Source organism: Oncorhynchus tshawytscha, linkage group LG29 (genome assembly GCF_018296145.1).
Source record: "Oncorhynchus tshawytscha isolate Ot180627B linkage group LG29, Otsh_v2.0, whole genome shotgun sequence".
In the NCBI taxonomy this organism is placed as follows: Eukaryota; Metazoa; Chordata; class Actinopteri; order Salmoniformes; family Salmonidae; genus Oncorhynchus; species Oncorhynchus tshawytscha.
Genome location: NC_056457.1, coordinates 33,611,758 through 33,755,936, shown reverse-complemented (window position 1 = coordinate 33,755,936; position 144,179 = coordinate 33,611,758). Strand labels below are relative to the sequence as shown.

General features: G+C 44.7%; 1 protein-coding gene across 1 annotated transcript; it reads left to right on the top strand.

The window, feature by feature from the left end:
• The first annotated feature begins 34,809 nt into the window (after positions 1 to 34,809).
• Positions 34,810 to 113,195, top strand: LOC112227457 (phospholipid phosphatase-related protein type 5). Its single transcript, XM_042308668.1, has 7 exons — positions 34,810 to 34,875; positions 45,183 to 45,266; positions 50,513 to 50,645; positions 79,709 to 79,959; positions 89,286 to 89,462; positions 101,308 to 101,421; positions 110,998 to 113,195. The coding sequence occupies exons 1-7, from the start codon at positions 34,810 to 34,812 to the stop codon at positions 111,025 to 111,027; spliced, it is 855 nt and encodes a 284-aa protein (XP_042164602.1). The 3' UTR covers positions 111,028 to 113,195.
• Positions 113,196 to 144,179: the final 30,984 nt, after the last annotated feature.

The following is a 144,179-nucleotide window of genomic DNA, read 5'->3' as shown; positions in this document are numbered from 1 at the left end:
ATTGTGTAAACAAAAACTTCAAATGAAGTATAAAATCAAATCAAATGTATTTATATAGCCCTTTGTACATCAGCTGATATCTCAAAGTGCTGTACAGAAACCCAGCCTAAAACCCCAAACAGCAAGCAATGCAGGTGTAGAAGCACGGTGGCTAGGAAAAACTCCCTAGAAAGGCCAAAACCTAGGAAGAAACCTAGAGAGGAACCAGGCTATGTGGGGTGGCCAGTCCTCTTCTGGCTGTGCCGGGTGGAGATCATAACAGAACATGGCCAAGATGTTCAAATGTTCATAAATGACCAGCATGGTCGTATAATAATAAGGCAGAACAGTTGAAACTGGAGCAGCAGCACGGTCAGATGGACTGGGGACAGCAAGGAGTCATCATGTCAGGTAGTCCTGGGGCATGGTCCTAGGGCTCAGGTCCTCAGAGAGAGAGAAAGAAAGACAGAATTAGAGAGAGCATATGTGGGGTGGCCAGTCCTCTTCTGGCTGTGCCGGGTGGAGATTATAACAGAACATGGCCAAGATGTTCAAATGTTCATAAATGACCAGCATGTTTGAATAATAATAAGGCAGAACAGTTGAAACTGGAGCAGCAGCACGCCAGGTGGACTGGGGACAGCAAGGACTCATCATGTCAGGTAGTCCTGGGGCATGGTCCTAGGGCTCAGGTCCTCCGAGAGAGAGAAAGAAAGAGAGAAGGAGAGAATTAGAGAACGCACACTTAGATTCACACAGGACACCGAATAGGACAGGAGAAGTACTCCAGATATAACAAACTGACCCTAGCCCCACGACACATTAACTACTGCAGCATAAATACTGGAGGCTGAGACAGGAGGGGTCAGGAGACACTGTGGCCCCATCCGAGGACACCACCGGACAGGGCCAAACAGGAAGGATATAACCCCACCCACTTTGCCAAAGCACAGCCCCCACACCACTAGAGGGATATCTTCTAGAGTATGTGTTTGGTGTTGGCTTACTTTGGTGTGACGCTATGATAACCGTGTAATTCTCTCTCAGACAAGGTGAGTTTTATCAATATATTTGGATACATTTACAACAACAAAAAATGCTAAATACTAATTAGCAACAGGGAAGACCTCAGCAAGCTTACAAATTCCTGCGGGAAGCTCCTGCACGTCATCTCTAGCCGACACTGTCAGCTACCGTTCGCAAGCGTTATCCGAGACCAGAGACCAGAGACCAGCACACAATCCATGATTAATCCATATGCTGTACTGAAATTAATAAAGTGGTGAGCTTCTTCCCCTTTCTCTGTCTCAGCTAGGCACAGACTACACATTATCATTGTGTTATACTTAGCCTAGATAATTGTTTGTGCAGTATGTTAACTTTGGTGTCTATTTCAGACGTTTTTCAAGGATACTAAGAGCATTAAAAGGGGAGAAGACCACTATCAGTCTGGCCATCTGGAGAAGACCACTAGAAGTCTGGCCATGTGGAGAAGACCACTAGAAGTCTGGCCATCTGGAGAAGACCACTAGAAGTCTGGCCATGTGGAGAAGACCACTAGAAGTCTGGCCATGTGGAGGAGACCACTAGAAGTCTGGCCATGTGGAGAAGACCACTATCAGTCTGGCCATGTGTAGAAGACCACTAGAAGTCTGGCCATGTGGAGAAGACCACTAGAAGTCTGGCCAGGTGGAGAAGACCACTAGAAGTCTGGCCATGTGGAGAAGACCACTATCAGTCTGGCCATGTGGAGAAGACCACCATCAGTCTGGCCATGTGGAGGAGTGCAGCTATGGTGAGGGGCAACTTACCGGTTTGGTCAGGGCCAGCATGAGGAAGCCGCATTCTGTGTCGGTGAGTGTAGCTATTAAGTTAACCTTTCTAGCGCAGGCGTTCTGCTAGTGGAACCCCTCGACAACATTCCGCTGAAAAGGCAGCGCATGAAAGTCAAAAATACAGTAAATGAAAGATAAACTTCTTGTTAATCTACCCAATGTGTCCGATTTCAAAAAGGCTTTACAGCGAAAGCACAACATATGTTATGTTAGGTCAGAGCCAATTAAAAAAATACAGCCATTTTTCCAGCCAAAGATAAGAGTCACAAAAAGCTGAAATATAGATAAAATGTATCACTAACCTTTGATGATCTTCATCAGATGACACTCATAGGACATCATGTTCCACAATACATGTGTGTTTTGTTCGATAATGTGCATATTTATATCCACAAATCTCAGTTTACATTGGCGTGTTACGTGCAGTAATGTTTTGATTCCAAAACATCCGGTGATTTTGCAGATATCCACATTAAATCCCAGAAATACTCATAATAAACATCGATAAAAGACACAAGTGTTATTCACAGAATTAAAGATATACTTCTCCTTAATGCAACCGCTGTTTCAGATTTCAGAAAAACTTTACCGAAAAAGCATAATCTGAGTATGGCGCTCAGAGCCAAATCCAGCCAAAGAAATATCCGTCATGTTGGAGTCAACAGAAGTTAGAAATAACATTATAAATATTAACTTACCTTTGATGATCTCCATCAGAATGCACTCCCAGGAATCCCAGTTCTGCAATAAATTACTGATTTGTCCCATAAAGTTCTATAAAGTCAATCATTTTTGTTCAAATAGCCACTTGTTGTTAGCGGGACCAGACAAAAACTCAAAGTTCTGTTACAGGTCGTAGAAACATGTCAAACCATGTATGGAATCAATCTTTAGGATGTTTTTAACATAAATCATCAATACGGTTCTTACCGGATAATTCCTTTGGAACGAGAGCTAACTCTGTCGGGACCTCGTGTCATGAGCCTGACACAGAACCCAAACCGGCTGCGCATGTGTGCCATCGTGCGATTTCGTGCATAAATGTATTTTGCCCCCCCACACCAAACGCGATCACGGCACGCAGGTTAAAATATCAAAACAAACTCCGAACCAATGGCATTAATTTGGGGACAGGTCGAAAAGCATTAAACATGTATGGCAATTTAGCTAGTAGCTTGCACTTGCTAGCTAACTTTAATTTGTCCTATTTAGCTAGTTTGCTGTTGCTGTCCTATTCAGCTAGCTTGATGTTGCTAGCTAATTTGTCCTGAGATATAAACATTGTGTCTGGTCTGGTCTGGTCAGCATGTGAGACACTCTGCCAGACCTATGACTCATTTCCCATTCCCCCCTCCTTTATAGCAGAAGCCTGAAACAAGTTTCTAAAGACGGATGACATCTAGTGGAAGCCTTAGGAAGTGCAAATTGACCCCATAGACACTGTGTATTTGGTAGGCTAAGCTTTGAAAAACTACAAACCTCAGATTTTCCACTTCCTGGTTGGATTTGTCTCAGGTTTTTGCCTGCCATATGAGTTCTGTTATACTCCCACACATCATTCAAACAGTTTTATAACCTTCAGAGTGTTTTCTATCCAATCATACTAATGATATGCATATATTAGCATCTGGGACAGAGTAGCAGGCAGTTTACTCTGGGCACACATTTCATCCAAAAGTGAAAATGCTGCCCCCTATCCCAAACAGGTAGCACTGTTGGTTAGAGCCTGTAAGTAAGCATTTCACTGTAAGGTGAAACACCTGTTGTATTCGGCACACATGACAAATAAACTTTGATTTGTTCTACACAATATTTGATTGGAGGGTTCCTGGTTACCGAGATTTACAACCCAAAACCACTCCTTTTTCCAGGGATAATTATTTTTGAGAAACTGGTAAATTGTAATACATTATTTAAATGAACAGCATGGCGTGAACTGTAACGGTTCAGTTATATGTCTAAATCTGGCTTCTCAACAGCTTCTGCATGATGAATCAACGCTCAGGGTGGGGAGAGACGGCCCATCTCGGGTTGGGGGCAGACGGCCCATCTCAGGGTGGGGACACACGACCCATCTCAGGGTGGGGAGAGACGGCCCATCTCAGGGTGGGGACACACGGCCCATCTCAGGGTGGGGACAGACAACACATCTCAGGGTGGGGACAGACGGCCCATCTCAGGGTGGGGACAGACAACACATCTCAGGGTGGGGACAGACGGCCCATCTCAGGGTGGGGAGAGACAACACATCTCAGGGTGGGGAGAGACGGACCATCTCAGGGTGGGGAGAGACAACACATCTCAGGGTGGGGAGAGACAACACATCTCAGGGTGGTGACAAACAGCACATCTCAGTATGGAGCAGCAGCTCACACTACATGTAGACCTATCATCTCACCATTGTAACTTTGTTTCTGCTGACAGGTAGGCCTACATCTTCTGCAGCAGTCTACGCTCCAGTAATATAAAGACTGAATGCACTAAATTACCCATCTCCCATCTGGCTTTCAGGGGTCACCTTGTTTTTTAATTGTAAAGATTATAATTGTATAATCCACACACACACACGCACACATACGCAAACATCAACTCCATTCAAATTGCATCCAAATATATAATCCTGTTCTAGATTGATGTATAAATGCCCTAGCCTGCCTCTTTCAGGTAATATATTCAGGCTATAGCAGTTATTTATTCAGACCCATAACCATTCAATTTTCATTAAAGGAATTGTAAGCCTTCTGCATCTAATTATTGTCCTATATTATTCAAGGATGTCATTAGAATGATGAAGATGAGGACAACGAAACGTATTTCATTTAACTGTTGAAAGCGAGGAAGAAATGAAGCAACATTAGAGAGAGAAAGAGGAGGCAGGCTAATTACATTAGGGAAATATTATGAAAGGTATATATGCGTCAGCCTACTAATTATGCAAATAGGGCCAATTATATTTAAAAAAGATCAATCAATCTATCTAGCCTATACTTGTAATTTTGTAGGCCGCATGAGCTGCACCAGAATGACATGTTCTCCTCTGCTTCATCATGGTTTGAACGAGGTGCCTAATTCCAGTCCTTATAATATAGTATAATATGGTACAGTATTACACTCCAAAAGATTAGCCTGCTGGAGCTAGTTTCATTTATTTACCCAAGAGAGCTTATAGCTAGCTACATCAATGGGCTTTTAATGCTTTTCTGTTGTGCGCAATGTGCAGTAGTCTATACCATATAGGTATTGGGCACATTAAATGTATTTAATATATAGTAGCATCGGGTTTGAATTTTCGTGCTGATCAAAGCTCTAATCAAATCCAGACATATTTATATTTATATGAATGACACTGTTGGTTTTCGCGAGAAATATCGGTTTACCAGGGAGAAAAGTGATTTATTCTCAGGATGGAACATTTGTAAAATACCAGGATATTTTTTTAACCCTATTCTATACAGTTGTCAACATTCTACAAGGAAAGAGTCACTTAAATCAATTATGTAATTATTACCCAGAATACCAGGCTTCAATGAGTGATAACTCAGTTCTAGAATGTTGTCATTGATGAGAAGTAATCAAAAATATCTATTTGACATCCAGCCTGTATTATAGTTTCATGACCAGAGACATATCTTCAAAGGCAACGTATTTATTGATTATCGATTGGTACATGCATTCACATAGTCTTGATCTATTATAAGTTATTTAATTAAAAGATTATGGAAAATCTACACTTGTCTTCTTGTGAAAATTTGAGTTTATTAATCATTCTACAGCTGTAATGTCATAAATCAAACTTCATTTATATGGCACATTTCTTACAAAAAAAATAATTTCAAGGTGTTCTAAATCATGCATTGAAAGACATGTAACACTTAACAATATATGACACTTAACCTCCTTCCTGTTGGCAGGTCTCTATAGGTGACCACTTCCTGTTGGCAGGTCTCTATAGGTGACCACTTCCTGTTGGCAGGTCTCTATAGGTGACCAGGGGATTCTCTCTACCACACGTAAAAGCCTCCATGGAGCTCATCAGTGTAGCCATGCAGCCTATTTCGGCGGTTTACAATATCGTCCGTACGGATGAGGAATGCGAGTGGAGGAAGCCAGCTGTTCCCAACCAGGTGCATTCAGAGGAGGACCTGCACCAGACTGAAGACTACAACCCTCTGTCCCAAGAGCCCACAGAGGAGGACTTGTACCAGACTGAAGACTACAACCCTCTGTCCCAAGAGCCCACAGAGGAGGATCTCTACCCGGCTGAAGACTACAACCCTCTGTCCCGAGAGCCCACAGAGGAGGACCTGTACCAGACTGAAGGCTACAACCCTCTGTCCAGAGAGCCCACAGAGGAGGACCTGTACCAGACTGAAGACTAAAACCCTCTGTCCCGAGAGCCCACAGAGAACGATCTCCCGTGACTAAGGAACCGCCTCTGGGGTAGGTTAAGTGGAATGGCATGTCTCCTTGACAACCGCTACCCTCCCTGTCATCCCTGTCTGTAACAGATATTGTTAAAAAAACAAAAAACAAGGGCACCTTGAGCATGCAGGCATCCTGGCAGGCATGGCACTATCGGTGGAGCAGCAGGAGGCTATACGGCAGGCAACAGTTGGACAGCGCCCCAACCCTCAACTAGCACACCATGAGAAGAAGGAGGTTGAAGCCCAGCAATTATGGAGCAGTGGTTAGGACCAAGTGGCATACTCCTCCGTCGCTGCTAAAAAGGGTCCTCAGATCACAATGGTTAGATGGGGTGTTGTCTGTAATGTGGGGAGGAGGGCATCAAGGCATTAAAAATATGTACAGGGATGGATGTGCAGGAGTCAGGGCTTTGAGTCATGGGATCTGAGATCCTGGGATACTCACCGGATGGACTGGTGGCCATGACAGCAGTGGTGGAGGTGTAGTTTCTCTATGGTGGAAGGGATCTTACCATTTGAGGCAGTGAAGTAGAAGGATTTCTATATCAAGGAGTCTTACAGCCTCCATGCAGACTATCCTTACTGGCACCAAGGTCCTTACTGGCACCAAGGTTCTTACGGGCACCAAGGTTCTTACTAGCACCAAGGTCCTTACTGACACCAAGGTCCTTACTGGCACCAAGGTCCTTAGTGGCACCAATGTCCTTACTGGCACCAAGGTCCTTACTGGCACCAAGGTCCTTACTGGCACCAAGGTCCTTACTGGCACCAAGGTTCTTACTGGCACCAAGATCCTTATTGGCAAATCAAATCAAATCAAATCAAATCAAATTTTATTTGTCACATACACATGGTTAGCAGATGTTAATGCGAGTGTAGCGAAATGCTTGTGCTTCTAGTTCCGACAATGCAGTAATAACGAGCAAGTAATCTAACTAACAATTCCAAAAAAACTACTGTCTTATACACAGTGTAAGGGGATAAAGAATATGTACATAAGGATATATGAATGAGTGATGGTACAGAGCAGCATAGGCAAGATACAGTAGATGATATCGAGTACAGTATATACATATGAGATAAGTATGTAAACCAAGTGGCATAGTTAAAGTGGCTAGTGATACATGTATTACATAAGGATGCAGTCGATGATATAGAGTACAGTATCAACGTATGCATATGAGATGAACAATGTAGGGTAATTAACATTATATAAGGTAGCATTGTTTAAAGTGGCTAGTGATATATTTACATCATTTCCCATCAATTCCCATGATTAAAGTGGCTGGAGTAGAGTCAGTGTCATTGACAGTGTGTTGGCAGTAGCCACTCAATGTTAGTGGTGGCTGTTTAACAGTCTGATGGCCTTGAGATAGAAGCTGTTTTTCAGTCTCTCGGTCCCAGCTTTGATGCACCTGTACTGACCTCGCCTTCTGGATGACAGCGGGGTGAACAGGCAGTGGCTCGGGTGGTTGATGTCCTTGATGATCTTTATGGCCTTCCTGTAGCATCGGGTGGTGTAGGTGTCCTGGAGGGCAGGTAGTTTGCCCCCGGTGATGCGTTGTGCAGACCTCACTACCCTCTGGAGAGCCTTACGGTTGAGGGCGGTGCAGTTGCCATACCAGGCGGTGATACAGCCCGCCAGGATGCTCTCGATTGTGCATCTGTAGAAGTTTGTGAGTGCTTTTGGTGAGAAGCCGAATTTCTTCAGCCTCCTGAGGTTGAAGAGGCGCTGCTGCGCCTTCCTCACGATGCTGTCTGTGTGAGTGGACCAATTCAGTTTGTCTGTGATGTGTATGCCGAGGAACTTAAAACTTGCTACTCTCTCCACTACTGTTCCATCGATGTGGATGGGGAGGTGTTCCCTCTGCTGTTTCCTGAAGTCCACAATCATCTCCTTAGTTTTGTTGACGTTGAGTGTGAGGTTATTTTCCTGACACCACACTCCGAGGGCCCTCACCTCCTCCCTGTAGGCCGTCTCGTCGTTGTTGGTAATCAAGCCTACCACTGTTGTGTCGTCCGCAAACTTGATGATTGAGTTGGAGGCGTGCATGGCCACGCAGTCGTGGGTGAACAGGGAGTACAGGAGAGGGCTCAGAACGCACCCTTGTGGGGCCCCAGTGTTGAGGATCAGCGGGGAGGAGATGTTGTTGCCTACCCTCACCACCTGGGGGCGGCCCGTCAGGAAGTCCAGTACCCAGTTGCACAGGGCGGGGTCGAGACCCAGGGTCTCGAGCTTGATGACGAGCTTGGAGGGTACTATGGTGTTGAATGCCGAGCTGTAGTCGATGAACAGCATTCTCACATAGGTATTCCTCTTGTCCAGATGGGTTAGGGCAGTGTGCAGTGTGGTTGAGATTGCATCGTCTGTGGACCTATTTGGGCGGTAAGCAAATTGGAGTGGGTCAAGGGTGTCAGGTAGGGTGGAGGTGATATGGTCCTTGACTAGTCTCTCAAAGCACTTCATGATGACGGATGTGAGTGCTACGGGGCGGTAGTCGTTTAGCTCAGTTACCTTAGCTTTCTTGGGAACAGGAACAATGGTGGCCCTCTTGAAGCATGTGGGAACAGCAGACTGGTATAGGGATTGATTGAATATGTCCATAAACACACCGGCCAGCTGGTCTGCGCATGCTCTGAGGGCGCGGCTGGGGATGCCGTCTGGGCCTGCAGCCTTGCGAGGGTTAACACGTTTAAATGTCTTACTCACTTCGGCTGCAGTGAAGGAGAGACCGCATGTTTCCGTTGCAGGCCGTGTCAGTGGCACTGTATTGTCCTCAAAGCGGGCAAAAAGTTATTTAGTCTGCCTGGGAGCAAGACATCCTGGTCCGTGACTGGGCTGGGTTTCTTCCTGTAGTCCGTGATTGACTGTAGACCCTGCCACATGCCTCTTGTGTCTGAGCCGTTGAATTGAGATTCTACTTTGTCTCTGTACTGGCGCTTAGCTTGTTTGATAGCCTTGCGGAGGGAATAGCTGCACTGTTTGTATTCAGTCATGTTACCAGACACCTTGCCCTGATTAAAAGCAGTGGTTCGTGCCTTCAGTTTCACACGAATGCTGCCATCAATCCACGGTTTCTGGTTAGGGAATGTTTTAATCGTTGCTATGGGAACGACATATTCAACGCACGTTCTAATGAACTCGCACACCGTATCAGCGTATTCGTCAATGTTGTTGTCTGACGCAATACGAAACATCTCCCAGTCCACGTGATGGAAGCAGTCTTGGAGTGTGGAGTCAGCTTGGTCGGACCAGCGTTGGACAGACCTCAGCGTGGGAGCTTCTTGTTTTAGTTTCTGTCTGTAGGCAGGGATCAACAAAATGGAGTCGTGGTCAGCTTTTCCGAAAGGGGTGCGGGGCAGGGCCTTATATGCGTCGCGGAAGTTAGAGTAACAATGATCCAGGGTCTTTCCACCCCTGGTTGCGCAATCGATATGCTGATAAAATTTAGGGAGTCTTGTTTTCAGATTAGCCTTGTTAAAATCCCCAGCTACAATGAATGCAGCCTCCGGATAAATCGTTTCCAGTTTGCAGAGAGTTAAATAAAGTTCGTTCAGAGCCATCGATGTGTCTGCTTGGGGGGGGATAGCACCAAGGTCCTTACTGGCACCGGGTCCTTACTGGCACCAAGGTCCATACTGGCACCAAGGTCCTTACTGGCACCAAGGTACTTATTGTCACCAAGGTTCTTACTGGCAACAAGGTCCTTATTGGCAACAAGGTCTTTATTGACACCAAGGTCCCTACTGGCACCAAGGCAAGGTCGTTACTGGCACCAAGGTCCTTACTGGCACCAAGGTCCTTACTGGCACCAATGTCCTTACTGGCACCAAGGTCCTTACTGGCACCAAGGTCCTTATTGGCACCAAGGCAAGGTCCTTACTGGCACCAAGGCCCCTACTGGCACCAAGGTCCTTATTGGCACCAAGGTCCTTACTGGAACCAAGGTGCTTACTGGCACCAAGGTCCTCACTGGCACCAAGGTCCTTATTGGCACCAAGGTTCTTACTGGCACCAAGGTCCTTACTGGCACCAAGGTCCTTACTGGCACCAAGGTCCTTACTGGTACTGGGTCCTTACTGGCACCAAGTTCCTTACTGGCACCAAGGTCCTTACTGGCACCAAGGTCCTTACTGACACCAAGGTCCTTACTGGCACCAAGGTCCTTACTGGCACCAAGGTCCTTATTGGCACCAAGGTCTTTACTGGCACCAAGGTCCTTACTGGCACCAAGTTCCTTACTGGCACCAAGGTTCTTACTGGCACCAAGTTCCTTACTGGCACCAAGGTCTTCACTGGCACCAAGGTTCTTACTGGCACCAAGGTCTTTACTGGCACCAAGGTCTTTACTGGTACCAGGCTCCCATCAGCAGCCTCCACCGGTAACTACAGTCAGTGGATATCTAGCTAATTTTCAAAAGCACCTTAGCTAACCACAGATCTTTGACCAAACTAAAATAGTTTTTTAGTAGCTAGCAAACATGGCTTACCTTAACCTTAATCTCGTTTACAGAAGTCGGAAAAGTCACACTTATCCATGAGGTGACATCAAATCAAATACAATTTTAGCCAGTTAGCTACAAAGGCCAGGGTACTTAAAAAAATGATACTAAATAAAAAATGGTAAATAAGAATACATATGAGAAAAACGCAATATCAATTATTTACACAAGAAACTAAAAAGGCTATAATATATACGTCCTAGGTTACTTGTAAATGAGAGTTTGTATGGAGAAATGTTGGGATTTTATCCACTCTGCACCTTGATTGATTACGTCAAAGCTATTGACAGGATGTGTAGTACCTGTAGGATAGCCGCATTAGCGGCTAATTAGCATTTCATTGTGTTTGGGGGAAATTACAGGCATATACTGTGTATTGATAAAAATTCCCTTCTCTGAGAGTGTAGGCCAGGATAAGCCTACACGAAACAAAGACCTAATATGCAGTAGTTATAAAAATCCCTGTGGAAAAATAAATGTTGGATTTAAAAAAATAATAATTTCCTGGTTTTACCGCTAGGTTTTTATGGGTATTATGACTCATACTGTGGTACTCAATAGATTAATGACAAAGAGGAATGGCTGCTCAAAACAATACTATAATATCCACTTCCTGCTAAATTGGGATGCAATGAGCAAGAAACTGAAAAGTAGTCTATATGAGAATATTATTTAATTGTCGACGAGTAACATGAGTTCCCTTTTACTCAGGTTCTGAGTCTTCCAAGATTCACATAGATTTAAGTCCTTTAATGAAATGTTGTAATTTCTTTCTACTCTGCTAGGGGAAGAGTCTAAACCAGAGGAGCGATCTAGATGAGGATCAACAATCCATTTAAAATTCCCTGCCATTAAGACTTTACCAGAAGGGGAGGTTATCAATATAAATAAATTATCAAATAATTTGGGATTATCATCATTAGGACCATAAACATTAACCAGATTAATACGCTCATTAATATGCTCATTAATATGCTCACTGTTTCAAAATGTATTCTCCAGATTCATCAGTTATAATATTATCAACTTGAAATGGAACAGATTTGTGAATTAAAACCATAACACCACGAGAATGAGAGGAGAAACAGGATGCTATTACTTGTCCGCTAGACTGTAAACTGTCATGGTCAAAACATATTGAAACAACAGTAGATAAGAAGGGAGAGAAGTCTGTCCACAATAAAGCGCTACTCTGCCTTCTTAACAACACAACCAACAAGGCCGGTCCTACAGGCCCTAGTTTTGTCGCACCTGGAGAGGGACTTGACAGAACAGGTACCTCCGGATCCGATCTTGAATGGGAAGCCCCCAAGGAAGAAGGCGCTGTAACCTCTGGATCCAGGGTGGCAAAGCTGTTTCTGGTCTGTGTCAGGTCCAGGCTCAACATCTCCAAGGACACCCCCGTTGCCAGAGGACGCTTTCTTTGACTTTCCACGGCGAGTGACATACCTCCATGGCTGGTTGGTTGGGTTGAGAACAACTCCGTTCTCCAGGGAAGGGGGAGAGGGATGGGGGAGACCCCTTCGGGGATGGAACCCTGCTGAGCACCGGCCAGTCGGCTGTGGAGAGCCGACACGGCGGCGACACTTCCACCAGACCAGAGTGGCATCTGGCTACTGGGGTGGAAGACAAGGAAAAAGTAGGCGGGCGTGGATTCCCCAGTAGGGGAATTCTGTAGGTTCTGTAGGTTCGCTACTTTCTTGCTAAGAGTAGCCATTTCACTCCTGTAGTCCTCCGCAAGCAATCAGTTGCTACATTGAAAGTCAGTGCGGTCCACATTGTCCCGGAACAAAGCAAAGTAAACACAGCTCCTGCAGTGCTGGAAACGTTCAACAGCGACCTCCATTTGAGGCTAACTGGGCTTCCGTATCTCTCCCCCTATGCAGAATCTGTCAGCATCTCGGGACAGACAGCAGCGCTCACAGCAACTAATCCCAACAGAGACGCAGGATCCAAAATAAAATAAAAGTATTTAAAAACACTGTCAGCTTTAAAAATAAATAAAAAAACAAACCAAGGTCTCTCGTTCAGCATTCGGCGTTCAAGAGCGTTGCAACAACAAACTGACGTCGCTCTTGGATGCTCTCCCTGTCTACCTAACCAAGACATCCAAAACTTCCCCTCCCACCTCCCCCTAATCATGAAGTGCATTCTGGTGGACGACCGATCTTGTAAAGGAAGCAGTCTAACCTAAACGACGCTAAACAAACAAAGTCTATTCCATAGGCAATGTTGAGGGACCTGAGCTGGCGTTTGACCCCATCGTAGCGTTTTCTTTTTCGGGAGAGGTCCGCAGATAGGTCAGGGAGCACATGATCTCAGCCACCGTACATCACTTTGTCGTTGGCCCTGGCTTTTTGCAATCACTCTGACTTGTCTTGAATGTTGAGAAACTTTATGATAAGGACTCGGAGAGAGGGGTGGCTTCTCGGGCATGTAGGATCTGGAAGCCAATGGGCACTTTCAATGCACAGCGGGTCCGGAAAAATGTTCGGCCACAATGCTTCAGGCAGCCATCTCTCGAGAAAAGCAACTGCGACACTAATTTCCTATTTTTAGGGTAAATTAACCCGTCTTAAGTTTGATCTCTTGAGGTGGTTCTCGAGTGAGCCTACTTTTGAAGTTGGCCAACTGTTTTTCCAAATTTTCAGTTGTTGTTTTGACAGTGACAACAGTATCTTCCACTGTGCTAATGAGTTCCCCTGCTTCGTCCAAACACGAGGAGTAGGCCTGAAGGACACGTTTATCTTCACTAATCCCTGGAAGGACACCTTAGAGTTTGGTAGAAAAGCCCACCCTCATGTCAGAGATAGCTTCCAACACAACTTGGTTGGTTGCCGTGACAGACTCTTCATTGTGTAAGGGGCTAGCTGAGAATGCAAGACTAACTGGCCCAGCCTGGAGCACGTTGTCATGGCGAGTTGTTCCTCTTGAGTCGATTCACAATGGTTGTAGATACAGTACACCTGAAATTGTCCAATGGGAATTGCTGTTTGTGTTACAAAGATTTACATGGAGAGAACAAGAATTTAGTTAAAGTTGGCAGGAGAGCACCAAAAACAAGTTCAGTTCAACCCCATAACCATGTCCCCTTCCATTTATTTTTACCCCCAAAATCTCCCTAGTCCTTGACGATGACAAGCATACCCATGCTTGAAAATATGAAGAGTGTTAATCAGTGATGATGTCCTGTTCCTCAATACTGACTCCTCAGAGCTGACATGTCCTCTTCCTCATCAGTAATTGGACAGATGTGTAGATCCTTTGGGATGATTGGATCTTTGTGCAGCGGTGCGATGATGCGGCTCAAGTAATGGACCATTGTGATTCAACGGCTACTCATTGTCTGGCCTTTCATAAAGAGTTTGATCTGAATTGACAAAAAAAACTGATCTGTAGAGTTTGTTCCAGGCTAAAAGACCACTGATCTGGAGAGAGTTTGTTCTGGGCTAAAAGACCACTGATCTGTAGAGAGTTTGTTCTGGGCTAAAAGACCACTGATCTGTAGAGAGTTTGTTCTGGGCTAAAAGACCACTGATCTGTAGAGTTTGTTCCAGGCTAAAAGACCACTGATCTGTAGAGAGTTTGTTCCAGGCTAAAAGACCACTGATCTGGAGAGAGTTTCTTCTGGGCTAAAAGACCACTGATCTGTAGAGAGTTTGTTCTGGGCTAAAAGACCACTGATCTGTAGAGTTTGTTCCAGGCTAAAAGACCACTGATCTGTAGAGAGTTTGTTCCGGGCTAAAAGACCACTGATCTGTAGAGAGTTTGTTCTGGGCTAAAAGACCACTGATCTGTAGAGTTTGTTCCAGGCTAAAAGACCACTGATCTGTAGAGAGTTTGTTCCAGGCTAAAAGACCACTGATCTGGAGAGAGTTTGTTCTGGGCTAAAAGACCACTGATCTGTAGAGAGTTTGTTCCAGGCTAAAAGACCACTGATCTGGAGAGAGTTTGTTCTGGGCTAAAAGACCACTGATCTGTAGAGAGTTTGTTCCAGGCTAAAAGACCACCGATCTGTAGAGAGTTTGTTCTGGGCTAAAAGACCCGTGATCTGTAACGCACATTGGGACACCTGGAATAATGGGTAAAGATTGGCCCCAAAATATGAGGCCACCAGTCAGAGAATTAACCCTAAGAGAACTATACATTAGCCTTAAGGCCAAGCACCACAGGCTAAAATAACCTTTTTGCATGTACTTATCAAATTAGATATGTTTGTTTGGGGGGAGGGGGGGTTGTTCCATTAATATTAGTATTTTCAAAAGTCATAATAAAAACTGTCAAAAAGTGGATGACAATATGTATTTTTGGTAGTTTTATCATACTACTATCATCAAAATGTCATGAATTGTAACCACTTTTAAATGGACACACAGCACATCCATTTTAAAGCCCATTTCATAGAGAATGTAACAAACTGAACTATATATTGTAACTTCCAAAAGATGTCGATTGGGTCTAAATAGTTGTTTTGTCTTTGTTATTCTAAATTCAGTGTACTTAACTTTAATTAACTTCCATTTCCTGAAAGTCAGACTGTGGTTATTACTTAGACATATTCTCCATTTTTAGATGAAATTTTCTTCTGAAACTTGTGGCCAAAGTTATTTTTTACAAACCTTTCTTTAGTATTTTACAAATAGAAACATAATATAATATAATGTAGTTTTCTGGGTTACATGTACAGTATTATAATATAATCTAGTTGTCTGGGTTACATGTACAATAGTATAATATAATCTAGTTGTCTGGGTTACATGTATAATATAATCTAGTTGTCTGGGTTACATGTATAACATAATCTAGTTGTCTGGGTTACATGTACAATATAATCTAGTTGTCTGGGTTACATGTACAATAGTATAATATAATCTAGTTGTCTGGGTTACATGTACAATATAATCTAGTTGTCTGGGTTACATGTACAATAGTATAATATAATCTAGTTGTCTGGGTTACATGTACAATATAATCTAGTTGTCTGGGTTACATGTACAATAGTATAATATATTCTAGTTGTCTGGGTTACATGTATAACAAAATCTAGTTGTGTGGGTTACATGTACAATATAATCTAGTTGTCTGGGTTACATGTACAATATAATCTAGTTGTCTGGGTTACATGTACAATAGTATAATATATTCTAGTTGTCTGGGTTACATGTATAACAAAATCTAGTTGTGTGGGTTACATGTACAATAGTATAATAATCTAGTTGTCTGGGGTGTAGACTAGTGTGGTTGACATCAGATTTAATTACTGCGTTCTGTTTGGAGTCTTTCGGACACACGCGGACGCGCATATAATGAATATTAATTAGGAATGGTACATTTCTCTCCAAAGGGCACTAATGCTGACGCACGTTTTAGACTGACGGTTACGATAATTTGGAGCCGAATCTAAAGCTCTAACGAGTTGCTCAGAGTCAGTCATCCACTGCCCGTGCTCAACGGATAGACAAAGTGCAGCGCTTCCTCTTTCTGTCATCCTGCCCACGGTAAATAGTAGCGAAACGCGACTGCCACTGTACACACACGCACGCACGCACACACACACACACACATTCATCCTAGAATCAGACCCACGGCTGCGCTCCCTCCCTCCCTCCCACTCACCAAGTTTCCGTCTCTGTCTCGTTTATTCCGGTTCCAGGGACCAACACGGTGTGCCATGACAGAAAAAGGCTCTGTGAATATTACCGGCAATGCATTTTAACAAGCATTAATGGCAGTAGGAGACACGTGGTGCTGACCGGAGTTGTGATGGTCAGGCTGTTGCGCTAGTCTAGGGCGGAGAAGGCGGCATGAATGGCAGGGCTTTCTCTCCTCAGTGAAGTGATTTGTTAAATGTTCTTTCCTCTACCTTTCACGAACATGCTTTATTTTCAGCTGGTGATCATGGCGGGGACAGTCATGCTAGCATACTACTTCGAGTACACGGACACGTTCAACGTGCACGTCCAAGGGTTCTTCTGCTATGACAATGCCTACGTGAAGCCATACCTCGGACCGGAGGAGTCCAGCGCGATCCCACCGACTTTACTGTATGCGCTCGTGGCAGGGGTCCCTACATTTGTGGTGAGTTGATCTATATTCCCTATTTCTATGATGGGTGTGTATTGGAATAGACTGCAGAAGAATATATTAATGATCATAGATCAGTTTCTGTTACAGTAGAGTTTACATTTCGTGACCAATTACATGTTGATAGGAAATGAATTTGCATATGAAAATACACTGAGCTTGGACGATAAATCACAATACTTGCTGACAGCAATTGATTCCTGTCTCGAGTTGCCATAGCAATTACTGTATACATGTTGATTCAGACTGGCATTTAATGTTACTGACATCTAATGTACTCTGCATCTTTATGTCAAGGTTGATGAATTCACAGATTAAAAAAAAGTCCTAGATCGAACGAACAAATGAGTTATGAAGTCCGTGCACGGCTAGAAGTCTGAACTCAATGGTGGCACAACACACACTTAGGGCAATACTTACCTTTTGATCAGATTAAGAAACATAGCCTCCGATTTAAAAGTTTCCCTGGGCTCAACTAGACCCCCTTCTGAGGTATGCCGTCTTTGATACATAACATGCTTCATTACAGCCCTGTTCTAGATGACTTCATTACAATGTCCTGTTCTAGATGACTTCATTACAGCCCTGTTCTAGATGACTCCATTACAATGTCCTGTTCTAGATGACTTCATTACAGCCCTGTTCTAGATGACTTCATTACAATGTCCTGTTCTAGATGACTTCATTACAGCCCTGTTCTAGATGACTTCATGACAGCCCTGTTCTAGATGACTTCATTACAGCCCTGTTCTAGATGACTTCATTACAATGTCCTGTTCTAGATGACTCCATTACAATGTCCTGTTCTAGATGACTTCATTACAATGTCCTGTTCTAGATGACTTCATTACAGCCCTGTTCTAGATGACTTCATTACAATGTCCTGTTCTAGATGACTTCATTACAGCCCTGTTCTAGATGACTTCATGACAGCCCTGTTCTAGATGACTTCATTACAGCCCTGTTCTAGATGACTTCATTACAATGTCCTGTTCTAGATGACTTCATTACAGCCCTGTTCTAGATGACTTCATGACAGCCCTGTTCTAGATGACTTCATTACAGCCCTGTTCTAGATGACTTCATTACAGCCCTGTTCTAGATGACTTCATTACAGCCCTGTTCTAGATGACTTCATTACAGCCCTGTTCTAGATGACTTCATTACAGCCCTGTTCTAGATGACTTCATTAAAGCCCTGTTCTAGATGACTTCATTACAGCCCTGTTCTAGATGACTTCATGCTTATTTATGTGTCTTTTTCCAATGATGCAGAGAGAAATATTAATATAAATAAGATAAATACAAATGGAAATAGTAACACAAGGAATAAATACATAGTGAATAACAAACAACAATAAGGATTACAACTATCATGGTTATATACAGGGAGTACCAGGTAATAACATGGCTATATACAGGGAGTACGAGGTAATAACATGGCTATATACAGGGAGTACGAGGTAATAACATGGCTATATACAGGGAGTACGAGGTAATAACATGGCTATATACAGGGAGTACCAGGTAATAACATGGCTATATACAGGGAGTACCAGGTAATAACATGGCTATATACAGGGAGTACGAGGTAATAACATGGCTATATACAGGGAGTACGAGGTAATAACATGGCTATATACAGGGAGTACGAGGTAATAACACGGCTATAAACAGGGAGTACGAGGTAATAACATGGTTATATACAGGGAGTACCAGGTAATAACATGACTATACAGGGAGGTAATAACATGGTTATATACAGGGAGGTAATAACATGGTTATATGCAGGGAGAACCAGGTAATGACATGGCTATATACAGGGAGGTAATAACATGGTTATATACAGGTAGTACCAGGTATTAACATGGCTATATACAGGGAGTACCAGGTAATAACACGGCTATATACAGGGAGTACCAGGTAATACCACGGCTATATACAGGGAGTACCACCTAATAACATGGCTATGTACAGGGAGTACCAGGTAATAACATGGTTATATACAGGGAGGTAATAACATGGTTATATACAGGGAGTACCAGGTAATAACATGGTTATATACAGGGAGTACCAGGTAATAACATGGCTATATACAGGGAGTACCAGGTAATAACATGGTTATATACAGGGAGGTAATAACATGGTTATATACAGGGAGTACCAGGTAATAACATGGTTATATACAGGGAGTACCAGGTAATAACATGGCTATATACAGGGAGTACCAGGTAATAACATGGCTATATACAGGGAGTACCAGGTAATAACATGGCTATATACAGGAAGTACCAGGTAATAACATGGCTATATACAGGGAGGTAATAACATGGTTATATACAGGGAGTACCAGGTAATAACATGGCTATATACAGGGAGTACCAGGTAATAACATGGCTATATACAGGGAGTACCAGGTAATAACATGGCTATATACAGGGAGTACCAGGTAATAACATGGCTATATACAGGGAGGTAATAACATGGATATATACAGGGAGTACCAGGTAATAACATGGTTATATACAGGGAGTACCAGGTAATAACATGGTTATATACAGGAAGTACCAGGTAATAACATGGCTATATACAGGGAGGTAATAACATGGTTATATACAGGGAGAACCAGGTAATAACATGGCTATATACAGGGAGTACCAGCTAATAACATGGTTATATACAGGGAGTACCAGGTAATAGCATGGCTATATACAGGGACGTAATAACATGGTTATATACAGGGAGAACCAGGTCATAACATGGCTATATACAGGGAGTACCAGGTAATAACATGGTTATATACAGGGAGGTAATAACATGGTTATATACAGGGAGGTAATAACATGGCTATATACAGGTAGTACCAGGTAATAACATGGCTATATACAGGTAGGTAATAACATGGTTATATACAGGGAGTACCAGGTAATAACATGGCTATATACAGGGAGTACCAGGTAATAACAAGGCTATATACAGGAAGTACCAGGTAATAACATGGCTATATACAGGGAGTACCAGGTAATAACATGGCTATATACAGGGAGTACCAGGTAATAACATGGCTATATACAGGGAGTACCAGGTAACAACATGGCTATATACAGGGAGTACCAGGTAACAACATGGCTGTAAACAGGGAGTACCAGTATCGAGTCCATTTGCAGGAGGATCACAAGGTAATTGAGGTAGCTATGTACATATTAGATAGAGGTAAAGTGACAAGGCAACAGATGGATAACAGACTGAGCTTTAGCTGCAGCAAGTGTGGAGGAATAGCATTAGAGTGTGTGTGTGTGTGTGTGTGTGTGGCGTCAATATCCATGTGTATGCATGTTATGTGTGTGGGCAGTGTGTATGTGTGTGTTGGAGTGTCAGTGTAAGTATGTGTGAGGGTAGAGTCCAATGTGCGTGAGGGTAGAGTCCAATGTGCGTGAGGGTAGAGTCCAATGTGCATGAGGGTAGAGTCCAGTGTGCGTGAGGGTAGAGTCCAGTGTGCGTGAGGGTAGAGTCCAATGTGCGTGAGGGTAGAGTCCAATGTGCGTGAGGGTAGAGTCCAGTGTGCGTGAGGGTAGAGTCCAACGTGCGTGAGGGTAGAGTCCAACGTGCGTGAGGGTAGAGTCCAATGTGCATGAGAGTAGAGTCCAATGTGTGTGAGGGTAGAGTCCAATGTGCGTGAGGGTAGAGTCCAATGTGCGTGAGGGTAGAGTCCAATGTGCGTGAGGGTAGAGTCCAGTGTGCGTGAGGGTAGAGTCCGATGTGCGTGAGGGTAGAGTCCATTGTGCGTGAGGGTAGAGTCCAATGTGCGTGATGGTAGAGTCCAGTGTGCGTGAGGGTAGAGTCAAGTGTGTGTGAGGGTAGAGTCCAGTGTGCGTGTGGTTAGAGTCAGTGTTATATAAAAGGCCAATGCAGGAAGTCCCGGTAGCCATTTGATTAGCTGTTTAGCAGTCTGGATTAACAGTCTGGATTAGCAGTCTAGATTAGCAGTCTGGATTAGCAGTCTGGTTTAGCAAACTGGTTTAGCAGCCTGGTTTAGCAGCCTGGTTTAGCAGTCTGGTTTAGCAGTCTTATGGCTTGGCTGTAGAAGTTGTTCAGGTTCATGTTGGTTCCAGACTTGGTGCACTGGTACCGCTTGCCGTGAGGTAGCAGAGAGAACAGTCTATGACTTGGGTGGCTGGAGTCTTTAACAATTCTTTGGGCCTTCCTCTGACACCGGCAGGTATAGAGGTCCTGGATGGCAGTGCCAACACTTTACATGTTTCATTTATATTTTTGTTCAGTATAGATGACAACACTCTTGTTAAATAGTATGGTCTACAGCATATCATGAGCTATTCTAATTCAGGGGTGTGGAAACATCGAGACTTTAATATTTAATATTAGAGATGTTAACAGTTGTTAACAAAGTGACCACCCCATCCTTGAGTTTTACAAAACACTGCCGTTCTGTCCTGACGATGTGTAGAAAAAAACAGATAGATTCATATTGTCCTCGTTCAGCCAACTGGCTCCATATCTATAAACCCTCTCTTGCAAGACAGCGTAGAATAACACATCAGGTTTAACAATAATGAAAATACCTTGGTTATTTTTGACTCTTATAACCTCAGCTGCTGAGCGTAGGAGGTATGTCTAATGATCACATTTTGTAATATCTTTTAAGGTTTAATAATGCCTTAGAAAATCGCTTTGTCTTGCCTATGAGATAAGATGTTTGGTGTCGAGTTTCCATATTTGAGAACAGTTGAAAATGAAGAATGATGGTTCTTTCTGCAAGCCGAACTGTAAGCCAAAACCAATATAATATCTGGCCACTGTTCTCCACGCATAGTGACATGCATTCATGTCACTACAGATGACATTTGAGCATTTGATTGGCAGAACGCACAAAGGGGAAATTCCCCTCTACCCGACTGCATTTGTTCTCTATTCAAGAAAGAGATGATCACTTTCACTGGCATGAAACAGACAGATTCTATCGATGTGGGTGAAATACAGTTGTTTCAGAGGCTGCTGCTGCTCCACATGATTCCCTATTGGACAGAGGGTCGAGGACCATATGGTTGTCAGTCATATCGAACTCCTCTTTCATGTAATGTTTCGACTGGGCGTCTCCAGTCTCCATTCAGAGATGCGTTGTGAATTCATGTACATATTTCAGATCTCGTCAACCATATTTCAATTAAAAGACAAAAATAAAAAATAAAAACGTTATTTTCACTCCGCCAGTGTTAAGCCATGGTGTTGTGATATAAGGCTACAAACATATCTACGTGTTGTATTTCTAGTCATTATATGACACTGACAACATCATTGGGTTTTGTTGGTAACAGCAACACCTGTCCACATTTCCCAATAAACCATTAAAAAAATAAATTGAAAAACAACAACGAAAGGAAAGTGTCTGCTAGATGGAGGATGACCTAAAACAGAATCACACGTTAATTTCCATCCCTGGTATGCTCAAGATCTGTCTAGCTGTCACATACTGTGTGTGTGTACGTGCGTGTGTGATCTATATAGTAGTGTTAGCAGAAAATATACATTACATTATAATCGTCACATGTAACGTGTGTAGATTTACATTCAATCTGTTCAATTAAGAAATTGGTCCATTCCAGAATATACAGGGTCAGTAGCTATATACAGGGTCAGTAGCTATATCCAGGGTCAGTAGTTATATACAGGGTCAGTAGTTATATACAGGGTCAGTAGCTATATACAGGGTCAGTAGCTATATCCAGGGTCAGTAGTTATATACAGGGTCAGTAGTTATATACAGGGACAGTAGTTATATACAGGGACAGTTCCAGGGTCAGTAGTTATATACAGGGTCAGTAGCTATATACAGGGTCAGTAGTTATATACAGGGTCAGTAGCTATATACAGGGTCAGTAGCTATATACAGGGTCAGTAGCTATATACAGGGACAGTTCCAGGGTCAGTAGTTATATACAGGGTCAGTAGTTATATACAGGGACAGTTCCAGGGTCAGTAGTTATATACAGGGTCAGTAGTTATATACAGGGACAGTTCAAGGGTCAGTAGTTATATACAGGGTCAGTAGTTATATACAGGGTCAGTTCCAGGGTCAGTAGCTATATACAGGGACGATTCCAGGGTCAGTAGTTATATACAGGGTCAGTAGCTATATACAGGGACAGTTCCAGGGTGCAGCAGGTATATCTCACTGGTCACCCTCAAAGCCAATTCCTCCTTTGGTCGTCTTTCCTTCCAGTTCTCTGCTGCCAATGACTGGAACGAACTGCAAAAATCTCTGAAGCTGGAGACTAAATTTCTCCCTCACTAGCTTTAAGCACCAGCTGTCAGAGCAGCTGACAGATCACTGCACATGTACATAGCCCATCTGTAAACAGCCCATCTATCAACCTACTTCATCCCCATACTGTATTTATTTATTTACTCATCTTGCTCCTTTACACCCCAGTATCTCTACTTGCACATTCATCTTCTGCACATCTACCATTCCAGTGTTTAATTGCTATATTGTAATTACTTTGCCACCACGGCCTATTTATTGCCTTAACTCCCTTATCTTACCTCATTTGCACTCACTGTATATAGACTTTTTGTTTTCTTTTGTTCTTCTGTATTATTGACTGTATGTTTTGTTTATTCCATGTGTAACTCTGTGTTGTTGTATGTGTCGAATTGCTCTGCTTTATCTTGGCCAGGTCGCAGTTGCAAATGAGAACTTGTTCTCAACTAGCCTACCTGGTTAAATAAGGGTGAAATAAAATGAAATAAAATAAATCTCTCATTAACCACCACAGGCCTGTCTCCCTGAATAAAAAGCATCTCTCATTAACTACATTAACCACCACAGGCCTGTCTCCCTGAATAAGAAACATCTCTCATTAACCACATTAACCACCACAGGCCTGTCTCCCTGAATAAGAAACATCTCTCATTAACCACATTAACCACCACAGGCCTGTCTTCCTTTGTAAGAAACATCTCTTATTGATCCACACGTTTGAAGCTTTCCTTTTCCCTCCTTAATTCCTTTATCCTCCACTTTTGAAAGGGCCCAAGCTGGTGTGTGGTGGTGGTGTGTCTGGTTCTGTCTGTACGGCTGGTTCTGTCTGTACGGCTGGTTCTGTTGGACTGGCTGGCTCGGTTGGTCTGTCTTTCTCTGTTGGTCTGGCTGGTTCTGTTGGTGTGGCTGGTTCTGTTGGTGTGGCTGGTTCTGTTGGTCTGGCTGGTTCTGTTGGTGTGGCTGGTTCTGTTGGACTGGCTGGTTCTGTTGGTCTGGCTGGTTCTGTTAGTCTGGCTGGTTCTGTTGGTGTGACTGGTTCTGTTGGTCTGGCTGGTTCTGTTGGTCTGGCTGGTTCTGTTGGTGTGGCTGGTTCTGTTGGTCTGGCTGTCTCTGTTGATCTGGCTGGTTCTGTTGGTCTGGCTGGTTCTGTTGGTCTGGCTGGTTCTGTTGGTCTGGCTGTCTCTGTTGGTCTGGCTGGTTCTGTTGGTGTGTCTGGTTCTGTTGGTGTGGCTGGTTCTGTTGGTCTGGCTTTCTCTGTTGGTCTGGCAGGTTCTGTTGGTCTGGCTGGTTCTGTTGGTCTGTCTGTCTCTGTTGGTCTCACTGGTTCTGTTGGTCTGGCTGGTTCTGTTGGTCTGGCTGTCTCTGATGGTCTGTCTGGTTCTGTTGGTCTGGCTGTCTCCTTTGGTCTGGCTGGTTCTGTTGGTGTGGCTGGTTCTGTTGGTGTGGCTGGTTCTGTTGGTGTGGCTGGTTCTGTTAGTCTGGCTGGCTCTGTTGGTCTGGCTGTCTCTGTTGCTCTGGCTGGTTCTGTGGTTCTGGCTGGTTCTGTTGGTCTGGCAGGTTCTGTTGGTCTGGCTGTCTCTGTTGGTCTGGCTGTCTCTGTTGGTCTGGCTGGTTCTGTTGGTCTGGCTGTCTCTGTTGGTCTGGCTGGTTTTGTTGGTCTGGCTGTCTCTGTTGGTCTGGCTGGTTCTGTTGGTCTGGCTGGTTCTGTTGGTCTGTCTGTCTCTGTTGGTGTGGCTGTCTCTGTTGGTCTGGCTGTCTCTGTTGCTCTGGCTGGTTCTGTTGTTCTGGCTGTCTCTGTTGGTCTGGCTGTCTGTTGGTCTGGCTGTCTCTGTTGGTGTGGCTGTCTCTGTTGGTCTGGCTGTCTCTGTTGATCTGGCTGGTTCTGTTGGTCTGGCTGGTTCTGTTGGTCTGGCTGGTTCTGTTGGTCTGGCTGTCTCTGTTGGTCTGGCTGGTTCTGTTGGTGTGTCTGGTTCTGTTGGTGTGGCTGGTTCTGTTGGTCTGGCTTTCTCTGTTGTCTGGCAGGTTGGTCTGGCTGGTTCTGTTGGTCTGTCTGTCTCTGTTGGTCTCACTGGTTCTGTTGGTCTGGCTGGTTCTGTTGGTCTGGCTGTCTCTGATGGTCTGTCTGGTTCTGTTGGTCTGGCTGTCTCCTTTGGTCTGGCTGGTTCTGTTGGTGTGGCTGGTTCTGTTGGTGTGGCTGTCTCTGTTGCTCTGGCTGGTTCTGTGGTTCTGGCTGGTTCTGTTGGTCTGGCAGGTTCTGTTGGTCTGGCTGTCTCTGTTGGTCTGGCTGTCTCTGTTGGTCTGGCTGGTTCTGTTGGTCTGGCTGTCTCTGTTGGTCTGGCTGGTTCTGTTGGTCTGGCTGTCTCTGTTGGTCTGGCTGGTTCTGTTGGTCTGGCTGGTTCTGTTGGTCTGTCTGTCTCTGTTGGTGTGGCTGTCTCTGTTGGTCTGGCTGTCTCTGTTGCTCTGGCTGGTTCTGTTGTTCTGGCTGTCTCTGTTGGTCTGGCTGTCTGTTGGTCTGGCTGTCTCTGTTGGTGTGGCTGTCTCTGTTGGTCTGGCTGTCTCTGTTGTTCTGGCTGTCTCTGTTGCTCTGGCTGGTTCTGTTGTTCTGGCTGTCTCTGTTGGTCTGGCTGTCTGTTGGTCTGGCTGTCTCTGTTGTTCTGGCTGTCTCTGTTGGTCTGGCTGTCTGTTGGTCTGGCTGTCTCTGTTGTTCTGGCTGTCTCTGTTGCTCTGGCTGTCTCTGTTGTTCTGGCTGGTTCTGTTGGTCTGGCTGTCTCTGTTGGTCTGGCTGTCTCTGTTGCTCTGGCTGTCTCTGTTGTTCTGGCTGGTTCTGTTGGTCTGGCTGTCTCTGTTGGTCTGGCTGTCTCTGTTGCTCTGGCTGTCTCTGTTGTTCTGGCTGGTTCTGTTGCTCTGGAGACGGAGCTGGTGGCTGAAAACATTTGTTGGTCTTTGGTATTTCTCCACACATGCTACATTCAATAGAAACATGATATAGTTTTAATCAATTTGCAATCGAATGTAGTGTTTTGAATTGGCTTTGAATGAATCATATACCTATCATACATATATGCAAAATACCATTTAGATGAGTGTGGAAGGAAACAATCTGCCTTACTGATTGTCGGCTATGTGTGCATCTGTTCATTCAGCAACTCCTCATCGGGGAGCTGGATGACGCAGACAACAGGGAGGTGATGAGGCTGATGCTTCAGCGAGAGCCAGGGGTTGTTTTTGTTGTTGTTGATGTCCTAGAGATTTACCGACGGCGGCACGGTGAGCCACCACCTGCACATTTTTTTACCAGGTGGTAACCTTGGTAACTGCAGGGGGGATGCCTACAGACACAAGAGAGGAAGTGTCACGGTCGGGGACCAGACTTCTGTGTAAACCAGCCGCCACATTTCCCCCCATTACTGCCTCGACAACGGATATTTACGTTTTGTTGACGTGTTGGCAGTGGCTGATGCAACAGAGCCTGGAGATGGCTCCCGGGTAGCACCGGCATGCTGACTGATGTGGCGGATTCTCAAAGAGTGTCACATGATGACATACTAGTGTTATGACCAAAGAGTGTCACATGATGACATACTAGTGTTATGACCAAAGAGCGTCACATGATGACATACTAGTGTTATGACCAAAGAGTGTCACATGATGACATACTAGTGTTATGACCAAAGAGTGTCACATGATGACATACTAGTGTTATGACCAAAGAGTGTCACATGATGACATACTAGTGTTATGACCAAAGAGTGTCACATGATGACATACTAGTGTTATGACCAAAGAGTGTCACATGATGACATACTAGTGTTATGACCAAAGAGTGTCACATGATGACATACTAGTGTTATAACCAAAGAGTGTCACATGATGACATACTAGTGTTATGACCAAAGAGTGTCACATGATGACATACTAGTGTTATGACCAAAGAGTGTCACATGATGACATACTAGTGTTATAACCAAAGAGTGTCACATGATGACATACTAGTGTTATAACCAAAGAGTGTCACATGATGACATACTAGTGTTATGACCAAAGAGTGTCACATGATGACATACTAGTGTTATAACCAAAGAGTGTCACATGATGACATACTAGTGTTATGACCAAAGAGTGTCACATGATGACATACTAGTGTTATGACCAAAGAGTGTCACATGATGACATACTAGTGTTATAACCAAAGAGCGTCACATGATGACATACTAGTGTTATGACCAAAGAGTGTCACATGATGACATACTAGTGTTATGACCAAAGAGTGTCACATGATGACATACTAGTGTTATAACCAAAGAGCGTCACATGATGACATACTAGTGTTATGACCAAAGAGTGTCACATGATGACATACTAGTGTTATGACCAAAGAGTGTCACATGATGACATACTAGTGTTATAACCAAAGAGCGTCACATGATGACATACTAGTGTTATGACCAAAGAGCGTCCGTTACCAGACACTTATCGGCACGACGTTAGTATTGACATGTCACCTGCTGTGAACAGAACACATCCTCTCCCTCAGTTTGAGTTCTCCGCACACAAACACCTACCAGGTATGTCTTCAGGACATCAGAAACCTTCTAAACTGGGCACAACATGTCATATCAAAGATTGAAAAAGGTTGTTAGTTTATTTCTCACACAAAAGTATCACCACTGCACTTTCTCCCAGCACAACAAATGTTAAAATGGGAAAATGTTTGATTTTTATTTTTCACCTGAAAGTGAATAAATAATTTTACATTAGTTTGTTTTGCATATGTTTTTCTCTTAATATAAAGTGTTAAAACGCACAATTGTACACATTTTAGACCGTGTTTGTCTATATTAGAAATTGGTTACCGTTGACATATAATTAGTTGAAATGTCAAAACAACAGCTAACACCAATGACTTGTGCCGGGTCTATGCAGATAAATGATAAATGAGAACATAGGCATGAAATGATTAGGTTATGGTACCGATATTCCAGAGGGGTTTTCAACTGGAATATAAAACACATAACTAACCGTGGACAAATGAACTCAATGACATATTTAAAGTGGTAATCAACGAGTCGTCCACGTCTCTCCCGCTGCTTGTGCTGTTTATATATTACAACCTATGGCTGTGAGAGAGCGCGTGAGGATGAGGGAGTGGGCATGAGCGTGTGTCAAGAGAGCTCGGATGTAAACAGCCTATTAAAAGGATGGCTAACAATGTTCTTGGTGAGCTAAAAGGGTTAATAACTTGCTTTTGATCATGTTCACATTGTATCTTAATATCTGAGAGCTGGAATCAGCGAGTCGTCTGTGACGCAACTGTTTTGTTATTTCATTTGTAAAGAAACCCAACACTCTCTCCCTCTTTTCTTTCGTCACTTCTCTTTTTGTGTCGATCCAATAGTAATGATGATGATGCCTCTTCAGTAGAACATGTCTGAAACATGCTACCACAACTGTTCATCTTCAACTAGAGCTCTGGCAGCTGACTGCTGTTGGGGAGGGGAGAGGATCTGCTCTGTGTTGTTTCAATAGGCTACAATCACATTGTCACTCTTATTTTGTCTTCTAAACCAATGATTCGGTTTGCAAGTGACGCCACTTTTTTTGTGAAGAGGCTTTTAGGAGGAGCTGCTTGGCAAATTGAAATGGGGGTGATCACGTGATGCCGGTGGGCCTTTAAGTAATGCACTATCAAAAGTATGGCCATATTTACAGCGCAAAGTAAACCTATGAAAATGGTCTGGCACTGCAGGCCCTCTGTACAGCATTATATCAATGTTAATGTCATCCCATTTCTTCACTATGCCAGCTGTCCATGTGTAGGTTTCTGTCACAGGTCTGTGTGTGTGGCCTGGTACATGGAGAAAGTGCTGTGTTTTGGGGTTGGGACTGGGAGGCAGGCAGGGAGGGAGGTCTCAGCCCTAGTTTCTTGATAATGGAGGCTTCAGAATGGGTCTTTAGAGAGGTCCAGCAGCAGGGGTCTTTGTCCATCAGGGCCTTTACTGTTAATCTAGAGATGTATTCCAACAGATATAGCAGAACAAATATAATTGTTACCATGAGGGGTAAAGAATTATGTAGCACAAGAAACCTAAATTAAACCGCTTCTTTCAAATTCTGTCATTGTAATGTACATTGTGTAAAATGGTTTGAATGTATGTGGGTCTTTCCCTGGGTTTCTCCAAGGGTTGCTGAGCTAGATAATGATTATGGAGCTCCCGTATGGTCTCCAGGTTCACCTGCCTTTTAATCTGTGGTTGACTTCCTCCTTCATCGACAGGATGAGTTCTGCCTTTAATCTGTGGTTGACTTCCTCCTTCATCGACAGGATGAGTTCTGCCTTTAATCTGTGGTTGACTTCCTCCTTCATCGACAGGATGAGTTTTGTCTTTAATCTGTGGTTGACTTCCTCCTTCATCGACAGGATGAGTTCTGCCTTTAATCTGTGGTTGACTTCCTCCTTCATCGACAGGATGAGTTCTGTCTTTAATCTGTGGTTGACTTCCTCCTTCATCGACAGGATGAGTTCTGTCTTTAATCTGTGGTTGACTTCCTCCTTCATCGACAGGATGAGTTCTGTCTTTAATCTGTGGTTGACTTCCTCCTTCATCGACAGGATGAGTTCTGCCTTTAATCTGTGGTTGACTTCCTCCTTCATCGACAGGATGAGTTCTGTCTTTAATCTGTGGTTGACTTCCTCCTTCATCGACAGGATGAGTTCTGTCTTTAATCTGTGGTTGACCTCCTCCTTCATCGACAGGATGAGTTCTGTCTTTAATCTGTGGTTGACTTCCTCCTTCATCGACAGGATGAGTTCTGTCTTTAATCTGTGGTTGACTTCCTCCTTCATCGACAGGATGAGTTCTGTCTTTAATCTGTGGTTGACTTCCTCCTTCATCGACAGGATGAGTTCTGCCTGGCTTTTAATCTGTGCTGTCTAGATATGATAATAATTGCAACACTGGAGCAACATCGTCACATCATAAGAGTCAAAAAATATATATACATGTATACTGTAATATCTATAATTAAATACTCACTGCATGGATTTACTTGGCCAGGTTCTTGGCTCCACATATCGAGAGAATATTTCACTGTCTTTATATGTTCTTTCCGCTGGGTCTGAAAAAAGATGAGAAATACACTAAATCAAATCAAATCCAATCAAATGTATTTATATAGCCCTTCGTACATCAGTTGATATCTCAAAGTGCTGTACAGAAACCCAGCCTAAAACCCCAAACATCAAGCAATGCAGGTGTAGAAGCACTATATATATATGGTAGTATGGAAACTATTGAATGCTGTCTTTATATATATATACATTTGAGACACAACCTGGATAAAAAAATATTATATCCAAATTATAATCTAAAAATACACACTATTACAGCTTTTGTTTTTACAAATACATTTGTGGAAGAATCCTTACTTTTGGTGGATGCCAACCAATGTTTAAATAGCTTCAGGAAGATCAAAGATACAAGTCTAACGTTCTTCATTGCATGTAGAGAAGTACAACAAACCCACGTTAGGATTGAATTAACTCACCCATTCAATGATGCTCGCTGTGCGTCTCCTATTGATGTGGTCCACAAAAGGGTGGAAGGACGTGTCGATTTTTATCTGTATCCCCGGTTGTGGAACGGGCACTGATCAACAGGCAGCACAAGAGAGTTAATCAGATCTATTGAACTGACTTCAGAAGGGATCGATGTATGCTTGCCAATGATGTCATGCTCGCAAATCACTTGATGTGGGTCAGGCGTGTCTGTGGCTGGAGTTGCGTCTGTCCGTGGACGGAGGCGCGTCTGTCTGTGGATGGAGGGCCTTTTGTCTGTGGATGGAGGGCGTTTGTCTGTGGATGGAGGGCGTTTGTCTGTGGATGGAGGGCGTTTGTCTGTGGATGGAGGGCGTTTGTCTGTGGATGGAGGGCGTTTGTCTGTGGATGGAGGCGCGTCTGTGGATGGAGGGCCGTCTGTCTGTGGATGGAGTTGCGTCTGTGGCAGAAGAGTCTTCTAAAAGGATGGAGTCATGCATTGTCTCTTCCACGCCGATGACCGGTAGTCTATCAATGCGCAGCGGTAAATGGAGAGATTCATCCATTCCGTTTTAAACACCTAGAAAATTACGTGGATACATTTTTTTCGAAAAACGGTACCGATGTATCATAAAATACAAATGTAAACATGTATACATGGCTAAAGGTATAGAATAATAATCACACCGAACACAATGTGAAGGAATGTATTCTTCTTCCTAGCTGTTGTCCCCAGAATCTTCAAACTCGTCAGACTCCTCTTCATCAGTATCTTCATTCACCTGTGATTTCTATGAGGGACTCCAGGTCTCATCAGCACCACTCTCATCAGCACCACAGCACCACTCCCATCAGCACCACAGCACCACTCCCATCAGCACCACAGCACCACTCCCATCAGCACCACTCTCATCAGCACCACAGCACCACTCTCAGCAGCACCACAGCACCACTCCCATCAGCACCACAGCACCACTCCCATCAGCACCACAGCACCACTCCCATCACCACCACTCTCATCAGCACCACAGCACCACTCCCATCAGCACCACAGCACCACTCCCATCAGCACCACAGCACCACTCCCATCAACACCACTCTCATCAGCACCACAGCACCACTCTCATCAGCACCACAGCACCACTCTCAGCAGCACCACAGCACCACTCCCATCAGCACCACAGCACCACTCCCATCAGCACCACAGCACCACTCCCATCAACACCACTCTCATCAGCACCACAGCACCACTCCCATCAGCACCACAGCACCACTCCCATCAGCACCACAGCACCACTCCCATCAACACCACTCTCATCAGCACCACAGCACCACTCCCATCAGCACCACAGCACCACTCCCATCAACACCACTCTCAGCAGCACCACAGCACCACTCCCATCAGCACCACAGCACCACTCCCATCAACACCACAGCACCACTCCCATCAACACCACTCCCATTAGCACCACAGCACCACTCTCAGCAGCACCACAGCACCACTCCCATCAGCACCACAGCACCACTCTCAGCAGCACCACAGCACCACTCCCATCAACACCACTCCCATCAGCACCACTCCCATCAACACCACTCCCATCAGCACCACTCCCATCAACACCACTCTCAGCAGCACCACAGCACCACTCCCATCAACACCACTCCCATCAACACCACAGCACCACTCCCATCAACACCACTCCCATCAGCACCACAGCACCACTCTCAGCAGCACCACAGCACCACTCCCATCAGCATCACAGCACCACTCTCAGCAGCACCAATCGATGCAATCACAAATAAGACAGAATAATAACATAAAAGGTAAATTGTAAATACAAACAACAATACACTAGCACATCACAAATACTAAGAACAATGTTACACTTCCCCACTATTCATTAGGGCATTGACCTCATCTTCATTTACTTCTACGGTCTGTTCGGAGATGCTCATATTCATCAGCCTAAATAGAACATAGAACACAACAAGTTAATTCACTGAATAAGATATGGCAATACACATATAGGGTGATAATGTCTGGGAACAGTTAACTGAAAGAGACTGTAGTGTAGCCTGTTTCACCTTCTGTTGCCTCCATGGTACTCCCATCTAGCTCAACCTCTCTAGGCTCCTCCACAGTGCTCTCCTCTATCTCATCCCCTCTAGGCTCCTCCACGAGGCTCTCATCTAGCTCAACCTCTCCAGGCTCCTCCACGGTGCTCTCCTCTATCTCATCCCCTCTAGGCTCCACCTCTGTGCTCTCATTTAGCTCAATCACTCCCGGCTCCTCCACAAGGCTCTCATCTAGCCCAACCTCTCCAGGCTCCTCCCATCTAGCCCAACCTCTCCAGGCCCCTCCCATCTAGCTCAACCCCTCCAGGCTCCTCCCATCTAGCTCAACTCCTTCAGGCTCCTCCCCATCTATCTCAACCCCTCCAGGCTCCTCCCATCTAGCTCAACCAACCCTCCAGGCTCCTCCCATCTACCTCAACCCCTCCAGGCTCCTCCCATCTACCTCAACCCCTCCATGCTCCTCCCATCTATCTCAACCCCTCCAGGCTCCTCCCATCTAGCTCAACCCCTCCAGGCTCCTCTCATCTAGCTCAACCCCTCCAGGCTCCTCCCATCTACCTCAACCCCTCCAGGCTCCTCCCATCTAGCTCAACCCCTCCAGGCTCCTCCCATCTAGCTCAACCCCTCCAGGCTCCTCTCATCTAGCTCAACCCCTCCAGGCTCCTCCCATCTAGCTCAACCCCTCCAGGCTCCTCCCATCTAGCTCAACCCCTCCAGGTTCCTCTCATCTAGCTCAACCCCTCCAGGCTCCTCCCATCTATCTCAACCCCTCCAGGCTCCTCCTGAAACTCAACCCCCTCTTTAGAAAAAGTCAGTCGGTTATACTCCAAGCATATAGTATCTTCATTACTGGCAAACATGTTAACTACTAGAGAGGGAGACATGACAGTACCAGAGAGATAAACCTACACATAGCCCACTCAAAGAAGGCAGGCTCAAAGAAAGGGACACAAAAGTAGAGAAACCAACCAGAAATGATTCACCCACAAGAAAGTTCACACTACCCAATAGCCATCATTGAAAGGAATAGGAAAAAGGTATCTAGCTATTCTCCTAATGAAATGAAGCATGTGTTCTCAACCTATCTGACAGCGTGATGCTGGACGCCACTTCAACGCTTGATAAAGCAGGCAGCAGTAACACTTACCTTGGAGTGGATTGTTGCGTGGTCTTTTAATAACTACATTTTTTTATTTTATTTTGGGCATGTCCCATTATTATATAACATTATATCTATCTAGCTAGCTAACTTGCTAATTTATGTCACAAAACCTGGCTAACTTACTAATGTAAGTCACAAAACCTAGCTAACTCGCTAATGTATGTCACAAAACCTGGCTAACTTGCTAATGTATGTCACAAAACCTAGCTAACTCGCTAATGTATGTCACAAAACCTGGCTAACTCGCTAATGTATGTCACAAAACCTAGCTAGCTCATTTGCTTGTCAACTCTCTACTAAGCCACATAATGCGAGCTAGCTAGCTAACATAGTTTCTCAGTAATGTTCTGTAATAACGTTATTCACTTGGAAGTCTCCAAAAAGACAAGGCAACGTTACAGCCAAGCGCTATTACAGTTCTATCACTCTCGAACAGAGAAATACACATGAAACATTAGCGTAACTTTTAGCTAGCTTCCAACAAAACACAAGTATGTTCTAAATGATCATGACTCTCAAAAACACACATGCTGATGCCAATATCCTGACTGGTGTTATTTAATAAAGACAGCCATATAATTTAGAAAGTGTAAAGCTAACCCGGATTCTACATTTAGGACCTGCTGGTATGGAAGTGGTGACAGTATTTAGGACCGCTGGTATGGACGTGGTGACAGTATTTAGGACCTGCTGGTATGGACGTGGTGACAGTATTTTGGACCTGCTGGTATGGAAGTGGTGAGAGTATTTAGGACCTGCTGGTATGGACGTGGTGACAGTATTTAGGACCCGCTGGTATGGACGTGGTGACAGTATTTAGGACCTGCTGGTATGGACGTGGTGACAGTATTTAGGACCCGCTGGTATGGACGTGGTGACAGTATTTAGGACCTGCTGGTATGGACGTGGTGACAGTATTTAGGACCTGCTGGTATGGACGTGGTGACAGTATTCAGGACCTGCTGGTATGGACGTGGTGACAGTATTCAGGACCTGCTGGTATGGACGTGGTGACAGTATTTAGGACCTGCTGGTATGGACGTGGTGACAGTATTCAGGACCACTGGTATGGACGTGGTGACAGTATTTAGGACCTGCTGGTATGGAAGTGGTGACAGTATTTAGGACCTGCTGGTATTGAATTGGTGACAGTATTCATGTGTTTTAGCAGAGCATAGCTGAGTGGTGCTGAATGTTTTTAAAACAGGGCTTGCTTCTTGACACACCACTCAGAGAGACAACATGAATAATGCATGGTAGAGATAGTCGGGGTAATGCTCTTTCTTCTGTTTTCTGGTGCCGCCAAAACGCATAGCAATTCCTGCTAAACGGCTTTCCTAAACTAGTGCAAGTGGAAAGTTTTCAAGTCATTAAAGCTATATTCATTCAGAGAGAGTACTGTGGTTCAGTTGTTATTTTAGCACATTTTTTAATGTTTTGAATGGTAAGTAGTTTGGCTGTTTGCTGCTGACAATAAATAAACAATTGATAATAAATTATTCATTCTTCTCCCAAACCAATCAGGGATTCTGTTCGGTCACAAGTCCCTCCCTTCAACTCTCGGTGTTTGGTTGTGATTAAAACCCCTGGCCACTCAATCTCAACTGCAATCTTTAATTTATGACGAATATGCAAATCTCTAGCTTCTTCTACCAACAAGTGATTAGCATTTCTGGGCACATAATGTTTTTAGATTAGGGTTCTGAGATGATGTGGTGGTGGTGTGCTTATAAAGTCAGTCATGAGGCAGACAGGAGGAGGAGGGCGGGGGGGTGACTTAGCCCGAGAGTAACACACAGCTAGCTAGATAACTTTCAAAGGATTCACATTCAGACAGAATATATCCTTCCTCATATGAAACATCATTAACCTCCACTGGTTTGCAAAGGGCGGCAGGTAGCCTAGAGGTTAAGAGCATTGGACCCGTAACCGAAAGGTTACTGGTTTGAATGAACGCCAGCCGAATAAAACGTCTTGAAGGAGCCCAGTAAAGTCAGTCTAAACAGACACCAGGACCAGCCCAGTAAAGTCAGTCTAAACAGACACCAGGACCAGCCCAGTAAAGTCAGTCTAAACAGACACCAGGAACCAGCCCAGTAAAGTCAGTCTAAACAGACACCAGGAACCAGCCCAGTAAAGTCAGTCTAAACAGACACCAGGAACCAGCCCAGTAAAGTCAGTCTAAACAGACACCAGGAACCAGCCCAGTAAAGTCAGTCTAAACAGACACCAGGAACCAGCCCAGTAAAGTCAGTCTAAACAGACACCAGGAACCAGCCCAGTAAAGTCAGTCTAAACAGACACCAGGAACCAGCCCAGTAATGCCAGTCTAAACAGACACCAGGAACCAGCCCAGTAAAGTCAGTCTAAACAGACACCAGGAACCAGCCCAGTAATGCCAGTCTAAACAGACACCAGGAACCAGCCCAGTAATGCCAGTCTAAACAGACACCAGGAACCAGCCCAGTAAAGTCAGTCTAAACAGACACCAGGAACCAGCCCAGTAAAGTCAGTCTAAACAGACACCAGGAACCAGCCCAGTAAAGTCAGTCTAAACAGACACCAGGACCAGCCCAGTAATGCCAGTCTAAACAGACACCAGGAACCAGCCCAGTAATGCCAGTCTAAACAGACACCAGGAACCAGCCCAGTAAAGTCAGTCTAAACAGACACCAGGACCAGCCCAGTAATGCCAGTCTAAACAGACACCAGGAACCAGCCCAGTAATGTCAGTCTAAACAGACAGACCCTGTAGCAGAGCCTGGGCTCAGATCTAGGAGGGTTCTTAGGGTACAGAGGCTTAGTGAAGGCCGAATTAACACTTCAAACTAAAGTTTTATTTCATAATTACCCAACATAAATGCTTACAAATAATAAACTTAACTTTTGTTAGTTCAAGTTCTACTTTTATCTTAAACAGAGAGTCTTTCAGCCTCAACATGGCTGCTGCTGTCTCCAGTTTCTACTCCTTCAAACGGGAGCTGCGGCAGCCTAATCAAATGTTGGATCTGATCGTCCAGTCAATTACCCTCAGCTGGGCTCCATCAGCCTCCCAATAGGGAAGGCTTGTCTCCTCTAGAGCCACACATCTCCACTAATCATATTTCCTCTTTAGTTCTCTATTGCTCCTCTGTTGTTCCTCAAGCAAAAATGGGGAAGGTTGATGATGTCACAATAGACCATCAGACCAATTCCATGAAGTTTTCAGTTGTGTAATCATTTATTATATTGTTTTTTTTAAATGCTGTTTTAACACAAAACGTATTATTGTACCCTTCAGTGTGTGTGTACTTTACTGTATTTATACCTGCGATATCGCTTTTCAACAGTAAAAGTTTTAAAAATATTTCCTGGAGGACGTCTTTTTAAGAATCTTGAACAGGACAGCGTAAGGACTCTTGGAAGTACCCATAGAAATAACATTAATCAGGGGCTGCAGGGTAGCCTAGTGGTTAGAGCGTTGGACTAGTAACTGGAAGGTTTGCAAATTCAAACCCCGGAGCTGACAAGGTACAAATCTGTCGTTCTGCCCCTGAACAGGCAGTTAACCCACTGTTCCTAGGCCGTCATTGAAAATAAGAATTTGTTCTTAACTGACTTGCCTGGTTAAATAAATAAATAAAAAATATTTTTTTTAATTAATCATCCCAGGCTGAGATGTGACCGTTGTCACTTCGTGTGTCCTTTTTAATGGTAGGGTGGTAACAATAGTTGTTATTACCAAATGCGGTAACACTTTACCTGACACCCAGCGTGTCATAATGTCACATTATGTGACAGGGTCATAACCATGTCATATGTCATAACAGCTGACATTGCTTGTCATAGCCTAGTGTTTAGAGCGTTGGACTAGTCACCGAAAGGTTGCAAGTTCATATCCCCGAGCTGACAAGGTACAAATCTGTCGTTCTGCCCCTGAACGTGGCAGTTAACCCACTGTTCCTATGCCGTCATTGTAAAATAAGAATTTGTTCTTAACTGACTTGCCTAGTTAAATAAAGGTAAAATAATGTGGTCATAACACTGTTCTGACCCATATTTACACCACAAACCCTACCAAAACATTTCATGACATCATACTCTACTTGTCAACACTATGTTTATGTTATATAATGTTTTCGGAAATGTACCATATTAAATTATCGTTGTAATTGCGTACACGTTGATGTCAGACATGCACCTACCCCAATGCTCTGTTTCTGATGACTGGGATGAATGCAGGAGCAGATTTCAGGAGCAGGACAAGACACCCTCTTTTTGACGGATGCACATGATAAGGCCTATCTGGCTTATATGATTACGATGGTCATAACGCTTCATGGCTGTCGTAAAGTGGGTTTTCTTAGTCCAAGTAAAGTGACACAGGACGGTCATAATGCCTCATGACAGTGTCGTAAAGTGTGTTTTCTTAGTCCAAGTAAAGTGACACAGGACGGTCATAATGCCTCATGACAGTGTCGTAAAGTGGGTTTTCTTAGTCCAAGTAAAGTGACACAGGACGGTCATAATGCCTCATGACAGTGTCGTAAAGTGTATTTTCATAGTCCAAGTAAAGTGACACAGGACGGTCATAATGCCTCATGACAGTGTCGTAAAGTGTGTTTTCTTAGTCCAAGTAAAGTGACACAGGACGGTCATAATGCCTCATGACAGTGTCGTAAAGTGTGTTTTCTTAGTCCAAGTAAAGTGACACAGGACGGTCATAATGCCTCATGACAGTGTCGTAAAGTGGGCTTTCTTAGTCCAAGTAAAGTGACACAGGACGGTCATAATGCCTCATGACAGTGTCGTAAAGTGTGTTTTCTTAGTCCAAGTAAAGTGACACAGGACGGTCATAATGCCTCATGACAGTGTCGTAAAGTGGGCTTTCTTAGTCCAAGTAAAGTGACACAGGACGGTCATAATGCCTCATGACAGTGTCGTAAAGTGTGTATTCTTAGTCCAAGTAAAGTGACACAGGACGGTCATAATGCCTCATGACAGTGTCGTAAAGTGTGTTTTCTTAGTCCAAGTAAAGTGACACAGGACGGTCATAATGCCTCATGACAGTGTCGTAAAGTGTGTTTTCTTAGTCCAAGTAAAGTGACACAGGACGGTCATAATGCCTCATGACAGTGTCGTAAAGTGGGTTTTCTTAGTCCAAGTAAAGTGACACAGGACGGTCATAATGCCTCATGACAGTGTCGTAAAGTGTATTTTCTTAGTCCAAGTAAAGTGACACAGGACGGTCATAATGCCTCATGACAGTGTCGTAAAGTGTGTTTTCTTAGTCCAAGTAAAGTGACACAGGACGGTCATAATGCCTCATGACAGTGTCGTAAAGCGGGTTTTCTTAGTCCAAGTAAAGTGACACAGGACGGTCATAATGCCTCATGACAGTGTCGTAAAGTGTGTTTTCTTAGACCAAGTAAAGTGACACAGGACGGTCATAATGCCTCATGACAGTGTCGTAAAGTGGGTTTTCTTAGTCCAAGTAAAGTGACACAGGACGGTCATAATGCCTCATGACAGTGTCGTAAAGTGGGCTTTCTTAGTCCAAGTAAAGTGACACAGGACAGTCATAATGCCTCATGACAGTGTCGTAAAGTGGGTTTTCTTAGTCCAAGTAAAGTGACACAGGACGGTCATAATGCCTCATGACAGTGTCGTAAAGTGGGTTTTCTTAGTAACAACAACAACAAAGGATTGAAGAAACAAACTTTCAAATCAAAGTAAACTTCTCGGCCGGGATTTTTTTGTTTGTTAAATAAATGTGGGTTTTTGACTTTCTTATGTAGGTGTCATAACCAGCCATAAAATAACACTATGTCACAACAGGTGTAAATGTATGGGTTATGACAGTGAAATGACCGTGTTATGTCAGCCGTTATGACATATGACATGGCTATGACCTGTGTCATGGCTATGACCTGTGTTATGACGAGTTATGTTCTCTGTTTAATGAGTCCTCCAGATCAGAGGCAGTAGGGATGACCAGGGATGTTATCTGTTTAGTGAGTCCTCCAGATCAGAGGCAGTAGGGATGACCAAGGATGTTCTCTGTTTAGTGAGTCCTCTAGATCAGAGGCAGTAGGGATGACCAGGGGTGTTCTCTGTTTAGTGAGTCCTCCAGATCAGAGGCAGTAGGGATGACCAGGGATGTTCTCTGTTTAGTGAGTCCTCCAGATCAGAGGCTGGATGACCAGGGATGTTCTCTTGATAAGTGAGTGAATTGGACCATTTTCCTGTCAAAATGTAACGAGTACTTTTGGCTGTCAAGGAAAATGTAAGGAGTAAAAAGTACATTCTTTTCTTTAGGAATGTAGTGAAGTAAAAGATGGCAAAAATATCAATAGTTAAGTAACGTACAGATACCACAAAAAAACGACTTCTCGACTTCTCTTCTATCTCCTCCTCTGACGAAGAGGTAGAACAAGGATCGGACCAAAATGCAGCGTGATGATGATTCATGATATATTTTAATGAAGGAAAACTTATACAACAGAAACTACAAAACTAACTAAATGAAATAATGAAAACCGAAACAGCCTATCTGGTGAAATACAAAACACTAAGACATGAACAATCACCCACAAACACACAGTGAAACCCAGGCTACCTAAATATGGTTCCCAATCACAGACAACGAGAATCACCTGACTCTGATTGAGAACCTCAGGCAGCCATAGACTATGCTAGACACCCCTACTCAGCCACAATCCCAATACCTACTAAAACCCCCAATACCACAACACAACACAATAAACCCATGTCACACCCTGGCCTGACCAAATAATTATATAAACACAAAATACTAAGACCAGGGCGTGACAGAACCCCCCAAGGTGCGGACTCCCGGCCGCACAGTAAAACCCATAGGGAGGGTCCGGGTGGGCGTCTGTCCACGGTGGCGTCTCCGGCTCGGGACGTGGACTCCACTCCAACCAGTCTTAGTCCCCCTGTAACGCGTCCTTTGATTGGCGACCCTCGCCACCGACCTAGGCCTAATAACCCTCACCAAGGACCCCACTGGATTGAGGGGCAGCTCGGGACTGAGGTAGAAGCTCGGGACTGAGGGGAAGCTCGGGACTGAGGGGAAGCTCGGGACTGAGGGGAAGCTCGGGACTGAGGGGAAGCTCAGCATAGAGGGGAAGCTCAGCATAGAGGGGAAGCTCAGCACTGAGAGGAAGCTCAGCACTGAGGGGAAGCTCAGCACTGAGGGGAAGCTCAGCACTGAGGGGAAGCCCAGTACTGAGAGGAAGCCCAGTACTGAGAGGAAACTCAGGCAGGTAGTAGGCTCTGGCTGCTCCATGCAGACTGGCAGCTCCGGTTGCTCCATGCAGACTGTCAGCTCCGGCTGCTCCATGCAGACTGGCAGCTCTGGCTGCTCCATGCAGACTGGCAGCTCTGGCTGCTCCATTCAGACTGGCAGCTCCATGCAGACTGACATCTCTGGCTGCTCCATGCAGACTGACAGCTCTGGCTGCTCCATGCAGACTGACAGCTCTGGCTGCTCCATGCAGACAGGCAGCTCTGGCTGCTCCATGCAGACGGGCAGCTCTGGCTGCTCCATGCAGACTGGCAGCTCTGGCTGCTCCATGCAGACTGGCAGCTCTGGCTGCTCCGTGCAGACTGGCAGCTCTGGCTGCTCTGTGCAGACTGGCAGCTCTGGCAGCTCCGTGCAGACTGGCAGCTCTGGCTGCTCCGTGCAGACTGGCAGCTCTGGCTGCTCCGTGCAGACTGGCAGCTCTGGCTGCTCCATGCAGACTGGCAGCTCAGGCTGCTCCATGCAGGCTGGCAGCTCAGGCTGCTCCATGCAGGCTGGCAGCTCTGGCTGCGCTGAACAGGCAGGAGACTCCAGCAGCGCTGTAGTGGAGGAAGGCTCTGGCTGCGCTGAACAGGCGGGAGTCTCCGGCAGCGCTGTAGAGGAGGAAGGCTCTGGCTGCGCTGAACAGGCGGGAGGCTCCGGCAGCGCTGTAGAGGAGAAAGGCTCTGGCTGCGCTGAACAGGCGGGAGGCTCCAGCAGCGCTAGAGAGGAGGAAGGCTCTGGCTGCGCTGAACAGGCGGGAGGCTCCGGCAGCGCTAGAGAGGAGAAAGGCTCTGATAGCGCTAGACAGGCGGGAGACTCCGGCAGCGCTGGAGAGGAGAAAGGCTCTGGCAGCGCTGAACAGGCGAGGCGCACTGAAGGCCTGGTGCGTGGTGCTGGCACTGGGTAGAGGACATGCACAGGAAGCCTGGTGCGGGGAGCTGCCACCGGAGAACTGGTGTGTGAAGGTGGCACAGGATGGACCGGACTGTGAAGGTGTACTGGAGAGCCTGAGAGCAGGACTGGCACAGGACGTGCAAGGCTAGGTAGGTACACAGGAGGCCTAGTGCGTGAGGCTGGCACACTCTTCACCAGCCGACTAACACGCACCTCAGGACGAGTATGGAGCGCTGACCCAGGTGCCATCAAATCCCCGACTCGCTCCGTCGGACGAATATCGTACCTAAAGCACCAAACTAGCAACTCCCTCATTACTCTCTCCTCCAATTTCCCCATTAACTCCTTCACAGTCTCTGCTTCGCTCACCTCTAACACCGGCTCTGGTTCTGGTCTCCTCCTTGGCTCCTCACTATAAACAGGGAGAGTTGGCTCAGGTCTGACTCCTGACTCTGCCACTCTCTCCCTGAGCCCCCTCCCAATACATTTTTGGGGCTGACTCTCTGTCTTCCGTCCGCGCCGCCATGCCTGCTTCGCCAACTCCATTCTCCGATAACCTGCTTCGCACTGCTCCAGCGAATCCCAGGCGGGCTCCGGCACTTTCTCTGGGTCGACAGCCCACCTGTCTATTTCCTCCCAAGTAGTGTAGTCCCGATATTGTTGCTCCTGCTGCCGCTGTTGCTTCTCCTCATACCAGCGCCTCTCAGCTCTCGCCGCCTCCAGTTCTTCTTTGGGGCGGCGATATTCTCCAGGCTGATCCCAGGGTCCTTCTCCGAACAATTCATCCTCCCATGTCCATTCCTCCCTTTGATGCTTCTGCTGTCGCTGCCTGTCACCATGCTGCTTGGTCCGTGTGTGGTGGGTGATTCTGTTACGGCTCTCTTCTATCTCCTCCTCTGACGAAGAGGTAGAACAAGGATCGGACCAAAATGCAGCGTGATGATGATTCATGATATATTTTAATGAAGGAAAACCTATACAACAGAAACTATAAAACTAACGAAATGAAATAATGAAAACCGAAACAGCCTATCTGGTGAAATACAAAACACTAAGACAGGAACAATCACCCACAAACACACAGTGAAACCCAGGCTACCTAAATATGGTTCCCAATCAGAGACAACGAGAATCACCTGACTCTGATTGAGAACCTCAGGCAGCCATAGACTATGCTAGACATCCCTACTCAGCCACAATCCCAATACCTACTAAAACCCCCAATACCACAACATAACCCCATGTCACACCCTGGCCTGACCAAATAATAACACAAAATACTAAGACCAGGGTGTGACAAGTACTTTACAAAGGAGGTTGATTACAGAATAGGATACCCTGATTACTGTGTAGTATAGATAATGCAGTATTTTTTTTTTACCTTGGCAAGTCAGTTAAGAACAAATTCTTATTTTCAATGACAGCCTAGGACCAGTGGGTTAACTGCCTGTTCCAGGGAAGAACATCAGATTTGCACCTTGTCAGCTCGGGGGTTTGAACTTGCAACCTTTCGGTTACTAATCCAACGCTCTAACCACTAGGCTACCCTGCCGCCCCAAGTATCTGCTACAGTATAAGCTTCTGTGTCCTCATTAATTGTATTCTTCAATATACCATACACCATTATAAATCCTGTTAAGGAGGCTGCGAATTTTCGCAGCTTTTTGTTAAAAATCGCGCAACATTTCAGCGTCCTGCTACTCATGCCAGGAATATAGTATATGCAAATGATCAAATCAAATCAAATCAAATCAAATGTTATTTGTCACATACACATGGTTAGCAGATGTTAATGCGAGTGTAGCGAAATGCTTGTGCTTCTAGTTCCGACAATGCAGTAATAACGAGCAAGTAATCTAACTAACAATTCAAAAAAAACTACTGTCTTATACACAGTGTAAGGGGATAAAGAATATGTACATAAGGATATATGAATGAGTGATGGTACAGAGCAGCATAGGCAAGATACAGTAGATGATATCGAGTACAGTATATACATATGAGATAAGTATGTAAACCAAGTGGCATAGTTAAAGTGGCTAGTGATACATGTATTACATAAGGATGCAGTCGATGATATAGAGTACAGTATCAACGTATGCATATGAGATGACCTGTGTATAGAAAACACTCTGAAGTCTCTAAAACTGGTTAAATCGTGTCTGTGGCTATAACATAACGTGTTTAGGAGTAAAAATCCTTCGAAAAACTGTTCACCAAAAACACAAAAATAATATTCATACGCACTGAGGGGATACATGAGGATCCCCTGTAAACGCCTACAGCTTCCACACGATGTCGCCAGTACTGGCATTTTTTGGCTGCTTTATCCTTGGTTAGATGACGTATAGGCCCTTCCTGTTTTGGGGCTCACCACAGGATGTTGTGAAATGGAAAACATGGAAGATGATTTCAAGACTTGCTGCTATCGAATACAGATCGCCCCGTGATCAATTTGATAGATTATTAACGTTTATTAATACCTAAAGTTGGTTTAGAAAAGTAGTTTGAAGTGATTTGTAAAAGTTTATAGGCAACTTTTGTAATTTTAAAAAGTGACGTTGCATCTTGTAAAGGGGCATTTTTCTGGATCAGACCGGTCTTCAGCAAATCACATTTTGGGTATACAATGACGGATTTAATCGGGAAAAATACCCAATTGTGATGTTTATGTGACATATAGGAGTGCCAAGAAAGAAGCTCGTCAAAGGTAATGAATGTTTTATATTTTATTTCTGCGTTTTGGGTAGTGCCGGCTACCGCAAAATCTGTTGTTTTGTTGACGGTCTGGTATTCTGGGGGGTGCATGCTATCAGATAATAGCTTCTCATGCTTTCGCCGAAAAGCATTTTACAAATCTGACTTGGTGGCTAGATTCACAACGAGTGTAGCTTTAATTCAGTACCTTGTATGTGTGTTTTAATGAAAGTTTGAGTTTTATCGAAAACTATAGGTGGAGCTCTAAAATTTCTGCTGATTTGATCCCGCTACAGGGACCAAGTCCCTAACGAAGATCTATTGATGTCAAGAGGAAAGAAAGACCGTGACAAAATGAAGCACGTACAGTATGACACTGAAGTGGTTTAGTTGGAATTGAGTGTTGATCTCAATATGTGTAACCTAGATTCTGGTGGCCGTGGTCCTCAGCAAGGCCCTGGGCTGTTCTGTTCCCCTGCCTTACATAGAGAGGAGGAAGATGAGGAGGAGGGTGAGGAAGGATCTATATCACTGTATCCTCAACTGGGACCTGATGCATCAGACCTTAGGTTCTCTCTCTCTTTCTCTCTCCCTGTCTCTCTCTCTCTCTCTCTCTCTCTCTGTCTGTCTCTCTCTCTCTCTCTCAATTCAATCCAATTCAAGGGGCTTTATTGGCATGGGAAACATATGTTAACATTGCCAAAGCAAGTGAGGTAGATAATATACAAAAGTGAAATAAACAATAAAAATGAACAGTAAACATTACACATACAGAAATTTCAAAACAATAAAGACATTACAAATGTCATATTATACATATATATATATATATATATATATATATATATATATATATATATATATATACAGTGTTGTAACAATGTACAAATGGTTAAAGAATAAATAAGCATTAATATGGGTTGTATTTACAATGGTGTTTGTTCTTCACTGGTTGCCCTTTTCTTGTGGCAACAGGTCACAAATCTTGCTGCTGTGATGGCACACTGTGGAATTTCACCCAGTAGATATGGGAGTTTATCAAAATTGGATTTGTTTTCAAATTCTTTGTGGATCTGTGTAATCTGAGGGAAATATGTCTCTCTAATATGGTCTTACGTTGGACAGGAGGTTAGGAAGTGCAGCTCAGTTTCCACCTCATTTTGTGGGCAGTGTGCACATAGCCTGTCTTCTCTTGAGAGCCAGGTCTGCCTACGGCGGCCTTTCTCAATAGCAAGGCTATGCTCACTGAGTCTGTACATAGTCAAAGCTTTCCTTAAGTTTGGGTCAGTCACATTGGACAGGTATTCTGCCACTGTGTACTCTCTGTTTAGGGCCAAATAGCATTCTAGTTTGCTCTGTTGTTTTGTTAATTCTTTCCAATGTGTCAAGTAATTATCTTTTTGTGTTCTCATGATTTGGTTGGGTCTAATTGTGCTGCTGTCCTGGGGCATCCCTGTCTCACCCCACGACCCTGTGTGAAGAAATGTGTGTGTTTTTCGCCAATTTTAACCGCACACTTGTTGTTTGTGTACATGGATTTTATAATGTCGTATGTTTTACCCCTAATACCACTTTCCATCAATTTGTAGAGCAGACCCTCATGCCAAATTGAGTCGAAGGCTTTTTTGAAATCAACAAAGCAATACAATATTAATGAGAATAATAATACATTAAAGCAATAGTAGTAGACCAGTCTCAACCTGACTGAGAAGACACATGACCTGGTAGTAGACCAGTCTCAACCTGACTGAGAAGACACATGACCTGGTAGTAGACCAGTCTGAACCTGACTGAGAAGACACATGACCTGGTAGTAGACTAGTCTGAACCTGACTGAGAAGACACATGACCTGGTAGTAGACCAGTCTCAACCTGACTGAGAAGACACATGACCTGGTATGAAAGACCAAACTAAATGGGGAATATTATTGACATTACATTGCACTTTTCACTGGCTATCTCTCAGGTTGTGGCAGGAGGACACATTTGATTTCTTCTTCAGCTTTAATAGTTTCAAATTCTTTGTACTCAATGATAGTTTTCAGAAAGAAAGATTCTCTTAGGTCTGAGTATTTGTCACCGTGTAACAGAAATGCAGCTCCGTCTCTACCTCTCTCCTAGAGCAGAGTGAGCACAGCCTGTTCTCTCTGGGCAGCCAGGTTTGTCTGTGACGACCGGTCTCTATAGCCAGACTGTGCTAATGGAGTCTGTACCTAGTCAGTGTTTTCCTCAGTTTTCTATCAGTCACAGTGGTCAGATAGTCTACCACCATGTACTGTGTGTTTAGAGACAAATAGCATTGAAGTTTACTTAGATGTGTCTTTCCAATAGGTGATATATTTTTATTTTTGCCTTGTGATGATTTGTTTGGGCCAGATTTTCTGAGTGCTGTCCTGAGGCTCTATGGGGTTGGTTTGGGTTAGTGAACTGAGCCTTAGAACCAGCTGGCTGAGGGATCTCGTCTCTTGTTTCATCTCTTGACATTGTAGATCTGTGTGATGGAATGTTTTGGGGTCACTTGTTTTTAGATGGTTGTAACATTTGATTGCTCTTTTATCTATTTGCATGAGGAGGGTTTTGGCCCAATTCTGCTCTACATGTGTTATCTGGAGGTTTTCTTTCCACTTGCAGTAAAGTTTTGCAAAACTCTGCATGCAGTAATTCGATTGGATGTTTGTTCCATTTGGTAAATTCCTTATTAGAGAGCGGATACCATACTTCACTACCATATAGAGCAATTGGTTCCATAACTGATTGGAAAATGTATGTTAGAATGCAGTTCATTGATTATAGCTCAGCCTTCAACACCATAGTACCCTCCAAGCTCATCATTAAGCTCGGGCCCTGGGTCTGAAACCCGCCCTGTGCAACTGGGTCCTGGACTTCCTGACGGGCCGCCCCCCAGGTGGTGAAGGTAGGAGAAACGACACCTCCAGTATGCTGATCCTCAACACAGGGGCATCTCAAGGGTGCGTGCTCAGCCCCGTCCTGTATTCCCCGTACTCCCTGTTCACCCATGACTGCGTGGCCACTCAATCATCAAGTTTGCAGACGACCCATTAGTAGCAAGCCTGATTAACCAACAATGACGAAACAGCCTACAGGGAGGAGGTGAGGGCCCTGGCAGAGTGGTGCCAGGAAAATAACCTCTCCCTCAACATCAACAATATTAAGGAGCTGATCGTGGACTTCAGGAGACAGCAGAGAGAGCACGCCCCCATCCACATCGACGGGACCACAGAGGAGAAGGTGAAAAGCTTCAAGTTCCTCGGCGTACACATCACTGACAACCTGAAATGGTCGACCCACACAGACAATGTGGTGAAGAAGGTACAACAGCACCTCTTAAATCTCAGGAGGTTGAAGAATTTTGGTTTGTCACCTAAGACCCTCACCAACTTTTACAGATGCACCATTGAGAGCATCCTGTCAGAATGTATCACCGCCTGATATGACAACTGGACTGCCCAAAACCGCAGGGCTCTCCAGAGGGTGGTGCGATAAGCCCAACGCATAACCGGGGACACACTGCCTGCCCATCAGGACACTTACAGCACCCGATGTCACAGGAAGGCCAAAAATATCATCAAGGACGTCAACCAATCGAGCCACGGCCTGTTCACCCTGCTATCATCTAGAAGGAGGTCAGTACAGCTGCATCAAAGCTTGGATGGAGAGACTGAAAAACAGCTTCTATCTCAAGGCAATCAGTCTGTTTCAAAGTTATTACTAGTCAGCTACCACCCAGTTCCTCAACCCTGCACCTCAGAGGCTGCTGCCCTATGTACATAGACATGGAATCACTGGTCACTTTAATAATGGAACACTGGTCACTTTAATAATGGAACACAGGTCACTTTAATAATGGAACACTAGTCACTTTAATAATGGAACACTAGTCACTTTAATAATGGAACACTGGTCACTTTAATAATGGAACACTGGTCCCTTTAATAATGGAACACTGGTCCCTTTAATAATGGAACACTAGTCACTTTAATAATGGAACACTAGCCACTTTAATAATGGAACACTAGTCACTTTAATAATGGAACACTTGTCACTTTAATTATGGAACACTAGTCACTTTAATAATGGAACACTAGTCACTTTAATAATGGAACACTAGTCACTTTAATAATGGAACACTGGTCCCTTTAATAATGGAACACTAGTCATTTTAAAAATGGAACACTGGGCACTTTAATAATGGAACCCTAGTCAGTGTAATGTTGTTTACAGGCTGTTTTACTAATCTCATATGTATATACTGTACTCCACAGTATTTTAGTCAATGCCACTCCGACATTGTTCGTCCTAATATTTATATTTTCTTAATTCCATTTGTTTACATTTGTGTGTATCCTTGTGAATTGTTAGATACTACTGGACTGTTGGAGCTAGGAACACAAGCATTTCGCTACACCTGCAATAACATCTGCTAAATATGTGTATGTGATCAATAAAATGGATTGCTTTTTTGGAGATGTGTGGATGTGTGTGTGTGTGTGTTACAGTGTGTTAGAGGAGATGTGTGTGTGTGTGTGTGTGTGTGTTACAGTGTGTTAGAGGAGATGTGTGTGTGTGTGTGTGTGTGTGTGTGTTACAGTGTGTTAGAGGAGATGTGTGTGTGTGTTACAGTGTGTTACAGTGTGTTAGAGGAGATGTGTGTGTGTGTTACAGTGTGTTAGAGGAGATGTGTGTGTGTTACAGTGTGTTAGAGGAGATGTGTGTGTGTGTTACAGTGTGTTACAGTGTGTTAGAGAATAGATGTGTGTGTGTGTGTTACAGTGTGTTAGAGGAGATGTGTGTGTGTTACAGTGTGTTAGAGGAGATGTGTGTGTGTTACAGTGTGTTACAGTGTGTTACAGTGTGTTAGAGGAGATGTGTGTGTGTGTGTGTGTCTGTGTGTGTGTGTTACAGTGTGTTAGAGGAGATGTGTGTGTGTTACAGTGTGTTAGAGGAGATGTGTGTGTGTGTGTGTGTGTGTGTGTGTGTGTGTGTGTGTGTGTGTGTGTGTGTGTGTGTGTGTGTGTGTGTGTGTGTGTGTGTGTGTGTGCCATCTGATATTTTTGACTTCACATTTAAATGAAAACTCAAAACGTAGCATCATCAGAAGCTAAAAGCTTCATACAGGGATGATTTCTGTATTTTAAAAGTTACATATAAAACTTAACTGCTGACAAGTTAAACATTTAGGGACTGTGTCAACAATGGACTAATGAAACAAATACCAAAATATAGTTTTGGGTGGAGTTTTCCTTAAAAGTGAGGAGTCATAAATATCAAATTTTGGGAAGAATTTTTTTGGGAGTATCACGTTCTGACCTTTATTTCCTTTGTTTTGTCATTATTTACTATGGTCAGGGCGTGAGTTGGGGTGGGCAGCCTATGTTTGTTTTTCTATGTTTTGGGTATTTCTATGTTTCGGCCTAGTATGGTTCTCAATCAGAGGCAGGTGTCATTAGTTGTCTCAGATTGAGAATCATACTTAGGTAGCCTGGGTGTCACTGTGTTTGTGGGTGATTGTTCCTGTCTCTGTGTTTTGCACCAGATAGGACTGGTTTAGGTTTTCCACGTTTGTTGTTTTGTTAGTTTATTCGTGTACAGTTTCTTTATTAAAGTACAATGAATAACAACCACGCTGCATTTTGGTCCGCCTCTACTTCACCTAAAGAAAACCGTAACAGGGAGGGGTGGAATTTTTCTTTAAAGAAAGGATGCTTATTTGTTAATAATCTTTCTTTTATTTTCTAGATGATGATCTCAGAGGCTGTCCTGTTTTTGATACAGTACTCCTCTAAAGAGCTGGACGGTCAGGAGAAGACCATCCAGACCGGAGACTGCTGCTATCTCAACCCACTGGTGCAAAGGACCTTTCGCTTTCTGGGTACGCCATAGAGTCATTATCATTATTATCTAAACATTAAATGAATATGTGTGTCTGGATACACCATAGATTCATTATTAAGGCCAGGCACTACAGGCAAAACTGAAAGATTTAGCTTCCATCTGTCAATTTTCAGTTTACCGAACTATCACTTCATTACTTTCATAAAATGTACAACTAAATCGTCAATAATGTATATAAATACTTGATTTGTATAATTTTATCCGTCAACTACACCTAGCCTATATTTCATTCTTGTTAGCATGTTTCATGTGGAACTTTAACGCTATTTTTAAAGTTTCCATGTTGAATTATATATCATTAAAAAGCGTTTTTTTCCGGAGCATATCGATAGCTAGTCCATAAATGGCTATATCATTTGTAGACGTAGAGGTTCGTGCTGAAAGATGAATCGCTACCTGGATTAAATAAAAGTGAAATAAATAAATTACTAAAAATAATTTCCTGACATCCGATTGGTTACTGGAATTAAAAGACCCTTTCCAGGCAACCTGATTGGTTACAATACCTCACGTGTCGCGCAGCACTTCCTTGTTTTAAAATATCTCCTGCGAAGTATCCATGTAAAGAGAGACTAAATGAGAAAATCTTGAAGAATATACCTACAGTATGTGAATAAAAAAACGGTGATCTCAGTTAGCCAATGTGAGAAAGACAGTGAAGTGAAAAGATTTACCTGATCAGCCGATTGAGGCAGTACAGGTAGACGAGGACAAGGAGGTTGAGATAAAGAAGACAACTGCTAGCAATCAACCAGACAGCAGCCAGCCAACAGTGGCTTTTATTCCACATATCACAAATAAAACAAAATTGTACACGATTCCATTTCCCCCTATGTGTCTAAACACTGGACTAAAAACCACCATAGACCCCACCAACCAGGGATTCTGTAATTCTGAAGGAGATTGTGATGAATTTAGTAAGAGTGTTTCCACTTCCTCCAGACTGCAGGAGGGCTCCAGGGGATGATGTGGCATTTGATATAAATGTGAGGATGGTTCTTCTAGCCCCCAAAAAACCTGTATTTGGTTATGCAACTCTAAAGAAAATGGTCAAAGTCCTAGCGATTCCTTCCCTGCGTCTCAGCTCATATCAGAGACATGACAGGAGAGTGACAGGTGAATAGTACCACGTTATTGTCAGGTGACTTGCTGTGTATAAATAATATTTATTTCCTGGCTCCGGCAAAATGTATTCAAAGTGAATAAAACAGAGTGGTAGGAAACCAAAGCAACACAATGGGACTGTTACTTAGGCCTACAGTGTCACAGGGCTGTAGTCGACTGTGTCACAGGGCTGTAGCCTACTGTGTCACAGGGCTGTAGCCTAGTGTGTCACAGGGCTGTAGTCTACTGTGTCACAGGGCTGTAGCCTAGTGTGTCACAGGGCTGTAGTCTACTGTGATTACAGAGAAATTAGCTTTATATAAAGTAAATACATTCTGATGCTAATATTTAAATAGGTTAACATTCTGATATTTACACAGGGTAACATTTTGATATTTACACAGGGTAATATTCTGATATTTAGGGTAACATGCTGATATTTACACAGGGTAACATGCTGATATGCTGATATTTAAATAGGGTAACATTCTGATATTTAGGGTAACATTTTGATATTTACACAGGGTAATATTCTGATATTTAGGGTAACATGCGGATATTTTTACAGGGTAACATGCTGATATTTTTACAGGGTAACATGCTGATATTTTTACAGGGTAACATGCTGATATTTACACAGGGTAACATGCTGATATTTACACAGGGTAACATGCTGATATTTTTACAGGGTAACATGCTGATATTTTTACAGGGTAACACTCTGATATTTACACAGGGTAACATGCTGATGTTCAGTCCTAAGGTGATGACTGTAATGTCAAACAAACATAATACTAATAATTACTCCCCCCCATACACACACTTTAGTTGCAGAGACTCAGAGAGGGAGGAAGTCATTGGAGAGTGCTGCAAAGATAATTAGAAGAGCAGAGATGCTGAAGGAGGGTACAGATATAGACCCAGACATAACAGAGATACTGAAGGAGGAGGAGGATATAGACCAGACATAACAGAGATACTGAAGGAGGAGGAGGATATAGACCCAGACATAACAGAGATACTGAAGCAGGAGGAGGATACAGATATAGACCCAGACATAACAGAGTTACTGAAGGAGGATACAGATATAGACCCAGACATAACAGAGTTACTGAAGGAGGATACAGATATAGACCCAGACATAACAGAGATACTGAAGGAGGAGGAGGATATAGACCCAGACATAACAGAGATACTGAAGGAGGAGGAGGATATAGACCAGACATAACAGAGTTACTGAAGGAGGAGGAGGATACAGCTATAGACCCAGACATAACAGAGATACTGAAGGAGGAGGAGGATATAGACCCAGACATAACAGAGATGCTAAAGGAGGATACAGATATAGACCCAGACATAACAGAGATACTGAAGGAGGATACAGATATAGACCCAGACATAACAGAGATACTGAAGGAGGAGGATATAGACCAGACATAACAGAGTTACTGAAGGAGGAGGAGGATACAGATATAGACCCAGACATAACAGAGATGCTAAAGGAGGATACAGATATAGACCCAGACATAACAGAGATACTGAAGGAGGATACAGATATAGACCCAGACATAACAGAGATACTGAAGGAGGATACAGATATAGACCCAGACATAACAGACATACTGAAGGAGGAGGAGGATACAGACCCAGACATAACATAGTTACTGAAAGAGGAGGAGGATACAGATATAGACCCAGACATAACAGAGATACTGAAGGAGGAGGAGGATACAGATATAGACCCAGACATAACAGAGATACTGAAGCAGGGTGAGGATATAGACCCAGACATGACAGAGTTACTGAAGGAGGAGGAGGATATAGACCCAGAAATAACAGAGTTACTGAAGGAGGAGGAGGATATAGACCCAGACATAACAGAGATACTGAAGGAGGAGGAGGATATAGACCCAGAAATAACAGAGTTACTGAAGGAGGAGGAGGATATAGACCCAGACATAACAGAGATACTGAAGGAGGAGGAGGATATAGACCCAGACATAACAGAGATACTGAAGGAGGGTACAGATATAGACCCAGACATAACAGAGGTACTGAAGGAGGATACAGATGTAGACCCAGACATAACATAGTTACTGAAAGAGGAGGAGGATACAGATAGAGACCCAGACATAACAGAGATACTGAAGGAGGAGGAGGATACAGATATAGACCCAGACATAACAGAGATACTGGAGGAGGAGGAGGATATAGACCCAGACATAACAGAGATACTTAAGGAGGAGGAGGATATAGACCCAGACATAACAGAGATACTGAAGGAGGAGGAGGATATAGACCCAGAAATAACAGAGTTACTGAAGGAGGAGGAGGATATAGACCCAGACATAACAGAGATACTGAAGGAGGAGGAGGATATAGACCCAGACATAACAGAGATACTGAAGCAGGAGGAGGAATACAGATATAGACCCAGACATAACAGAGATACTGAAGGAGGAGGAGGATATAGACCCAGACATAACAGAGATACTGAAGGAGGAGGAGGATATAGACCCAGAAATAACAGAGTTACTGAAGGAGGAGGAGGATATAGACCCAGACATAACAGAGATACTGAAGGAGGAGGAGGATATAGACCCAGAAATAACAGAGTTACTGAAGGAGGAGGAGGATATAGACCCAGACATAACATAGATACTGAAGGAGGAGGAGGATATAGACCCAGACATAACAGAGTTACTGAAGGAGGAGGAGGAGGAGGATATAGACCCAGACATAACAGAGTTACTGAAGGAGGAGGAGGATATAGACCCAGACATAACAGAGATACTGAAGGAGGAGGAGGATACAGACCCAGACATAACATAGTTACTGAAAGAGGAGGAGGATACAGATATAGACCCAGACATAACAGAGATACTGAAGGAGGGGGAGGATATAGACCCAGACATAACAGAGTTACTGAAGGAGGAGGAGGATATAGACCCAGACATAACAGAGATACTGAAGGAGGAGGAGGATATAGACCCAGACATAACAGAGATACTGAAGGAGGAGGAGGATATAGACCCAGAAATAACAGAGTTACTGAAGGAGGAGGAGGAGGATATAGACCCAGACATAACAGAGATACTGAAGGAGGAGGAGGATATAGACCCAGACATAACAGAGTTACTGAAGGAGGAGGAGGAGGAGGATATAGACCCAGACATAACAGAGATACTGAAGGAGGAGGAGGAGGAGGATATAGACCCAGAAATAACAGAGTTATTGAAGGAGAAGGATATAGACCCAGACATAACAGAGTTACTGAAGGAGGAGGAGGATATAGACCCAGACATAACAGAGATACTGAAGGAGGAGGAGGATATAGACCCAGACATAACAGAGATACTGAAGGAGGGTACAGATATAGACCCAGACATAACAGAGGTACTGAAGGAGGATACAGATGTAGACCCAGACATAACATAGTTACTGAAAGAGGAGGAGGATACAGATATAGACCCAGACATAACAGAGATACTGAAGGAGGAGGAGGATACAGATATAGACCCAGACATAACAGAGATACTGGAGGAGGATACAGATATAGACCCAGACATAACAGATACTTAAGGAGGAGGAGGATATAGACCCAGACATAACAGAGATACTGAAGGAGGAGGAGGATATAGACCCAGAAATAACAGAGTTACTGAAGGAGGAGGAGGATATAGACCCAGACATAACAGAGATACTGAAGGAGGAGTAGGATATAGACCCAGACATAACAGAGATACTGAAGCAGGAGGAGGAATACAGATATAGACCCAGACATAACAGAGATACTGAAGGAGGAGGAGGATATAGACCAGACATAACAGAGATACTGAAGGAGGAGGAGGATATAGACCCAGAAATAACAGAGTTACTGAAGGAGGAGGAGGATATAGACCCAGACATAACAGAGATACTGAAGGAGGAGGAGGATATAGACCCAGAAATAACAGAGTTACTGAAGGAGGAGGAGGATATAGACCCAGACATAACATAGATACTGAAGGAGGAGGAGGATATAGACCCAGACATAACAGAGTTACTGAAGGAGGAGGAGGAGGAGGATATAGACCCAGACATAACAGAGTTACTGAAGGAGGAGGAGGATATAGACCCAGACATAACAGAGATACTGAAGGAGGAGGAGGATACAGACCCAGACATAACATAGTTACTGAAAGAGGAGGAGGATACAGATATAGACCCAGACATAACAGAGATACTGAAGGAGGGGAGGATATAGACCCAGACATAACAGAGTTACTGAAGGAGGAGGAGGATATAGACCCAGAAATAACAGAGTTACTGAAGGAGGAGGAGGATATAGACCCAGACATAACAGAGATACTGAAGGAGGAGGAGGATATAGACCCAGAAATAACAGAGTTACTGAAGGAGGATACAGATATAGACCCAGACATAACAGAGATACTGAAGGAGGAGGAGGATATAGACCCAGACATAACAGAGATACTGAAGGAGGAGGAGGATATAGACCCAGAAATAACAGAGTTACTGAAGGAGGAGGAGGAGGATATAGACCCAGACATAACAGAGATACTGAAGGAGGAGGAGGATATAGACCCAGACATAACAGAGTTACTGAAGGAGGAGGAGGAGGAGGATATAGACCCAGACATAACAGAGATACTGAAGGAGGAGGAGGAGGAGGATATAGACCCAGAAATAACAGAGTTATTGAAGGAGAAGGATATAGACCCAGACATAACAGAGTTACTGAAGGAGGAGGAGGATATAGACCCAGACATAACAGAGTTACTGTAGGAGGATACAGATATAGACCCAGACATAACAGAGATACTGAAGGAGGAGGAGGATACAGATATAGACCCAGACATAACAGAGATACTGAAGGAGGGTGAGGATATAGACCCAGAAATAACAGAGTTACTGAAGGAGGAGGAGGATATAGACCCAGACATAACAGAGATACTGAAGGAGGAGGAGGATATAGACCCAGAAATAACAGAGTTACTGAAGGAGGATACAGATATAGACCCAGACATAACAGAGATACTGAAGGAGGAGGAGGATATTGACCCAGAAATAACAGAGATACTGAAGGAGGAGGAGGATATAGACCCAGACATAACAGAGATACTGAAGGAGGAGGAGGAGGAGGATATAGACCCAGAAATAACAGAGTTATTGAAGGAGAAGGATATAGACCCAGACATAACAGAGTTACTGAAGGAGGAGGAGGATATAGACCCAGACATAACAGAGATACTGAAGGAGGATACAGATATAGACCCAGACATAACAGAGTTACTGTAGGAGGATACAGATATAGACCCAGACATAACAGAGATACTGAAGGAGGAGGAGGATATAGACCCAGAAATAACAGAGTTACTGAAGGAGGAGGAGGATATAGACCCAGACATAACAGAGATACTGAAGGAGGAGGAGGATACAGATATAGACCCAGACATAACAGAGATACTGAAGGAGGGTGAGGATATAGACCCAGACATAACAGAGTTACTGAAGGAGGATGAGGATATTGACCCAGAAATAACAGAGTTACTGAAGGAGGAGGAGGATATAGACCCAGACATAACAGAGATACTGAAGGAGGAGGATATAGACCCAGAAATAACAGAGTTACTGAAGGAGGAGGAGGATATAGACCCAGACATAACAGAGATACTGAAGGAGGAGGAGGATATAGACCCAGACATAACAGAGATACTGAAGGAGGGTACAGATATAGACCCAGACATAACAGAGGTACTGAAGGAGGATACAGATATAGACCCAGACATAACAGAGATACTGAAGGAGGAGGAGGATATAGACCCAGAAATAACAGAGTTACTGAAGGAGGAGGAGGATATAGACCCAGACATAACAGAGATACTGAAGGAGGAGGAGGATATAGACCCAGACATAACAGAGATACTGAAGGAGGGTACAGATATAGACCCAGACATAACAGAGGTACTGAAGGAGGATACAGATATAGACCCAGACATAACAGAGTTACTGGAGGAGGAGGAGGATATAGACCCAGACATAACAGAGTTACTGAAGGAGGATACAGATATAGACCCAGACATAACAGAGATACTGAAGGAGGAGGAGGATATAGACCCAGAAATAACAGAGTTACTGAAGGAGGAGGAGGATATAGACCCAGACATAACAGAGATACTGAAGGAGGAGGAGGATATAGACTCAGACATAACAGAGATACTGAAGGAGGGTACAGATATAGACCCAGACATAACAGAGGTACTGAAGGAGGATACAGATATAGACCCAGACATAACAGAGTTACTGGAGGAGGAGGAGGATATAGACCCAGACATAACAGAGTTACTGAAGGAGGATACAGATATAGACCCAGACATAACAGAGATACTGAAGGAGGAGGAGGATATAGACCCAGACATAACAGAGATACTTAAGGAGGAGGATATAGACCCAGACATAACAGAGATACTGAAGGAGGAGGAGGATATAGACCCAGACATAACAGAGATACTGAAGGAGGAGGAGGATATAGACCCAGAAATAACAGAGTTACTGAAGGAGGAGGAGGATATAGACCCAGACATAACAGAGATACTGAAGGAGGAGGAGGATATAGACCCAGAAATAACAGAGTTACTGAAGGAGGAGGAGGATATAGACCCAGACATAACATGGATACTGAAGGAGGAGGAGGATATAGACCCAGACATAACAGAGTTACTGAAGGAGGAGGAGGAGGAGGATATAGACCCAGACATAACAGAGTTACTGAAGGAGGAGGAGGATATAGACCCAGACATAACAGAGATACTGAAGGAGGAGGAGGATACAGACCCAGACATAACATAGTTACTGAAAGAGGAGGAGGATACAGATATAGACCCAGACATAACAGAGATACTGAAGGAGGAGGAGGATACAGATATAGACCCAGACATAACAGAGATACTGAAGGAGGGGGAGGATATAGACCCAGACATAACAGAGTTACTGAAGGAGGAGGAGGATATAGACCCAGAAATAACAGAGTTACTGAAGGAGGAGGAGGATATAGACCCAGACATAACAGAGATACTGAAGGAGGAGGAGGATATAGACCCAGAAATAACAGAGTTACTGAAGGAGGATACAGATATAGACCCAGACATAACAGAGAAACTGAAGGAGGAGGAGGATATAGACCCAGACATAACAGAGATACTGAAGGAGGACGAGGATATAGACCCAGAAATAACAGAGTTACTGAAGGAGGAGGAGGAGGATATAGACCCAGACATAACAGAGATACTGAAGGAGGAGGAGGATATAGACCCAGACATAACAGAGTTACTGAAGGAGGAGGAGGAGGATATAGACCCAGACATAACAGAGATACTGAAGGAGGAGGAGGAGGAGGATATAGACCCAGAAATAACAGAGTTATTGAAGGAGAAGGATATAGACCCAGACATAACAGAGATACTGAAGGAGGATACAGATATAGACCCAGACATAACAGAGTTACTGTAGGAGGATACAGATATAGACCCAGAAATAACATAGATACTTAAGGAGGAGGAGGATATAGACCCAGACATAACAGAAATACTGAAGGAGGAGGAGGATATAGACCCAGAAATAACATAGTTACTGAAGGAGGATACAGATATAGACCCAGACATAACAGAGATACTGAAGGAGTATAGAGATATAGACCCAGACATAACAGAGTTACTGAAGGAGGAGGAGGATATAGACCCAGAAATAACATAGTTACTGAAGGAGGATACAGATATAGACCCAGACATAACATAGTTACTGAAGGAGGAGGAGGAGGAGGATATAGACCCAGAAATAACAGAGTTACTGAAGGAGGAGGATGATATAGACCCAGACATAACCGAGTTACTGATGGAGGAGGAGGATATAGACCCAGAAATAACAGAGTTACTGAAGGAGGAGGAGGATATAGACCCAGAAATAACAGAGTTACTGAAGGAGGAGGAGGATATAGACCCAGAAATAACAGAGATGCTGAAGGAGGATACAGATATGACCCAGACATAACAGAGTTACTGAAGGAGGAAGAGGATATAGACCCAGAAATAACAGAGTTACTGAAGGAGGAGGAGGATATAGACCCAGAAATAACAGAGTTGCTGAAGGCGGAGGAGGATATAGACCCAGACATAACAGAGATGCTGAAGGAGGAGGAGGATATAGACCCAGACATAACAGAGTTACTGAAGGAGGAGGAGGAGGAGGATATAGACCCAGACATAACAGAGATGCTGAAGGAGGAGGAGGATATAGACCCAGACATAACAGAGTTACTGAAGGAGGAGGAGGAGGAGGATATAGACCCAGACATAACAGAGATACTGAAGGAGGAGGAGGATACAGATATAGACCCAGACATAACAGAGTTACTGAAGGAGGAGGAGGAGGAGGATATAGACCCAGACATAACAGAGATACTGAAGGAGGAGGAGGAGGATATAGACCCAGACATAACAGAGTTACTGAAGGAGGAGGAGGATATAGACCCAGACATAACAGATACTGAAGGAGGAGGAGGATATAGACCCAGACATAACAGAGATGCTAAAGGAGGATACAGATATAGACCCAGACATAACAGAGTTGCTAAAGGAGGATGAGGATGCCATCATAGACATTCATGTATCCTTCGATGGCACTTGGCACAAGAGAGGATTCACTTCCAACTATGGGATAGGTGTGTGCATTGGTGCTGGTACCAGCCAGCCTTAGAAAATGGTAGAGATCCACCATGTCACATAAAACCTTGGAGGACATATATGCTTTAATAGAGAGGTTGCACAGGAAATGGTACCGGTACATCATAGGGTGTCAAATTATAACCTCCTCAAAAGAATGTAGCATGGATGAACCCAGAATATGCAAATGATCTTGATGCCCCAAAACCTTCTTCGTGTTGCAACAGCCGCATTGACGGAGCAGCCAGTATGTCAGTAGCCACGTTCAATGAGGGAGCCACGGCTATATCAAATGTGTTGAACAAATATTGGCTTGACAGCACTCTGGGTGACACTGTAAGCAATATCAGAGAGGAGTTGTGTGAGAGCTGATGCTGTGTCAAGCATAGGCGAAGGTCCCATGACACGGGCCAGAAAGTAAAGAGGAGCCTTACATATGGGGCAGGCATAGCTGATTCATGTTCTGCACATTTCAATCAGCCATTACAAAAGCCTTTTGATCAAAGGGATGTGAGAATTTGCCCAAAACTGCTGATTTGCCCCTACAGACCAGTACTCAAATCAAATTCTCTATTGCTTGAAACTAATGTATTAACCCTGCTAATGTATTTGTCGAAGGTATATTTGATGTTTATTTGTCAGTTTAGAAGTGATATATGAATAAGACATGAATTAATGTGACATAAGTTGTCATATTTATGGGAAGTAGTTTCTCAAGACATTTTCTCTAAATGAAATGGTTCCCCGTACGTACGCCAATTCATTTCTCTCAGTCTTTTTTCAAAGGGATAGTACATTCACATTATTCCACACAGAGGAGGTTGGTGGCCCCTTAATTAGGGAGGACGGGCTCGTGGTAACGACTGGAGTGGAATCAGTGGGAATGCCGTTCCAGGTGCTCCGTTCTTGACGTTATTATGAGCCGTCCTCCCCTCAGCAGCCTCCACTGACACACACATATATAATATATAGACTACTTTGGATAACAGCATCTGCTTAGTGGCTTATATTTTATGTATTAAATCCTCCGTGTCTTGTCCCGAGCCATGGTGCAATGCATGCTGGTTAGCCATGTTGTAATGCCTCTCTGTCTTGTCCCGAGCCATGCAAATTCATGCTGGTTAGCCATGTTGCAATGCCTCTCTGTTTTGTCCCTAGCCATAGTGCAATGCATGCTGGTTATTGCAATGCCTCTCTGTCTTGTCCCGAGCCATGGTGCAATGCATGATGGTTATCCATGTTGCAATTCCTCTCTGTCTTGTCCCTAGCCATGGTGCAATTCATGCTGGTTATTGCAATTCCTCTCTGTCTTGTCCCTAGCCATGGTGCAATGCATGCTGATTAGCCATGTTGTAATGCCTCTCTGTCTTGTCCCGAGCCATGGTGCAATGCATGCTGGTTAGCCATGTTGCAATGCCTCTCTGTCTTGTCCCTAGCCATGGTGCAATTCATGCAAAATAGGTCTATATGGACAGTGTCTCCTCATATTTAATCACATGATGTTACATGCATTGAATTGAATGAATGGACAGTACTGAGCCCTGAAGGGAGATAATGGACAGTACTGAGCCCTGAAGGGAGGTAATGGACAGTACTGAGCCCTGAAGGGAGATAATGGACAGTCCTGAGCCCTGATGGGAGTGGTATGGTACTGAGCCCTGAAGGGAGATAATGGACAGTACTGAGCCCTGAAGGGAAGTAATGGACAGTACTGAGCCCTGAAGGGAGGTAATGGACAGTACTGAGCCCTGAAGGGGGTAATGGACAGTACTGAGCCCTGAAGGGAGGTAATGGACAGTACTGAGCCCTGGTGGGAGATAATGGACAGTACTGAGCCCTGAACGGAGATAACGGACAGTACTGAGCCCTGGTGGGAGTGGTACGGTACTGAGCCCTGAAGGGAGATAATGGACAGTACTGAGCCCTGAAGGGAGATAATGGACAGTACTGAGCCCTGGTGGGAGTGGTACGGTACAGAGCCCTGAAGGGAGATAATGGACAGTACTGAGCCCTGAAGGGAGGTAATGGACAGTACTGAGCCCTGAAGGGAGATAGTATACAGTACTGAGCCCTGATGGGAGTGGTACGGTACAGAGCCCTGAAGGGAGATAATGGACAGTACTGAGCCCTGAAGGGAGGTCATGGACAGTACTGAGCCCTGCAGGGAGATAATGGACAGTACTGAGCCCTGAAGGGAGGTAATGGACAGTACTGAGCCCTGAAGGGAGGTAATGGACAGTACTGAGCCCTGAAGGGAGATAATGGACAGTACTGAGCCCTGAAGGGAGGTAATGGTCCGTACTGAGCCCTGGTGGGAGTGGTATGGTACTGAGCCCTGAAGGGAGATAATGGACAGTACTGAGCCCTGAAGGGAGATAATGGACAGTACTGAGCCCTGAAGGGAGATAACGGACAGTACTGAGCCCTGGTGGGAGTGGTACGGTACTGAGCCCTGAAGGGAGATAATGGACAGTACTGAGCCCTGAAGGGAGATAATGGACAGTACTGAGCCCTGAAGGGAGATAATGGACAGTACTGAGCCCTGAAGGGAGACAATGGACAGTACTGAGCCCTGAAGGGAGATCATGGGCAGTACTGAGCTCTGAAGGGAGATCATGTACAGTACTGAGCCCTGAAGGGAGATAATGGGCAGTACCCAGCCCTGAAGGGAGATGATGGACAGTACTAATCCCTGATGGGAGATAATGGACAGTACTGAGCCCTGATGGGAGTGGTACGGTACAGAGCCCTGAAGGGAGATAATGGACAGTACTGAGCCCTGAAGGGAGGTAATGGACAGTACTGAGCCCTGCAGGGAGATAATGGACAGTACTGAGCCCTGAAGGGAGTGGTACACAGGCCGAACACAGCTGCCTGCAGTGTATTGAAGTGCCCCAGTACAGTACAAAGACAGAGGTACTGTATCACAGAGACACAGTATCATTTTATTCTCTTTTGTTCTATAATGATATGGTCCTAGCTTTCCTGGAACCTTCTGATTGGCTGCTCTTGTTCTATAATGATACGGCCCTAGCTATCCTGGAACCTAATTGGCTGCTCTTGTTCTATAATGATACGGCCCTAGCTATCCTGGAACCTGATTGGCTGCTCTCTGATTCTGTTTATTTGATCATCAGATTTCTTTATTCAGTTCATATTACTAGAGGCGAGAAACACAGGTGTGTGTGTGTGTGTGTGTGTGTGTTCTTGCTTGCATGCATGCGTGATGCCATTATTTTCCTTTCAGAGCAGGAAAATACATCACAGGAAGGAAACTAGTCATCTCATCGACGTCTTTTATTTAGACCGACTTTGCATAACGACTCGCTCTTAAAAGCACTTGCCTTTCTTCACGCTCTTATTGTGAAGGGAGCAGCTAGTTTTCAGGGCACCACTCTATGGTCTCTACATGGATGACTGTTAGAGATGAGAGCCATCCTGGAGGGCAGCCCTCTCTACGTGTCTCATAGGTCTTTCAAGGTTCAAAGCGGAGCGATGTTGTGCGTTTGTTATAGACAGGTCAAGACATACTTTACCACCAAAAAAAAAGGGATACTTTGTCGAATTCAAATAAAATGTTACACGTGCACGTGTTTACCAGGTGTTATTGGTCACGTGCACGTGTTTACCAGGTGTTATTGGTCACGTGCACGTGTTTACCAGGTGTTATTGGTCACGTGCACGTGTTTAGCAGGTGTTATTGGTCACGTGCACGTGTTTACCAGATGTTATTGGTCACGTGCACGTGTTTACCAGATGTTATTGGTCACGTGCACATGTTTACCAGGTGTTATTGGTCACGTGCACGTGTTTACCAGGTGTTATTGGTCACGTGCACGTGTTTACCAGGTGTTATTGGTCACGTGCACGTGTTTACCAGGTGTTATTGGTCACGTGCACGTGTTTACCAGGTGTTATTGGTCACGTGCACGTGTTTACCAGATGTTATTGGTCACGTGCACGTGTTTACCAGATGTTATTGGTCACGTGCACGTGTTTAGCAGGTGTTATTGGTTACGTGCACGTGTTTACCAGGTGTTATTGGTCACGTGCACGTGTTTAGCAGGTGTTATTGGTCACGTGCAAGTGTTTAGCAGGTGTTATTGGTCACGTGCACAGCTGGTGTTATTGCAGGTGTTGAGTAGTGCAGACGCAGTGCATATGATAGCTTCACAAAGAAGCAGCTCCAGGATCATAATCTAAACTCAAGTCTAATAGAGTTTGAAAAATCCAACATATTATTTGTCAACGGTAGGCAGCCCTGGTCTTTAGAGCCGGTGCATGTTTTTATTACAGCCCAGCACCAAAAAAAAATCTATCTTATTAAAGCATCTGAATAATTCCTTGTAAAAGTTAAAAGCTGAAAAACCTTTAAAACCCTTTAAAAACCTTTCTGATAAGAGATCTGTGATGTGCTGTATGTCCTCAACTTCATCCCTGTACCATCCTCCCTGTACCTTAACCTAACCTCTTCATCCCTGTACCATCCTCCCTGTACCTTAACCTAACCTCTTCATCCCTGTACCATCCTCGGACAGTGTGTGTGTGTGCGTGAACTTGTGTGTGCTCGAACGTGTGTGTGTGTGTGTGTGTGTGGTGTGGTGTGGTGTGTGTCTGTTAGAGACATTTCGTAAGTCATTGAACCTGCAGCTTTGAACTTTTCCTGTTTCCTGTTTCATGTTGCTGCAGTCTGATGCAGTAAAACCTCAGTTCCTCAGTCAGCTTCAACTTTATCAAGGCTATCCAGTCTCTACCCATCCATTCTCTACCCATCCAGCCTCTACCCATCCATTCTCTACCCATCCAGCCTCTACCCATCCAGCCTCTACCACTCCAGCCTCTACCAATCCAGTCTCTACCCATCCAGCCTCTACCATCCAGCCTCTACCCATTCAGCCTCTACCCACCCAGTCTCTACCCCTCCAGTCTCTACCCATCCAGTCTCTACCCATCCAGTCTCTACCCCTCCAGTCTCTACCTATCCAGTCTCTACCCATCCAGGGTCTACCCATCCAGTCTCTACCCATCCAGCCTCTAACCATCCAGCCTCTACCCATTCAGCCTCTACCCATCCAGTCTCTACCCATCCAGTCTCTACCCATCCAGTCTCTACCCATTCAGCCTCTACCCAGCCTCTACCCATCCAGTTCCTACCCATCCAGCCTCTACCCATCCAGCCTCTAACCATCCAGCCTCTAACCATCCAGCCTCTACCCATTCAGCCTCTACCCATCCAGCCTCTACCCATCCAGCCTCTACCCATCCAGTCTCTACCCACCCAGCCTCTACCCACCCAGCCTCTACCCATCCAGTCTCTACCATCCAGTCTCTACCCATCCAGCCTCTACCCATCCATCCTCTACCCATCCTGTCTCTACCCACCCAGCCTCTACCCACCCAGCCTCTACCCACCCAGCCTCTACCCATCCAGTCTCTACCATCCAGTCTCTACCCATCCAGCCTCTACCCATCCAGCCTCTACCCATCCAGCCTCTACCCTTTCAGCCTCTACCCATCCAGCCTCTACCCATCCAGGTCCTACCCATCCAGTCTCTACCCATCCAGCCTCTACCCATCCAGTCTCTACCCATCCAGCCTCTAACCATCCAGCCTCTACCCATTCAGGCTCTACCCATGCAGTCTCTACCCATTCAGCCTCTACCCATCCAGTCTCTACCCATTCAGCCTCTACCCATCCTCTACCCATCCAGCCTCTACCCATCCAGTTCCTACCCATCCAGCCTCTAACCATCCAGCCTCTACCCATCCAGCCTCTAACCATCCAGCCTCTAACCATCCAGCCTCTACCCATTCAGCCTCTACCCATCCAGCCTCTACCCATCCAGCCTCTACCCATCCAGTCTCTACCCACCCAGCCTCTACCCACCCAGCCTCTACCCACCCAGCCTCTACCCATCCAGTCTCTACCATCCAGTCTCTACCCATCCAGCCTCTACCCATCCAGCCTCTACCCATCCAGTCTCTACCCACCCAGCCTCTACCCACCCAGCCTCTACCCATCCAGTCTCTACCATCCAGTCTCTACCCATCCAGCCTCTACCCATCCAGCCTCTACCCTTTCAGCCTCTACCCATCCAGTCTCTACCCATCCAGCCTCTACCCATCCAGGTCCTACCCATCCAGTCTCTACCCATCCAGCCTCTAACCATCCAGGCTCTACCATCCAGCCTCTACCCATCCAGTCTCTACCCATCCAGCCTCTAACCATCCAGCCTCTACCCATTCAGGCTCTACCCATGCAGTCTCTACCCATTCAGCCTCTACCCATCCAGTCTCTACCCATTCAGCCTCTACCCATCCTCTACCCATCCAGCCTCTACCCATCCAGTTCCTACCCATCCAGCCTCTACCCATCCAGCCTCTAACCATCCAGCCTCTACCCATCCAGGCTCTACCCATTCAGCCTCTACCCATCCAGCCTCTACCCATCCAGCCTCTACCCATCAAGTCTCTACCCATTCAGCCTCTACCCATCCAGTCTCTACCCACCCAGCCTCTACCCACCCAGCCTCTACCCACCCAGACTCTACCCATCCAGCCTCTACCCATCCAGTCTCTACCCATTCAGCCTCTACCCATCCTCTACCCATCCAGGCTCTACCCATTCAGCCTCTACCCATCCAGCCTCTACCCATCCAGTCTCTACCCATCCAGTCTCTACCCATCCAGCCTCTAACCATCCAGCCTCTACCCATTCAGCCTCTACCCATCCAGACTCTACCCATCCAGTCTCTACCCATCCAGTCTCTACCCATTCAGCCTCTACCCAGCCTCTACCCATCCAGTCCCTACCCATCCAGCCTCTACCCATCCAGCCTCTAACCATCCAGCCTCTAACCATCCAGCCTCTACCCATTCAGCCTCTACCCATCCAGCCTCTACCCATCCAGCCTCTACCCATCCAGTCTCTACCCACCCAGCCTCTACCCACCCAGCCTCTACCCACCCAGCCTCTACCCATCCAGTCTCTACCATCCAGTCTCTACCCATCCAGCCTCTACCCATCCAGCCTCTACCCATCCAGTCTCTACCCACCCAGCCTCTACCCACCCAGCCTCTACCCATCCAGTCTCTACCATCCAGTCTCTACCCATCCAGCCTCTACCCATCCAGCCTCTACCCTTTCAGCCTCTACCCATCCAGTCTCTACCCATCCAGCCTCTACCCATCCAGGTCCTACCCATCCAGTCTCTACCCATCCAGCCTCTAACCATCCAGGCTCTACCCATCCAGCCTCTACCCATCCAGTCTCTACCCATCCAGCCTCTAACCATCCAGCCTCTACCCATTCAGGCTCTACCCATGCAGTCTCTACCCATTCAGCCTCTACCCATCCAGTCTCTACCCATTCAGCCTCTACCCATCCTCTACCCATCCAGCCTCTACCCATCCAGTTCCTACCCATCCAGCCTCTAACCATCCAGCCTCTACCCATCCAGCCTCTAACCATCCAGCCTCTAACCATCCAGCCTCTACCCATTCAGCCTCTACCCATCCAGCCTCTACCCATCCAGCCTCTACCCATCCAGTCTCTACCCACCCAGCCTCTACCCACCCAGCCTCTACCCACCCAGCCTCTACCCATCCAGTCTCTACCATCCAGTCTCTACCCATCCAGCCTCTACCCATCCAGCCTCTACCCATCCAGTCTCTACCCACCCAGCCTCTACCCACCCAGCCTCTACCCATCCAGTCTCTACCATCCAGTCTCTACCCATCCAGCCTCTACCCATCCAGCCTCTACCCTTTCAGCCTCTACCCATCCAGTCTCTACCCATCCAGCCTCTACCCATCCAGGTCCTACCCATCCAGTCTCTACCCATCCAGCCTCTAACCATCCAGGCTCTACCATCCAGCCTCTACCCATCCAGTCTCTACCCATCCAGCCTCTAACCATCCAGCCTCTACCCATTCAGGCTCTACCCATGCAGTCTCTACCCATTCAGCCTCTACCCATCCAGTCTCTACCCATTCAGCCTCTACCCATCCTCTACCCATCCAGCCTCTACCCATCCAGTTCCTACCCATCCAGCCTCTACCCATCCAGCCTCTAACCATCCAGCCTCTACCCATCCAGGCTCTACCCATTCAGCCTCTACCCATCCAGCCTCTACCCATCCAGCCTCTACCCATCAAGTCTCTACCCATTCAGCCTCTACCCATCCAGTCTCTACCCACCCAGCCTCTACCCACCCAGCCTCTACCCACCCAGCCTCTACCCATCCAGCCTCTACCCATCCAGTCTCTACCCATTCAGCCTCTACCCATCCTCTACCCATCCAGCCTCTACCCATCCAGTTCCTACCCATCCAGCCTCTAACCATCCAGCCTCTACCCATCCAGCCTCTAACCATCCAGCCTCTAACCATCCAGCCTCTACCCATTCAGCCTCTACCCATCCAGCCTCTACCCATCCAGCCTCTACCCATCCAGTCTCTACCCACCCAGCCTCTACCCACCCAGCCTCTACCCACCCAGCCTCTACCCATCCAGTCTCTACCATCCAGTCTCTACCCATCCAGCCTCTACCCATCCAGCCTCTACCCATCCAGTCTCTACCCACCCAGCCTCTACCCACCCAGCCTCTACCCATCCAGTCTCTACCATCCAGTCTCTACCCATCCAGCCTCTACCCATCCAGCCTCTACCCTTTCAGCCTCTACCCATCCAGTCTCTACCCATCCAGCCTCTACCCATCCAGGTCCTACCCATCCAGTCTCTACCCATCCAGCCTCTAACCATCCAGGCTCTACCCATCCAGCCTCTACCCATCCAGTCTCTACCCATCCAGCCTCCCATAACCATCCAGTCTAACTCCAGTCCCATTCAGGCTCTACCCATGCAGTCTCTACCCATTCAGCCTCTACCCATCCAGTCTCTACCCATTCAGCCTCTACCCATCCTCTACCCATCCAGCCTCTACCCATCCAGTTCCTACCCATCCAGCCTCTACCCATCCAGCCTCTAACCATCCAGCCTCTACCCATCCAGGCTCTACCCATTCAGCCTCTACCCATCCAGCCTCTACCCATCCAGCCTCTACCCATCAAGTCTCTACCCATTCAGCCTCTACCCATCCAGTCTCTACCCACCCAGCCTCTACCCACCCAGCCTCTACCCACCCAGCCTCTACCCATCCAGTCTCTACCCATCCAGTCTCTACCCCTCCAGTCTCTACACACCCTGCCTCTACCCATCCAGTCTCTACCCAACCAGGCTCTACCCATCCAGTCTCTACCCATCCAGTCTCTACTCATTTATCCTCTACCCATTCAGCCTCTACCCACCCAAACTCCCCATACAGCACCAACCCACCACACACAGATGGTAAGAAACGGGATCAATTACACAAAAAAAGAGATTGTCTTTGAAATGTTAGTTTTTTGATTGAATACTGAACAGTTTGATGAAATATATCTGCTTAATGAGAGTATGATTTCCCCCGTCTACATTGCCAGCTAAGTCATTATTTAGCTAAACCCCATACACAGCCTTTCCACAGACAGGCGATCCGCCCGGCGTATTTGTGCTGCTACTAAGTGGAACATTGTCAGGCTTATGAAATCTACTGCCAAATACTTGTCTACTAATCTGAGCCTTGTCTGAGTCTTGTCTGAGCCTTGTCTGAGTCTTGTCCGAGTCTTATCTAGTGAGTCACTGTTGAAGTAATGCATCTGACAGAAGTAATAATCAGTCTGTCAGCATCTACCCTCCTCTAATCTCATCCCATCTCTTGTCTCACCCCCTACTCTCGTCTCACCCCATTTCTTGTCTCACCCCCTCTCGTCTCACCCCATCTCTTGTCTCACCCCCTCCTCTCCTCTCGTCTCATCCCATCTCTTGTCTCACCCCCTGCTCTCGTCTCACCCCATCTCTTGTCTCACCCCCTCCTCTCGTATCATCCCATCTCTTGTCTCACCCCCTCCTCTCGTCTCATCCCATCTCTTGTCTCACCCCCTCCTCTCGTCTCATCCCATCTCTTGTCTCACCCCCTCCTCTCGTCTCATCCCATCTCTTGTCTCACCCCCTCCTCTCGTCTCATCCCATCTCTTGGCTCACCCCCTCCTCTCGTCTCATCCCATCTCTTGTCTCACCCCCTCACCTCGTCTCATCCCATCTCTTGTCTCACCCCTCCTCTTGTCTCACCCCTCCTCTCATCCCATCCCATCTCTTGTCTCACCCCCTCCTCTCCTCGTCTCATCCCATCTCTTGTCTCACCCCTCCTCTTGTCTCATCCCATCTTCTGTCTCACCCCCTCTCGTCTCATCTGATCCCATCTCTTGTCTCACCCCTCCTCTCGTCTCATCCCATCTTCTGTCTCACCCCTCCTCTCGTCTCATCCCATCTTCTGTCTCACCCCTCCTCTCGTCTCATCCCATCTCTTGTCTCACCCCCTCCTCTCGTCTCATCCCATCTCTTGGCTCACCCCCTCCTCTCGTCTCATCCCATCTCTTGTCTCACCCCCTCACCTCGTCTCATCCCATCTCTTGTCTCACCCCTCCTCTTGTCTCACCCCTCCTCTCATCCCATCCCATCTCTTGTCTCACCCCCTCCTCTCGTCTCATCCCATCTCTTGTCTCACCCCTCCTCTTGTCTCATCCCATCTTCTGTCTCACCCCTCCTCTCGTCTCATCTGATCCCATCTCTTGTCTCACCCCTCCTCTCGTCTCATCCCATCTTCTGTCTCACCCCTCCTCTCGTCTCATCCCATCTTCTGTCTCACCCCCTCCTCTCGTCTCATCCCATCTTCTGTCTCACCCCTCCTCTTGTCTCATCCCATCTCTTGTCTCACCCCTCCTCTCGTCTCATCCCATCTCTTGTCTCACCCCCCCTCTCGTCTCATCCCATCTCTTGTCTCACCCCCCTCCTCTCGTCTCATCCCATCTCTTGTCTCACCCCCTCCTCTCGTCTTATCCCATCTCTTGTCTCACCCCCTCCTCTCATCTTGTCTCATCCCATCTCTTGTCTCACCCCCTCCTCTCATCTCGTCTCATCCCATCTCTTGTCTCACCCCCTCCCCTCGTCTCATCCCATCTCTCGTCTCACCCCTCCTCTCGTCTCATCCCATCTCTTGTCTCACCCCTCCTCTCGTCTCATCCCATCTCTTGTCTCACCTCTACTCTTGTCTCATCCCATCTCTTGTCTCACCCCTCTTGTCTCATCCCATCTCTTGTCTCACCCCCTCCTTTTGCCTCATCTCATCCCTTGCTCCCTTTAATTAAGAATACCGAAGATGAGAAAGCAGTGACTAGAATGTAAAAGAAGGAGACATAGAGACAAAACAGAAAGCCACTCAACATTAATGAAGCCTTTTTTCTCTACTCTTCCAGCTAAGTGGGCTTCAAAGCTGAACGTCGCATTAAGATGCAGAGACACAGAGTCCAACTAATGCTAGAGCACCAGCCTCTGCCATATGGACACATTGATAGACCGTAATCCATTGGTGGCTAAAGAAATGAACACATGGTACTCAGAAATAGCCCATGGGCCAATGCAGCAGTATGCCTATAACTTTTTAAATAAGTAATCAATCAACTGGGTTTGGCCTGAAGCTGTCTCTAGCAAACTTGCAACATTGTATCAAGAATCAACAACAACTCCGGGTCCTCAGAGTTTCCCAGACCAGTGAACTCAGGACAGCTGTTTTTTCCCCCCATTATTTTATGACGTTTCCACTGGATTCATGGCATCATCAGATGATGATATGTTGCTCTTTCACACCGAGGCTTGGTGAGGCAGGGAAAGTGTTTTTCAAATACTGTGAGAAACTATTATCATTCGCAAAATGGATGTTCCAAAAACATTCCGGAGAGTTGAGAGCATTTCGGAGAGTTGAGAGCATTCCGGAGAGTTGAGAGCATTCCGGAGAGTTGAGAGCATTCCGGAGAGTTGAGAGCATTCCGGAGAGTTGAGAGCATTCCGGAGAGTTGAGAGCATTCTGGAGAGTTGAGAGCATTCCGGAGAGTTGAGAGCATTCTGGAGAGTTGAGAGCATTCCGGAGAGTTGAGAGCATTCCGGAGAGTTGAGAGCATTCTGGAGAGTTGAGAGAACTCTGGAGATATGAGAGCATTCCGGAGAGTTGAGAGCATTCTGGAGAGTTGAGAGAACTCTGGAGATATGATAGCATTCCGGAGAGTTGAGAGAACTCTGGAAATATGAGAGCATTCTGGAGATATGAGAGCATTCTGGAGATATGAGAGCATTCCAGAGAGTTGAGAGCATTCCGGAGAGTTGAGAACATTCCGGAGAGTTGAGAGCATTCTGGTGATATGAGAGCATTCCGGAGAGTTGAGAGCATTCCGGAGAGTTGAGAGCATTCTGGAGAGTTGAGAGCATTCCGGAGAGTTGAGAGCATTCCGGAGAGTTGAGAGCATTCTGGAGAGTTGAGAGAACTCTGGAGATATGAGAGCATTCCGGAGAGTTGAGAGCATTCTGGAGAGTTGAGAGCATTCCAGAGAGTTGAGAGCATTCCGGAGTGTTGAGAGCATTCCGGAGAGTTGAGAGCATTCCGGAGAGTTGAGAACATTCCGGAGAGTTGAGAGCATTCTGGTGATATGAGAGCATTCCGGAGAGTTGAGAGCATTCCGGAGAGTTGAGAGCATTCTGGAGAGAGACACTCCTATATCTTTGCCTCCTCCACTTCTTCTTGTCTCAACATTTTAAATGATTGTTAACAGAAATTATCTGCACATGTATTTTAGACTGACAACCACAACATAATAATCATCTAGTCCTGTTGCTACGTGCTTTGCCCAAATTGCAGGCTTCCAAAATCAAATCAAATCGAATCAAATTGCATTAGTCACATGGGCCAAATATACCTTACAGTGAAATGCTTAATTACATCCCCCTAACCAACAATGCAGTTTCCAAAAAATACGGATAAGAATAAGAGATAAAAGTAACAAGTAATTAAAGAGCAGCAGTAAAACATAATACACACAGGGGATACCGGTACAGAGTCAATGTGGAGGCTATATACAGGGTATTAAAGTACAGAGTCAATGTGGAGGCTATATACAGGGTATTACGGTACAGAGTCAATGTGGAGGCTATATACAAGGGATACCGGTACAGAGTCAATTTGGAGGCTATATACAGGGTATTAAAGTACAGAGTCAATGTGGAGGCTATATACAGGGTATTACGGTACAGAGTCAATGTGGAGGCTATATACAAGGGATACCGGTACAGAGTCAATGTGGAGGCTATATACAGGGTATTAAAGTACAGAGTCAATGTGGAGGCTATATACAGGGTATTACGGTACAGAGTCAATGTGGAGGCTATATACAGGGTATTACGGTACAGAGTCAATGTGGAGGCTATATACAAGGGATACCGGTACAGAGTCAATTTGGAGGCTATATACAGGGGGTACCGGTACAGAGTCAATGTGGAGGCTATATACAGGGGGTACCGGTACAGAGTCAATGTGGAGGCTATATACAGGGGGTACCAGTACAGAGTCAATGTGGAGGCTATATACAGGGGGTACCAGTACAGAGTCAATTTGGAGGCTATATACAGGGGGTACCGGTACAGAGTCAATGTGGAGACTATATACAGGGTGTTACGGTACAGGGTCAATGTGGAGGCTATATACAGGGGGTACCGGTACAGAGTCAACGTGGAGGCTATATACAGGGGGATACCAGTACAGAGTCAATGTGGAGGCTATATACAGGGGGTACCAGTACAGAGTCAATGTGGAGGCTATATCCAGGGGGTACCAGTACAGAGTCAATGTGGAGGCTATATACAGGGGGTACCAGTACAGAGTCAATGTGGAGACTATTTACAGGGGTACCGGTACAGAGTCAATGTGGAGGCTATATACAGGGGGTACCGGTACAGAGTCAATGTGGAGGCTATATACAGGGGGTACCGGTACAGAGTCAATGTGGAGGCTATATACAGGGGGTACCAGTACAGAGTCAATGTGGAGGCTATATACAGGGGGTACCGGTACAGAGTCAATGTGGAGGCTATATACAGGGGGTACTGGTACAGAGTGAATGTTTGGGGCACCGGTAAGTTGAGGTAGTATGTACATATAGGTAGAGTTAAGATGCACAGGCCTAAGAGCTTGTGATTTGAAACAATCCAAAGCTATGTTTTACAAGAGTCTAATAATCCTCTGTGGTTAAGTCACGCTCTCTGGTCAAATCATTTGAATGTTTTTTATTGATTTCTGCATAGACAGGAGTAATTAAATAATTTCAGCAAATGTATTTAAATTTACTTCAGGGGGAAGCTTTAGTGGACACGTTGCTTATGCTCACCAGTGTTATCGCAGGAAATAATGTGTCCTGGCTGTCTTCTCTGTGTGTCTCTCTGTGTCTCTGTACATGTCTCTGTGTCGTTATGTGTGTGCCTTTGTGTCTGTGTGTCTCTGTCTGTGTGTCTTTGTGTCTCTGTGTGTGTCTCTGTTTGTCTGTCTCTGTGTGTCTCTGAGTGTCTATGTGTGTGTCTCTTTTTGTGTGTCTGTGTGTCTCTGTGTTATTATGTGTCTGTTTATGTCTCTATGTGTGGCTCTGTGTGTGTGTCTCTGTCTGTGTCTCTGTGTGTGTATGTCTTTGTGTGTGTCTCTGTGTGTGTGTCTCTGTGTGTGTGTCTGTGTGTGTCTCTGTGTGTGTCTCTGTGTGTTTGTCTGTGTGTGTATCTGTGTGTGTGTCTGTGTGTGTGTATGTCTTTGTGTGTGTCTCTGTGTGTGTGTCTGTGTGTGTGTCTTTGTGTGTTTCTCTGTGAGTGTCTTTGTGTGTGTCTCTGTGAGTGTCTCTGTGTGTGTCTTTGTGTGTTTCTCTGTGTGTGTGTCTGTGTGTTTCTCTGTGAGTGTGTCTTTGTGTGTTTCTCTGTGTGTGTGTCTGTGTGTGTCTTTGTGAGTGTCTGTGTGTGTGTCTGTGTGTGTTTCTCTGTGAGTGTCTCTGTGTGTGTCTGTGAGTGTGTCTGTGTGTGTGTCTCTGTGTGTGTCTATGTGTGTGTCTCTGTGTGTCTGTGTGTGTGTCTGTGTGTGTGTCTGTGTGTTTCTCTGTGTGTGTGTCTGTGTGTTTCTCTGTGAGTGTGCCTTTGTGTGTTTCTCTGTGTGTGTGTCTGTGTGTGTCTTTGTGAGTGTCTGTGTGTGTGTCTGTGTGTGTGTCTCTGTGTGTGTCTGTGTGTGTGTCTGTGTGTGTTTCTCTGTGAGTGTCTCTGTGTGTGTCTGTGAGTGTGTCTGTGTGTGTGTCTCTGTGTGTGTGTCTGTGTGTGTGTCTCTGTGAGTGTCTCTGTGTGTGTCTCTGTGTGTGTCTGTGTGAGTGTCTGTGTGTGTTTCTCTGTGAGTGTCTCTGTGTGTGTCTTTGTGAGTGTCTGTGTGTGTGTCTGTGAGTGTCTCTGTGTGTGTCTGTGAGTGTCTCTGTGTGTCTCTGTGAGTGTCTGTGAGTGTGTCTGTGAGTGTCTCTGTGTGTGTCTGTGAGTGTCTCTGTGTGTGTCTGTGAGTGTCTCTGTGTGTCTCTGTGAGTGTCTGTGAGTGTGTCTGTGAGTGTCTCTGTGTGTCTCTGTGAGTGTCTCTGTGTGTGTCTGTGAGTGTCTCTGTGTGTGTCTGTGAGTGTCTCTGTGTGTCTCTGTGTGTGTCTGTGAGTGTCTCTGTGTGTGTCTTTGTGAGTGTCTCTGTGTGTGTCTCTGTGTGTGTCTGTGAGTGTCTCTGTGTGGTTAGAACGTGACACAGAGGTACAGGTCCTCTGAGGAAAATGTTTGTTGTGTGTGTGTGTGTGTGTGTGTGTGTGCGTGTGTGCGCGTGTCCAGCTATGAGATGTCCTTTGAGGAAAGTATTACACAGAGCTGTCATGAGGAGAATGACATTTAGCTGATGTTTGGCAGACGGGGTTGTTTGTAGCATGCAGGGAATTGAGGTCTAACTGGTGTCTATCTCCCCCTCTATCCAGTGTCTATCTCCCCCTCTATCCAGGGGTCTATCTCCCCCTCTATCCAGTGTCTCTCTCCCCCTCTATCCAGTGTCTATCTCCCCTCTAACCATTGTCTCTCTCCCCCTCTATCCAGTGTCTATCTCCCCATCTAACCAGTGTCTATCTCCCCCTCTATCCAGTGTCTCTCTCCCCCTCTATCCAGTGTCTATCTCCCCTCTATCCAGTGTCTATCTCCCCCTCTAACCAATGTCTATCTCCCCTCTAACCAATGTCTATCTCCCCCTCTAACCAATGTCTATCTCCCCCTCTAACCAATGTCTATCTCCCCTCTATCCAGTGTCTATCTCCCCCTCTAACCAATGTCTATCTCCCCTCTAACCAATGTCTATCTCCCCCTCTAACCAGTGTCTGTCTCCCCCTCTAACCATTGTCTCTCTCCCCGCTGTCCAGTGTCTATCTCCCCTCTAACCATTGTCTATCTCCCCTCTAACCAATGTCTATCTCCCCTCTAACCAGTGTCTGTCTCCCCTCTAACCATTGTCTATCTCCCCTCTAACCAGTGTCTATCTCCCCTCTAACCAATGTCTATCTCCCCCTCTAACCATTGTCTATCTCCCCCTCTAACCAGTGTCTATCTCCCCTCTAACCATTGTCTATCTCCCCTCTAACCAGTGTCTATCTCCCCTCTAACCAATGTCTATCTCCCCTCTAACCATTGTCTATCTCCCCTCTAACCAGTGTCTATCTCCCCCTCTAACCAATGTCTATCTCCCCTCTAACCAGTGTCTATCTCCCCCTCTAACCAATGTCTATCTCCCCCTCTAACCATTGTCTATCTCCCCCTCTAACCAGTGTCTGTCTCCCCCTCTAACCATTGTCTATCTCCCCTCTAACCATTGTCTATCTCCCCCTCTAACCATTGTCTATCTCCCCTCTAACCATTGTCTATCTCCCCTCTAACCATTGTCTATCTCCCCCTCTAACCAGTGTCTCTCTCCCCTCTAACCAGTGTCTATCTCCCCTCTAACCAGTGTCTCTCCCCTCTCTAACCAGTGTCTCTCTCCCCCTCTATCCAGGCGTCTAACCAGTGTCTCTCTCCCCCTCTAACCAGTGTCTCTCCCCCTCTAACCAGTGTCTCTCTCCCCCTCTATCCAGGCGTCTAACCAGTGTCTCTCTCCCCCTCTATCCAGGCGTCTAACCAGTGTCTCTCCCCTCTAACCAGTGTCTATCTCCCCCTCTAACCAGTGTCTCTCCCCTCTAACCAGTGTCTATCTCCCCCTCTAACCAGTGTCTCTCCCCCTCTAACCAGTGTCTCTCTCCCCCTCTATCCAGGCGTCTAACCAGTGTCTCTCTCCCCCTCTATCCAGGCGTCTAACCAGTGTCTCTCTCCCCCTCTATCCAGGCGTCTAACCAGTGTCTCTCTCCCCCTCTATCCAGGCGTCTAACCAGTGTCTATCTCCCCCTCTATCCAGGCGTCTAACCAGTGTCTCTCTCCCCCTCTATCCAGGCGTCTAACCAGTGTCTCTCTCCCCCTCTATCCAGGCGTCTAACCAGTGTCTCTCTCCCCCTCTATCCAGGCGTCTAACCAGTGTCTCTCCCCCTCTAACCAGTGTCTCTCTCCCCTCTAACCAGTGTCTCTCTCCCCCTCTATCCAGGCGTCTAACCAGTGTCTCTCTCCCCCTCTATCCAGTGTCTCTCTCCCCCTCTAACCAGTGTCTCTCTCCCCCTCTAACCAGTGTCTCTCTCCCCCTCTATCCAGGCGTCTAACCAGTGTCTATCTCCCCCTCTATCCAGGCGTCTAACCAGTGTCTCTCTCCCCCTCTATCCAGGCGTCTAACCAGCGTCTCTCTCCCCCTCTATCCAGGCGTCTAACCAGTGTCTCTCTCCCCCTCTATCCAGGCGTCTAACCAGTGTCTCTCTCCCCCTCTATCCAGGCGTCTAACCAGTGTCTCTCTATCCAGGCGTCTAACCAGTGTCTCTCTCCCCCTCTATCCAGGCCTCTAACCAGTGTCTCTCTCCCCCTCTATCCAGGCGTCTAACCAGTGTCTCTCTCCCCCTACTATCCAGGCCTCTAACCAGTGTCTCTCTCCCCCTCTATCCAGGCGTCTAACCAGTGTCTCTCTCCCCCTCTAACCAGTGTCTCTCTCCCCCTCTAACCAGTGTCTATCTCCCCCTCTATCCAGGCGTCTAACCAGTGTCTCTCTCCCCCTCTATCCAGGCCTCTAACCAGTGTCTCTCTCCCCCTCTAACCAGTGTCTCTCTCCCCCTCTATCCAGTGTCTCTCTCCCCTCTATCTAGTGTCTCTCTCCCCTCTAACCAGTGTCTCTCTCCCCTCTATCCAGGCGTCTAACCAGTGTCTCTCTCCCCCTCTATCCAGGCGTCTAACCAGTGTCTCTCTCCCCCCTCTATCCAGGCGTCTAACCAGTGTCTCTCTCCCCCTCTATCCAGGCCTCTAACCAGTGTCTCTCTCCCCTCTAACCAGTGTCTCTCTCCCCCTCTATCCAGGCGTCTAACCAGTGTCTCTCTCCCCCTCTATCCAGGCGTCTAACCAGTGTCTCTCTCCCCCTCTATCCAGACGTCTAACCAGTGTCTCTCTCCCCCTCTATCCAGGCGTCTAACCAGTGTGTCTCTCTCCCCCTCTATCCAGGCGTCTAACCAGTGTCTCTCTCCCCCTCTATCCAGGCGTCTAACCAGTGTCTCTCTCCCCCTCTATCCAGGCGTCTAACCAGTGTCTCTCTCCCCCTCTATCCAGGCACCTAACCAGTGTCTCTCTCCCCCTCTATCCAGGCGTCTAACCAGTGTCTCTCTCCCCCTCTATCCAGGCGTCTAACCAGTGTCTCTCTCTATCCATGCGTCTAACCAGTGTGTCTGTCTCTCTCCCCTCTATCCAGGCGTCTAACCAGTGTCTCTCTCCCCCTCTATCCAGGCGTCTAACCAGTGTCTCTCTCCCCTCTATCCAGGCGTCTAACCAGTGTCTCTCCCCCTCTATCCAGGCGTCTAACCAGTGTCTCTCCCCTCTATCCAGGCGTCTAACCAGTGTCTCTCCCCCTCTATCCAGGCGTCTAACCAGTGTCTCTCTCCCCTCTATCCAGGCGTCTAACCAGTGTCTCTCCCCCTCTATCCAGGCGTCTAACCAGTGTCTCTCCCCTCTATCCAGGCGTCTAACCAGTGTCTCTCTCCCCTCTATCCAGGCGTCTAACCAGTGTCTCTCTCCCCTCTATCCAGGCGTCTAACCAGTGTCTCTCCCCCCTCTATCCAGGCGTCTAACCAGTGTCTCTCCCCCCTCTATCCAGGCGTCTACACGTTCGGCCTGTTCACCGTGGACATCTTTGTGAACGCCGGACAGCTGGTGACGGGGAATCTGGCCCCACACTTCCTCACGGTGTGTAAGCCCAACTACACAGCCCTGGGCTGCCAGCACGCCCTGATCTACATCAGTCAACAGGAGGCCTGCACGGGGAACCAGGAGGATATCCTGCGCGCACGCAAAACCTTCCCCTCCAAAGAGGCAGCGCTCAGTGTCTACGCAGCCTTCTATCTTGCGGTGAGTGGGAACTAAAGATTAGGAGGAACCAAAGATACAAGTTGAATAATTGAGTCGACTGGAGTAAGTGTTTCCATATTGATGATATGTGCAGAATAGTAGGATTTCTGACATTACAGACATCCCTGGGAAATCTAGAACATTCTATGAGGGCCTTTATAACAGATCTTGAAGACTTAGTAAGTTGGCCTAATAGATGCCGGTCTTGAATATGCTGCTATTCAGCTGTATCTTTTGATGGCTATGACGAGATGTGGAGAACGCTGCTAAATAGATCCTGTTAGTGTGTAAATCCCTTATAAACCATTCATCAATTCCTGTCAGATTTGGGCTTAACTCTCGTGTCTGGAAATCTTGTTTTCCTTTTGGACGCTGGGTTCGAGTTGAAGATACAATTGGTTGAAGATTTCACATTTGATATGTAACTTTGTAAGAATCCAATTTCTTCCATGAAGCCCCGCAGAACGCAGATCTATTTTCTCTGCATTGTTTAGGACTGGAGCTTTGGTTATTGTCATGCAAAAGACTGTCGGTCTCACAGTAATTGACCAGAAATTAACATAAACACGTTTAGCTTCTCCAGGCCTACATGACACGTAAAAGGCTCTGAGTGCATACACATACACACACACACAAATAACACACACACACAAATAACACACACACACACACAAATAACACACACACACACCCACACAAATAACACACACCCACACAAATAACACACACACACACCCACACAAATAACACACACACACAAATAACACACACAAATAACACACACACACACCCACACAAATAACACACACACAAATAACACACACACAAATAACACACACACACACAAATAACACACACACACACCCACAAAATAACACACACACACACAAATAACACACACACAAATAACACACACACAAATAACACACACACACGCACGCAAATGACACACACACACACACACACACACACACACACTGTAACAGTGCTGACTGATTCTTGGATGTATTTTTTCTACGAATATCCTGTTTGGCCACTGAATGCATTCTGTTTGTCTGTTTGCTGTAGATCAGAGAAAAGGGTTAATATATCACTCTGACAGACACGTCTATTCTTAATCCATTCCTTACTTCCATTTTCGTCTATTTTGGGTTTTATGTTGTGAAACTGTTAGATATTACTTGTTAGATGTTGCTGCGCTGTCGGAACTAGAAGCACAAGCATTTCACTACACCCGCATTAACATCTGCTAAACATGTGTATGTGTCCAATAAAATTGATTTGATTTTCATTTCGATAAACTTTGAATAATAGCCTGGCTGTTTATTTCCATTAATCACTGAACACAACAGGCTTTTATTAGTGACAGGCTTCTATTTGTGCCAGGCGTCTATTTACTTAATGCACAGAGCTTTTTGTACATTTGCATAAACATTTTTTTTTTTAAATTACAGCATTCACTTCCATAATTTTAATCAATTTCCTGCACTGTGTCATCATTTACACACTATAGCTGGTTTCCATTGGCGACGACAGATTTGCATACGAATATTCTAAATTCTGCATAAATCAATATGCGCATTTTCCCACCAGAGATTTGTTTCCATTAAACAGACTTTATGTGGATTGTCACGTTCTGACCATAGTTCTTTTGTGTTTTCCTTGTTTTAGTGTTGGTCAGGACGTGAGCTGGGTGGGCATTCTATGTCTTGTGTCTGGTTTGTCTATTTCTATGTTTGGCCTGATATGGTTCTCAATCAGAGGCAGGTGTTAGTCGTTGTCTCTGATTGGGAACCATATTTAGGTAGCCTGTTTTGTGTTGGGTTTTGTGGGTGGTTGTTTCCTGTCTTTGTGTTTTCTGCACCAGATAGGGCTGTTTCGGTTATCACGGTTATTGTTTTGTATCAGTTGTGTTCATGTGTAGTATTTCTTATTAAAAGAACCATGGACACTTACCACGCCGACTATTGGTCCTCCGATCCTTCTCGCCTCTCCTCTTCAGAGGAAGAGGAGGAAAACCTTTACATGGATGAAGACTGCGCGTGAAGACGGTGCACAGAAACATGACTTTTACCAGTAAATTCCCATGTAGTGAATAATAAAAATAAAATAATTTTTTTTAAATGGGTTTCCATCTCGTTTTTAAAAAATCTACTGATGGTTTTGTCACAAAAACTGTTGAGTTATATAACGAATGTGCCAACAGCCTTGGCACAGATGCTCTACAGTGCAGGTAGACTACCTACATAATGAGATTATTATGGATAAGAGACATATTATTTGTTTTTGTTAAATGGTAGCCAAAGCGTCCATCGTCATGTCACCAGAATGAGACCCTCGATATCTACTGGAAAGGAACATCAAGCTCATCACCGTGACCTTTCACCCCCCTCCCCCTGTGAAGTTCATCGTCATTTACTTCATCTGTAGCCTAATAAACTACATGCGAGTCCTGAGTCGTAGTGGGAGGACCACACAACAGATCTGTAGCCTAATAAACTACATGTGAGTCCTGAGTCGTAGTGGGAGGACCACACAACAGATCTGTAGCCTAATAAACTACATGCCAGTCCTGAGTCGTAGTGGGAGGACCACACAACAGATCTGTAGCCTAATAAACTACATGCCAGTCCTGAGTCGTAGTGGGAGGACCACACAACAGATCTGTAGCCTAATAAACTACATGTGAGTCCTGAGTCGTAGTGGGAGGACCACACAACAGATCTGTAGCCTAATAAACTACATGTGAGTCCTGAGTCGTAGTGGGAGGACCACACAACAGATCTGTAGCCTAATAAACTACATGTCCTGAGTCCCACACAACAGATCTGTAGCCAAATAAACTACATGTGGTCGTAGGGGAGGACCACACAACAGATCTGTAGCCTGAATGGGAGGACCACACAACAGATCTGTAGCCTAATAAACTACATGTGAGTCCTGAGTCGTAGGGAGGACCACACAACAGATCTGTAGCCTGTGAGTCCTGAGTCGTAGTGGGAGGACCACACAACAGATCTGTAGCCTAATAAACTACATGCTTTCCTGAGTCCTGTAGTGGGAGGACCACACAACAGATCTGTAGCCTAATAAACTACATGTGAGTCCTGAGTCGTAGTGGGAGGACCACACAACAGATCTGTAGCCTAATAAACTACATGTGAGTCCTGAGTCGTAGTGGGAGGACCACACAACAGATCTGTAGCCTAATAAACTACATGCGAGTCCTGAGTCGTAGTGGGAGGACCACACAACAGATCTGTAGCCTAATAAACTACATGTGAGTCCTGAGTCGTAGTGGGAGGACCACACAACAGATCTGTAGCCAAATAAACTACATGCGAGTCCTGAGTCGTAGTGGGAGGACCACACAACATATGATTGCTTCCATATGATGTTCCTTTTCACAGGAGGTTGATGACACATTAATTGGGGAGAACGGGCTTGTGGTACCGACTGTAGTCGGATCAGTGAACTGGTCAAAAGTAGTTTACTACCCATAGTGCCCTGGTATCAAATACATTAAAAAATAATGATTTCTCTGTGTTTGCTGCCGTTCCAGTGTTGTGAGCCGTTTTCCCCTCAGCAGCCTCCACTGTGTTAATTATATCAATATTTGTGCATCAAAAGGCATTTCCACCGACAATTTCTCACATAATTAATTTTACAGTCGCTAACAGATCCCACCATGTCAAACGAACAAATTCTCTGTCAGCATTTATGAAATTGTAACCACATTTCATGTTTCCATCATCCCAGTTGTTATTTTTAATTTTTTTCATTGCGTCAGACAATTCATCTGCATGAAAATGTTTGATGTAAATGTGGTTTGTATCACATTTCATTTGCAAGTTCAAACCCCCGAGCTGTTGTTCTGCCCCTGAACAGGCAGTTAAAACCACTGTTCCTAGGCTGTCATTGAAAATAAGAATTTGTTCTTATAACTGACTTGCCTAGTTAAATAAAGGTAAAAAAAAAAAAAAACGGTGCATTTTTAGCAGTTCTTACTTTCGCCACTAGAGGGTGTTCAACCAATTTCTTTTTGTCTGTACTCCCACAGTTGACAGTTTTATTTGCTTGGCAGTTAACTAGCAGTTGTCATCTGTTAGCGGCTAATGGATAGCAGTTTCTTACTGGCGATAAAAATGGATGATTGCCATCATTTTTCCCCGGAGTCATTACTGAATTATTTAATGTAACAAATCAAACATTAAACCTTGTAAACAAGTCATGGCAATTCATGGTAACCTCGTAAATAATGTCATTTAGACCGGGTGTTTATTTGAAAAAGGTGTTTATTTCCTGAAATGTGTGCAGTTGCCCAGCTATTAAAAGGGACAGGCGGCTGTTTGAGACTCAACGTTTAATTGAAGTTTTATGGCAACGATGAAAAGGAAATTCTCCACTGACTCAGCAGACTAAGCCTGGTACTTAACATAAAGAGGATTTCTGCTGATTCACCCTACTCACTCTAGAAAGCCTGCTAGTTGAATGATTTCAGGGTGAGACGACAGTATTAAGCACAGGGAAAATTATATTAGCAGACTGATGCTGTCTGAAACCTTATTCTCTATATAGTGCACTACTTTTGACAAGGGCACTCTGGGTAGTGCACTACTTTTGACAAGGGCACTCTGGGTAATGCACCTATTTTGACCAGGGCACTCTGGGTAATGCACTTCTGTTGACCAGGGCACTATGGGTAGTAAACTACTTTTGACCAGGGCACTATGGGTAGTCAACTACTTTTGACCAGGGCACTATGGGTAGTCAACTACTTTTGACCAGGGCACTATGGGCAGTAAACTACTTTGATCAGTGCATTATGGGTAGTAAACTACTTTTGACTAGGGCACTCTGGGTAATGCACTTATTTTGACCAGGGCACTCTGGGTAATGTACTTTTGTTGACCAGGGCACTTTGGGTAATGTACTTCTGTTGACCAGGGCACTATGGGTAATGTACTTCTGTTGACCAGGGCACTATGTTGCACTTCTGTTGACCAGGGCCCTCTGGGTAATGCACTTTTTTTGACCAGGGCACTCTGGGTAATGCACTTCTGTTGACCAGGGCACTATGGGTAGTAAACTACTTTTGACCAGGGCACTCTGGGTAATGCACTTATTTTGACCAGGGCACTCTGGGTAATGCACTTCTGTTGACCAGGGCACTATGGGTAGTAAAGTACTTTTGACCAGGGCACTATAGGTAGTAAACTACTTTGACCAGTGCATTATGGGTAGTAAACTACTTTTGTCCAGGGCACTCTGGGTAATGCACTACTTTGACCAGTGCATTATGGGTAGTAAACTACTTTTGACAAGGGCACTCTGGGTAATGCACTACTTTGACCAGTGCATTATGGGTAGTAAACTACGTTTGACCAGGGCACTCTGCAGGAAATAAGGTGCATTTTAGACACAGGCATATATTCAACATCACAACAGATCATGACAAACGTATTGATGATAAACATTTATGCCAGCAGCATACCACCCTGCATACCACTGCTGGCTTGCTTCTGAAGCTAAGCAGGGTTGGTCCTGGTCAGTCCCTGGATGGGAGACCAGATGCTGCTGGAAGTGGTGTTGGAGGGCCAGTAGGAGGCACTCTTGCCCAGGGTCTAAAAAAATATCCCAATTGCCATTGACACTGCCCTGTGTAGGGTGCTGTCTTTTTGGATGGGATGTTAAACGGGTGTCCTGACTCTCTGAGGCCATTAAAGATCCCATGGCACTTATTGTAATAGTAGGGGTGTTAACCCTGGTGTCCTGGCTAAATTCCCAAACTGCCCCTCAAACCATCACGGGTTACCTAATAATCCTCAGTTTACAATTGACTCATCTATTCCCCAGGTTGTTGCTACAAATGAAAATGTGTGTTCTCAGTCAACTTACCTGGTAAAATAACAAATAAATAAAAACATTGTGTGTGAACATACATACTGTATAGCCTACTGGTATATGTGTTTGATTCTTAAAACATTTGATTTGATTTTAAATGTAATATTCAACATTCGTTTTGAATGAATCACCCTCAAGATTAGGTAACCCTCAAGACAAGAGTTTGGAAGAGTTTGGAACCATGAACTCAGTTCTCTGAAACCAAAATTAGACAGCGTGTCATTGCTTCTGAAGCTAAGCAGGGTTGGTCCTGGTCAGTCCCTGGATGGGAGACCAGATGCTGCTGGAAGTGTTGTTGGAGGGCCAGTAGGAGGCAATCTTGCCCAGGGTCTAAAAAATATCCCAATTGCCAGTGACACTGTCCTGTGTAGGGTAACCATGTAACCATGATATCATCACCTCAATAAAAACAGTTTAATTAATCTTTCACTAAAAAAATAAACCTTTTGTGATTATAAATACGGTACACAGCTTCGGAGGCCAAAATCCAAAACGGATTCAGAACAGTCTAGTTTGATGTCACTTCAGTTGTTGTTTGTCCCTTCTTGACATGCCAGTTCGTCAGTGGTGGATAAAGTACTTCATTTTCATACTTGAGTAAAAGTAAAGATATATTAAAAGAAAATGATTCAAGTTAATGTGAAAGTCAACCAGGAAAATACTACTTGAGTAAAAGTCTAAAAGTATTTGGTTTTAAATGTACTTAAGTATCAAAATATAAAATATTTTAAAATGTCTTATATTAAGCAAACCAGACATAACAATGTTCTTGTTTTTTAAATTATGGATAGCCAGGGGAACAATTCAACACTCAGACATAATTTACAAACAAAGCATTTGTGTTTAGTGGGTCTGAGAGATCAGAGGCAGTAGGGATGACCAGGGATGTTCTCGAGATAAGTGGGTGAATTATACACTTTTCCTGTCCTGCTAAGCATTCAAAATGTACAGAGTACTTTTGGGTGTCAGGGAAAATGTAAGGAGTAAAAAGTACATAATTTTCTTTCGGAATGTAGTGAAGTAAAAATTGTCCAAAATATAAATAGTAAAGTACAGATACCCCAAATAACAACTTAAGTAGTATTTTAAAGTATTTTTACTTAAGTACTTTACACCACTGCAGTTCGTTTGGGGGGATACCCTGCCTATTATAGACCAAACCACTACTGGGATCTATTCACTATGATTTTAAAGGGAAAACTGATCCCAGATCATCACTCATACACTGAGTCACTGTGTGAATATGAACCCTTTTCAGAGTACCACAGTCTGATGGCAGTGTGTTTCAAAAGGGTTCCTAACGTCCCTACAGCTACGGGGGATTACATTTCACAGATCTAACTCTGTCAGAAGTCTTTATCTGTGACGTGTTAGATCATCTTATTAATAACCTCTCTAGGCTAGATGGGCAGCTACCGTCCCTCCTGACCAACATCCAGTGAAAGGGCAGGGCGCCAAATTCAAACTACAGAATTGTAAATATTTAACATTCTTGTCAAAATTAAGCTTAACTTCTTGTTAATCCAGCCACGGTGTCAGATTTCAAAAAGGCTTTACGCAAACCATGCGATTATCTGAGGACCCCATCAAACAAACACAGACAATCATATTTCATCCCACCAGGCGCGACACAAAACTCAGAAATAACTATATAATTCATGCCTTACCTTTGAAGAGCTTCTTCTGTTGCCAGTCCAATATGTCCTAAAAAACATCACAAATGGTCCTTTTGTTCGATTAATTCCGTCGTTATGTCTCCTAAATGTCCATTTATTTGGCGCATTTCATCCAGAAAAACACCGGTTCCAACTCGCGCAACATGACTACAAAATATCTAATAAAATACCTGTAATCTTTGTCCAAACGTTTCAAACAACTTTCCTAATATAACTTTAGTTTTTTTTAATGTAAATAATCAAATAAAATTTGAGACGGGATAAACTGCGTTCAATACCGGACGAAAACAAAGTGGAGCAAGCTTTCAGGTCACATTCCCCAACCACAACAGTACACTGGACTCGGTCCTTTCTGAACTGCCCTACTTCTTCATTACACAAAAGTAAAACATCAACCAATTTCTAAAGACTGTTGACATCCAGTGGAAGCGATAGGAACTGCAAGAAAGTGCCTTAGAAATCTAGATCTACATAGACAACCCATTGTAAAGAAAGTGACCTCAAAAAAATGTTTTCCTGGATGGTTTGTCCTCAGGGTTTTGCCTGCCAAATAAGTTATGTTATACTCACAGACATCATTCAAACAGTTTTAGGAACTTCAGAGTGTTTTCTATCCGCATCTACTAATGATATGCATATCCTAGCTTCTGGGTCTGAGTAGCAGGCAGTTTACTTTGGGCACACTATTCATCCGGATGTGAAAATACCGCCCCCTAGCCTAGAGAGGTTTTTAAGTCATCAATCTCTGACTGGTTCCAGTGTGTGATTGATTGCCAAAAGGGATCATTTTTTTGTAGACTCTTCTTCCCCACCTTGATCCATATAGTAGATTGGGCCTTTATATGCATGTAGGTCAGATAGCAGGGCCATTGTTTTGTAGCAGTTAGCAGTATTAGTATACTATGTTAAAGAAGATTGTTTTGTAGCGGTTAGAGGTATTAGCATACTACTGTAAAGCACATTGTTTTTTAGTGGTTAGCATGCTCATGTAAAGCACATTGCTTGTTACCAGTTAGCAAGCTATTTTAAAGCACATAGTTTATTAGCAGTAAGTGCCAGCTAGCTTGCTACAGTCAAACAGGTAGTTGTTTAGTGGTTAGCATGCTACTGTAAAGCTTGATGCATGCTAGTATAAAACTAGTGTGCATCAAGCTGGTGCTAGCATTATCACATGCTGTTGGAAACATTATCCCAGGCTGGTGCTAGCAGTATCATAGGCTGTTGGTAACATTATCACAGGTCGGTGCTAGCATTATCCCAGACTGCTGGTAACATTATCCCAGCCTACTGCTAGCATTATCCCAGGCTGGTGCTAGCATTATCACAGTCTGGTGCTAGCATTATCACAGGCTGCTGGAAATATTATCACAGACTGCTGGTAACATTATCACAGGCTGCTGTTAGCATTATCAAACTCTTGGTTCGTGGACCTTTTTAAGAATCTCAATGAGACAATCATTGTATGCTGCACAGTAGAGTGTTCCCATTGAAAGTCAGTCCACTCTTTGATGGCATGGATAAACTAATAGAGGTAAATGAAACCACACAACGTGGTATAACCTCAGCTCAGATATGACCTTATTGACCTCTTTACAGGATGGGTTTATATCCAGCCTGTCAGTACAGGGATGTGAGGAGATAACATCATGTTCATTGTTGATTTCTGTTAATTTTTTCTCACAAATGTAATAAATGAGATCCACTGAGATGTGAGGAAATAACCGTATGTTCATTACTATCTTCTAGAGTTACATCACATGTACAGTGGAAGTCAAAGGAACGCGGCTAGCCAAGCCTGTGCTGTCCCTGGGTCTGATGTATCTGGCTTTCCTCACGGGACTCAACAGAGTGGCTGAGTACCGGAACCACTGGTCTGACGTCATCGCTGGATTCATCATAGGAGTGGCCATCGCCACTTTCCTGGTAAGAACCTGTCCTGCAGCAGCATCACAATCCTCACAATGTACGGTGTGCATATTTTGGACAGCCTCGTTCACCAACTCCTTGTGATTCTGAACGCTGTCGTAATTTGGAAACCGTACCACTTTTGTTGTAGAACCTGGATCGGCATCGCTATGGGTTGTGTTCAAAATGACAGCCTATTCCCTGGTGGTGGTCCATCAGGGGGGTCCCTCAAGGTTTGGTCCTAGGGCCACTATTGTCTTGTATCTACATGCTGCCACTGGGAAACATAATGAGGAAACACGAACTGAGCTTTAACTTTAAATGCTATTAACACTCAGCTGTGCGTCATTCACAAACACTGCCACTGACTGCACTCCCTGTTAGCTGCCTGCAGGACATCCTATGCAGTTTCCTGCAGTTAAACTGCAAAAGACACAGGTTGCACTGATTGGCACTGGCACCATCAGTAACAACAACAGCAGTGACAGCCTTAATATTGATGGTGTCAAGGTCCTTCCCTTCCAGGGAGGTTCAGCAGCTACAGACTCAATACTGATGGTGTCAAGGTATTCCCCTTCAGGGAGGTTCAGCAGCTACAGACTCAATACTGATGGTGTCAAGGTCTTCCCCTTCAGGGAGGTTCAGCAGCTACAGACTCAATACTGATGGTGTCAAGGTCTTCCCCTTCAGGGAGGTTCAGCAGCTACAGACTCAATACTGATGGTGTCAAGGTCTTCCCCTTCAGGGAGGTTCAGCAGCTACAGACTCAATACTGATGGTGTCAAGGTCTTCCCCTTCAGGGAGGTTCAGCAGCTACAGACTCAATACTGATGGTGTCAAGGTCTTCCCCTTCAGGGAGGTTCAGCAGCTACAGACTCAATTCTGATGGTGTCAAGGTCTTCCCCTTCAGGGAGGTTCAGCAGCTACAGACTCATTACTGATGGTGTCAAGGTCTTCCCCTCCAGGTAGGTTCTCAACATGGGTAGGATATTTGACAGTCAACTCTCGTTTGAGGCCCACATCAAAAGTGTGATCAAGTTGTATTTTTCCATCTATGGAACATTGCCAGGTTACGACCTATGCTGTCACAGCCTGCAGCTGTGCGACTTTATACAATGCCGTCTGTACTATTGTAATGCCTTGTTAGTTGGCACAAGAAGCCTAAGATGGCTACAATATGTCCAGAACTGTGCTGCACTTGTCCTCAACTACACCTCCCCCTGTGAGCACATACCTCCAGTGCTGTTCAACCTCCATTGGCTCCCCATATGCTCACACATTGACTTTAAAATCCTGGTTCATACCTATCAAGCTATCCACAACTCTGGACCCAAGTACCTATCTGACCTCATCCTACCTACCAAGCTATCCACAACTCTGGACCCAAGTACCTGTCTGTCCTCATTCTACCTACCAAGCTATCCACAACTCTGGACCCAAGTACCTAATGTTGATGCAGCCAGCCCATTCCCCCTCAGTTGAACTCTATAAGATCCAAGATCCTCTGTCTTTCTCTCCTCTGACTCTCTCTATCTCTCTCCCTCTGTCTCTCTCTCTATCCTCTCTCTCTCTCTCTCTCTCCTCTGTCACTCGCTCTTCTTTTCTGTCTCTCTCTTCTCTCCCTCTCTCTTTCCTCTTCTTTCTTTCTTTCTCTCTCCTCTTTTCTCTCTTCTCTCTTTCTCTTTTCTCTCTCCTCTTCTCTCTCTAGCACATGGGAGCTGAGATGAATAGGGTAGTGGGCTGGGCTAGGCTAGGAGAGTAGGATGTTCACTCTAAAGAGACACAGCACCATTAAAGCTGAACCCACCAAACTGTTGAGTGCTATTAGTGGTTACTGCTCACTGCTGAAATGAACCAACTTTCAAAGAGGATTCTAATGGATTCTAACTTTGTGCGAGTTAAAAACATGGCTGGTGGCACTTTAAATCGGATGACAAGATTATAGTAATAACTGGAACATGATGGGCCTCCTATTGGAGAACCCTGATATAGAGCGTCATTGACGCCTCTCTGTATTGCATTGAAGTGAAAGAAGTTTAGATCGATTAAACTCTGGTCGATTAATGTGCCATGAAGCTACTACTATCCGTTCCAAGGTTGGAGCTCAAGCATGTGATTGAGCATCAGATGTTACTTTAACAAGATGTCTGTGATTCACGTTGATTGATGAATTGATTGATGAATTGATTGATGAATTGATTGATGATTTGAATGACTATAGTACTTTCTATGTCTGATGCCAGAGAATCTAGGGCAGGCAAGCGTATACACTGAGTGTACCAAACATTAGGAACACCTTCCTAATATTGAGTTGCACGCCCTTTTATCCTCAGAACAGCCTCAATTCATCAGGGCATGGGAACTCTACAAGGTGTCAGAACAGCCTCAATTCATCAGGGCATGGACTCTACAAGGTGTCAGAACAGCCTCAATTCATCAGGGCATGGGGACTCTACAAGGTGTCAGAACAGCCTCAATTCATCAAGGCATGGACTCTACAAGGTGTCAGAACAGCCTCAATTCATCAGGGCATGGACTCTACAAGGTGTCAGAACAGCCTCAATTCATCAGGGCATGGGGACTCTACAAGGTGTCAGAACAGCCTCAATTCATCAGGGCAGGGACTCTGCAAGGTGTCGAAAGCATTATACAGGGATGCTTTCCAATGTTGACTCCAATGCTTCCCACAGTGTCAGGTTGGGAAACTGTTGAGTGTAAAAAAAACAGCAGCGTTGCAGTTCTTGACACACTCAAACCGGTGCGCCTGGCACCTAGCACCATACCCGATTCAAAGGCACTTTGAATATTGTGTCTTTCCCATTCACCCTCTGTCTGAATGGCACACATACACAATCCATGTCTCAGTTGTCTCAAGGCTTAAAAATCTTTCTTGAACCTGGCTCCTCCCTTTCATCATCGATTTAACAAGTGACATCAATAAGCGATCATAACATTCACCTGGTCAGTTTATCATGGAAAGAGCAGGTGTCCTTTAATGCTTTGTACACTCAGTGTATAAGTTTAGGTTATACAAAGTTTGGTTAAACAAGGTTTTACTTAAGCCCGGTTTCCATTGGCACTTAGAAGTCAACTCAGGTTGGGCTGTCCTTGGTGGGCTAGCTCAAATTGAATTTCCACTGCCTCCAGAAATGTGAAATTATGTTATGTTGCGAGGTAGCCATTATGTGACTGCAGCTGGCTTCACTAATGTTGCTAAAAGATGTTGAAGAATGTAATTCACCCTCACCATGCTGTAACTAACGTTACCCCATACTCCTGCCAGTACCAGACAAATTTAGAGCCATGTATTTAGCTTGCTGACTTTAGTTAATAACTAGCTAAATGGTTAGCATTGTCACTAGCATAACAGGCTAGCTAATAGATTACCACTTTACTTTCCATGGCGTTGGCTATTAGCTAGCTAGCTAACCAAGCAAAGCAGACGACGGGTTTGATATGACGTAGCTAGCTAGCTTATTTCAACTCTGATTTGCTATTTTAACATCAGGATCTAGCGATGGTGGGCATTTGTGTCATATCTGACTACTGCAGTAGTGCTTGGCAATGTTGTAGCTAACAACAACAAGCCCAGGTGAGCTAGCTAAATGGTGTGTCAGCATTCAGCAGTGATCAGCTTGGTGGTTGCATAGTAACGGTGTCACAAGCCCGAATTCTAATTGTGCTGACACCAGTTGTGAAACTGGTCTGCGCTGGTACGGGTTTCCCTCGATCCAGATTGAATTTGAGAATTCCATTGTAGTCTGCTCGAATTTGGCCCTAATTTTAAGTGTCAGTGGAAATGGGGATTTAGTGTCTGGAAGTAAGTCACCTAATTAGAGTCTTCCTTAAGCACATGTGTCTAAACAAGAAGGTCAAGAGGAACCACTGCACTACACCACTATGACATCACTGTGTCACAGTCTACCGTCCTCCACTACACCATTATGACATCACTGTGTCACAGTCTACCGTCCTCCACTACACCATTATGACATCACTGTGTCACAGTCTACCGTCCTCCACTACACCATTATGACATCACTGTGTCACAGTCTACCATCCTCCACTACACCACTCTGACATCATTGTGTCACAGTCTACCGTCCTCCACTACACCATTATGACATCACTGTGTCACAGTCTACCGTCCTCCACTACACCATTATGACATCACTGTGTCACAGTCTACCGTCCTCAACTACACCATTATGACATCACTGTGTCACAGTCTACCGTCCTCCACTACACCATTATGACATCACTGTGTCACAGTCTACGGTCCTCAACTACACCATTATGACATCACTGTGTCACAGTCTACCATCCTCCACTACACCACTATGACATCACTGTGTCACAGTCTACGGTCCTCAACTACACCATTATGACATCACTGTGTCACAGTCTTCCGTCCTCCACTATACCATTATGACATCACTGTGTCACAGTCTACGGTCCTCTATGTTGCAATAACTAAGTAACATACAATACTGTAACAGCCCTAGCTTTTTGGGAGTGCTGGACTGTGGTTAGCCATCTTGCCCTGTAGCCCGGGGTTCCAAGGTAATGTACGTGTGTACTTTTTCTATAAAAGTTAATCAAATAGAGCAACAGCAATGAGAAACAATCTGTGGTTGTATTTGATTAACATTTATTGAAAATGTATCGATTTCAGCAAACAAAAAAGGCACTACAGAGAACAAACATAGGTACAACGTGGGCGTTTCATAATTGACATTTTCTGAAGAATTGACCTTGGGCGAATCGATGTAGTCATGGCTAGAATCCACAAATCCTGGTCTGGGCTCAACGTCGTTGGTGAAATTCATCATAAATTTCCTACACCATGGAGTGGAGTTTAGCCCTATAATCCTCCATGGACATGGTAAAGTTACATTTGTACCTGTTGTAGCTAGCTAGTGTTTTGACATTTTGATATCTGTTTAGTTAATGAGAGAGAGAGAGAGAGAGAGATTAGTGAATACAGGAAACCGTGTGTGTGAGACATTGTAAGCTAGCCTACATTTAAAAAAAACATGCACCCCACAATATGGATGTAAAGTCTTTCTTGAATCATCAGTGATCCTTGTATTTTTGTGTATTTTTGACAATACAATACATTTTGCCTATCCATACTCCCCCTCAACACTCATTCTAATGTTACAACTCTTATCTACCCTTTTCAATTCTTGATTCTCTTTTCTTCCAGGAATCTTCTATCTTGGATGGAAGGAAGGAGAAACTAAAAAGGGCAGAAGTTCAGAAGTTATCCAGCCTGCTGAATAAGAAATGGAAAAATACCTGTTTTTATGTCTCTCTCTCTCTCTCTCTCTCTCGCTCTCCTCTGACTGCCAGATTGATGGGTGGCAACATACTGTAGTTAATGTACTTGCTAGGCTAAGTCTAACTTAGTGAAGACCTTAGGTAATGGTTAATCATGATATGTCTCTGTCTTTACAGTTCCTTACACATGTCAATGATCTGATGCTTGGCCACACACTCAGTTACCAGTGACCTATTCTGCAACATCCCAGGTGAAGGAGACAGCAGACCCACCCCTCTTTAAATCCATAGTCATTGACAAATGTTACATTTTATTCTGTTTGATACTGATCTTTAATAGGAGCTAGGTTGGTAAGAGCTAGGTTGGTAAGAGCTAGGTTGGTAAGAGCTAGGTTTGTAAGAGCTAGGTTTGTAAGAGCTAGGTTTGTAAGAGCTAGGTTTGTAAGAGCTAGGTTTGTAAGAGCTAGGTTGGTAAGAGATAGGTTGGTAAGAGCTAGGTTGATAGGAGCTAGGTTGGTAGGAGCTAGGTTGATAAGAGCTAGGTTGATAAGAGCTAGGTTGATAAGAGCTAGGTTGGTAAGAGATAGGTTGGTAGAGAGGTTGGTAAGAGATAGGTTGATAGGAGCTAGGTTGATAAGAGCTAGGTTGATAAGAGCTAGGTTGGTAAGAGATAGGTTGGTAAGAGATAGGTTGGTAAGAGATAGGTTGGTAAGAGATAGGTTGATAGGAGCTAGGTTGATAGGAGCTAGGTTGATAGGAGCTAGGTTGATAAGAGCTAGGTTGATAAGAGCTAGGTTGATAAGAGCTAGGTTGATAAGAGCTAGGTTGGTAAGAGCTAGGTTGGTAAGAGATAGCTTGGTAAGAGATAGGTTGATAGGAGCTAGGTTGGTAGGAGCTAGGTTGGTAAGAGCTAGGATTGTAAGAGATAATTTGGTAGGAGCTAGGTTGGTAAGAGCTAGGTTTGTACTAGCTATGCTGATGATCATTGCACGTTTTTTTCTCTGCATCAGGTCTCACTGAGACTGGATTCCCCAGGAGACATGCTATTCAGCTGCCCATGACTGCCTTATCTTAAATGCCTGCTATCTAGAACCTAAAAGCGTTTATCGGCTGTACCCATAGGATAACCATTTGAAAAAAAATGTTTGGTTCCAGGTATAAATATTTTGGGTTCCATGTAGAACCCTTTCCACAGAGGGATCTACACTGAGTATACCAAATATTAACACAATCCTAATATTGAGTTGCACCCCCTTTTGCCCTGTGAACAGCCTGAATTTGTCAGGGCATGGATCCTACAAGTTATCGAAAGAGTTCTACAGGGATGCTGGCCCATGTTGACCCCAATGCGTCCCACAGTGTTGCCAAGTTGCCTGGATGTCCTTTGGGTGGTGGACCATTCTTGATACACACAGGAAACTGTTGAGTGTGAAAAACTCAGCAGCGCTGCAGTTCTTGACACAAACCGGTGCGCCTGGCACCTACTACCATACCCCATTCAAAGGCACTTCAATCCTTTGTCCTGCCCATTCACCCTCTGAATGGCACATACACAATACATGTCTCAAGGCTTAAAAATCCTTCTTTAACCTGTCTCCTCCATTTCATCTACACTGATTGAAGTGGATTTAACAAGTGACATCAAAAAGAGATCATAGCTTTCACCTGGATTCACCTGGTCAGTCTATGTCATGAAAAGAGCAGGTGTTTAGTATACTCAGTGTACTTGGAACCTAAAAGTGTTCTACCTGGAACCTAAAAGTGTTCCACCTGGAACCAAAAAGGGTTCTACCTGGAACCAAAAAGTGTTTTACCTGGAACCTAAAAGGGTTCTCCCTGGAACCAAAAACGGTTCTCCTATGGGGACAGTCGAAGAACCCTTTTAGATTTTGACTGAAGATACTTCACTGTGTGTTACTGTTCAGTCGTGTCCTGCACGTCCAAATTATGCCAATCGTTCATTTATTTTCTTCTCTTTTTATTCTTACAGTAAGTGTCATGAAAAGCCAGAAAACTCTGGAGGTTGATGTGTTGCGGGCCCTCTGGAAAGTCCTAAAATATGCCCCTGACAACCACGGTGGTTCGTCAACTAGTTCCATGGAAATGCTTTGAGTCCACAAAGTTTCTTCAGGAATGTCCTGTACTAGTTATCTTTTAAAATCTCTAATTGATAAAGTTGTAATTTGCTGATTCTCTTCATTGCAGATCTGACCCCTCCCACTCTTCAAGATGGCCACTACGCTCCGGTATCGCCCCCTCTGTGTTCAGAGGTCCTCGATGAGGATCTGACCCCTCCCACTCTTCAAGATGGCCACTACGCTCCGGTATCGCCCCCTCTGTGTTCAGAGGTCCTCGATGAGGATCTGACCCCTCCCACTCTTCAAGATGGCCACTACGCTCCGGTATCGCTCCCTCTGTGTTCAGAGGTCCTCGATGAGGATCTGACCCCTCCCACTCTTCAAGATGGCCACTACGCTCCGGGATCGCCCCCTCTGTGTTCAGAGGTCCTCGATGAGGATCTGACCCCTCCCACTCTTCAAGATAGCCACTACGCTCCGGTATCGCCCCCTCTGTGTTCAGAGGTCCTCGATGAGGATCTGACCCCTCCCACTCTTCAAGATGGCCACTACGCTCCGGGATCGCCCCCTCTGTGTTCAGAGGTCCTCGATGAGGATCTGACCCCTCCCACTCTTCAAGATGGCCACTACGCTCCGGTATCGCCCCCTCTGTGTTCAGAGGTCCTCGATGAGGATCTGACCCCTCCCACTCTTCAAGATGGCCACTACGCTCCGGTATCGCCCCCTCTGTGTTCAGAGGTCCTCGATGAGGATCTGACCCCTCCCACTCTTCAAGATGGCCACTACGCTCCGGTATCGCCCCCTCTGTGTTCAGAGGTCCTCGATGAGGATCTGACCCCTCCCACTCTTCAAGATGGCCACTACCCTCCGGCATCGCCCCCTCTGTGTTCAGAGGTCCTCGATGAGGATCTGACCCCTCCCACTCTTCAAGATGGCCACTACCCTCCGGTATCGCCCCCTCTGTGTTCAGAGGTCCTCGATGAGGATCTGACCCCTCCCACTCTTCAAGATGGCCACTACCCTCCGGTATCACCCACTCTGTGTTCAGAGGTCCTTGATGAGGATCTGACCCCTCCCACTCTTCAAGATGGCCACTACGCTCCGGTATCGCCCCTCTGTGTTCAGAGGTCCTCGATGAGGATCTGACCCCTCCCACTCTTCAAGATGGCCACTACGCTCCGAGATCGCCCCCTCTGTGTTCAGAGGTCCTCGATGAGGATCTGACCCCTCCCACTCTTCAAGATGGCCACTACCCTCCGGTATCGCCCCCTCTGTGTTCAGAGGTCCTCGATGAGGATCTGACCCCTCCCACTCTTCAAGATGGCCAATACGCTCCGGTATCGCCCCCTCTGTGTTCAGAGGTCCTCGATGAGGATCTGACCCCTCCCACTCTTCAAGATGGCCACTACGCTCCGGGATCGCACCCTCTGTGTTCAGAGGTCCTCGATGAGGATCTGACCCCTCCCACTCTTCAAGATGGCCACTACGCTCTGGGATCTCCCCTCTGTGTTCAGAGGTCCACGATGAGGATCTGCCCCTCCAACTCTTCAAGATGGCCACTGTCTCCCCTCTGTGTTCAGAGGTCCTCGATGAGGATCTGACCCCTCCCACTCTTCAAGATGGCCACTACGCTCCGGTATCGCCCCTCTGTGTTCAGACGTCCTCGATGAGGATCTGACCCTCCCACTCTTCAAGATGGCCACTACGCTCCGGTATCGCCCCCTCTGTGTTCAGAGGTCCTCGATGAGGATCTGACCCCTCCCACTCTTCAAGATGGCCACTACCGTCCGGTATCGCCCCCTCTGTGTTCAGAGGTCCTCGATGAGGATCTGACCCCTCCCACTCTTCAAGATGGCCACTACGCTCCGGTATCGCCCCCTCTGTGTTCAGAGGTCCTCGATGAGGATCTGACCCCTCCCACTCTTCAAGATGGCCACTACGCTCCGGGATCGCCCCTCTGTGTTCAGAGGTCCTCGATGAGGATCTGACCCCTCCCACTCTTCAAGATGGCCACTACGCTCCGGTATCGCCCCCTCTGTGTTCAGAGGTCCTCGAGAGGTGTGACCCCTCCCACTCTTCAAGATGGCCACTACGCTCCGAGATCGCACCCTCTGTGTTCAGAGGTCCTCGATGAGGATCTGACCCCTCCCACTCTTCAAGATGGCCACTACGCTCCGGGATCGCACCCTCTGTGTTCAGAGGTCCTCGATGAGGATCTGACCCCTCCCACTCTTCAAGATGGCCACTACGCTCCGGTATCGCCCCTCTGTGTTCAGAGGTCCTCGATGAGGATGTGACCCCTCCCACTCTTCAAGATGGCCACTACGCTCCGAGATCGCCCCCTCTGTGTTCAGAGGTCCTCGATGAGGATCTGACCCCTCCCACTCTTCAAGATGGCCACTACGCTCTGGGATCTCACCTCTGTGTTCAGAGGTCCACGATGAGGATCTGACCCCTCCCACTCTTCAAGATGGCCACTACACTCCGGGATCTCCCTCTGTGTTCAGAGGTCCTCGATGAGGATCTTACCCCTCCCTCTCTTCAAGATGGCCACTACGCTCCGGTATCGCCCCCTCTGTGTTCAGAGGTCCACGATGAGGATCTGACCCCTCCCACTCCTCAAGATGGCCACTACGCTCTGGTATCGCCCCCTCTGTGTTCAGAGGTCCTCGATGAGGATCTGACCCCTCCCACTCTTCAAGATGGCCACTACGCTCCGGTATCGCCCCCTCTGTGTTCAGAGGTCCTCGATGAGGATCTGACCCTCCCACTCTTCAAGATGGCCACTACGCTCCGGTATCGCCCCCTCTGTGTTCAGAGGTCCTCGATGAGATCTGACCCCTCCCACTCTTCAAGATGGCCACTACGCTCCGGTATCGCCCCTCTGTGTTCAGAGGTCCTCGATGAGGATCTGACCCCTCCCACTCTTCAAGATGGCCACTACGCTCCGGGATCGCCCCCTCTGTGTTCAGAGGTCCTCGATGAGGATCTGACCCCTCCCACTCTTCAAGATGGCCACTACGCTCCGGTATCGCCCCCTCTGTGTTCAGAGGTCCTCGATGAGGATCTGACCCCTCCCACTCTTCAAGATGGCCACTACGCTCCAGTATCGCCCCCTCTGTGTTCAGAGGTCCTCGATGAGATCTGACCCCTCCCACTCTTCAAGATGGCCACTACCCTCCGGTATCGCCCCCTCTGTGTTCAGAGGTCCTCGATGAGGATCTGACCCCTCCCACTCTTCAAGATGGCCACTACGCTCCGGGATCGCCCCCTCTGTGTTCAGAGGTCCTCGATGAGGATCTGACCCCTCCCACTCTTCAAGATGGCCACTACGCTCCGGTATCGCCCTCTCTGTGTTCAGAGGTCCTCGATGAGGATCTGACCCCTCCCACCACTCTTTTTAATCATTAATCAAATAAAATAAATCTGCCTGTATTTGTTCTGTGTCCCAGTCTTTCTGCGTCTGTGGGTGAATTATGATATAATTACTGTATAATCAGATATGCAAAACAGTGTGATGTAGATTTGTTTGTGTCATTGCTTGATCTATTTTAAATGTAAGACGTATTTTGCAGATTTAAACTTTAAAAAGTTGCTATGGAAACAGATAGAAATGCCACGAGCAATGTTTTCTGTATCCAACTGCTATTGTCTGTAGGTAATATGCTATATTCAGCTGGCCATTACCAGGTTAGGATGAGGTCTTAACTATGACCAGTAGGCTAAGTAATATAGGACATAATATAATTGTCACAATTATGACCAACTGGTCAGATAGAGGTCACAATTATTACCAACTGGTCAGATAGAGGTCACAATTATGACCAACTGGTCAGATAGAGGTCACAATTACGACCAGCTGGTCAGATAGAGGTCACAATTATTACCAGCTGGTCAGATAGAGGTCACAATTATTACCAGCTGGTCAGATAGAGGTCACAATTATGACCAGCTGGTCAGATAGAGGTCACAATTATTACCAGCTGGTCAGATAGAGGTCACAATTATTACCAGCTGGTCAGATAGAGGTCACAATTATGACCAACTGGTCAGATCGAGGTCACAATTATTACCAGCTGGTCAGATAGAGGTCACAATTATGACCAACTGGTCAGATAGAGGTCACAATTATTACCAGCTGGTCAGATAGAGGGCACAATTATTACCAGCTGGTCGTACGGTGGTCAGAAAAAGCCTTCATATTTGTTTTTGTAAATTGGTGTGTAACTTCAGTCTCTCTCTGCTGTGTGTTCTAGATGGTGTATATCTCCTGTCTCTCTCTGCTGTGTGTTCTAGATGGTGTATAACTCCTGTCTCTCTCTGCTGTGTGTTCTAGATGGTGTATACAGTATATCCTGTCTCTCTCTGCTGTGTGTTCTAGATTTCCTGTCTCTCCCTACTGTGTGTTCTAGGTGGTGTGGTGTTTAACTCCTGCCTCTCTCTGCTGTGTGTTCTAGATGGTGTATACAGTATATCCTGTCTCTCTCTGCTGTGTGTTCTAGGTGGTGTGTGTGGTGCATAACTTCAAAGGCAAGCTGTTGCTGAGTGGTGAAGACCCCCCACAGGAGAACATGTCTAGAGTGGAGAGCCCACTGGAGAAGTACATCAGTTTGCAGGTATTCAACCCTATATACTTTTCCCTACTCGACCCTACACCCTGTAGAAACACCCTACACCCTGTAGAAACACACTACACCCTGTATAAACACCCTACACCCTGTAGAAACACCCTACACCCTGTAGAAACACCCTACACCCTGTAGAAACACCCTACACCCTGTAGAAACACCCTACACCCTGTATAAACACCCTACACCCTGTATAAACACCCTACACCCTGTAGAAACACCCTACACACTACACCCTGTAGAAACACCCTACACACTACACCCTGTAGAAACACACTACACCCTGTATAAACACACTACACCCTGTAGAAACACACTACACCCTGTAGAAACGCCCTACACCCTGTAGAAACACCCTACACCCTACACCCTGTATAAACACCCTACACACTACACCCTGTATAAACACCCTACACACTACACCCTGTAGAAACACCCTACACCCTGTATAAACACTCTACACCCTGTATAAACACCCTACACCCTGTAGAAACACACTACACCCTGTATAAACACCCTACACCCTGTATAAACACACTACACCCTGTAGAAACACCCTACACACTACACCCTGTAGAAACACCCTACACCCTGTAGAAACACACTACACCCTGTATAAACACCCTACACCCTGTAGAAACACACTACACCCTGTAGAAACACACTACACCCTGTAGAAACACCCTACACCCTGTAGAAACACCCTACACCCTGTATAAACACCCTATACCCTGTAGAAACACACTACACCCTGTATAAACACCCTACACCCTGTAGAAACACACTACACCCTGTATAAACACCCTATACCCTGTAGAAACACACTACACCCTGTAGAAACACCCTACACCCTGTATAAACACCCTACACCCTGTATAAACACACTACACCCTGTAGAAACACCCTACACCCTGTATAAAGACACTACACCCTGTATAAACACACTACACCCTGTAGAAACACACTACACCCTGTATAAACACCCTACACCCTACACCCTGTAGGAACACACTACACACTACACCCTGTATAAACACACTACACACTGTATAAACACACTACACCCTGTAGAAACACCCTATACCCTGTATAAACACACTACACCCTGTAGAAACACACTACACCCTGTAGAAACACCCTACACCCTGTAGAAACACCCTACACCCTGTATAAACACACTACACCCTGTAGAAACACCCTACATCCTGTAGAAACACCCTACACACTACACCCTGTATAAACACACTACACCCTGTATAAACACCCTACACACTACACCCTGTAGAAACACCCTACACCCTGTAGAAACACACTACACCCTGTAGTAACACCCTACACACTACACCCTGTAGAAACACCCTACACCCTGTAGAAACACACTACACCCTGTAGAAACACCCTACACCCTGTAGAAACACCATACACCCTGTATCAACACACTACACCCTGTAGAAACACACTACACCCTGTATAAACACACTACACCCTGTATAAACACACTACACCCTGTAGAAACACCATACACCCTGTAGAAACACACTACACCCTGTATAAACACCCTATACCCTGTAGAAACACACTACACCCTGTATAAACACACTACACCCTGTATAAACACCCTACACACTACACCCTGTAGAAACACGCTACACCCTGTATAAACACCCTACACACTACACCCTGTAGAAACACACTACACCCTGTATAAACACACTACACCCTGTATAAACACCCTACACACTACACCCTGTATAAACACACTACACCCTGTATAAACACACTACACCCTGTATAAACACCCTACACACTACACCCTGTAGAAACACACTACACCCTGTAGAAACACCCTACACACTACACCCTGTAGAAACACCCTACATCCTGTAGAAACACCCTACACACTACACCCTGTAGAAACACCCTACATCCTGTAGAAACACCCTACATCCTGTAGAAACACCCTACACACTACACCCTGTAGAAACACACTACACCCTGTAGAAACACCATACACCCTGTATAAACACCCTACACCCTGTAGAAACACACTACACCCTGTATAAACACCCCACACCCTACACACTACACCCTGTATAAACACACTACACCCTGTAGAAGCACCCTACACCCTGTATAAACACCCTACACCCTGTGGAAATACCCTACAGCATCCTATTATCTTTGTAGTGCACTACTTTCACAAGGGCCAATAGGGTAGTGCATTACCTTTGACAAGGGCCAATAGGGTAGTGCACTACTTTTGACAAGGGCCAATAGGGTAGTTAGTGCACTACTTTTGACAAGGGCCAATAGGGTAGTGCACTACTTTTGACAAGGGCCAATAGGGTAATGCATTACTTTTGACAAGGGCCAATAGGGTAGTGCATTACTTTTGGCCAGGGCCAATTGGGTAGTGCACTACTTTTGACCAGGGGCAATTGGGTAGTGTACTACTTTTGACAAGGGCCAATAGGGTAGGGCACTACTCTTGACCAGGGCCAATAAGGTCAAATAATAATAATAATAATTTGTCAAAATATTTAGAAAGAGGTCATCATTTCATGGAGTCTGTGAAGGAAGAAACCACATTTAAAAAGTGTTAAGCAAGTTACAAGAGGTCCAAAAAAAAACATATTTTCACCAAGTCAAATTAATTTATCGTGTTATAGATTTCATGATGCTTGTATCGAAACCAAAGTAGATATTTTTTTCTATTGTTCTATACATCAGTATAGAACTTTATAAGCTTCCGTATGAGGTCCTGAACATAGCATGAAAGTGCCTTCATGTAGATGTGCGAGGCAATATAGTCAAAATGTTTGCTAATGGCAAGGTGAGCAAATTGAAGTGTTTTCTTCTCAGGCATTATCGCTGGCATATGAAGTAACAACAGGGCCTGGTCTATGTTAAACATTTGTTTTCACTTATTTCTTACGTGTTAAGCTTATGTTAAAATTTTTTTTAACTTAATTCTTAGGTGTTAAGCTTATGGTAAAAGATGATTCAAATTATTAAAAGGCAAAAAAGTGTTTGTGATTATGATTGAATTGTGTTTGTGAAATAAAGATAAACATGGTTTTAAAAGGGTTGTGGTAATAGTACCGGAATGTACCCTGTCAATATGCTTATTTTACCCCATACCACTTTTATTGGAAAAACTACATTTTCAAAACTGTAATATTTACATGAATTCAGACTATTTCCAGGGAAACACAACATACTGAAATATATGTATATTATACAGTGGGGCAAAAAAGTATTTAGTCAGCCACCAATTGTGCAAGTTCTCCCACTTAAAAAGATGAGAGAGGCCTGTAATTTTCATCATAGGTATACTTCAACTATGACAGACGAAATGAGAAAAAAAATCCAGAAAATCACATTGTAGGATTTTTAATGAATTTATTAGCAAATTATGGTGGAAAATAAGTATTTGGTCACCTACAAACAATTAAGATTTCTGGCTCTCACAGACCTGTAACTTCTTCTTTAAAAGGCTCCTCTGTCCTCCACTCGTTACTTGTATTAATGGCACCTGTTTGAACTTGTTATCAGTATAAAAGACACCTGTCCACAACCTCAAACAGTCACACTCCAAACTCCACTATGGCCAAGACCAAAGAGCTGTCAAAGGACACCAGAAACAAAATTGTAGACCTGCACCAGGCTGGGAAGACTGAATCTGCAATAGGTAAGCAGCTTGGTTTAAAGATATCAGCTGTGGGAGCAATTATTAGGAAATGGAAGACATACAAGACCACTGATAATCTCCCTCGATCTGGGGCTCCACGCAAGATCTCACCCCGTGGGGTCAAAATGATCACAAGAACGGTGAGCAAAAATCCCAGAACCACATGGGGGGACCTAGTGAATGACCTGCAGAGAGCTGGGACCAAAGTAACAAAGCCTACCATCAGTAACACACTACGCCGCCAGGGACTCAAATCCTGCAGTGCCAGACGTGTCGCCCTGCTTAAGCCAGTACATGTCCAGGCCCATCTGAAGTTTGCTAGAGAGCATTTGGATGATCCAGAAGTAGATTGGGAGAATGTCATATGGTCAGATGAAACCAAAATAGAACCTTTTGGTAAAAACCCAACTTGTTGTGTTTGGAGGACAAAGAATGCTGAGTTGCATCCAAAGAACACCATACCTACTGTGAAGCATGGGGTTGGAAACATCATGCTTTGGGGCTGTTTTTCTGCAAAGGAACCAGGACGACTGATCCGCGTAAAGGAAAGAATGAATGGGGCCATGTATCGTGAGATTTTGAGGAACAACCTCCTTCCATCAGCAAGGGCATTGAAGATTAAATGTGGCTGGGTCTTTCAGCATGACAATGATCCCAAACACACTGCCCGGGCAACGAAGGAGTGGCTTCGTAAGAAGCATTTCAAGGTCCTGGAGTGGCCTAGCCAGTCTCCAGATCTCAACCCCATAGAAAATCTTTGGAGGGAGTTGAAAGTCCGTGTTGCCCAGCAACAGCCCCAAAACATCACTGCTCTAGAGGAGATCTGCATGGAGGAATGGGCCAAAATACCAGCAACAGTGTGTGGAAACCTTGTGAAGACTTACAGAAAACATTTGACCTCTGTCATTGCCAACAAAGGGTATATAACAAAGTATTGAGAAACTTTTGTTTTTGACCAAATACTTATTTTCCACCATAATTTGCAAATAAATTCGTTAAAAATCCTACAATGTGATTTTCTGGATTTCTTTCTCTCATTTTGTCTGTCATAGTTGAAGTGTACCTATGATGAAAATTACAGGCCTCTCTCATCTTTTTAAGTGGGAGAACTTGCACAATTGGTGGCTGACTAAATACTGTTTTGCCCCACTGTATGTATATAATGTATTATATGTATATAATATATCAGAGAGATATATTATATATTTCCCTTGACGGAGTGATGCTGAATGTAAAAAATGGCTCAATTTACCCCACTCTTTCCTATTAATGTAATGAATAAACTTAGCACTATATGATGCACCAATACACATCAATATATTCTCTGAATTCTATACTTTTTTTGGTGAAAACCAGCCAATTGGAAGAGTGTACTGGCATAAAATAATGCATTAAACAGAACATGGTATCCCCCAGTTTCCATGAGGCTGTGTTGTGTGGAAGCAGAGCACTGACCCTGACAATACTGTGTCTTTCTCTACCAGTGACTCACTTGCATAGTTACAGTGCCTTGCGAAAGTATTCGGCCCCCTTGAACTTTGCAACCTTTTGTCACATTTCAGGCTTCAAACATAAAGATATAAAACTGTATTTTTTTGTGAAGAATCAACAACAAGTGGGTCACAATCATGAAGTGGAACGACATTTATTGGATATTTCATGATGCTCTCTGCGCTTTTAACGGACCTCTGAGACTATCACAGTGCAGGTGCATTTATACGGAGACTTGATTACACACAGGTGGATTGTATTTATCATCATTAGTCATTTAGGTCAACATTGGATCATTCAGAGATCCTCACTGAACTTCTGGAGAGAGTTTGCTGCACTGAAAGTAAAGGGGCTGAATAATTTTGCACGCCCAATTTTTCAGTTTTTGATTTGTTAAAAAAGTTTGAAATATCCAATAAATGTCGTTCCACTTCATGATTGTGTCCCACTTGTTGTTGATTCTTCACAAAAAAATACAGTTTTATATCTTTATGTTTGAAGCCTGAAATGTGGCAAAAGGTCGCAAAGTTCAAGGGGGCCGAATACTTTCGCAAGGCACTGTATCTTACTGTGGTTGTGGTCTTACTGTGGTTGTGGTCTTACTGTGGTTGTGGTCTTACTGTGGTTGTGGTCTTACTGTGGTTGGTGAAAATGTATTATAAACCCTTCCTGACAACCAAAAATATTGACCTGTGGGTCATGTTCTTCCACTGCATCAAGCTCTTCAGAGCTGTTTTACTGTGGGAGGTAGTAGTTAGTTACTCAACATTGTCAATGTCTACTGTCGTGAGGTAGTAGTTAGTTACTCAACATTGTCAATGTTTACTGTAGTGAGGTAGTCGTTAGTTACTCATCATGCTCAATGTTTACTGTAGTGAGGTAGTAGTTAGTTACTCATCAAATCAAATCAAATCAAATGTATTTATTATAGCCCTTCGTACATCAGCTGATATCTCAAAGTGCTGTACAGAAACCCAGCCTAAAACCCCAAACAGCAAGCAATGCAGGTGTAGAAGCACTACTGTAGTGAGGTAGTAGTTAGGTACTCATCATGCTCAATGTTTACTGTAGTGAGGTAGTAGTTAGTTACTCATCATGCTCAATGTTTACTGTAGTGAGGTAGTAGTTAGTTACTCATCATGCTCAATGTTTACTGTAGTGAGGTAGTAGTTAGGTACTCAGCGTTCTCAATGTCTCAGGTGCTCAAGAACATTTATCATACTGTTATATTGCGACTAGTTAGTGAGCGGTGCTATGAATTATGTGATGTGACTAAGCTTGTTACCGTGACCACATTATCGCCACACCGGCGGTCATGAGCCATGACCACAGTCAATTCCAACGTGACCATTTAGTCACGGTAACAAGGCTTCTCCAAGCTCTTATGCTGCTGATGGTCATTAGCGGTGGTACTCAGCACTCTATTGTCCCTCTAATCAGTCTGACATCAATGCAAATGTTTTTGAAAATCTAATCAAACACTTCATGAGAGCCCATGAGCTCATGTTGCACAACATTTCTATAGCTTATGAAATGATTGCGAGAAAGATCAGAGTGATGGCCTCTATTAAAAAGAGGAGGATCCCATCAGCTTTCTGTAGGCTAGGCCTACTATATTTATGTATCTACTTTCCTATTATTAAGCACATTGCTTCTCTTTACAACAAGAGTAATAGGCTACCTGGCTGGCATTAAAATGAACCTCAGGAAAAGCGACCTCCATTCACTATTTAAGTGCATAGACGACATGTACGTGTGTGCATTGCAGTGCTTATAATGTGAATAAATAGCCTAATAGTTGATCAAATTGTTAAGCTAAAAGTTGTGATCTGTTGCATCAGCCTCATTGATTTTGAAAGGTTTCTTGATGATAGTGGTTGTATTAATTCGGGATCTATCGCGTCCCACAACTGTCCCAGACTATGTTTGGAATAGAATAGGTCAACTTTTCTACTATGGGGGAAGAGTAGATTAACATAGGCTAGTGCAAATATGGACAGTTCTTCCAACATCTTCAATATGTGCCTCGGGAATTCGATAAGTATGCACGCCCTGATGCGTCTGTCTTCACTTGTAGCCTGTGAGAAGGACCAGAATCACATGACAGGCATTGGCTAATAAGAACTGAGATATCTGAGAGAGCCATGTGAGTGAGAGGTACTTCTGAGCATGCAGACGGGAGCAAGGAATTATAATTATTATATTCAGTTCAAGAGCACAACGGACACTGGCCGTAAAATACATGGATTTTTTTTACGCCGGGATATTCTGGGCGTTATCAAGTGCTTGTCAAATTGTGAATGAGAGACTGATGAAGTGTGTGCAGCCTTCTCAAAAAAAACTAAGTAGAGCTCATGCCTATCATGCGACTTTTATCAAACTAGCCACATCATGCAGCCTTAGAATGTATTAAAAATCAAAACATATAGCCCAATGTTTGAATAAACAACTAAAGTTGCATAAATAGTTCTAAATGAAGCATGCAGGAGGACCTGTTTCACGTAAGCACTTCCTCAAATAGTTTTTAGAAAGTATCCTATTTTATTCGGCGATGTTCAATTGTAGTATTCATACTATAAAATAATGCCACGGAATTCTAAGCAAATCTTGTCTGCTAAATGAACTAGTGTAGCCCACAGCCATATGGCATAGCCAGATCGGGACCTGACATAAGGACAACTCAGAGTATGTTGTTCTGTTCTTCTGAAATAGACTACATTTTCTTCATATAATTTTTCTTTAGACCTGTCTAAAATAAATAATGGATTTAATGTTATGGTGTAAGCTATAATACATTGGTTTATTATACTTTTTAAAATGTAGATGTTCCAAAGGTCTGCATTAGTGGCTGGTTAGCTATGTTTAGAAGCCAAGAGATGTTCTAATGTTAATTTGACCTTAGATGTGAGGCATTACCAACCTCTTGTACGACATCAGTCAGGCTGTGGTGGGGTGACTCCCTCCTCTCAGTCCACCATCTTTCTTTACCCAGCAACACTGAAACAAATAACTGCATCGGTCTTCAGTCATATTTGAAACAAATACAACATTTAAGGGTATAATGAAGAATTCCTAAAACCTTATTCATTGTAAGTGTTGTTGTGTAAAGTGATTAAGAATGCTTTTTGAATGCCACATGAATCCTGCATCTGACACAAAGAGGAGTTAAATGACAGTTGATCTAGATTATCAAGGTAGCATATAGCTAGAGTACACTCCGCACACCCCCATTCACCCACCCTATGAACCCCCATTCACCCACCCTATGAAACCCCCATTCACCCACTTGAACCCCCATTCACCCACAGTACCACTTGAAGTGCTTCTTTTTAAAAGTGTGTACTACTAAAACACACAGATTCCTCCTCCCCCTTGCTTTACTCCCATATCTATGATGAGCAAAGCCCTCTGATGATAACTTCCTCCCTGCTCATAGGAATGCGGAACGGCAGCCTTGGTCTTCATTGACGATAATTTCCTCCCTGCTCATAGGCATGCTGAACGGCAGCCCTTGGTCTTCATTGACGATAACTTCCTCCCTGCTCATAGGAATGCGGAACGGCAGCCTTGGTCTTCATTGACGATAATTTCCTCCCTGCTCATAGGCATGCTGAACGGCAGCCCCTGGTCTTCATTGACGATAACTTCCTCCCTGCTCATAGGCATGCTGAACGGCAGCCCCTGGTCTTCATTGACGATAACTTCCTCCCTGCTCATAGGCATGCTGAACGGCAGCCCCTGGTCTTCATTGACGATAATTTCCTCCCTGCTCATAGGCATGCTGAACGGCAGCCCGTGGTCTTCATTGACGATAACTTCCTCCCTGCTCATAGGCATGCTGAACGGCAGCCCTTGGTCTTCATTGACGATAACTTCCTCCCTGCTCATAGGCATGCTGAACGGCAGCCCTTGGTCTTCATTCACGATAACTTCCTCCCTGCTCGTAGGCATGCTGAACGGCAGCCCTTGGTCTTCATTGACAATAACTTCCTCCCTGCTCATAGGCATGCTGAACGGCAGCCTTGGTCTTCACTGACAATAACTTCCTCCCTGCTCATAGGCAGGGAGGAAGTTATCGTCAAGCAACAGAAGAATCATGTATCATAACACGTTAAGTTTTATTTTTTAAATGAAAGAACCAGGAAATAAACTGCCTTGTCGGCATTGGGAGGAAACGTGGGCTAAGAATAGACTATTTGATTTGATTTGATTTGACTAGAATAAACCAACAATAATCTAGATCGGATGCCTTTCAGCTTCGTAATGATTTACATTTCTTAATTTCAAAAAAGCTTTTTTTATTTCTTCAGAGAAAAAAAACGAAAGTAACTTTTTTATTTCTGTAATTTGTGTTTATATTGATCTTTTCTCCTTTTTTTCAGAATCACATCGCCTTCGCTGAGGTCACATGACGCTGAATCGGCTGTTTGACAAACCCATTGGACATCCACGCACTTCACCGTCCAATCAAAAATCGAATAGCTCTTCACCGTCCAATCCCCCCCCCCCAAAAATGGAATAGTCAAGTTGCAACGCTAACTCATTATGCATGGCTACTGTATGAGGTCTGTTAGTGTTGTTGTCTGTTAAGTCCCTGTATCATGGCCTATACAGCAGTCAGGGAAAACTCCTCAAAAGCATGATGGGAAAGGCCTTAATGGGTTTCTCCATTTATTTAATCTATTTTGGGACTAAATCCCCCAATGAAGAAAATCAACTGGAATCAACTTGAATTGACTGGACTCTTCTTTACACGACATGACCTGCTGTGACCCAGATGCCTCTATCTACTGAAGCAGAGAGATGATTCATCCATTTTCCCACAATGTTGGTCAAATGGGTTCTCATTCATCACTTCTAAATAATAATTTTGTGTCTTTTCCATCAGTAGAGAAGAACAGAGCAAATTATCGATGTCTCTGTTATGTTTCCCTTTGAAAACGATATTTTTGTAATGCTCACTAATGCACTTAACTGTCACAAAGGACATAGCGACACACACCAGCACTTTAAAATCAAACTCGAGTCAAAAACCGCAGGCAAGATGGCCGCCCATACTGCTGCTGCTTGAAAAATATACATGTCAATTCAGGATTAGTCAAATCTGCTAACGTGTGCGTTGCAAGACTTAACTGTTTAGTGTTATTATATTCAAATTATGAAAAAATATAGCTGTATATAATGTATACATACTTCAATTTCCTTTTGCCAAACATTGCTGTCTATTTTCTTATGGTTGTGTACTGTATGTACTGTGTGTATTGTGTGTACTGTGTGTGTTTGTTCACAAAAATTACTGTCCACGTGTTGTTTATTTTATCAATTGACTATTAGTACTTGATTGTTTTTGCTATCATGAGATAGCTATACCATGTTAAACATCTAGGCAACACATGGCTATGTTCTAACATGAGATAGCTATACCATGATACACTCTACAGGATCGGTGTCCCCCCCCCAATGACATTGTAAGCAAAAATAACATTTCCCAGGACATAGACATATCTGACATGGGCAGAAAGCTTAAACTGCACTGTCCAATTTACAGTAGCTATTACAGTGAAAGAATACCATGCTATTGTTTGAGGAGAGTTGTACAGTTATGTATCAATAAACATGTATCAATAAACCAATTAGACACATTTGGGCAGACTTGATACAATATTTTGAACAGAAATGCAATGGTTCATTGGATCAGTGTAAAACTGTGCGCATACACTGCTGCCATCTAGTGGTCAACATCTAAATTGCGCCTGGACTTGAATAATCATTGCAGCCTTTTTTTTGGCTTTTCAAAGATGATGAAAAAAACATGATCTTTAATCAGATCGAATGTGTTCTATTCTCCTACATTCATTACACATTTCCACAAAACTTCAAAGTGTTTCCTTTCAAATGGTATCAATAATATGCATATCCTGGCTTCAGGTCCTGAGCTACAGGCAGTTAGATTTGGTCATGTCATTTTAGGCAACAACAAAAAAAGGGTTGGATCCTTAAATATACATCTAGGCTACATAGGCGAATGTTCTGATTTATTTAATACTCTTGACTTTTGAATAGTGTTAATATTTCCTGTTTTTCTGTTATATTCTAAAAGTCTCCTACATATTTCATACTTTTTTTCTTTCTTAAAACAAGTTTTGGTCAATAGGCAACACTTTTCAATCTTTCATGATCCTTTTTTAAATGGTGGATTTGTAGTTTATTCTTCTTTTTCGTCTTCTTCCTGTTTTGAAGTCAGATTGTCACATTGTCATTATAGCATAGCGATTCATTTTGTGTGGATGCTATTGATAGTATACCCACCCAGTGATTTTACCATACTTGTATTTCATATCCTTTCTCTTTTTAACTTTAACATCAATCAGATCATGACCTTTTACACTGTAAGCAAAATGATGTACGGTCTTTCAATAAAGAAATATCTAAATTGGTTGCTGCCATGCTTTCACTAACCTACGCTGGACACTGAATTTCTTGCTATTAGTTTGTTGTGAATGATTGTGTTGAAAAAGACCATTAAAAAAGACCATTACAACGTCCATAACATCAGACAGATTGATTGAGCTCCACTGTATGAGGTAGACAATATGCAGTAGGGTGACATCACAGTCTGTTGTTGTAGAGGACTCGTTGGTGCCGCTGGTTCCTTGACGGACTCCTACGGTCCTATGAAAGACAAACAAACAAAGAGGGAGCAAAGTGGCAGAGAGCCATATATAACTGTTAGTTAAGTAGCAGAGAGCCATATATAACAGTTAGTTAAGCAGCAGAGAGCCATATATAACTGTTAGTTAAGTAGCAGAGAGCCATATATAACAGTTAGTTAAGCAGCAGAGAGCCATACCTGTATATAACTGATAGTTAAGTAGCAGAGAGCCATATATAACTGTTAGTCAAGTAGCAGAGAGCCTATATAACTGTTAGTTAAGCAGCAGAGAGCCATACCTGTATATAACTGTTAGTTAAGTAGCAGAGAGCCATATATAACTGTTAGTTAAGTAGCAGAGAGCCATATATAACTGTTAGTTAAGTAGCAGAGAGCCATATATAACTGTTAGTTAAGTAGCAGAGAGCCATATATAACTGTTAGTTAAGTAGCAGAGAGCCATAACTGTATATAACTGTTAGTTAAGTAGCAGAGAGCCATATATAACTGCTAGTTAAGTAGCAGAGAGCCATACCTGTATATAACTGTTAGTTAAGTAGCAGAGAGCCATATATAACTGTTAGTTAAGTAGCAGAGAGCCATATATAACTGCTAGTTAAGTAGCAGAGAGCCATACCTGTATATAACTGTTAGTTAAGTAGAAGAGAGCCATATATAACTGTTAGTTAAGTAGCAGAGAGCCATATATAACTGTTAGTTAAGTAGCAGAGAGCCATATATAACTGTTAGTTAAGTAGCAGAGAGCCATATATAACTGTTAGTTAAGTAGCAGAGAGCCATATATAACTGTTAGTTAAGTAGCAGAGAGCCATATATAACAGTTAGTTAAGTAGCAGAGAGCCATATATAACTGCTAGTTAAGTAGCAGAGAGCCATACCTGTATATAACTGTTAGTTAAGTAGCAGAGAGCCATATATAACAGTTAGTTAAGTAGCAGAGAGCCATATATAACTGCTAGTTAAGTAGCAGAGAGCCATACCTGTATATAACTGTTAGTTAAGTAGAAGAGAGCCATATATAACTGTTAGTTAAGTAGCAGAGAGCCATATATAACAGTTAGTTAAGCAGCAGAGAGCCATATATAACTGTTAGTTAAGTAGCAGAGAGCCATATATAACAGTTAGTTAAGCAGCAGAGAGCCATACCTGTATATAACTGCTAGTTAAGTAGCAGAGAGCCATATATAACTGTTAGTTAAGTAGCAGAGAGCCTATATAACTGTTAGTTAAGCAGCAGAGAGCCATACCTGTATATAACTGTTAGTTAAGTAGCAGAGAGCCATATATAACTGTTAGTTAAGTAGCAGGGAGCCATATATAACTGTTAGTTAAGTAGCAGAGAGCCATATATAACAGTTAGTTAAGTAGCAGAGAGCCATATATAACTGCTAGTTAAGTAGCAGAGAGCCATACCTGTATATAGCTGTTAGTTAAGTAGCAGAGAGCCATATATAACAGTTAAGTAGCAGAGAGCCATATTTAAGTAGCAGAGAGCCATACCTGTATATAACTGTTAGTTAAGTAGCAGAGAGCCATATATAACTGTTAGTTAAGTAGCAGAGAGCCATATATAACAGTTAGTTAAGCAGCAGAGAGCCAGACCTGTATATAACTGTTAGTTAAGTAGCAGAGAGCCATATATAACTGTGAGTTAAGTAGCAGAGAGACAGTTTAATGGTTAGTTAAGTAGAAGAGAGCCATATATAACTGTTAGTTAAGTAGCAGAGAGCCAGTTTAATGGTTAGTTAAGTAGCAGAGAGCCATATATAACTGTTAGTTAAGTAGCAGAGAGCCATATATAACTGTTAGTTAAGCAGCATAGAGCCATATATAACTGTTAGTTAAGTAGCAGAGAGCCATATATAACTGTTAGTTAAATAGCAGAGAGCCATATATAACAGTTAGTTAAGTAGCAGAGAGCCATATATAACTGTTAGTTAAGCAGCAGAGAGCCATATATAACAGTTAGTTAAGTAGCAGAGAGCCATACCTGTATATCACTGTTAGTTAAGTAGCAGAGAGCCATACCTGTATATAACTGTTAGTTAAGTAGCAGAGAGCCATATATAATGGTTAGTTAAGTAGCAGAGAGCCAGTTTAATGGTTAGTTAAGTAGCAGAGAGCCATATATAACTGTTAGTTAAGTAGCAGAGAGCCATATATAACTGTTAGTTAAGTAGCAGAGAGCCATATATAACAGTTAGTTAAGTAGCAGAGAGCCATATATAACTGTTAGTTAAGCAGCAGAGAGCCATATATAACAGTTAGTTAAGTAGCAGAGAGCCATACCTGTATATCACTGTTAGTTAAGTAGCAGAGAGCCATACCTGTATATAACTGTTAGTTAAGTAGCAGAGAGCCATATATAATGGTTAGTTAAGTAGCAGAGAGCCAGTTTAATGGTTAGTTAAGTAGCAGAGAGTCATATATAACAGTTAGTTAAGCAGCAGAGAGCCATACCTGTATATAACTGTTAGTTAAGAAGCAGAGAGCCATATATAATTGTTAGTTAAGTAGCAGAGAGCCTATATAACTGTTAGTTAAGCAGCAGAGAGCCATATATAACTGTTAGTTAAGTAGCAGAGAGCCATATATAACTGTTAGTTAAGTAACAGAGAGCCATATATAACAGTTAGTTAAGTAGCAGAGAGCCATATATAATTGTTAGTTAAGTAACAGAGAGCCATATATAACAGTTAGTTAAGTAGCAGAGAGCCATATATAATTGTTAGTTAAGTAGCAGAGAGCCATATATAACTGTTAGTTAAGTAACAGAGAGCCTATATAACTGTTAGTTAAGTAGCAGAGAGCCATATATAACTGTTAGTTAAGTAGCAGAGAGCCATATATAACTGTTAGTTAAGTAACAGAGAGCCATATATAACAGTTAGTTAAGTAGCAGAGAGCCATATATAATTGTTAGTTAAGTAGCAGAGAGCCTATATAACTGTTAGTTAAGCAGCAGAGAGCCATACCTGTATATAACTGTTAGTTAAGAAACAGAGAGCCATATATAACTGTTAGTTAAGTAGCAGAGAGCCATACCTGTATATAACTGTTAGTTAAGTAGCAGAGAGCCATATATAACTGTTAGTTAAGTAGCAGAGAGCCATATATAACTGTTAGTTAAGTTTGTTCGGCTGTGAGGCTGAATGAGAGGAGGAATCATGATTCTGAGGTTTGTTCGGCTGTGAGGCTGAATGAAACAGAGGAGGAATCGTGATTCTGAGGTTTGTTCGGCTGTGAGGCTGAATGAAACAGAGGAGGAATCATGATTCTGAGGTTTGTTCGGCTGTGAGGCTGAATGAGAGGAGGAATCACGATTCTGAGGTTTGTTCGGCTGTGAGGCTGAATGAGAGGAGGAATCACGATTCTGAGGTTTGTTCGGCTGTGAGGCTGAATGAGACAGAGGAGGAATCATGATTCTGAGTTTTGTTCGGCTGTGAGGCTGAATGAGAGGAGGAATCACGATTCTGAGGTTTGTTCGGCTGTGAGGCTGAATGAGAGGAGGAATCATGATTCTGAGGTTTGTTCAGCTGTGAGATCTGGTACTTACAGCTGGGTCCATTATCTAGCTCCCTCCCAAGTAATATGGACAGATAATTATTCCTCTCTTTTCATATTTCCTGAGACGAGGGATAGGGAGGAAGATTAGGCGTCACATTCAGAGAATATTATCCCTGTCGATCAGGTTTAAAACCACCACAGCAGTTAGTATTCATGTGTGTCAAGTGGAAATGACCAACAGTCAGTAGTCCCTATGGGAACATTTTAAAAGAACAACGTACAGTGTCACACAAGATCATGCTGTTGTAAATCAAGACGTCACTATGAAAACAGTCTATCAGGAAACACCACAAGAATTGAAGAGAACACTCTCACGCTTATTATTCATCTGGATCATTACGTGACCACTCCTTTATATTATCTAGCTCCACAACAGGTTAACAGGTCAACAGGTCAACAGGTCAACAGGTGGTAGGAATTGAAAGGTCCAATGGATGAATAGAAGGTTCAGGTACTGACGGACATGGGCTATTCTCTATGCATAAACACGTTCTCCATTGTCCTCGCCAAGGCCATCACTACCGTTGTGTTGGTAACAGTTGTGTTGTGTTGGTAACAGTTGTGTTGGTAACAGCTGTTGTGTTGGTAACAGTTGTGTTGTGTTGGTAACAGTTGTGTTGTGTTGGTAACAGCTGTGTTGTGTTGGTAACAGCTGTGTTGTGTTGGTAACATTTGTGCTGTGTTGGTAACAGTTGTGTTGTGTTGGTAACCGTTGTGTTGTGTTGGTAACAGTTCCTCTGGTCTAAATCTTGGGTAACTTGCTGACTGACATTATAAGAGAGTTAGTTATAAACAGCAACAAGCTGTTAATTAACTGTAAATAGACAATAGTTTTCTGTTGGGGTTGTTCTTTACTAAATAACCCACAGTGTGTGATACTAACAGACTGTAGAGGGCAGGTTTAGCCAGACTCAGTGGGCTCCTCCCACTAGGGAAAAAGGGTTCCGTTTGGGTCGCAACCAATGTCTAATAGAAACACATTGAAGAACATCAGAGAGACACAAGTGACTGTGGAATTACGGTAGTACTTCATCATGGTTCTAGTGGGCCCAGTTCGTTAGATCACATTACAGTAGAAAGAGAGTATGGGCCTTGTGTTTTTATGGACCAACTCTCTACACTGACCTTGGATTGAATATGCTGATTACAATACAAAATGGCTATATTTATCCATGTTTGTATACTGAAGTATAAGCACACAAATGTTTCATTGCTTTGTCATGTATACAGGCACATTTTGACATATTACAACAATCCCATTCAAATAAGTAAATAATGAGAAACTCTAAGCTACCTTTACCCTCTCTAGACTGTGCTCTGCCAGAGCCTATCTCTCTCTCGCTCTCTCTCTGTAATGACACTGTCCAGCTGTCTGCACATTGGAACGTTCCGGGGATTGTGTTGGTAAACACAGATGGTGACATTGGAGGTGATGTCAAAAATATAATGTTTTGTTAATTCAACGTTGTCACCTTGAAAAGCCCTCAGTCAATTAATTGTTTCTGGAAAACCTGGGAGGGAGGGAGGCAGGCAGTCAGGGAAGCAGGTAGGCAAGGAGGCAGGTAGGCAAGGAGGCAGGTAGGCAAGGAGGCAGGTAGTGGGACAGGGAGGGAGGGATGCAGGCTGGTGGGAAAGTAGGGATGGAGGGAGGCATGCATGCAGGGAGGCAGGTAGTGGGACAGGGAGGGAGGCAGGCAGGGAGGCAGGTAGTGGGGCAGGGAGGGAGGCAGGTAGTGGGGCAGGGAGGGAGGCAGGCAGTGGGACAGGGAGGCAGGCAGGCAGTGGGACAGGGAGGGAGGCAGGTAGTGGGACAGGGTGGAAGGTAGGCAGGTAGTGGGGCAGGCAGGTAGTGGGGCAGGCAGGCAGTGGGACAGGGAGGGAGGTAGGCAGGTAGTGGGGCAGGCAGGTAGTGGGGCAGGCAGTGGTGCAGGTAGTGGGGCAGACAGTGGGACAGGGAAGGAGGCAGGTAGTGAGACAGGCAGGTAGTGGGGGAGGCAGGTAGTGGGGCAGGCAGGCAGTGGGACAGGGACTTCCGGCGCCGACAGAGATGGCCGCCTCGCTTCGCGTTCCTAGGAAACTATGCAGTTTTTTGTTTTTTTACGTGTTATTTCTTACACTAGTACCCCAGGTCATCTTAGGTTTCTTTACATACAGCCGACAAGAACTACTGAATATAAGATCAGCGTCAACTCACCATCAGTACGACCAAGAATATGTTTTTCGCGATGCGGATCCTGAGTTCTGCCTTACAACCAGTGTAACCGAGTGGATCACATGCAGCGACCAAAAAAAAAAAACGACTCAGAAAAAGAGGGAAACGAAGCGGTCTTCTGGTCAGACTCCGGAGACGGGCACATCGTGCACCACTCCCCAGCATTCTTCTTGCCAATGTCCAGTCTCTTGACAACAAGGTTGATGAAATCCGAGCAAGGGTAGCATTCCAGAGGGACATCAGAGACTGTAACGTTCTCTGCTTCACGGAAACATGGCTCACTGGAGAGACGCAATCCGAAGCGGTGCAGCCAGCGGGTTTCTCCACGCATCGCGCCGACAGAAACAAACATCTCTCTGGTAAGAAGACGGGCGGGGGCGTATGCCTTATGGCCAACGTGACATGGTGTGATGAAGGAAACATACAGGAACTCAAATCCTTCTGTTCACCTGATTTAGAATTCCTCACAATCAAATGTAGACCGCATTATCTACCAAGAGAATTCTCTTCGATTATAATCACAGCTGTATATATCCCCCCAAGCAGACACATCGATGGCTCTGAACGAACTTTATTTAACTCTCTGCAAACTGGAAACGATTTATCCGGAGGCTGCATTCATTGTAGCTGGGGATTTTAACAAGGCTAATCTGAAAACAAGACTCCCTAAATTTTATCAGCATATTGATTGCGCAACCAGGGGTGGAAAGACCCTGGATCATTGTTACTCTAACTTCCGCGACGCATATAAGGCCCTGCCCCGCCCCCCTTTCGGAAAAGCTGACCACGACTCCATTTTGTTGATCCCTGCCTACAGACAGAAACTAAAACAAGAAGCTCCCACGCTGAGGTCTGTCCAACGCTGGTCCGACCAAGCTGACTCCACACTCCAAGACTGCTTCCACCACGTGGACTGGGAGATGTTTCGTATTGCGTCAGACAACAACATTGACGAATACGCTGATACGGTGTGCGAGTTCATTAGAACGTGCGTTGAAGATGTCGTTCCCATAGCAACGATTAAAACATTCCCTAACCAGAAACCATGGATTGATGGCAGCATTCGTGTGAAACTGAAGGCACGAACCACTGCTTTTAATCAGGGCAAGGTGTCTGGTAACATGACTGAATACAAACAGTGCAGCTATTCCTCCGCAAGGCTATCAAACAAGCTAAGCGCCAGTACAGAGACAAAGTAGAATCTCAATTCAACGGCTCAGACACAAGAGGTATGTGGCAGGGTCTACAGTCAATCACGGACTACAGGAAGAAACCCAGCCCAGTCACGGACCAGGATGTCTTGCTCCCAGGCAGACTAAATAACTTTTTTGCCCGCTTTGAGGACAATACAGTGCCACTGACACGGCCTGCAACGGAATCATGCGGTCTCTCCTTCACTGCAGCCGAAGTGAGTAAGACATTTAAACGTGTTAACCCTCGCAAGGCTGCAGGCCCAGACGGCATCCCCAGCCGCGCCCTCAGAGCATGCGCAGACCAGCTGGCCGGTGTGTTTACGGACATATTCAACCAATCCCTATACCAGTCTGCTGTTCCCACATGCTTCAAGAGGGCCACCATTGTTCCTGTTCCCAAGAAAGCTAAGGTAACTGAGCTAAACGACTACCGCCCGTAGCACTCACATCCGTCATCATGAAGTGCTTTGAGAGACTAGTCAAGGACCATATCACCTCCACCCTACCTGACACCCTTGACCCACTCCAATTTGCTTACCGCCCAAATAGGTCCACAGACGATGCAATCTCAACCACACTGCACACTGCCCTAACCCATCTGGACAAGAGGAATACCTATGTGAGAATGCTGTTCATCGACTACAGCTCGGCATTCAACACCATAGTACCCTCCAAGCTCGTCATCAAGCTCGAGACCCTGGGTCTCGACCCCGCCCCTGTGCAACTGGGTACTGGACTTCCTGACGGGGCACCCCAGGTGGTTAGGGTAGGCAACAACATCTCCTCCCCGCTGATCCTCAACACTGGGGCCCCACAAGGGTGCGTTCTGAGCCCCCTCCTGTACTCCCTGTTCACCCACGACTGCGTGGCCATGCACGCCTCCAACTCAATCATCAAGTTTGCGGACGACACAACAGTGGTAGGCTTGATCACCAACAACGACGAGACGGCCTACAGGGAGGAGGTGAGGGCCCTCGGAGTGTGGTGTCAGGAAAATAACCTCACACTCAACGTCAACAAAACTAAGGAGATGATTGTGGACTTCAGGAAACAGCAGAGGGAACACCCCCCATCCACATCGATGGAACAGTAGTGGAGAGGGTAGCAAGTTTTAAGTTCCTCGGCATACACATCACAGACAAACTGAATTGGTCCACTCACACAGACAGCATCGTGAGGAAGGCGCAGCAGCGCCTCTTCAACCTCAGGAGGCTGAAGAAATTCGGCTTGTCACCAAAAGCACTCACAAACTTCTACAGATGCACAATCGAGAGCATCCTGGCGGGCTGTATCACCGCCTGGTATGGCAACTGCACCGCCCTCAACCGTAAGGCTCTCCAGAGGGTAGTGAGGTCTGCACAACGCATCACCGGGGCAAACTACCTGCCCTCCAGGACACCTACACCACCCGATGCTACAGGAAGGCCATAAAGATCATCAAGGACATCAACCACCCGAGCCACTGCCTGTTCACCCCGCTGTCATCCAGAAGGCGAGGTCAGTACAGGTGCATCAAAGCTGGGACCGAGAGACTGAAAAACAGCTTCTATCTCAAGGCCATCAGACTGTTAAACAGCCACCACTAACATTGAGTGGCTACTGCCAACACACTGTCAATGACACTGACTCTACTCCAGCCACTTTAATCATGGGAATTGATGGGAAATTATGTAAATATATCACTAGCCACTTTAAACAATGCTACCTTATATAATGTTACTTACCCTACATTGTTCATCTCATATGCATACGTTGATACTGTACTCTATATCATCGACTGCATCCTTATGTAATACATGTATCACTAGCCACTTTAACTATGCCACTTGGTTTACATACTTATCTCATATGTATATACTGTACTCGATATCATCTACTGTATCTTGCCTATGCTGCTCTGTACCATCACTCATTCATATATCCTTATGTACATATTCTTTATCCCCTTACACTGTGTATAAGACAGTAGTTTTTTTTTGGAATTGTTAGTTAGATTACTTGCTCGTTATTACTGCATTGTCGGAACTAGAAGCACAAGCATTTCGCTACACTCGCATTAACATCTGCTAACCATGTGTATGTGACAAATAAAATTTGATTTGATTTGATTTGATTTTGAGGTAGGCAGGTTGTGGGGCAGGCAGGTAGTGGGGCAGGCAGGTAGTGGGGCAGGCAGTGGTGCAGGTAGTGGGGCAGGCAGTGGGACAGGGAGGGAAGTAGGCAGGTAGTGGGGCAGGCAGGTAGTGGGGCAGGCAGGTAGTGGGGCAGGCAGTGGTGCAGGTAGTGGGACAGGCAGGTAGTGGGGCAGGCAGTGGTGCAGGTAGTGGGACAGGCAGGTAGTGGGGCAGGCAGGTATTGAGGCAGGTAGTGGGGCAGTAAGTGGGGCAGATAGTGGTGCAGGTAGTAGGATAGGCAGGTAGTGGTGCAGATAGTGGTGCAGGCTGGCAGGTAGTGGGGCAGGCAGGTAGTGGGTCACGCAGGTAGTGGGGCAGGCAGTCAGGCAGGTATTGGGGCAGTTAGTCAGATAGGTAGTGGGGCAGGCAGGTAGTGAGGCAGGCAGTCAAGCAGGTAGTGCCATACTGCCATGCTTGGCAGGTTGCTCACCTCACCTCACCCCACCTCACCCCACCCCACCCCACCCCACATCACCCCACCCCACCCCACCTCACCCCACCCCACCCCACCCCACCTCACCCCACCCCACCCCACCCCACATCACCCCACATCACTCCACTCCACCCCACATCACCCCACCCCACCCCAACACACCTCACCCCACCCCACATCACCCCACCCCACCCCAACACACCTCACCCCACCCCAACACACCTCACCCCACCTCACCCCACCCCACCCCACCTCACCCCACCCCACCCCACATCACCCCACCTCACCCCACCTCACCCCACCCCACCTCACCCCACATCACCCCACCCCACCTCACCCCACCCCACCTCAGCTCACCCCACCCCACCTCACCTCACCCCACCCCACCACACCCCACCTCACATGGACGTTGATCTGAGCTAGGGGAATATTCATAACCACATTGTAGCAGGGGCTGCTGTTCACTACAGAGAAAGCAGGTTGGATGCACCCTAAATGACAACCTATTCCCTGTATAGTGCACTACTTTAGACCAGATCCCTATGGCACCCTATTCCCTATATAGTGCACTACTTTAGACCAGATCCCTATGGGTCTGGGAATAGGGAATAGTGTTCCATTTCAGACACAGTTTGTCTGTCGAGGAGGTGGTAAATACTATATTTTCCTCCTCACACCTCAAGGGTATACCATTAGTTAGTCAGAATGACATGATCAAAATGAAATGGGATGGACCTATGGAAGTGGTAAAGGAGTCGGTGAGAAACATACAAACATGGTCCACAGTTTAACGTTGAACTACAACACACGCAATCTAATCTGATGTTCTAACTGGACGCTTCAGAACACTGAACCTGCGGAGCCAGTTCTGGGGTAGCATCCCAAATGGAAGCCTATTCCCTATGTAGTGCCCTACTTTTGACCAGAGCCCTATGGACCCTGGACAAAAGTAGTGCATTGTATAGGGAATAGGATGCCACTTGGGATGCATCTCTCGATTATAACTCAGGTGTTGGTTAACAAGCATAATGTGTTTTTCTTTTCTCTCGCTGCTCATTCTACATTCAACAAAGTGCTGATGAGGGCCTCATTTCAGGACACTGTGTTATTTGAAGAGGGTTTAATGTTTAATGTGATTAGGCCTTTAGAGTGCGTAACCTAGTTTGGCAGAGAACATGCAGCTCTACTCTATAGTACTGTCAGTTCTCACACACACGTACAGCGTGAAGATCAATCCCCAGACCCACAAAGAAAAACAAAATAAATGCCATGTTTACACCTCACGCCCTGTTGGAAGTCAAAGGAGAGGAGATATGGGATCTCCCTATCCAAATTCACAAAGGAATGTGCTTTATCAGATAGAGACTTTTCCCACTGAAACTTTAACACGTTCTAAAGTAACTACTGGAACAATATTTCTAACAGAGAACGTGGGGAATGGTTAGAGGCGAGCTATAGAAAACTAATATCATGTTCTTTGTTATTTTGTGATGTCTTTAACAATGCTTTAGAGTAAATACTGTACCTTGGAAAGTATACACACTACATGTTTGAAGTGTCCATCCTTTACGTTGTGTATGAACAACATTGAAAGTGTTTCTGTTAACCTTTCTAGCACAGGCGTTCCGCTGAAAAGGCAGAGCGTGAAGTTCAAAAATATATTTTTTTAAATATGTAACTTTCACACATTAAAAAGTTCAATACAGCAAATGAATGATAAACATCTTCTTAATCTAACCATTGTGTCCGATTTCAAAAAGGCTTTACAGCGAAAGCACAGTAAATGATTATGTTACACGACACGTCACCGAACCGCCGCCCAATTGGAGTAAGAAATCATGAATGTCTTTATGGGTAAATTACTCTTGTAATGCTCTGATTGTCCAAAAGGAGTCCCCACCCCTTTCCAAGAAGGCTTGGTTCCGACAGAGATACCCGGCGAACGAAGGATTTACACGTAAATATATTCATGAATATATTCATGATTTCTAACTCCAAACGGGCGGTGGTTCGTTTGCAAAGTATATGATTACTGTGGGAGTAGTTTCTAAAATGTACCAACATTAAGAGTCTCTGTCTCTCTCTCTCTCTCTCCCCCCTCTCCATCTCTTTTGTAACAAGCCGCCATATTATGTCAGTCCCCTCGGGATCTGCTTTAATGTATTAAGTGTGTATGTTTATTCTCTGTTACCATTTAGATAGTTAGTAAATAAATAATTAAACCAATTTCTGTAGTACTGAATCATAAGTAAGGCTGGGATTTTTTGCAGATGCAAGGAGGTTGTTCAGAATGATGACATGATGCTATGATTAATAAATTGAGTGTTTTGTGGATGAAATAGGAAAAACCTTTAGAGTTTAATTCGGGAGTTGGTAACTCTTTAAAGAACCACTCTTGTTGTGCCCCAAATCCTACTGAGTTATTTGTTGCATGATTGATTTAATCGGGTAACAATTAAACATAGTTAGTTGATTAGAAAAATAACAGTCAGCAGATTAATTAATGTCACCAAAACATAATTCACAAAATGTATGTCTGTCCTGAAACACCATGTAACCCTGGAGCTATTAGGTTTAAGTGCCTTGTTCAAGGGCACAGACGGATAAACCTTGTCGGTTCGGAGATTTTAACTAGCGGCCTTTCAGTTACCTGCGGCGGAATGATGAGGGTTAAAATCCAGGGGTCCTCTGTGTTGCGTTGGAAGGTGTCTTTGACTGCTTGTGCCCCCTGGGTAGGGTGGGGGTTGTGGATAGGGAAGAGATGCATTGTAGGGGTTAGGAGGTGGTGTCTCTTTCGTTCTTCTCGCTAGTGTCCGTTCTCTGGGAGAGAAGCGAGGACTCCCACACTGCCAGACACTGGAGGAGAGAATTGAGAACTCCCACACTGCCAGACAGTGGAGGAGAGAAGTGAGAACTCCCACACTGCCAGACAGTGGAGGAGAGAAGGGAGAACTCCTACACTGCCAGACAGTGGAGGAGAGAAGGGAGGACTCCCACACTGCCAGACACTGGAGGAGAGAAGGGAGGACTCCCACACTGCCAGACACTGGAGGAGATAGAGAGAACACAATACATCAGGAAATGACAGACAGCTAGTGAAATGACAGACAGCTAGTGATATGACAGACAGCTAGTGATATGACAGACAGCTAGTGATATGATAGACAGCTAGTGATATGACAGACAGCTAGTGAAATGACAGACAGCTAGTGATATGACAGACAGCTAGTGATATGACAGACAGCTAGTGATATGACAGACAGGTAGTGAAATGTCAGACAGGTAGGAAACACACACTCACGACAGACACTACAGAGGCACGCACACAAACACACACACACACACCACAGAAACTGCTGACTCACACACATGACAGACACACACAAGCAATCATCCGTAGACAGGTCTGTGACCTTCTGTCAGTCCGTTTCCACATCAATAAAACCTTCCACTCTGTCGTCTAAACTTCCAAAGTAATAGCTGTCTGTTAAAAGGCGTCCATAAGTCAGACCCACACATTGCCAGCTCAATTTAGCAGCCAGTTTCATTCACACGCTCCGACTGCTCCTTGGCCTCCTGTGAGTCCTGTCTCATCTATTTGTCTCTTGCCAAGGTTGTGATAAATGTTCTGACCCAAACAGAGCCAAGCACCCCCCCCACCCCATCCAAACACCCCATCATTGTTTAAATCTCTAGTTTGAATCCTCCATCATCGTTTATAAAACTCTAGTTTGAATCCTCCATCATTGTTTAAATCTCTAGTTTGGATCCTCCACCATTGTTTAAATCTCTAGTTTGGAACCTCCATCAATGTTTAAATCTCTAGTTTGGATATTCCATCATCTTTTAAATCTCTAGTTTGGATCCTCCTTCATCTTTTAAATCTCTGATCCTCCATCATTGTTTAAATATCTAGTTTTGATCCTCCATCATTGTTTAAATCTCTGATCCTCCATCATCATTTAAATCTCTAGTTTGGATCCTCCATCATCGTTTAAATCTCTAGTTTGGATCCTCCATCATCTTTTAAATCTCTAGTTTGCATTCTCCATCATCGTTTAAATCTCTAGTTTGGATCCTCCATCATCGTTTAAATCTCTGATCCTCCATCATCGTTTAAATCTCTAGTTTGGATCCTCCATCATCATTTAAATCTCTAGTTTGGATCCTCCATCTTTTAAATCTCTAGTTTGGAACCGCCATCATCGTTTAAATCTCTAGTTTGGATCCTCCATCATCGTTTAAATCTCTGATCCTCCATCATCGTTTAAATCTCTGATCCTCCATCATCGTTTAAATCTCTGATCCTCCATCATCGTTTAAATATCTAGTTTGGATCCTCCATCATCGTTTAAATCTCTGATCCTCCACCATCGTTTAAATCTCTGATCCTCCACCATCGTTTTAAATCTCTGATCCTACATCATCGTTTATTAAATTTCTAGTTTGGATCATCGTTTAAATCTCTAGTTTGGATCCTCTATCATCGTTTAAATCTCTAGTTTGGATCCTCCATCATTGTTTAAATCGCTAGTTTGCGAACATTTAGACCCTTATTCTGATTATTAGTGGACCTCCTAGACCTAAGCTGTGTTTCGAATACTAACATACTAACATACTAACATACTGTATCCTACATACTTTATCAGTATATACTTCATACTGTATACTATTAGTTCTTTTTAGTATACTATAAATGTCCTTCCAGGTGAGGGGACTTGCGTGAAGCCTGTCTACAGGAAGTTGATGCCCTTGCTTTTCAAACTTTTGCTAGTTTGTAAGCAAAACAAATTGCTAGCTAAACATTTTACAACTACGGGTGTGTTCGTAAATTCAACCTGGAGTGCCAGAGTGCGCTTGTAAATTCACAGCGTTGTCAGATTGTTCGTTGGTAAAGTCACAGCGTTGTCAGATTGTCCGTTGGTAAATTCCGAGCGTTGTCAGATTGTCCATTGGTAAATTCAGAGCGTTGTCAGATTGTCCGTTGGTAAATTCAGAGTGTTGTCAGATTGTCCGATGGTAAATTCAGAGCGTTGTCAGATTGTCCGTTGGTAAATTCAGAGCGTTGTCAGATTGTCCGATGGTAAATTCAGAGCGTTGTCAGATTGTCCGTTGGTAAATTCAGAGCGTTGTCAGATTGTCCATTGGTAAATTCAGAGCGTTGTCAGATTGTCCGTTGGTAAATTCAGAGCGTAGTCAGATTGTCCGATGGTAAATTCAGAGCGTTGTCAGATTGTCCGATGGTAAATTCAGAGCGTTGTCAGATTGTCCGTTGGTAAATTCAGAGCGTTGTCAGATTGTCCGTTGGTAAATTCAGAGTGTAGTCAGATTGTCCGATGGTAAATTCAGAGCGTTGTCAGATTGTCCGATGGTAAATTCAGAGCGTTGTCAGATTGTCCGATGGTAAATTCAGAGCGTTGTCAGATTGTCCGATGGTAAATTCAGAGCGTTGTCAGATTGTCCGATGGTAAATTCAGAGCGTTGTCAGATTGTCCGATGGTAAATTCAGAGCGTTGTCAGATTGTCCGTTGGTAAATTCAGAGCGTTGTCAGATTGTCCGTTGGTAAATTCAGAGCGTTGTCAGATTGTCCGATGGTAAATTCAGAGCGTTGTCAGATTGTCCGTTGGTAAATTCAGAGCGTTGTCAGATTGTCCGATGGTAAATTCAGAGCGTTGTCAGATTGTCCGATGGTAAATTCAGAGCGTAGTCAGATTGTCCGATGGTAAATTCAGAGCGTAGTCAGATTGTCCGATGGTAAATTCAGAGCGTTGTCAGATTGTCCGATGGTAAATTCAGAGCGTAGTCAGATTGTCCGATGGTAGATTCAGAGCGTAGTCAGATTGTCCGATGGTAAATTCAGAGCGTTGTCAGATTGTCCGATGGTAAATTCAGAGCGTTGTCAGATTGTCCGATGGTAAATTCAGAGCGTTGTCAGATTGTCCGATGGTAAATTCAGAGCGTTGTCAGATTGTCCGTTGGTAAATTCAGAGCATTGTCAGATTGTCCGATGGTAAATTCAGAGCATTGTCAGATTGTCCGTTGGTAAATTCAGAGCATTGTCAGATTGTCCGATGGTAAATTCAGAGCGTTGTCAGATTGTCCGATGGTAAATTCAGAGCGTTGTCAGATTGTCCGATGGTAAATTCAGAGCGTTGTCAGATTGTCCGATGGTAAATTCAGAGCGTTGTCAGATTGTCCGATGGTAAATTCAGAGCATTGTCAGATTGTCCGATGGTAAATTCAGAGCGTTGTCAGATTGTCCGATGGTAAATTCAGAGCGTTGTCAGATTGTCCGATGGTAAATTCAGAGCGTTGTCAGATTGTCCGTTGGTAAATTCAGAGCGTTGTCAGATTGTCCGATGGTAAATTCAGAGCGTTGTCAGATTGTCCGATGGTAAATTCAGAGCGTTGTCAGATTGTCCGATGGTAAATTCAGAGCGTTGTCAGATTGTCCATTGGTAAATTCAGAGCATTTCTTTCTTAGAGTGCTCAGAGCACCGCCACTGGACACTCTAGGCAGATTAACAAACAAGCTAACTGGCAAACGTTGGCTAACTAGCAAACTGGCTAACTAGCTAACTAGCTAACATTGGCTAGCTACTTCCAGACACAAATGAGAGAACACCTCACTCTGACCATTTTAGTCACCCTAGCAGAGCTGGTTAGGCTGTTTTCATGTTATCCAGTGTCTTGTTGACTGTAACTGTGCTGCTGGCAACAATTTAATTGTGCTTTGTTTGCAGACGTTTACAGACACCGGCCATATTCAACGGGTGTTGAGCGTTCGTAAATTCATCAGTTATTCTGTGCTCTGGCACACTCAGACTAGAGTGCTCTGAAATCGGAGTAGATAGCCAAAACAAATTTGCAAACCCACTTGAATTAACACTGTCCATTGAGAAAGCACAACGACTATACCACTTAGCTAAGCTAAGAATGACTTGAACAATCAATTCAATAAACGTTGGGTAGGTAAATAGCATATGGTTAATATACTGGCAAGTTTGATGTATTAGTAGCAAACTAACGTTAGGTAGCCAGCTAGCTAGCCAACATACCTGGTACGTACTGCTGTAATGATATGCTATGTGGTTCGTAAGGATAGCGTAGCTAACAAATTGTCATGTCAGCCAACGTAACTTAACTTTATCACACTGCTCACCAGTTTCTTAACACGTGTCATAATTAGTTAATTAGCATTGAAATGGTATCCGCTCTCGTCGGACTTCGCCTGCATTTTGTGCTCCATTTTCTTCAAATCTGAAAACGTTGCGATTAGTCAAAACTAATACAATACAACACCTGCCTCCTACTGATGGTCAAAACTAATACAATACAACACCTGCCTCCTACTGATGGTCAAAACTAATACAATACAACACCTGCCTCCTACTGATGGTCAAAACTAATACAATACAACACCTGCCTCCTACTGATGGTCAAAACTAATACAATACAACACCTGCCTCCTACTGATGGTCAAAACTAATACAATACAACACCTGCCTCCTACTGAAGGTCAAAACTAATACAATACAACACCTGCCTCCTACTGATGGTCAAAACTAATACAATACAACACCTGCCTCCTACTGATGGTCAAAACTAATACAATACAACACCTGCCTCCTTCTGATGGTCAAAACTAATACAACACAACACCTGCCTCCTACTGATGGTCAAAACTAATACAACACAACACCTGCCTCCTTCTGATGGTCAAAACTAATACAATACAACACCTGCCTCCTACTGATGGTCAAAACTAAAACAACACAACACCTGCCTCCTACTGATGGTCAAAACTAATACAATACAACACCTGCCTCCTTCGGATGGTCAAAACTAATACAACACAACACCTGCCTCCTACTGATGGTCAAAACTAATACAACACAACACCTGCCTCCTTCTGATGGTCAAAACTAATACAACACAACACCTGCCTCCTACTGATGGTCAAAACTAAAACAACACAACACCTGCCTCCTACTGATGGTCAAAACTAATACAACACAACACCTGCCTCCTTCTGATGGTCAAAACTAATACAACACAACACCTGCCTCCTGATGGTCAAAACTAATACAACACAACACCTGCCTCCTTCTGATGGTCAAAACTAAAACATCACAACACTGCCTACTTCTGATGGTGTGCACAGAAAATATATTGAAAGAGGGTTTATTTTGAAATCATTATGGCCTCTTCACTTTCCTTAGCGTACACATCACTGACGATCTGAAATAGTCCACCCACACAGACAGTGTGGCGTAGAAGGCGCAGCAGCACCTCTTCAACCTCAAAGTGCTGATGTAATTTGGCTTGGCACCTAAAACCCTCAAACTTTTACAGATGTAGAATTCAGAGTATCCTGTTGGGCTGTATCACCGCCTGGTACGGCACCTGCACCGGCCACCACCGCAGGGCTCTCCAGAGAGTGGTGCGGTCTACCCAACGCATCACCGGGACACCTACTGCCCAACCTATTCCTCCAGGACACCTACAGAACCCGATGTCACAGGAATGACAAAAAGATCATCAAAGACATCAACCACCCAAGCTTACGGCCTCTATCATCCAGAAGACGAGGTCAGTACAGTTGCATCAAAGCTAGGAACTAGAAGCAGAAAAAAACATTTCCATCTCAAGGCAATCAGATTGTCAAATAGCCATCACTAGCCGGCTACCACCCGGTTACTCAACCCTGCAGCTTCGAGGCTACTGCCCTATGAGCATAGACAGTGAATCACTGTTCACTTTAAATGGAACACTAGTCTAACCTCTTAAACCCAGATTTGGGGCCACTAAGGAGCCCAGTATTGGGGGCCACTCTGGAGCCCAGCATTGGGGGCCACTCTGGAGCCCAGCTTTGGGGCCACTCTGAAGCCCAGCATTGGGGGCCACTCTGGAGCCCAGCTTTGGGGCCACTCTGGAGACCAGCATTGGGGACCACTCTGGAGCCCAGCTTTGGGACCACTCTGAAGCCCAGCATTGGGGGCCACTCTGGAGCCCAGCTTTGGGACCACTCTGGACCAGAATTATGAGGGTTAGTGTCACAATTGTGATATTCAGAGGCCCTGCAGGAGGAGAAGAAAATAACAATAGACATATGGGAATGTATATTTCACCCAGGCAACATGTTTTCTACATGAATTTCAAAACAAACCTACATGTCAATGATGTGATACAGTTACAGTGAACAAACTGAAGTCTTGGGTTGCTGACTATCCAATGTCCACAGACTAAAACATATCCATAAGATGAGACATCATGTTGTTATATCTGCATTTACAACCTTTATAAAACAGCTGTAGTTTGTGAATGAAGTAATACCTCCATCTACTGGCAGTTGTGCAGAAAGAGACTAGATAATACACAGCACAAACAACAATATTTCTGGCCAAATTGAAATGCATAATGTACTGTTAGAATTCATCCCAGACATATCTATAAAATATAAAAAAGCAAATAACCACTATAACAATTAAAGCCAGCAGTAGTTTTTGTTGTTGTAGATTTCTCCTAAATTAATAGTTTGGGGGGGTTGTCTCTCACTGACAGTCTACCACTACCATACCTCTACCCCCTACCTCTACCCCTTAACTCTACCCCCAACCATGACCCTGTCTCTCACTGACAGTCTACCACTACCATACCTCTACCCCCTACCTCTACCCCTTACCTCTACCCCCAACCACGACCCTGTCTCTCACTGACAGTCTACCACTACCATACCTCTACCCCCTACCTCTACCCCTTACCTCTACCCCCAACCAAGACCCTGTCTCTCACTGACAGTCTACCACTACCATACCTCTACCCCTACCTCTACCCCTTACCTCTACCCCCAACCACGACCCTGTCTCTCACTGACAGTCTACCACTACCATACCTCTACCCTCTACCCATTACCTCTACCCCCAACCACGACCCTGTCTCTCACTGACAGTCATGATGTCTGTTCTGTTATATCTCCAACTGCTTTTCAGTCTTTCTTGGTCTTTACCTACATCTCCCCCCTACCTCTACCCCTACCTCTACTCTACTCTACTCCTACCTCTACTATACCTCTACCCTACTCTACTCTACTCTACCCCTACCTCTACTATACCTCTACCCTACCTCTACTTGACCATTACCTCTACTATACCTCTACCCTACCTCTACCTACTACCTCTACCAATTACCTCTATCCTACCTCGACCATACCTCTACCCTACAGTACCTCTACCCCCTACCTCTAGCCTACCTCTACCCTACCTCTACCCACTACCTCTACCAATTACCTCTACCCTACCTCTATCTCTACCCCTACCTAAACCCCCTACCTATACCCCCTACCTCTACCAATTACCTCTACCAATTACTTCTGCCCTACCTCTACCCTACAGTACCTCTACCCCCTACCTCTACACTACTTCTACCCTACCTCTACCCCCTACCCCTACCTCTACCCCCTACATCAGCCCCTACCAATTGCCCCTACCTATTGCCCTTACCTCTACTCCCTACCTCAACCCCCCACCTCTACCCCCTACATCTACCCCTACCTATTGCTTCTACCTCTACCCTCTACCTCTACCCTAGCCATTTCAGAGACTCAGTTAGATAATTCATTTGATGATACATTAGTAGCAATACAAGGATATAACATTTATATAAGATACAGAACTGCTTATGGGGGAGGTGTTGCTGTATATATTCAGAGCCATATCCCTGTAATGTTAGAGAAGCTCTTAAGTTAAGTGTTATTGAAGTGTTGTGGTTGCAGGTTCACTTGGCACATCTAAAGCCTTTTCTTTTGGAGTGTTGCTATAGGCCACCAAGTGCTAACAGTCAGTATCTAAATACTATTTTTGAAATGCTTGATAGTGTATGTGATGTTAACAGAGAGGTCTACTTTCCTGGGGACCTGAATATTGACTGGTTTTCATCAAGATGTCTGCTTAAGAGGAAGCTTCTCACTGTAACCAGTGCCTGTAATCTGGTTCAGGTTATTAATCAACCTACCAGGGTGTTTACAAAAACGACACGAACAAGATAATCCACATGTATTGATCACGTTATTACTAATGCTGTAGAACTTTGTTCTGGAATGTTTTACGTTGCTTGGTATACACATCACAGACAAACTGAAATGGTCCACCCACACAGACAGCGTGGTGAAGAAGTCGCAACAGCGCCTCATCAACCTCAGGAGGCTGAAGAAATTTGGCTTGTCACCAAAAACAATGACAAACTTTTACAGATGCACAATCGAGAGCATCCTGTTGGGCTGTATCACTGCCTGGTACGGCAACTGCTCCGCCCACAACCGTAAGGCTCTCCAGAGGGTAGTGAGGTCTGCACAACGCATCACAGGGGCAAACTACCTGCCCTCCATGACACCTACAGCACCCGATGTCACAGGAAGACCAAAAATATCATCAAGCACAACAACCACCCGAGCCTCTGCCTGTTCACCCCGCTATCATCCAGAAGGCGAGGTCAGTACAGATACATCAAAGCAGGGACCGAGAGACTGAAAAACAGCTTCTATCTCAAGGCCATCAGACTGCTAAACAGCCATCACTAACATTGAGGGGCTGCTGCCAACATACTGACTCAAGTCTCTAGCAATTTTAATAATAAAAAATTGGATGTAATAAATGTATCACTAGTTACTATAAACAATGCCACTTTATATAATGTTTACATACCCTACATTACACATCTCATATGTATATTCTGTACTCTATACCATCTACTGCAACTTGCCTACGCTGTTCAGCCAACGCTCATCCATATACATCTTAATCATTCATTTACACTTGTGTGTAAGGTAGTTGTTGTGAAATTTTCGAGATTACTTGTTAGATATTACTGCACGGTCGGAACTAGAAGCACAAGCATTTCGCTACTCTCGCATTAACATCTGCTAACCATGTGTATGTGACCAATAACATCTGCTAACCATGTGTATGTGACCATTAACATCTGCTAACCATGTGTATGTGACCATTAACATCTGCTAACCATGTGTATGTGACCAATAACATCTGCTAACCATGTGTATGTGACCATTAACATCTGCTAACCATGTGTATGTGACCATTAACATCTGCTAACCATGTGTATGTGACCAATAACATCTGCTAACCGTAATAGCCTTGGTTTCATGCATGTTAACATTAGAAGCCTCCTCCCTAAGTTTGTTTTATTCACTGCTTTAGCACACTCTGCCAACCCGGATGTTCTAGCTGTGTCTGAATCCTGGCTTAGGAAGACCACCAAAAATTCAGAAATTTTAATTCCAAACTACAACATTTTCAGACAAGATAGAACTGCCAAAGGGGGCGGTGTTGCAATCTACTGCAAAGATAGCCTGCAGAGTTCTGTCCTACTATCCAGGTCTGTACACAAACAATTTGAACTTCTACTTTTAAAAATCCACCTCTCTAAAAACAAGTCTCTCACCGTTGCCACCTGCTATAGACCACCCTCTGCCCCCAGCTGTGCTCTGGACACCATATGTGAACTGATTGCCCCCATCTATCTTCAGAGTTCGTGCTGCTAGGCGACCTAAACTGGAACATGCTTAACACCCCAGCCATCCTACAATCTAAACTTGATGCCCTCAATCTCACACAAATTATCAATGAACCTACCAGGTACCTCCCCAAAGCCTTAAACACGGGCACCCTCATAGATATCATCCTAACCAACTTCCCCTCTAAATACACCTCTGCTGTCTTCAACCAAGATCTCAGCGATCACTGCCTCATTGCCTGCATCCGTAATGGGTCAGCGGTCAAACGACCTCCACTCATCACTGTAAAACGCTCCCTGAAACACTTCTGCGAGCAGGCCTTTCTAATCGACCTGGCCGGGGTATCCTGGAAGGATATTGATCTCATCCCGTCAGTAGAGGATGCCTGGATATTTTTTGAAAATGCCTTCCTAACCATCTTAAATAAACATGCCCCATTCAAGAAATTTAGAACCAGGAACAGATATAGCCCTTGGTTCTCCCCAGACCTGACTGCCCTTAACCAACACAAAAACATCCTATGGCGTTCTGCATTAGCATCGAACAGCCCCCGTGATATGCAGCTGTTCAGGGAAGCTAGAAACCATTATACACAGGCAGTTAGAAAAGCCAAGGCTAGCTTTTTCAAGCAGAAATTTGCTTCCTGCAACACTAACTCAAAAATGTTCTGGGACACTGTAAAGTCCATGGAGAATAAGAACACCTCCTCCCAGCTGCCCACTGCACTGAAGATAGGAAACACTGTCACCACTGATAAATCCACCATAATTGAGAATTTCAATAAGCATTTTTCTACGGCTGGCCATGCTTTCCACCTGGCTACTCCTACCCCGGTCAACAGCACTGCACCCCCAACAGCAACTCGCCCAAGCCTTCCCCATTTCTCCTTCTCCCAAATCCATTCAGCTGATGTTCTGAAAGAGCTGCAAAATCTGGACCCCTACAAATCAGCCGGGCTAGACAATCTGGACCCTTTCTTTCTAAAATTATCTGCCGAAATTGTTGCCACTCCTATTACTAGCCTGTTCAACCTCTCTTTCGTGTCGTCTGAGATTCCCAAAGATTGGAAAGCAGCTGCGGTCATCCCCCTCTTCAAAGGGGGGGACACTCTTGACCCAAACTGCTACAGACCTATATCTATCCTACCGTGCCTTTCTAAGGTCTTCGAAAGCCAAGTCAACAAACAGATTACTGACCATTTCGAATCTCACCATACCTTCTCTGCTATGCAATCTGGTTTCAGAGCTGGTCATGGGTGCACCTCAGCCACGCTCAAGGTCCTAAACGATATCTTAACCGCCATCGATAAGAAACATTACTGTGCAGCCGTATTCATTGATCTGGCCAAGGCTTTCGACTCTGTCAATCACCACATCCTCATCGGCAGACTCGACAGCCTTGGTTTCTCAAATGATTGCCTCGCCTGGTTCACCAACTACTTCTCTGATAGAGTTCAGTGTGTCAAATCGGAGGGTCTGCTGTCCGGACCTTCTCTGTATACATCAATGAGGTCGCTCTTGCTGCTGGTGAGTCTCTGATCCACCTCTACGCAGACGACACCATTCTGTATACTTCCGGCCCTTCTTTGGACACTGTGTTAACAACCCTCCAGGCAAGCTTCAATGCCATACAACTCTCCTTCCGTGGCCTCCAATTGCTCTTAAATACAAGTAAAACTAAATGCATGCTCTTCAACCGATCGCTACCTGCACCTAACCGCCTGTCCAACATCACTACTCTGGACGGCTCTGACTTAGAATACGTGGACAACTACAAATACTTAGGTGTCTGGTTAGACTGTAAACTCTCCTTCCAGACCCATATCAAACATCTCCAATCCAAAGTTAAATCTAGAATTGGCTTCCTATTTCACAACAAAGCATCCTTCACTCATGCTGCCAAACATACCCTTGTAAAACTGACCATCCTACCAATCCTCGACTTTGGCGATGTCATTTACAAAATAGCCTCCAATACCCTACTCAACAAATTGGATGCAGTCTATCACAGTGCAATCCGTTTTGTCACCAAAGCCCCATATACTACCCACCATTGCGACCTGTACGCTCTCGTTGGCTGGCCCTCGCTTCATACTCGTCGCCAAACCCACTGGCTCCATGTCATCTACAAGACCCTGCTAGGTAAAGTCCCCCCTTATCTCAGCTCGCTGGTCACCATAGCATCTCCCACCTGTAGCACACGCTCCAGCAGGTATATCTCTCTAGTCACCCCCAAAACCAATTCTTTCTTTGGCCGCCTCTCCTTCCAGTTCTCTGCTGCCAATGACTGGAACGAACTACAAAAATCTCTGAAACACTTATCTCCCTCACTAGCTTTAAGCACCAACTGTCAGAGCAGCTCACAGATTACTGCACCTGTACATAGCCCACCTATAATTTAGCCCAAACAACTACCTCTTTCCCAACTGTATTTAATTTTGATTTATTTATTTATTTTGCTCCTTTGCACCCCATTATTTTTGTTTCTACTTTGCACATTCTTCCATTGCAAAACTACCATTCCAGTGTTTTACTTGCTATATTGTATTTACTTTGCCAACATGGCCTTTTTTGCCTTTACCTCCCTTCTCACCTCATTTGCTCACATTGTATATAGACTTGTTTATACTGTATTATTGACTGTATGTTTGTTTTACTCCATGTGTAACTCTGTGTCGTTGTATCTGTCGAACTGCTTTGCTTTATCTTGGCCAGGTCGCAATTGTAAATGAGAACTTGTTCTCAACTTGCCTACCTGGTTAAATAAAGGTAAAATAAATAAAATAAAAAAATAACCATGTGTATGTGACCATTAACATCTGCTAACCATGTGTATGTGACCAATAACATCTGCTAACCATGTGTATGTGACCATTAACATCTGCTAACCATGTGTATGTGACCAATAACATCTGCTAACCATGTGTATGTGACCAATAACATTCGATTTGATTTGTTCTAAAGCTTTATCCGTACCCATTGAATGCAGTGATCACAATATAGTGTCTGTATCCAGGTAAGCCAAAGTTCCAACAGCTGGGCCTAAAATAGTGTATAACTGATCATACAAAATATTCCTCTGTGACTCTTATGTGGATGATGTTACAAATATTTGTTGGTCTGATGTGATTAATGAGGAGCATCCAGACGCTGCACTTGATGAATTTATGAAATTGCTTCTTCCAGTTATTGCTAAACATGTACCTGTTAAGAAACTGACCGTTAGAACTGTTAAGGTTCTGTGGATTGATGAGGAATTGAAAAACTGTATGGTTGAAAGAGATGGGGCAAAAGGAGTAGCTAATAAGTCTGGCTAGACATCTGACTGGCTGACTTACTGCAAATGTAGAAATTATGTGATTCAACTCAACAAAAAGAAGAAGAAACTTTATTATGAATCCAAGATCAACGATATAAAGTGGGCAAACTTGTGGGCAGGAAATGCCCACAATGAACACTGATCAATTGTATTTATGCATATAAAAATGAATAATGAAAGAAAAGCAGTGCTAGATAGAATTTTGTAAAGTTAGTGTGGGAGAGTTGGAAAAATGATTGTAATCGATCAATAATTACAAACCTGTTGGCATTGACAACTTAAATGGAACGCTACTGAGGATGGTAGCTGACTCTATAGCTCCTATCTGTCATATTTTTAATCTGAGCCTAGAGGGAAGTCTTTGTCCTCAGGCCTGGATGGTAGCCAAAGTAATTCCTCTACCCAAGAGTGGAAAAGCGACTTTCAGACTTTCAGCCTGCTTATAGAGAATGCCACTCAACATGTACTGCACTGACACAAATGACCGATGATTGGTTTAAATAAATCGATAATAAGTAGATTGTGGGAGCTGTACTGTTAGATTTTAGTGCAGCCTTTGATATTATTGACCATAACCTGTTGTTGAAAAAACATATGTGCTATGGCTTTTCAACCTCTGCCATATCGTCTATTCAGAGCTATCGATCTAATATAACTTAGAGGGTTTTCTTTAATGCTTCTCTAATGTCAAACATGTAAAGTGTGGTGTACCGCAGAGCAGCTCTCTAGGCCCTCTACTCATTTCTATTTTTACCTGCCTCTGGCATTAAACAAAGCATGTAAGACCATGTATGCAGATGATTCAACCATATACACATCAGCAACCACAGCTAATGACGTCACTGAAACCCTTAACAAAGAGTTGCAGTCTGTTTTGGAATGGTTGGCCAGTAATAAACTGGTCCTGAACATCTCTAAAACTAAGAGCATTGTATTTTGTACAAATCATTTATTATGTTATGGAACCAACACACGCAGTCAGTCAGGAAAGCTAAGGCCAGCTTCTTCAGGCAGAAGTTTGCATCCTGTAGCTCCAACTCCAAAAAGTTCTGGGACACTGTGAAGTCCATGGAGAACAAGAGCACCTCCTCCCAGCTGCCCACTGCACTGAGGCTAGGTAACACGGTCACCACAGATAAATCCATGATTATCGAAAAATTCAACAAGCATTTCTCAACGGCTGGCCATGCCTTCCACCTGGCTACTCCAACCTCGGCCAACAGCTCCGCCCCCCCCGCAGCTACTCGCCCAAGCCTCTCCAGGTTCTCCTTTACCCAAATCCAGATAGCAGATGTTCTGAAAGAGCTGCAAAACCTGGACCCGTACAAATCAGCTGGGCTTGACAATCTGGACCCTCTATTTCTGAAACTATCCGCCGCCATTGTCGCAACCCCTATTACCAGCCTGTTCAACCTCTCTTTCATATCGTCTGAGATCCCCAAGGATTGGAAAGCTGCCGCAGTCATCCCCCTCTTCAAAGGGGAAGACACCCTGGACCCAAACTGTTACAGACCTATATCCATCCTGCCCTGCCTATCTAAGGTATTCGACAGCCAAGTCAACAAACAGGTCACTGACCATCTCGAATCCCACCGTACCTTCTCCGCTGTGCAATCTGGTTTCCGAGCCGGTCACGGGTGCACCTCAGCCACGCTCAAGGTACTAAACAATATCATAACCGCCATCGATAAAAGACAGTACTGTGCAGCCGTCTTCATCGACCTTGCCAAGGCTTTCGAATCTGTCAATCACCATATTCTTATCGGCAGACTCAGTAGCCTCGGTTTTTCGGATGACTGCCTTGCCTGGTTCACCAATTACTTTGCAGACAGAGTTCAGTGTGTCAAATCGGAGGGCATGCTGTCCGGTCCTCTGGCAGTCTCTATGGGGGCGGTATTGAATGTGTCACTGTCTGTCACTTTGATTACTCCAATTGTCTCTCGACATTTATAATCTACATTATAACCTTTAATTCGTAGGCTGGGTTGTAGCAACCTCACGATGGTTATATAGGGAGAATTCTAGTACCATGTAGAAGGCAAAAACTGCCACTGTTCCGTTGCGCTGGGTGAATGGAATCTGAATGTCTCATTGTTACCAGATACATTTACTCCATTTATTCTTGTTGTAGATCAGTTAAGATCATCTATGATTGTCATCTTTAATATGATTACCGAACAATAATAACATAGTAATACTGAATGATTTATCATATGTGGACCTGGATCTCACACATCCTTCGTTAACTACCAGCAGGGAAATATTGAACCAGAAGATGTCACTGTTGCACAAAGGATATTACCTTGTTTTCTGAGCGGTAGGACTATGGGCACAGTGCTACAATGTATGTAGTGGCTCCATTATATAAAGAGGCATTGGCTGATACCGTAATGTAACAAATTATCTTACTGCATTTTAAAAAAAGGATCTGGTCACTAAAATGTTGTCTGTTTCCTGATGACGAAACAAATTTGGGAATGTGTCATTGATTGTTTTCAACGGCCACAATATTTAACATTTCCAAAGATGCAGGCTACTTTTCTATCTTGACCATTCCAAATGAAATAATGATAATGCAGCGAAACAGAACTCAAAACAGAACTCAAAACAGAACTCAAAACAGAACTCAAAACAGAACTCATGAACCGAACTTGCTCAGCTTTTCCTTGTGCTCCACAACAGTCTACAGTTTTGCCATTCGCTACATAGCACAGCCTCTCTTGCATTCTAGCAATATACCAGAACGTTTAACTTGGGCAGGAGCTCACCAGAGCTGAGTACCGGCACCCAATAGGAGCACTTATTTCAGTCCAAGTCAAGCACGGATTCTACCAGAACGTTTGCTGAATACATTCCACCACAGACACACTGCTACGGCTCGAGAGCAAAACAATATTTAAATGCTCTCTCTTATCTGACTACTTTAAAATGCACACGATAACGAACTTGGATGGATCTCAGATATTGTGTTGATTCCATTCTAGAGGGCACAAATTCCCACAGGTAGTTAGATAGAGAGGCAGGAATCCCTTGAAATGTTGCCATTATCATCCTGCATAGTCCTACCCTTTACACCAAGCAGGAAAGGAAGGCCATATCCACAGCAACTATTTAGTTTAGATCAGAAGGTATTTTAATGATTCAGATTAGAAGGTATTTTAACGATTCAGATTAGAAGGTATTATACAAAAATAAATATTAGAAGGTATTTTAATGATTCTTCAAAGGTCAGGGTTTTGTTGCATAGAATCTAGACTGTAGATCACGGAATGCAGAGAAATGTCACATACAGGCATCGCAATCAAATCACCTCACCAGCTGCTGCCATTTTATGTTGAATATCATTTGTCTGACTCTGATTGATTTCCAGCTGCATGTGAAGAATGTGTAATATTTTTGAGATGTGATGACAAAGAATGTCTCTCTGAATGTGTGTAGCCAGAAGCTGTTGAAACAGGCTGTACTACAGTACGTTGAAGTTTTTCCTAGAGTAAATCCTCTGACATGGATTCATATAATACAGAGATGATTTAAATTGCTTCGTGAAATATGGGATGCTTGGGCTCTCTCCAATACAGAGATAACAACATACAAACACACTATTGAATTAGCATGGGGAAATAACATGGGGAAATAACATGGGGCACTGCATGGGGAAATAACATGGGGAAATAACATGGGGCACTGCATGGGGAAATAACATGGGGCACTGCATGGGGAAATAACATGGGGAAATAACATGGGGAAATAGCATGGGGCACTGCATGGGGAAATAACATGGGGAAATAACATGGGGCACTGCATGGGGAAATAACATGGGGAAATAACATGGGGCACTGCATGGGGAAATAACATGGGGCACTGCATGGGGAAATAACATGGGGAAATAGCATGGGGCACTGCATGGGGAAATAACATGGGGCACTGCATGGGGAAATAACATGGGGAAATAACATGGGGCACTGCATGGGGAAATAACATGGGGAAATAACATGGGGCACTGCATGGGGAAATAACATGGGGCACTGCATGGGGAAATAACATGGGGAAATAGCATGGGGCACTGCATGGGGAAATAACATGGGGCACTGCATGGGGAAATAACATGGGGAAATAACATGGGGCACTGCATGGGGAAATAACATGGGGAAATAGCATGGGGCACTGCATGGGGAAATAACATGGGGCACTGCATGGGGAAATAACATGGGGAAATAACATGGGGCACTGCATGGGGAAATAGCATGGGGCACTGCATGGGGAAATAACATGGGGAAATAATATGGGGAAATATCACAGGGAAATTACATAGGGAAATAGCATAGGGAAATAGCATGGGGAAATAACATGGGGAAAGAACATGGGGCACTGCATGGGGAAATAACATGGGGCACTGCATGGGGAAATAACATGGGGAAATAGCATGGGGCACTGCATGGGGAAATAACATGGGGCACTGCATGGGGAAATAACATGGGGAAATAACATGGGGCACTGCATGGGGAAATAACATGGGGAAATAGCATGGGGCACTGCATGGGGAAATAACATGGGGCACTGCATGGGGAAATAACATGGGGAAATAACATGGGGCACTGCATGGGGAAATAACATGGGACACTGCATGGGGAAATTACATGGGGAAATAACATGGGGAAATAGCATGGGGCACTGCATGGGGAAATAACATGGGGAAATAATATGGGGAAATATCACAGGGAAATTACATAGGGAAATAGCATAGGGAAATAGCATGGGGAAATAACATGGGGAGATAGCATGGGGAGATAACATGGGGAAATAACATGGGGAGATAACATGGGGAAATAACATGGGGAAATAACATGGGGAGATAACATGGGGAAATAGCATGACGAGATAACATGGGGAAATAGCATGGCGAGATAACATGGGGAAATAGCATGGGGAAATAGCATGGGGAAATAACATGGGGAGATAACATGGGGAGATAACATAGGGAGATAACATGGGAAGTTAACATGGGGAGATAACATGGGAAGTTAACATGGGGAGATAACATGGGGAGATAACATGGGAAGTTAACATGGGGAGATAACATGGGAAGTTAACATGGGGAGATAACATGGGGAGATAACATGGGGAGATAACATGGGAAGTTAACATGGGGAGAAAACATGGGGAGATAACATGGGAAGTTAACATGGGGAGATAACATGGGAAGTTAACATGGGGAACAGCACAGGGAAATAACATGGGGAACAGCATGGTTTTTATCATTTTCAAGCCCTAAAAAAATCGTTCAGTATTTCACAGAGGGGCTATATAATAGAGAAATACCATCATCCCAGTGTGTGGAACAGACCCCAGGGCACTGTGACTGTACACTATTAGATACATCCTCACTACATCCCAGTGTGTGGAACAGACCCCAGGGCACTGTGACTGTACACTATTAGATACATCCTCACTACATCCCAGT

Excerpts from the sequence above, each read along its gene's own strand:
- LOC112227457 (XM_042308668.1), top strand. The coding sequence starts at position 34,810 with ATGGACGTGGTGACAGTATTCAGGACCTGCTGGTATGGACGTGGTGAC. Across the intron at positions 34,876-45,182 it reads ACAGTATTCAGGACCTGCTG|ATTCTGGTGGCCGTGGTCCT; the intron begins GTATGGACGTGG and ends TGTGTAACCTAG. Across the intron at positions 79,960-89,285 it reads ACGCAGCCTTCTATCTTGCG|AGTTACATCACATGTACAGT; the intron begins GTGAGTGGGAAC and ends ACTATCTTCTAG.